Raw genomic sequence first — 144,179 nt, forward strand, 5'->3', positions numbered from 1 at the left:
TGGTTTGATGTGAAAGAACAATAGAAGACTCCATATTGTGGAGCCCAAGTCTCATCACCTGTGTATCAGAGAGGTCACACGGGGAACTGCACTGAAAGCTCTTGCAGAGCATCCTAAGCAGATACACTTCTTTCACAAAATGAATGTTCAAATAAAGACATGTTTGCACAAAGAAGGTAATTTTGGGTGTATTTTACTATATGTGAAAATCTTGTCTATAATGAGTGAAAAAGACAGGGTTAAGGAGTGCAAATGTCTGTAGTACACAACATTTTATATATTACTGAAGCAAAATAACTGTTCTTGAACACATTTAAAGAGTTAACTGAATTATTATTTATTTTTTTTTTTCTCCACAATTTCTGCAAAATCCAAGGTTATTTTACTATCAAATATAACAAGCAACACCTTGTGCAGACTAAAAGGCTGGGTAAAAATTTCAGAAATACATTGCTGATTTTGAATCTTAAACTGCATTAACTTTCAACACAAAGACAGACTGCTCTGTTAGTTTTTATATTAACCTATTAACAGTTGTGTCTATTTTGTCCCGAAGATTCATTCATTCTTTGTGATTAAGCTGAAGCCTAATAACAAGCTTGTATTCTAAGAAAAAAAAAAAAAAAGTTTCTTAAATATCACTGAAATGTTTATCTGGCCACTTTACTTTGTGAAACCGGGCCTTGCTTTGTTGAGCAGTTTCTAAAGCTTTTTTTTTTCTGTGACTTGTAAACACTCAGTTAATTTGTTTGTAATTTATTAATATCTGTTCTGCCTTAACCCAGCAGGCAGCTCAGCACCACACTCACTCTCCCCAGGTGGGTTGGGAGAAAGAATCAGAAAGGAAAAAGTGTGAGAGCTCATGGGTTGAGATAAGGTCTGTTTACTAGGCAAAGCAAAAGCCACATTTGCAAGCAAAACAAAACAAAGAATTAATTCACTGTTTCCCAGGAGCAGGAAGGTGTTCAGCCACATCCATGAAAGCAGGGCTCATCACACTAATGGTTTCTCGAGAAGACAAATGCCATCACCTCCTTCCTTCTTTACCCCAGCTGTTATTTCTGAACATGATGCCACATGGTGTGCAACATCCCTTTGGTCACACTGGGCCAGCTCTCCTGGCTGTGTCCCCTCCCAGCTCCTGGTGCATCCCCAGCCTCCTTGCTGGCAGCATGAGGAGCAGAAAGGTCCTTGGCTCTGTGTAAGCTCTGCAGTAACTGAAACATCAAAACAAGTGGCGTTATCACCACCAAGTGGTGTTATCACCACTATTATTATCAAAAATTCAAAACACTACATTGTATGAGCCTCTGTGAAGAATATTAACTCTGAACCAGCCAAATCCATGACAATATCACTTCTGTGTTTAACATGTAAACTTCAAAATCTGCCTGAGAATCAGTGAGAAAGTGCAAAAATTCAGATGCAGAAAAAGGCAAACATCTTTAAAATCAGATTAGCACTTTGGCTTCCACCACAAAAGACAAACTAGCTCAGATTACAAAAGAGATGATAATGTCACCATCTAAATTAGTGTTTGCCCACATATTTAATAATATGTGCAGCTCTTGTGCCCTTAGGAAAGATAATAACTATGATGATGATGATGATGATGATGATGATGATGACGACGACGATGATGATAATGTCAGAAAAGGGAACCAAAGATGACTACAGGAATGCAATTCTTTCAAGAAAAGAATGACTAAGTAAACAAGGACTTTTCAACTTACAGTAGAGATAACAGGAGCCATGGTGAAAACGCTAAGAGATGGCACTTAAAGTAGGGAATAGCTGTTTTGTTGGACTCCTTGCCAGAGGACATAATAGAGTCTAAATTTTGCATGGGCTCAAGGGAAGACTGAAAAAACTAATGGAAAAGAAATCCATTTAGATTTGCTACATATATAAAATTCACATCTAGCTCAGTCCTGAGGCTGGGAAAGTGATCAGAGGAAGAATCCTATTTTGTCCTATTCTTATCCTTCCCTAATTGTTCATATATGGCAACTACTGGAAGCAGCACACTGAACTGAACAGTCCTTCGCTCTGACCAAGAACAGCCCATTTTATCTTCTATAACCTCAAACTGACTCTTCCCTCTACATTTAGAGGAAAACTTCAGTTGTCTTCAGTAAGGGTTACATTACATACATGCTTAAACAACTACCTGTCTTTATAATACTGGAAATCTTATTTCTTCCTAACTGATGACCTGACGGGGTAATTTCATTCTGAAAGAGAAATCACTGATTGAAAATCAGGCATCTCCTTAGGTCCTATTTTTCTTCTTTCTTCTCCATCTCCAACCTATTAATTTGAAAGAGGGATGTCAGTGGAAATACGGTAGCTATCAAGTTACAAAACATCCAGCCCTAACTCATTTGTGTTAAAACATGTGCATGAGGAAAAAAATGGTAGGTATCATCTTCTGCTGTTGTGCTCTGTAGAACAAAATCCTGTTGACATGGCTTTTCAGGATATGACATTGTCAGATCTGGGACACATAGCATGTTTCAGGATTTGGGTACATGATGTAGCCATGAGATAAACCTGGACCTGCAGAGTCAGAGCTCATGCAAATGCACCCTGTATAGAAACCAGCCCCACATGTATGCTACCAAGTGGTTGATCCTATGCTCCTACGGGAGCAGACATGTCCAAAATACCCATTTCCTCACAAAAACACAGTAGCATGCTACACAAAAATCCCATATCATTATGATTTGGATCAGATCTTCAGAGAGAGCTACAAATCTAGAGCTTAGCGATAACTTGTACTGTCTTTCAATGTATTAAACCTATGTGATCTGTTTTGCTATCAAGACTTTTTCCTCAGGTGTCAAAAGCACATAAATAGTTACATAGTTAGTTTTTGCATAGCTTTTAATAACAATCCAAATCCTTCTTTGCTGTTGATCGGAACAGGTACTGCCACTCTGCCTTGTAAGAGAACAAAGTAGGCTGTAGTTCAAGCACCAGCCAGCATTTTCCCTTTGTTTTTCTGATTGCAGGCTGATTACACAACACTAATGAGAACTTTTATTTATTTACCAAGATGAATAGAAGCCAAAACAGAGAAAATGAAAAACATTAAATCTTTAAAGAGATCACTTTTCCCTGTCATAATGGGTCTGTAGGCAGTGTTCCTTTTACTACCACTGAAAGAAAAGCAGCATGGGGGCTGGGGAGGATGGAGTGGGAATAAGGCATTGCATAGGCTGAGTTTTACAGTAGCTATCTTCTGGCTCACCTCCCAGACATTATGTTGTCCTGTCATCATGATGAAGTCTTTGTCCCACATTGACATTTATTCTGCAGGTAGAAGGCTATTTGTTCTCAGCTGCTGTATCTCTCTCTGCTCAGCTTCACTATCTTCAATGATACTATGCTAATGTACAGGGGCAGTGTCAGACACTTAGGAACTATGCTCCCTGCTTGCATTTGGAGCCCTTTCTCAAATGAGAAGGTAATTTTGGCTTTTTAAGGATTCAAATACTTTGTAGATGTAAAACAAAACTAAACAAGACAACAACAACAACAAAACATGCAACAACAACAAAACACCAATACAGCAGTTCCTATGATGGCACTTCCAACCAAGGCGTTTGTTCATTTGAATTTATTGGAATTAGCAAAGGTCTCATCTCGCTATTATAGATGTCCTGGTTTCAGTTAGCACAGAATTAATTTTCTTCCGAGTAGCTGGTGGAATGCTGTGTTTTGGCTTAGGATGAGAAGAGTGCTGATAACACCCCGATGTTTTAATTGTTGCAGAGCAGTGCTTATACCAAGCCAAGGACATCTCAGCCTTTTGCTCTGTCCTGCCAACAGGCAGGCTGGGGTGCAGTAAGAGCTGGGAGGGGACAGACCCAGGACAGGTGACCCAAACTAGCCAAAGGGGTATTCCATACCATCTGACGTCATGCTAAACAATATATAGGGGTGGCTAGCCGGGGGGAGGGGGCCGGACTGCTCGGGGTTAGGCTGGGCATCGGTCAGTGGGTGGTGAGCAATTGCATTGTGCGTCACTTGTTTGTACATATTATTAGTAGTAGTACTATTATCATCATTGTATTATTATTATTATTATTATTATTATTATTATTATTATTATTATTATTATTATTATTATTATTTTCCTGTCTTATTAAACTGTCTTTATCTCAACTCACGGGCTTCACTTTCCATTTCTCTCCCCCGTCCCAGAGAGGGAGGGGGAGGGGGAGCAAATGGCTGCGTGGTGTTTAGCTGCTGGCCGGGTTAAACCACGACACTATTATACAGAGTAGCTCATGAAGGTACATATTTTTTTCACCTGTTCCTAATGGACACCTGTAATTAAAATAAAAATAATTAAAAAAATAGAACCAAAAATATTCTAAGATCTAATTTGTCATTAAATAAGCAGCATATGTTGCTAGTCATTTTAATTTTTTCACAAACTGCTTAAGTATCATTACAAAATCAAATGTGGCTTCTTTACAGAACCAGTCATGCTGTTCTCCTTCACAAACACCTGAAAGAATAGTCACAATAGTCACAGTACCTAATTTAGAGAAGTGGTATCATTATAAGCATTACAGCAGATTTAACAAGCTTCACTTTTGCCTCTTTGCAGATGCCTGGAATATCCAATCCTGTACAAGTTATGTGTATCTTACCCATTTTCCTTATGGTTGCTCATTCCAAGCTGCCACTGCCTCCTCATTCATACTATGTACTTCCCACTTCTCATCGCCGCTGTCAGAGTAAGTCCTGAACTTGGCCTTGTACATGCCATATTTTGCACATATATTGGCATACTTCATTAGTTTAGAACCAATGTATCCAAGACCTACAATGACAGCTTTCACCAGCATGGGAAATTAAAAGCCTACAGTCTTCTTAAGAGAACATACAACATCATTCCTCTCACTCAGTACCTTAATCAGCACCTGGGGCTGATCCTAGCCACAGCTATCACTCTGAACCAGCACCAAAAGCTGTGCAGAAATCCACTATATCAATTTATTTTTCTATTTTTGAGTTGTACTGTCATGTACTTATAGCCTGATGAGCTGAAACATTGTGTTTCTCATATTCCAGAAAATGAACTTTTCTGTTACAGGACTTTATCCCAGGCCTGGGCAATTTCAGCCAGTTAAGGTCATGGAAGTCACGTGATTACCTCATATGTCATGAGATTAAAGAGTGTTTTTTTTGTTGTTGTTTTTGTTTTGTTTGTTTGTTTTTTGGTTCATTGATTGTCTGGATTGGTTTTCTGTTTGTTTGTTTGTTTTTTAATCTTATAATTTCTGAGTCTGCAGGATGAACACAAGTAAGAGACTTTCTCCACGTCCAAGGAAGAAGAAATAGGTTTAGTCTAATTTATATTTGTGGCTGCACAGTAAAGGTGACACTCCTGAGGGTCACCACATTGCATGGACATTGTCATATATCTTCCCTTCCAGCTATGTCCTCTTAGCTCTGCTGTGCTGGCAGCAGGGAAAGACAGCACAAAAATCTCTACAAAGTCTTCTGATGAAGAAAGAGTTGACTCTTTCCACAGCTTGAAGTATGCCCTGTGAGCACAATAAAAATAATCTATTTACAGTGTACTTTTTGGCAATACTAAAATACAACCAGTGAAAAGCTCTAGGCTATAGTCTGCTTTTTGTTGACTAACTCATCTCTCAATGCATAATACAAGCCGGCATGTCATCATGTTTTCCTACCGCCAGCAGATATTGAGCTCAGTTAGATATACACAACCCATTGAACAAGACATCCACATAATAACAGGATGAGATGCTATATTGTACCTTGATACCCCTGGTCTGAGAGTCAGAGTTCTCATTTTAAAAAGAAAAGAAAAAAAAAAAAAAGCTATACTAATCTTCTGCATAAAGATTTTAGGCCACTTTTACAGTCATTTGGTGGTATGAATTCAATGGTGCATTGTTGTTAAACTAATATGTATATTCTTAGTTGGTGATGAAAGCAAAATATGAGGAGAACTCTTGAGTTCAGAATTGATGTTTAATATGATACATAAATGTAAAATCCATTAGAATTTTTAGAAGGATCTCTAAAATGTCTATAACACAGGAAATATTTCTGTCTACCAGCATTAAAAGGACATAGATTTAAGGTATCACAAAGGATTTCTTTTCAAAGAAGTGCACCTGTAACTCAAATCAAAACACATGTAACCAGTACAGGCCATATGCTAAAGACATTTAGACTAGTTTAACTCCTGATTAAAATTCAATTAACTGAATTTAAACCTTGTTGAAATAAGAAAGGAGTAGCTGTATTAGAAATCTGTCTGTCGGTAAATTTTGCAAGGGCACAGCTAAGCTAATTTTCAGATGAGGCTATTTAGATGAGTGTATTTTTCTATCAAGATAAAATCAGAATATTCCACCTTCAACTACAAAGACCTGTAATAATAAGATATAATAAAATATTAAATTGTTTCATGCCTTTGGCAGCTATTTTAAGTGCTATGAACAGATTTTGCCTTAGAGCAAAAAAAAACTATTAAGTTGTTGGCCACACTTGCCTTAGCTGAAATCACAAAGGTTGCAAGAGATATTGCAGAAGATATGGTCTACTGCAGAAAACCAGTTTAGAGTTATTCATCAAAATAATAATAACTAATAATAACAATAATATTGGTATAAACTGTATTTGTTTTTATGAAGGTGTATTTTTACTGGGGTTTAATTATTATTCTTAAATAAGAATGGGTGTGTGGTACTTAGGGACATGGTTTAATGAGTAATGTTGGTGGTAGGGGGATGGTTGGACCAGATGATCTTGAAGGTATTTTCCAACCTTAACGATTCTATGGTTCTATACATGATATAATTATATCAATAAATTTGCTGCCAAGAAAATGAGATTAAATCTTATTAAATCTTATGCTTATTTTATTTAATGCAAGAATAAATTTTGAGGTAATTGATTTTGCAGCCACAGATATGTTCTGGTTAATTTGTGACATGAAGAAATTTTGATAAATTCCTTCACAAAATGCCTGAAAATATGATTTCTCTTTTTAAAGTAACAGGAAGAAAAAGTAATGAAACATTTCGTCAAATTCACTCTCAATAAACAAATGTATCTGTCTAAAACAGAAAAATATGTCTTAGAAGGAAACTATACAGCATAAAAAAGAAAGAAGAGGAACAAAAGATCATCAGTCTCAGAATACTCTCAGCTGAAAAATAGTGTTCCATTTGGAAGCAAAATGCAAGCCACAACCTTGCCAGTAAGTTTCACATACCAGAGTCTGTTTTAAGTTCTAAATTCAGAGCAATTTCATCATATCTTCCAAGACCCTTCATCATCTTAAAATCCATACTTCACTGCATACATTTTCTCTTGTACTGCATACAAGAGTAAATGAAAGGTGCCTACATATGAGTAAGGCTACTTTTTCATGAGGTTATTACATCTCTTTTCAATTAAGAGTTGTAGCTGATTCTGTTTCACAAATCCAATAAAACTGGGTTGGTCATATGCTTGGTTTGCAGGATGAGTTATATAGGATGGATGGTAATAATTGAATAACATACCTAAGAGCATATCTGCTAAACTGACCCTACTTTTTCTTTAAACTATAATAGAGCCTGAATGTCAATAGGTTTTGGTTGTTTGTTTACACTTTAAAGGGAACTGAGTAACTTTTTTTTTTCTCCTTTCATTTTCCTGTCATGTTTAAATCAAAACCAAAAATCACACCCAGATTAATTTATAAGGTACTAAGGCAATTCTAGATATTATCTATTGGAAACTTCCTTTAAGCTTCTCAAAAGAGATTCTGCAAAGGATGGCTATGAGCCTCTTGCTATTCACAGCCAGATGAACTAAATGCAGATGAAGCAGACTGCTGGTAAACGTTTTTGTCAATCTGTGAACACCAAACTTCAGAGCTTGCTCTTTATTGCCTAAGATTAATTTTTACTAATGTGTATATAATCAAACAAACATGGAATACAAACAGGTAAATTCCCATAGACTAAAATCAACAGGTTCATTCATAAATAAAATTTGCAAGTGCACCATGGAGCAATTTAAAGGCAACAGCATACATTCAAATGACAGTAGTTTAAAAAAATCCTAGCACACCAACAAAGTCATGGTACCGTCATATATACTTGCTCTTTCAGCAAATGGAGGAGAATTCAGCTTAGTCTGCTAGTTAAAAGTTAAAAAGAGTAGTAAGTAGGATGAGGAATGGATGACAGCTACATCCATAATTTTAAATATCTGATCATGAGACTGGATTAATCAAGACAAATTAACAGTATTCTGATCATCAGTAATATGCACGTTTTCTCATCAGCTCTGTTATGCTCAGCAACAGTGTGGTCCATTCATTGATGCCTTCTTTCATCTGTCTTTACTAGCCAGACCACGTATCCTTGGGATACTCAGCCTCCCAACCTGGAAGTCTGGGACGAGGAGCAGAAGAAACCCCCCACAGTTCAGGTGGAAACAGAGACCTGTTGCTCCACCTGGACTGTCACAAGTCCATGGGGCTAGATGGGATCCACCCAGTGGCACTGAGGGAGTTGGTGGATGTGATTGCTAGGCCGCTTTCCATCATCTATCAGTGGTCATGGTCATCCAAAGAGGTCCCAGATGACTGGAGACTTCCTAATATGACACCCATCTATAAGAAGGGTTGCAAGGAGGACCCAGGGAACTACAGGCCTGTCAGCTTGACCTCGGTGCCAGGAAAGGTGATGGAAAAGGTCATCTTGAATGCAATCATGCAATGTATGTAGGACAACTGGGGGATCAGGCACAGACAGCATGGGTTCATGAAAGGTAAGTCTTGCCTGACCAACTTCATCGCCTTCTATGTCTGGGTGACCCCTCTGGTGGATGAGGTGAAGGCTGTTGATGTAGTCTACCTACACATCATCATGGTTGTTGACACAGTCTCCCACAGCATTCTCCTGGAGAAGCTGGCAACCCATGGCTTGGATAGGTACACTCTTTTCTGGGTTAAAAAAATGGCTGGACAGCTGGCCCCAGAGAGTGGTGGTGAATGGAGTGAAATCCAGTTGGCTACCAGTCACCAGTGGTGTTCCCCAAAGGTCAGTGTTGGGGCCCATCCTCTTCAATATCTTTACTGATTACTTGGATGAGGGAATTGAGTGCAACTTCAGTAAGTGTGCAGATGACACCAAGTTGGGGTAAAGTGTTTATTTGCTGGAGGGTAGGAAGGGCCTACAGAGGGACCTGGACTGGATGGTTCAATGGGCAGAGGCCAAAAGGTTCAACATGGCTAAGTGCCAGGTCCTGCACTTTGGTCACAACAACCCCATGCAGTGCTACAGGCTTGGAAGCAGTGTGGCTGAAAAGCTGTGCAGAGGAAAAGGATCTGGCTGATTGATGCTCACCTGAACATGAGCCAGCAGTGTGCCCAGGTGGAGAAGAAGGCCAACAGCAGCCCAGTCTCGTGAAGGGCCTGGAACACAAGTCCTATGAGGAGTGGCTGAGGGCACTGGGGTTGCTTAGTCTGGAGAAGAGGAGGTTCAGGGAAGACATTACTGATCTCTACAACTGCCTGAAAGTGTGGGAGATGAAGTTCAGCCTCTTCGTGCAGATGACTAGTGAGAGGATTAGAGGTAATAGCCTCAAGTTGAGCCAGGGGAAGTTTGGGTTGGAAATTAGGAGACATTTCTTCTCAGAAAGAGTAGTCAGGCATTGGAATGGGTTGTCCAGGGAGGTGGTGGAGTCACGGTCACTGGGGGTGTTCAAGGAAAGGTTGGACCTGGTACTAAGGGACACGGTTTAGTGAGTGACATTGGTAGTACGATACCAGTTGGACCAGATGATCCTGAAGGTCTTTTCCAACCTTAATGATTCTATGATTAACATGAAACAATTCTTTATTACAGAATGCTTTCTTTCAAATGCGTCATCAAAGGATGCTAGCAGTTGAGAAACCATCAATATTTAATCCATTTCCAGCAGATAAAACTGCACAATCTCATTGGAAAGCATACTTTTGTGCCAATAATATTATTACAAAGATACACTGGGTAATAACTATTCAGTTACAAATTAACACAGGTTGGGAATACAAAATAAGATCATTGCTTTAGGGAGAAATAATAAAAATAAAAATATAAATATAAATACACCCCAACAAAAGTTCCTTTTATGTTAATTTTCCTTCAGTACTGCTATGGTGATATGAAACAATGTTCAGCTGATCAGTGAATAACAAAGGATGTAAGTTATGGAAAGAACACACTGGAACATCCTGAAACACAACAGAACCTTCAAGAAAATATAAAACCAAATGAACATTTCAAACCAAAATTTAGAAAACAAACAAACAAAAACACAATGATGACAAAATATATTTCCAAGCAATCTATAGGATGGAACTACAAGATAAAGAAAAAGGGAAAGGGAAAAGGAAAGGAAAATGGAAAGGGAAAGGGAAAGGGAAAGGGAAAGGGAAGGGGAAAGGGAAAGGGAAAGGGAAAGGGAAAGGGAAAGGGAAAGGGAAAGGGAAAGGGAAAGGGAAAGGGAAAGGGAAAGGGAAAGGGAAAGGGAAAAAAATAAAATATAACCTATTTCTCTCTTAGAAAATAAATTAAGAGGGAAAATATTAATGGTTTTCACAAAATTAAGTGCACATTTATTATCTCTGACAGTCTGCCTTTTATGATAGTATTAGTTTCCTCAGAGTTTCCTCTGTATGTTGGATTTATTCCCTTTGAGTGACCTTTTAGAAAATAGATGAAGACAAATATTGTCAAAGAATTTGCAACAGACAGAAATATTTGCTTGTATCACACCTCAATGTATAATACTCAATACACCTCAAAACGTAATAGGCACTTTCCAAGCAGCTCCTCCAAAAAGCCAAAACTGGATTCAAGATTTAGAAGGTAAAAATAAACAAATAAAATATTTGTGAAAGTACAGTAACAAGAACTAAAATCAGCTACAAAGGTTAAGAACATTCCACCCACCAAATTAAAAAAAAATAAATAAAAAGCAGCAGCCAAAAAAAAAAAAAGCACATTAAACCAACTTCACATCTAAATATAACTGTATCAAGACTTCAAAATATACAAACCTTTGCTTTACCATGTGCTCATATTCACAGGAGAGATAGAATCAGGGCTTATTCTTGTTCCTATGTTTAAGATATATCCCAAGCACCTTCTTCTATAATATATGAACAAAAAAATATCAGTTAATTAAACCTACAAAACTGTGTTGCAGGAAACCATGTGCCACTCAGGCATCTGCAGTACATTCTTGACCTCTGCAGTAGTAAGGATGATGAACTGTGTCTTGATCTAGTAGATACCATCTGCACCTGTACCACATTTAATAAAATCCAGTGATATCTTTAATCTCAGTTATTCTAATTAACTTATGTCCTTTATTTATTTATTTATTATTGTTATTTTTTAGATTTAATTAAACACATGAGAACACTCATGGGTGTTGGAGCTTACTTACCTATAATCTTAAATTGTAAAAACAGTCTCTAGGCCAACTACCACTTTCTGAAACAAATCCTGGATAGAGTTCAGGAATTAGAAGACACATCATTCTAAATACATAGTTTGAATATACATTATATAGAGAGTATATAGTCTAAGATACTTCAAAATTGCACCAGTTGGTTTGCAGTGATTTGTGGTGCATGGCTTGCATCAGCTGTCCAGTTCAGAAAACTGAAGGGAGAATCACCCCCTCCTTTATTTATTTTTTTTCCTAAGAATATACATTTTCTGTAACCTTAACTTAACACTGTGTCATACTTAGTGTTCATGCAAAGACAGACAAAATTAGTTTCTGCCATCGATAAATAACATAACATCCTGTTACATTAGTAACAGCAGCTTCCCTAAACAAAATAAACAAAACCAGCCATACATGTTGCTTGCAGCATATAGGTTGGGCAAGAAGTATAGTTCAGGATCCCAAACCTCAGGAAGGGGAAATTTCAGCTGTGAAAAGGACTTGTGGATAGTCAGAAGAGATATTTAGATAGAAGAGATATAAGATATTTAATAGAATATATTTAATCATAGAATCACAGAATTATAGAATGGCAATTTGGGGGTACATGTGGATGAAAAACTTGACATTGTCCAGCAACATACACTTGCAGCCCAGAAAGATAATTGCATCCTGGTCTGTATTAAAAGAACCATGGCCAGCAGATCACAGGGAGGTGATTCTCTCCCTCTACTCTGTTCTCCTAACACCCTGGATTACTGAATCCTGCTCTGGGACCCCCAGAACAAGAGAGAAATGGGCCTGTTAGAGAAGGTCCAAAGGAAAGCCACAAAGATGATCACAGGGCTGGAGCACATGTCCTATGAAGAAAAACTGAGAGAGTTGTAGATGTTTAGTCTCGGGAAAAGAAGACTCCAGAGGGAGTAGAACGCTTGTAGAAGCCTTTCACTACCAGAAAGATGGGGAGAGACATGTCACTAGGGTGTGTAGTGATAGGAAAATGGGTAATGGTTTCAAACTGAAAGAGGATAGATTCAGATGAGATATTAGGAAGAAATTCTTCACTATGAGTGTGGTTAGATACTGAAACAAGTTGCCCAGAGAGATTGTGGATGTCCTGTCCCTGGAAGTGTTCAAGGTCAAGGTGAATGGGACCTTGAAAACCTGATCAAGTGGAAGGCATCCCTACCCATGGCAAGGGGGGTTCAAAATAGATGTACTTTAAAGATTCCTACAAACTAAACCGTTCTATGATTCTATTATTCTCTTTCTCTACATATATATGTATTTAAATTGAATGTATACATTGGCAGTACATGTGGTAACAGTGGTGTACACCAGGGTCAATACTGGGTCCAGTCCTATTCAGCATCTTCATAAATGACCTAGATGATGGGGCATTGCTTGCTCTCAGCAAGTGTGCTGACAGTACAAAACTGCGATGAGTGGCTGCCACAACAGAAGGCTGTGTTGCCACCCAGACAGACCTCATCAGGAGGAATGGAATGATAGGATCCCCATGAAGTTCAGCAAGGAGAAGTGCAAAGTCCTGCACCTGGGGAGAAACCATCCCAGGCACCAGTACCTGTTGGTGTTCACAAGGATCCCCTGGTCCTTTTCTGCAAAGCTGCTTTCCATCTGGGTGGTACCCCAAGTTATACATAAGCCATCAATATACCCTTATGGCAAAGACTAATGGTAGTCTTGGCTGGATTAGTGTTGCCAGCAGGTTAATGGAGATGATCCTTCCCCTCTGCTCAGCACTGGTTAGGCCACATGTGGACTACTGTATCCAGTTCTGGGTTCCTCAGTACAAGAGACGTGAACATACTAGAAAACAAGAAAGAGTATAGTGCAGGGGACATTGATGATTAAGATGATCAAGATGATTAAGGGACTGGATCATCTCTTCTATAAGGAAAGGCTGAGAGTTGGGACTGTTTAGCCTGGAGAAGACAAGGATCAGGAGGGGGAGTATTATCAAGTCATATAAATACCTGAAGGGAGTGTCTAAGGGAGACAGCAGCAGGCTCTTCATAATGGCAGCCAGTGAAAGGACAAGAGGTAATTGACACAACCCAAAAGGCAGGAGGTTCCCTGTGAACATCAGGAAACACTTTTTTATTGTGCAGGTGACCAAGCATTGACACAAGTTGCCCAGAGAGGGTGTGGAGTCTCCTTCCTTGGAGATCTGGGTAACCGGCTTTAGGTGGCCCTGCTTTAGCAGGTGGGTTGGAGTAGGCGACCTCCAGATATCCCTTTTAACCTCAACCATTCTCTGATTCTGTGACTACATCACAAACTTTTGTGATATCCTAAGTGATAAAAAGGGAGGAAAAAAAAAAAAAAAAAAAAAAAAAGATAACACATAAACACAGAAGTGTTAGTTTTCTAACAAGAGCTTTATTTTATGTGGAATGTTTCATAAAATTTTCTATGGACATAAAATTTTCTATGCACTAAAAATGCTTAGACATAGAAATTTACTTAGAAGTAAGACCATACGCATTTAAAGCCAAATTAATCCCATTAACCCCATTTCATTTGACACCTTTCATCTGGCATCGAAAATAGAGTTTAATTGCCCTCAGCTTTTGAGGATTTACAAAGAGTTATGTCTGATTTCCTTCTGAAGGTGACACTTGCTTTCCATTGATTCTAGAGTGACAAGGATCCTCATTTAATTACAACACTTAAATTACCTAATGTGAGATTAGATTACTTTAGGTCATGTTCTTAAACACTGTAATACACCTCAGTAAAAACAATAAATTAAATGTTGAGGTTGTATCAGCAGAAATGACGAATCTTGCAGAAATTATTATATATTTAGACAAGTGTGAATGAAACCAGATTTTTTTTCTTACATCACATATAAATCCCAGCATATTGTCAGCTCTAAGAGATGTATTGTTTAATTTAAAACACTATCATCTCAGTAACATGTGTTTTCCCATTATTATTATTTTCGGAGACAGCACAAGATTACCCATTCATGTACTTTATGAAAATGGTGCAGATTATGTATCAGCAAATTTCTCCTCACTAAATAAAATCAAAGTCCTGACATTTGAAAGTGTACTTCATATGTTATTTTGAATATTTTTGTTCCTATACATACATTTATAAATTTTAAACATTATAAATTTACTGGTCTACAGATAGCTTTGATTATGGTTACTGCACAATTTATATTTTTCATGTTATTGAAATGCATTCTCTCTTCTAATATTAAGAACAGTAATATTGATTGATCATTTGAGGAATTTATTTCCTGTAATTTCTGCTGTCTAGAAATATTCAGGCTAGGTAGACAGCAATTCTCTAGAAGGTAACATTTGTTTAGATAAGAGAGAAAAAATCCAAAGACAAATCAGTTTTTACATTTTAGAAACCAGCTAATGTTGTCTCTGATTAATAAAGAATGATCTAGAGACTTCTATTTAGTTCACAAATTTTGCATAGCTCCTTCCAAGAAAGAAATATTTGGGTTAGTATTTTACGCCCTGTTGAAATCAATGGCAAAACATTCTTTGAGGTCAGCAAGGCATCATTCTATTTTTGACCCAAATCCAAACAGCTCACAATTTAGGGATTTCATCTTGTAGTACATGATATTCCTCACAGAAATTCAATGAAATGGAATCTCCAGACAGAATCATAACTCTGAAGTCTCCAGACAGAACCTTAACTGAGAAAACAGCCCATTCATAATAAGACATAGAACAAAAGTTTTAGTCTGAACCAAAACTAAAATGGAGGCCAGATAAAGAAAGGAATTATATGATATCCCCATTGTAGAAGTTAAAATCCAGTATTTATTCTCTTGAAGAAAATGATTTTGTGTTATTAAAAATAATAATAATAATAAAAAAGATAAATTATTTTTACTTCTAACTCTCCTAAAATAAATACCACAGATACTATATATACCAACATATGGACCCCAACATATGGGCCATATTATTATCGTTAATCATGAACTGTGCACTTCAAATTTTTTGAGAAAATGCACTATTATATTCCAAATTTTGCATGATCATGTTCCTCAAACTAGCCAAGACTAATAATGGAAATAACTGACTGTCAGGCAGAGTCAAGAATCCCCTAGCAGTCACATCATGAAGTCTGAAGAGCAAGTGAAACCATTTTAATGGTTAAATAAATAAATAAATAAATCTAATCCATGACTGGAGCTTTACAAAATAGTTATTGATAACTTTATAAAACTCGAAGTGCATTTTGTTGTTGTTGTTGTTTGCTTTGCATTTTAACACTATCAGAATAGTAGTTCAGCGTTGAATGAGTTGTATCATATATTTTACATATAACTGAAGATCTTGTCCAGAAATTCACTCCTGGATCCTGCAAATTCACTGTTCAAACATAAATTCCGATTAGAGTTGCATGTCAATTGCATGCTAAGAGGGAGAAGGGAACCCATTTGACCATGATACTGTGGCTCATCATCACTGATGTTGCTCATGGAAAAAAGTCTTACTGGGGAAATAAAAGCATGTAAATGTGCTCAGAGACTATAGATTCATGCCATCTGACAGAACTCTGAATGCCGAGACCCATATGCATACATGTAGGTCCCAGAGCCAATGTCACTTAGTTACAAAGTAAGTAAATAGCTGAGATGTATTCCTTGGTGTTTATTTTCCTTAGGCTTCCAAATATGATTCTGAGATAGGTGTTTAAATAAAAATTTCTTTTCTAAAATGTGTCAAAATCTTTGCTCTCTCATAATAGGAGAGTTCAAATATAGTACAACATTCAATGTAGTACAAACTATTATTAACACTTAACACAGGGAGAAAGAGGAAGCAAAGATAAAGATAAGATAAAATATGAGACTAGTTTTCATGAGCATCTTGCTGAAGTATAATTGAAAGTGCTAGAACACTCGTCAATCAACATACCTAAATATACATGCTTTTCAAAAAGAACCAACAATCTCTAACATTCTCAAATGTTACTGACATTCTGAAACATTACTGTATGGAGAAAGATAAGGTTAAATTCTGTGTCCATTCTTCCTCTGGATGCAAGTGACTGAAAAGAATTTCTATGGTAACTGTACAACCACAAAATAATTACATATAAAATTACACACATGTTCTTCATACACAGAGTGACAATAGTCTCAATGGGAACATTTGCACATGAAAAAAATAAAGTGTAATGACCAATCTGACTCAAGATCAGCAGATATAAAATTGTAATCTAGCCTTTAATAGAGAAAGGCAAGTTTGTTTGTTTATTTATTTATTTACTACCAGACCTCCATAGTATTGCTGCTTTTCCACATCATAGCTGTGAAATTTATTCATAAATAAAATGGATGGTGTCGCTGGAAGTTATTCTACAAAGTCTCATATTTATATGGGCAATAACATGCATGTTCCCACTGTCTCTTGGGTTGCTGTTCATGCAAGTACAAGACCACAGTTTAAAGACAAACTCAATCAACTCCATGGCTGGGATAACTCCTGTCTGGTACTAACTTCAATCAAGTGGTCAAGTAATTCATTATCTAAATCCAAACAAAGCAATTACTTCATGAAAAAATAGTGTTGTCATATCTTAAGTATTCCTACCCTGTTATTTTCAAAGACACTGCCTTTCCCTCTACATATTTTACTGTAATGATGTTAACGTGTTTGCCCTTACAAGATCCAAAAATAAAGAAAAGAGATCTTTTTTATCTTATTAAATTTGTACTAGGAACACACAGTGCATCCAATTCTGAATAATAGATTATGCATTCTTAGACCCTGGAGAGTACAGTACAGAAAAGAAATAGCTCCTAAATCTTGCATATAAGAAATGACAGCAACAGCATGTATTCTGAACATAAATGTATGAGATAACCGTATTCCAAAAGAAGCATGGATAACCCTCTTGACAGATCACCCTGTACACCTTAACTCCACAAAAACAAATAAAAAGTTGGTTTATAGGCTATCACAGCATTCCATACAGCACTTTCAGGAAGGGATTTAAAGATGTCTGCTTCCACAAATATATAGTCAGTCTTAATTCTTACCTTCAGTTGCCCTAAAACATCTGACAGAGAAAAAGCCTTTTTATTTGTTCTGATTCTAGAGTATAAATCCTGGAAATAGAAGGCAAATGTTGAAACACATTCTGTCAAGTACAGAAAATTGTACAGACATGATTATATTTTTTTTTCTTTACATATGATAAAAATGGCTTCAGAGAGAAACTAATTTGAAAGGATGATAGTTGCAAACTGAACTTTCATTACCATGTCAGTGTTTATTAACCCATTTAATATTTCCTTTAATATGACATTCCACCCAACCAGGGGTTAGACTTAGGATAGAAGGAGGAAAAAAATTGCTGCTGCTAGTAAACAGCAGTTAAGTTTTGGTAAGTGAGACTGTAAAATATCAATGGGTTTATCATGCTAGAGGTCCATTTTGATGTACAAATGATTGGTAGAGAAACAGCTACTGTTATTTAGGTCATGATGAGACATCACAATGTACTCCAAAGGATATGAAATGTGTATATGAGAAGGACAAGACGGAGGAATTAAGACAGGGACAAGTAGTAAGACTGGAAGGAAAAGCAAGAACTCTTTTATATTTGAAATCAGGAATGGTACCTATAATCTGTATGAAGAGACTCACTACACTTTTGATATTGTATAATGCTTATTACCCAAATAAATAAAAATTACACATATATTTCAATATAATAACCCCAAACTCCAACATCAGCTCCCACAAACCAAAGGAAGTATATTTCAAGACAATTCCATTTGTAATAAAAAACAGATGGTAAAGGAAACAGATGCCGCTTTGTGATCAGATTTACACATCTGCAGACATTTACAGTATGCATGCATTTCCAAAGAATACTCAGCAAGTTAAATTAGGAAACCTTTTTTCTTAATGGAAATGTGCAAAACTAAAGCTGTGATTCAAAATGAAAACAAGCTGTGACAAAGACATATCTATCCTATCAAACTTATCTGTTTCCAAATCAATATCATATTACAGCATCATGTTAGAGAAACGCTAGTCATGATAAAAAACATGATAGCAGATAAAAACGACAAGTTTGGAGATACTTTACTGTGGGGAATTACTCAAAGGTAAAGTAACTGAGAGTTGAGCAAGTTTCAGATTTCTCCACTCTCTGAGAGGAGATCTGAGGTAAGCAATGGTTGTCCTTCAGAAATACACAATACAGAAAAACAAAACCTCCCTCAGGAACACAGACCTGGAGATTAACTTAAGATCTTCTAAACCTTAGATTTTCATTTTATGCAGACATCAACAACAGACCACTGACATTGACATCAAATATTTGCACTGGCCTTGGTGAACTTATACACAAGAATCAGCAGAGAAATGTTTTACAAAGAAAGATGGAAAAGTCTCACTCAAAAAGAAATGATTCTTCCAGAACCTCTTAGATAAGAGGTGCATGATAAATCAGAATGAGGAGTCAAGATGTTAACAACCTTCAAAATTAATACAGGTTGAGTGAGGCAGGTCAAAGCTACAAAAATAAATAAATAAATAAATAAATCCTCTCCATATTTAACTCTTAGTTTGGGATATCTTGGTTTCTTAAATTTTATCTCATTTATTTTTCTTCAGATAGTTTACTTCAAGCTCACAAAAGATGATGTTGTCAGACACGAAGAATGAAGTCGAAGGACAAACCCAATGTAAGTGCCATGTCTCTGAACTGGAGGAACCATATCATACAGTGATATTCAATATATCCATTTCAGTCCTGGGCCTGTTGAGGATGTAAATAAGGAACTAGATTCACTCAAATACTGTGGTTGTTTTCACCTACTGAAGGGATGCTGAACAGCCTTAAACCTCAGCTTGTGTTTACTTTGCACCACCACACTGACCAGTGAGACAGAATGTCTCAGAAAACCTGTCTAAGGGAGTTAATTATCAGCACTGGGAACTAGGCCAACACCACCAGTTTAATTTCATATAAACCTTCATACAATCATCAGGTAGTAACTACTTTTGGGAACTAAGCACCTGGGCTGTGGTCAAACTGGTGAGCAGGAGGTGAAAAGCTCCATATTCTATTACTAATCCCCTGAGCTATAGAGCCCTCAGCTGGTAGTTCCATAAAGGTTCACACAGTTTTTTTATTTGTTTTTTTCAAAGGCAGCAAAAGTAGTTACAAGTTGTTTTTATTTATTACTAAAAAAGAAAAAAAAAAGAAACAACAAAAAAACACCTGCAAGAACAACTATCTTTTTCTTAAAATAATTTCTCTGAAAGTAGCAGACTGTACACGTTTTACAAGAATAAACAAACTTCTCTAATATTTATCCACAAACTGGGAGTCAGTGATGATTAGTGCAAATTTCTGCTGACCGGCAGCATTTATTCTACAAACTTTGGGTAACCTAAGTGGTCCATTAAAGAAAAACAAATATCTTCAATCAGTCTAATTTCTTCCTTGGGCATGTTTTGTTTCCAGGCGTGAATGCTACTTGGTGAAATTTCCCCCTCATAAGGAAGATAGAAAAGACTGGTGGAGGTGGCAAATAATATTTGGTTTAAGCTAGCAGGAGAAAGAGGCATACCAAGAAAGGCAAAAATTGTTTCAGCCATCTTCTGAGGAAAGTTCACAATATCTTCAAACTTGACCATCTGATAATTTGTTGGCAGCAAATCGCCATTTATTCTCAGTGCTGCTGCTGTGTTTGCAAGCCATAAATAGGACAACACAGAAACAGCATTTGAATTAGATTTTGAAAGTTCTTTTCTTAATGATTCATATTCAAAGGCATAGCCTTCACTTAGACTACATTTTCCTTTATGATTTTCCCATTTGAACATTGCAGCCAAGTGTTGTGGAACTTTTTTCAAGGAGTAAAGACTCGGCTTATTTTTGTACAACATGGAATAAACCCATGCCCGTGGGTCTCTTACTACATATAATGCTCTCATTGATGGTCCTAGGATTTCCTGAAAGAAGGGAAGCTTTAATGTCCAGCTCCCACTACTTAAACTAAGCACAGGTCGTGCACTAGGATAAGAGACAAGGTGTCTTCTCAATTCCCTAATATATTCAGCATCTTTATCTTGACTTGCTCTTGCCCTGATTCTCTGCTCTGATAGAGATTCTCTCTTTTTTGATTTCTTCTTTTTGTCCTTGCTTATGGCAGAATGCTGAGTAATTTTACTTCTGCTGGCTTCATATAAATGAATGTTTTGTAAATGTAATTTTGTGTCTCGGACTAAAGACTGGAGCCACCCTTTGAGAAGACGAAAATGACCATTGTGGACATCAGAAGCCTTCCATTCACATGGATCTACAAAGGAATCAATTTCAAATTCACTCTCAGGAATTTCTAGATAGGCTGTAGGTATCCTCATATATAAGAAATCACTGCTATTGAAAAACACCTGTTTTAAAATTTCTGCACCAGAGGCAGGAAGCGAAGTAATTATAACATCTGGCAAAACAACGGGGTTCCCTTCTAATTGTTTGGCTTTATTGCCTTTATCATGTTCTAGCCTTGTCAAGTCACTGCTCCATTTCGCACAGATGGGCTGGGTACACATGCTCCACACATCCACCAATTCAATAAGCCACAACGTGATAACTAGTATAAGGATCCAACGCAACATTTTACTGAAGGATATGTAAAACTGCCACTGAAAAGCCAGTATGACCAAACTAACAGCCAAGATTAACCCTGCAATTATGTTCACTTTGAATCCAAATGGGAAAACCACCCTATTATTTTTAATTCGTTTTTCCACAGATTCAGTACCTAGACCAAACTTGGTTACTTTGTTTTCATGAACTACTTTGGCAAAACCACCAAATCCCAAGTAATCAAACCTGGTCTTTAAATTCTGATGTTCAGTCACAACAAAGACCGTATTTTCAGTGTTGTTGACACTGAGTGAAATCTGAAATCCAGACTTTGCATTATCAATGAGCCTGCAGTTAGAAACATTGACATATGGGCCATAGAAAAGGTAAACAATCCTCGCAAGCGTGCTTTTCATTGGAAAGGTAACATTTACAAACTGAGTCCATCGCTTTTTGAATTCAGCAGCTTGTTCTGCCTCTTGTATCCTAGCAACAGGACTACTCCCATGATGATCAAACCAAAACATCTTGTAGTGGGCATCCCACACATCCATCATAGCTCCGTTGTATTTGTTCTTAAATTTATAGGGTATGTATTTAAAATCAATGTCAAGATTATGAAAAAAGGCACTGACAGAATTAACAGGAGAGTCTTCCTCCTTCTCGATATGGTCTACAACTAACAATGTCTGAGAATTTAAGAGCAGCAAAATGCGATATACGCTTTTCAATTTCATTGCTGATGTGTAAGCAGAGACCGCCTCACCACTCACAAACATCATGTCCCCAGACTGGGAGGCTGTTATAATTTCTCCAGTTGAGTCTCCAACCTCATGACCAATCCACTTCAGCCACTGGGCACATTCACCAAGCTGTCCCTCCCAAGGCTGGTTGCACTGGCTAGTAGGAGATGGGGCAAACACCAAGACATTGTTCAGGTGGCTGAGTTTAGGTCCATAGAGAGCCTCAGATACAAACACCTGTCCATTGGGAGCAAAAGTGAAAGAGTTCTGATCAGGATGTTCATGTCCTGGATTGAAACTCCTCCACCCATCAATCCAGGCATATGGTTGAAAGTGGACAATATCGTAGACAGCACGTCCACCGAGTTTTCCAGACTTGAAGGACACAAAGGTGTTTGTCTGGCTGCTTGGCAATCCAGCCCCATAGGTAACAACTCCCCAATTAGGAAACACATGCAATTTAGCAGTGCCATAGTCAGGAGGTGGTTGAGGAGTGATTTCAGCAGCATACCATATAAACTCGGTGTGCAATGTGCTCCACCTCTGTGCAGTGGATGGCACCATTGGTCCATCTTTGGGTCTGTGTTTTCTAATTTGCTGTGCCAACCAGTTGCCAGCTCCATTCTTCATGATAAACTTATCCAAGAAAACCAGTTGGCTCTCAGGACCATAAAACCAGTTGTAATTAGAATCTGCTATGCCCACAGTCCTTTGAAAGCCTGGTAATAGCGTGGAATAGTAAAACCAAAAGTGCATTTTGAGCCAATTATTTTCCAAGTTGTTAATACCAAAATGACGCTGGGCCAGGAAAACGTACTGGGTTATGGACTTAGCTGTGTAACTCCCATAAGCTACTCCCTCATCCAGAGACCCATCTACAATATGATTAAGCAGAAACATTGTTTTCTCCATCACATCAACAACAGTGTGTTTCCAAACATTTGCCTGAGATCCGTCATCCACCCCTGTAACTAAAGCTCCAGTGAGCAAAGCAAGCATATTGGTTGCCTGATGATTATGGAGAAGCTGCTTTCCCCAGGAACGAACCTTTGAGTACTCATACATTTCCTCACTTGCAGACCGTATCTTCTCCAGGTATTTTTGTCTTCTCACATTTTCCAGTGAATTATACAAGAAGTCATAAGCAGTGGCAAATCCAGTTAGGGAGTGTCCCAGTGGCACTTCATCACCAGGTGCACTCTCCACTAACCAGTTTTTGTAACCAGCCATTCTGTCCATATATTCTAGGGCAAAATCAAATGCAGCTTTATCTTCAGGGCACAGCAAACAATAAAATGCTAGTGGTGGCAGATTGTTACCATAAACCTCATTCCACTTTGCAGCAAAATCAACATGCTTGGGTGGAGGTAGGTAGTATAATGGGTTGGATAGCATAACTATCACTGCACTTCTAATAGCTCTAAATAGATGTGAGTGGCTTGTGTGAGCTTTCTGCCTCAGTGCATGGACATCTTCAGCATCAAAATACAAATTTGGATGAAGAACTGTTTTTTTCAACTTCTGCTCAGCACCAAGACCTTCAAGTTTCTGCTGTTTCTCATATTGACCTACATTTTCCATGAAAGTCACCCAATCTGAGTAATTGTTTACAGATTCTTCAAAAGTGAAGACAGCAAACATCATTAATGATAGAAATAAGGTATGCCCTGTAAGCATCAGAGCCATGATCCATTAGGCAGCTCCTCTTCCCCAGGCATGCACTTCCTAACAAAACACGATGTTCAGATATCAAGCTTTGATCCAGTTAGCACAAGCATGAGCATCTTAAGGCATTTTTTTCTTCAAAGAAAAGACTTAGTGTTTACTGCACGTTCTAACAGATACTCAGATTACTCGTAATTTGAGCTACAACACTGAAATAACAAGGCTGTTGAGAACTTAAATCTCAGGTGCCTTGCTTGTTCACATTTTTCTCAAATACAACACTACAGTCAGTATAAGCATTAAAATAGGGAGAAAGTAAAATCTCCAAGATAAACATACAAAATGCAGGTTGACAATACACAGTCAGAAACTGAAAGAAACCAAAACACTATTCTTTGATAACTTGTAAACTTTGATTTGAAAACAGGAATCAGAGCCATACATTTTCTGTGTTAATACTTTCAATCAGGTCAAATTCCACTCCTATAGCTGACCAAAAAAAAAAAAAAAAAAAAAAACCTTCACTGATCACAAAAAGATATAATTTATTCAAAACAATGGGTTGAATTTGATTATTTAGGGAATTTACAGCACTTGGAAAACACACTTAAAAACTGAAGCTACTTTCTTCAGCCTTCCTCCTATCTTGATTTGTATACACTCTTTCCATCTTGCTCTTTTTGGACTCATGGGAGAAAGGGAAGAAAGAAAAAACGAAGAGAAATCCTTCATTAGCTCCTTTAGATGAGACTGCGGTAATTTTAACCACTATTCCCCTTTGTGAAAGGTTTGTCTGAATTAATAGTCATAGAATATCGACACATTTTCAAGTCTTCTTTCATCTTATCTTCAGCCAATGATGCCCAAATTTTGCCTCAATGATTCAGAGAATCGTGCTCCTCCCATTATGAAGTGAAATGGAAACATATGAAAGGGGCTGAAAGCCAGTATTTTTCTGCTAAAAGAGCAGTTTCGGTTTTCCTTCCACTTTGCATGTTGGTTCTTTCTGTGAAAACACAAACAGAAGTTCTCTGAAGCTGTACAGGTGCCAGAACATATTCAAAGTATTTAGTCATGAGGAACGGTCAATGCTTTTAGGAAAGATGAGGGTTAATACACTTTTTTTTTTCTTCCCCCTCAAAGAAATTAAACAAAAAAAGGAACATTTTCGAAGTTCCACAAAACTCCGTCAAAACAGAAAGTCGGATTGGCTACATAGATTCTCTTTATTTCATCTTGACCCGAGCGACTCCCGGCTCTCGAGGCAAGTTTTCCTGGCATCACGGCGAGCTACCCCCGGGCACACATCCCCAACGCGCCCCCGCAGCCGGATGGAGCTCCCTCCTATCAGCAGGGCACCGAGCACGCCACCCGTGCGGCTCTGCCCCCAAGGGGAAAGAAGAGGGGCGGCGGCGAGGGCCAGTAGCACCCCTCCCTCCGCCGCGCCACCGCCCTGCGGGACGCCCCCGGCCCCTCCAGCAGCGGTGGCGGGGGGCACGGCGAGGCTTCCCCCGCGACCACCAGAGGGCGCCCGCCGCCGGCTCGGCCCCCGCCTGCCCCCTCCCCGCCGCCCGGGGCCGCACAACTTGAGCAAGTTTCCGTGGCTCGCCCCCGCACGCCGCGGCCCCCCGCCGCCCCTCGCCCGCCTCCCCGGTTTCTTCATGCCGTGTTCCCCGCGGCTTCACCCCCGTTTTACCCGCAGCGGTGTCCGGCAGCGTCCCCTCTCCCTCGGTGCTGGTTCCGGGGCGAGGCGGGGGTCCCGATGAGCGCGGCCGGGGGTGCGGGGTCAGCCCCGTCCGGGGGACGGCTGGCGGCGGCGCGCTGCGCCGGCCCCTCTCGGCTCGGCTGGGTTGGGTTGGGCTCGGCTCCGGCCCCTTCCGCCTTGCCGCTACTTTTCCCCCGGGCTGGCTGCAACTTCGCGTCCGAGCCCTCCCCCGGCGGCTCCCGGAGGAGGGGGCGGTGGATCGGCGGAGCCCTCCCCGCGGAACAGGGACGCGAACAGGGACGTGCCGGTCCTCCGCGGCGGCCGCGCTCCCAGCTGCTCCTCTTCCCTGCGACTGCGTGAGCCGCTTGCCAAGCCGAGCCGTGCTCCCGCAGCTGATGGCACCGCCGCCCCTGCGCCTCGGCAGCCGGCTGCCAGCTGAGCGCGGCGGGCGCGCCCGGGGGCAGGGCCGGAGCCGGAGCCGGGGGGGTGGCCGAGCCCGGGAGCGGCGGCGGATTGGGGAGGGGGGGGCGGGCGGGGGAGAGGCGGGGCTGGGCGGCTCCAGCGGTGGCGGCCGCCCCGATGCCGCGGTGAGGGTCCGGGGGCGGCCGGGGAGGTGGTGGTGTGCGGGCAGCAGCAGGCAGGTGGGAGAGGAGGTGCGGCGGGGGTCGGGCAGGGCAGCAGCAGCCGTCTGGTCTGGGGCTCGCAAGTTTACGAGGGAGGATTGAAGAGGTGAAAGTGCCCGCAGCTCCCAGACCGCGAGCATCCCCTCGCTGGAGGGGTCCCGCTTTCTGTAACCGCCTCCCTGAGCGGGCACTTTAGTTGATGCGAGGCGTTAAAATGGCTCTCCTTCAGCTTCAGCTGTAGGCTTCTGAAGTAAAATATAAAACCGTAATGAGACGTACAAAACATTACCCCTGGATTCGTTCACGGTCAGCGATGCGGTGAAGGGCCGCCAGGCGCTGCTGGCTCGCCCGCTGGGTGCCCCGTGGTCCTCCCGCTACATTCAAGAGGCACAACGCCATTCTCGGTTTTCAATCGCAGTTTGCATTGCTGGTGACGGCTTTCCGAGCTTTGCGAAGCTGGTTGTGTAACCAAGCTGTTCTTCGGTAGTAAGTACTTTCTAGGGAAAGAGTGTGAGCTTTTTGAAATGTTAACCGGCTACCGTGTTTATAAACCCTACTTCATGTGGGCTTTAATCAACCCAAGAGCATGAGTCACTACTTCTTCCCAGGCTTAACCTATATTCATCTTAACTTTTTTTTTTTTTTTCCCCCGAATATCTTAGAAAATACAGTTGCATGTTTAAGTATTTCTTAATCTACCCAATTTATAACTATATTGAAAAGAATGTATAATGGCTATAGTTAATGGATACTGATTCTGTTTCTTTGTGCCATGGAGAGCACCTGAGCAGTATTAGATTATTAATTATGCACAATCAATGATAAACTACATCTGGTACCACCCTTTATTATTTTTTTTAATTGTTGTTATTATTTTTTTATATGTGACCTACACACTTAGCATAGGAGGAAAAACTACTGATTATTGCCTGGATCTTGTCCTCCCATCAGAAGAAATTTGCATAATCGCCAAAGATCAGCATATATTTCCCTGACCTTGAAACCATAAAGATTTTGCCATTTCATGCTACTGAGGAAGTTATTACAGGAGGAGAGGAAGGGGAAAAGTCAAACAACAATACAAGCTGCTTTCCTATTTAAATTAGTAGAAACAGTGGGGCACACTACAAATGGAAACCTCCCAACCCTTTTTCCTTTTATTTCCATTATGCTGTACATTGTACCTTTTATGTAGGTGTGGGTATTTTTATTATTATTTATAATTATTATTACTTTCCCAAGGCTGACCAGTTCTGGAACATACTGTAATCTCAGAGTATGACTTCTTCCATAAGTTTTTAGGTAACCCCAAAGAACAGGACATGTGGAGGACCTTTGTAAGGTTGAAAGCAAGAGTAAAGCGCTTCCAAGATGCCTTCTCACTCTGTGAGAAGATTTTGCTTTTTCTGTAGAAGCTCTTTCACAACATCAGAGATGTTGTAATGTCAGAATAACTATGACTAATTTTCTGCTAAGCAAATGGCAAAGCAGGAGTATCTTTAACCATGTATAATTTCACCTAGTTTTAGGTCCTTACTTTCTGCCATTTTCACATAATTATGTTTAAGTGAGAAGTATAAATAAAGACCTCTTACTTCTCCAGGGGCAGCTGTAAAGCACACTTTCCTGATTAATTTGCAGAAGACTCCAGTAGTCACTGGCTTGTTATATAAAGAGAATATATATATATGTATATATTTTATGACTATTATTTTCATTTTTGGAGTTCAGCTTCTACTGAAGCTGGTGGCAAGCAGTGTCGTTCATACATTTTGGAGTATGTCATTGAGGTCTTGGGAGCAGCACTAAATGAAGAATCTCCGGTAGGTACTAGATGTTTTGTGGGAAAGTTTAACTGAAAAAGAAGAAAGTCATAGCTTTGTTGAGCAGGGGCTTGGAGGCTAAAATAGTCAAGGATAGGGAAATACTCTGGAAAAATAAGAATAGTGCTGCAACTAACATTCGATTATTTTCTTTCAATTAGCAATTTCCAATAGTCAGCAGAGACCCATAGTTACAATACTACCCATAGGTACAATACTACAACTGAAAAGAAGCAAACAATCTCACGGATCCAACTGGCATCCATGAGAAACAATTAAGTGAACCAAACTTCAGAGGAGTTAATTTAAGTAATTATGGGGATTTTATCCTGCTATGCATCTGAGCTCCATCACAGCCTTTCTCTCATTCCCCCTCATCAAAGGAAAAGGGGAGATGTATCAGGAAAGGGCTCAAAGGCTGAGATAAGGACAGGAAGATCACTCGACAGTTATCATGACAAGTAAGACAGACTCAGCGTAGGGAGATTAATATAATTTACTGCCTATTGCTAACAGACTAGAACAGTGAAAAACTAAAAGCAAACTAAAAACACCTTCACGCCAACCACCCTCTTCCATTTCCTTCCTCTTGAACAGTTCAGGGAATGGAGAATGGGGGACATGGTCAGTCCCTAATACTTCATCTCCACTGCTCTTTCATGGTCACTCACTGTCCCTGCTCCAATGTGCAGTCCCTCCCATGGGATGCCATTGTTCATAAACTGATCCTACATGGGCTTCCCACAGGCAGCAGCTCTTCAAGAACTGCTCCAACGTGGTTCCATACCACAGAGTCCATCCATCCGGAGCAAACTGCTCCAGCATGGGCCCCCCACGTGTGGCAGCTCCCCCCAGACTGTCTGCTCCTGCGTGGGCTCCTCTCCACAGGCTGCACCATGGAGATTTGCTCCACGTGGGACCCATGGGCTGCAGGGGGACAGCCTGCTCCACAGGCCGCAGAGGAACTGCTGCTCTGGTACCTGGAGCACCTCCTGCCCTCCTTCTGCACTGACCTTGATGTCTGTAGGGCTGTTTCTCTCCCTTTTTCCATTTTTTTTTTTTTTTTTTTTTTTTTTTTTTTTTATTCCTCTCTCCCAGATGCTGTTGCACAGCATTCTTCCCTTCCTTAAATCTGCTCTCCCAGAGGCCCAACCAGCATCACTCACTGGCTCAGCTCTGGCCAGTGGTGGGTTCCTTTAGGAGCCAGCTGAAGTTGGCTCTGATCTGACATGGGCAGCTGCTGGGCTCTGCTCACAGAAGCCACCCTGGCAGCCCATGCTACCAAAACCTTGCCACATCAACCTAATACAGTAATTAGAAATAGTGACCATGGATTGTAACCAATGCTTTTTTCATGAGATGAGCCTGAAGTGCCATTCTGTCATAGTTGATTGCATAATGTTGTTTGAGGAGTGGTCAGTAATTGTGAAAGTAAATTAAATTGCTATTTTTTTTTATTATTATTATTTATAGAAGCACTGAGCATATGGCACCAAATTGCATTATATTGTTGAATTTTCAAATACTGTTCATAACTATGAATAGCTGAAAAACAAGGCTGTTTGGCTTTCAGGAGGAAAAAAAGTGCTGTAAAATATCTACCAAGAAAATGAATTTGACACATGGAGAAGCGACCTCTCTGTCACTTCAGGTTTTAAATATCAGAGTGGGTCATTTTTGGAAATATACTGTGGTGTACCGCTTGAGGGATAGCATTCTGCATTAATACCAAAATCAGCCATCTGAATGATCTTGAAAATGCTAGCAGTGTTATCCTGCTTGAGTACAGGCCAAGTGTTAACAGATGGAAGTGAAGAGGGGATAATCAGCTGGACGGCAACAAAATATTTGCCGGTGTCAAAGAGCATATTGATAATACAAAAGTTCATAAATGAATGAATGCTGCTATCAAGTACAAGACATAGTTCTATATACATGAAAAGAGACAGGTATTTTAGGTAGGATCTGGACTGAGGTAATGAGGTATCCAGTAATGATGGACTCTTGAACCTTCTGCCTAATTCCTCAAGTAGCGAAAGTATATAAGCTCCTAAATTTAAAGTAGAGGTTTCATTTCAGAGGCATTACAAGTCTAGGATAGAGTTCTGACCACTTAAAAATCTCTTCATGCTGGCAGGATGGCTTATCTCAGACTAAACCTAACTGTAGCCAGCACGATACATGTTTCTCAATCTAAATCCTCCCATAGATCTAACTCACTGGGAGTTCTTCAAATATACATCATGCATAGCTCTTTTTTCAACAGACAAAACAAGAACAAAAACATTGTACGAGAATGCAGTGGTCTGATGGATTCTCTTCTATATCATTTGTTGGTCAGAAGCACCCACCTTTCACACAGAAGACATAGGGACAATGGTCTTTTCTCCTTTAAAGGATGCTAACCAAAAACTCTTAACTCTTAAATGACCTAATCCTTTGTCTGCTTCAGCATACAATGTATTTTTGTTACTCAATAAGTATGTGAAATCATTTTCATAATATAACCACATACATTAATAAATTGTATTAGAAATAAGGAGTTGGATCCTCAGCCATCCACTAATAGCTGACACATTTTGGAATAAACTAGTACCAGAATAAAGTGTATACTGCTTTCTCAGGTCAGGGTTCAAATCTCCATCTGTTACACTAACTTTTTAATATATACAAGTGCACTTCCTCTCAGTGTAACCACATGTGATTGGACCACAAATGTTACACTGTTAACTAATTAAGTAGTTTCTCAGGGAGAAATCTGATGCTGCTGAAGAAAATTTGATAAATGTAATCTATATAAACAGTTGTCAGCTTGAAGTTCCAATGTTTTGGGGTTTTGAGTGAGTACAGGGGAAATGGATTGTAGATTACCCAGAAAAGAGCAAAACAGCATGTGGTGGTACTCTTACAGGCCTTATATTTCTTATTTCTATTTATATTAAGAAGTATTTAATGGTCACAACCAATTAAAAGCAAGAGCAACAAAACACAAATGGGCGAATAAGAACATTCTGATTTTATTACACATGAAAATAAACTATGTTTATCAGACTGCACAAGCGAAGAAGAAGAAGAAAAAAAAAAAAAAGTAACAGTTTTTCTTGGTGATGGTGTTTTGTTGTTTTTCCGTATTGCAAAGGCAGCAATTCCGTATTCTTTCTTGAGGAGTTCTCCAGCATTGTAAGACTGGAGTGCTCACAGACTGAAAAGTGCCTGGTGTCACTGTCAGCAGAGAGATATAGGATGGTGCTACTGCCAAAAGCCGCAGTGCTGCACTCTTTCTCTATCCGGGCTGCATGCTCCTGCCAGCCCCTTTGTGTTAGAGCAGTTGGCAGTCTCATTGCTACATAATTGTTCGTGCAGACACAACAGGGCAGCACAGTTTCAGGCCAGCTTAAGTAGATTGCGAAACCGCATTTTACAAATTCCAGCTGTGTAGAGGGGTAATTTTAAGTCCATTCATGACTATCTCAGACACTGCAAATGAAGCAAATGGAACAGTTCATTCTTACTTTGGAAGCAATTTTATCAAAGTCTTCAGTGGAAGTGTTTTAAATATGTCAGTGGTGATGTGTACAGCAGTGAGATCTCAGGATGACTCTCAGCAGCAGGTCAACACAATGCACTACAAAATTTTAAGAATATCAGATTCAGTGGAACAATACCTGTGCAGAGCTACACCAGTGCACGTTTTTCACCATGGAAACTTGTTACCAATTGTATAAATTAATGCTAACAATGTTGTATTTATGGAAGCATTTAAGTATTCAAGGCTTGCTGTTTAGATTTCAGCTGTTTTGTGACCTATCCGTAAATGATGCTTTATTAAATAGAGTAGATTGCCAAGTTAATCATAACAAAACCAGAAAAGTGATAGAGGAAGGGCTTTTCTTTTCCTTGCTGAGTATTTTCCTTGTGTATTGGAAGTCTAAGAAACTATTGAAATAAATACCTTCTCCTCCTCACAGAAAACAAGAACAACAACTACAAAAACAAGTAGGCATTAAAGCTGGAGCCAGCAACCAACATATGATTCCTTTTTTTGCAGAGGTATATCAGCTGTAACTTTGCAATACTAATGTAAATTCACTGCTGTGAATTCAATGAAGTGCGTGCCTTTTTTTGTTCTTTCTACTGACTTCATAAACCTTGGATTTGGGCCTAAATCCCTATACCATTACTGGTCACTTTCCATCAGTTATAAATACAGTATGCTTATTTGTTAGCACCAGAAAATTAAAATTAGCTTAAAGAGATTTTTAAATATATTGCACATCCCATGAGGAATATATATGTGAAGTGTTCATGCTGGATAAGCAGAACGTACAGGGATAGCAATTAAATCGTAAGACTGAAAATAAAAACTGTTATGATCTACACCATTGTCTCCAAATTATATGATTAAGGAGATACTAAATTAGACATTATAGTGAAAGAGTACAACTACAAATCTTAACTAAGCATATTTTTTGTATTTCTATTCATTATACTAATGTTCAGGTTTATATTTAGTAGCTTTAGAAATGTTAAAAAACTGTAAAGCTATGGATTACAACTCATATGGGTTGCAGCAGTGATTAATAGTATCTCCTGTTTTTGCTTTTTATAAACCAAACAATATTTAAGATAGCTATTAAGACGATTTACATCATAAAGAATTCAAACGCTGCACTTACTTGAACAAAGAATACTGTATTAAAAGGAGTGTGGGCAGGAGTAACATTATTATTTCACTCATAACAGTGAAACCGTCAAATTCTCAGGTTAAAGTGGAATATCGCAGTTTGTAGCACAATGCTCTGAATTTACATAATACTTATCCCGTTCTACCTAAACATCCTAAATGCTTTGCTGTCAATAAAAGCCACATTCATCCAACTTAGTGGGATATCTTTCTTTGTACAACCCTATTAGATTTAATAAAATTACTAGGAAGTACTACTTCATGGAGAGGTATGGTTCTACAAGTACTTTAAACTAACATTAATGAGGGCTACTTGGAAAGGACTGATTTACTGCTCGTCATATCTAGTTACTTTTCCTCCTTTTTTCCGGGATAAGGGTTTATCACAACTGATAAACACAAAATCACAGCATCTCACCCGGTAAAATATAGTTTCCAGCTAGATATTTTCCCTCAGTTTAGTTCACCTGGTGTACGGAAATGGTACATATCTTCAGGCAGGGATTGGCAAAAGAAAAAAAAGAAAAAAAGAAAAAATAAATAAAAACCTTCTTTTTTGAGACTACCTTAAGGTAAGCAGCCTTTGTAAAGCTGACTGAATCCTTCCACACCTAATTCTCCTATTTTGTTTTGAAACAGAAGAGGTTTAGAACCCCAAATATTTAAGTAAGCCTTAACAATTTGAGAATTAGGCATCTAAAATGTCAAAAGTATAGGATATCAAGTCTTTTTAAAGTACGAGTTCATTGTTGCCCAATTTTGTCAATGGTATATTTTAAAATTAGTCCCAAGCACTAATGATAAGAGGCTAATTTTAACACTTACTTTGCTAAATGTTAAATAAATTGTCACTGTCCTTTAATTCATATGAGAAAAGTGGTGCAGAAATATTAAGGTCATAACAATATACCAGCGAGTTGCAAATGATTTCGGCTGTTTTACAGACAACAGTGTGTAACTGTGTTACCTCTCAGACTGGAATATGAGATTCGTATTAAATTCTTTTGGATTTAACCCTGATTTTTCAAAGACTAAATTTTGGAAAGATTCCACTTTTATTACAGCTTTTCATGATAATTTGTTTTTGCCAGCAGGTTTCTTTTTAAAATGTCTTCTCCATCTGTACTTTGTTATTCTGAATGCCTTTGTTGTCATTATCTTTTACTTCTAAATGTTGCCAGAGAGATTGTTTGTGTCTACACAACACAGTGTAGCACCACATGCGTAGCATGTAACCTGCTGTTACAAGTTAGCTGTAACAAACTTCGCTAACTGTAAGAGATAAATGCTCTAATGAAATAGATAACATGCTCTAAGGAAATTGCTCCTTCCGGAACCTAAACCAATACATTAAAAATTACCTTGAATATTACCTCAAGAAAGTGGTATAGTTCTTAGCTGATCCTCGTTAAAGAGAAGGTTCTATTTAAATTTTGGGGAGTAAAGTTAGGATGCAAATTAGTCACTCTATAGATCATTACCCAGAGAGGTTATACTGGAGGGTTCATAAATTAACAGCAAGAGGTATGAAATGATCAAACAGTTGGAACATGAAGCTCAAAATTTAGTGATATATAAGTTCTACATTATTAACAGTGGTAGTAATTAAGACTGGAAGACCTTTTCAAAGAGTATGATGGATTCTCTGTAATTTGAAGTCTTTAATTAAGATTGGATATACCTCTCAAAAGATAATATCAAACTTGATAATACAAGAGCCATCAGGGTAAATTCAAAAGTTAAACTCTATGAATTTTTCATCACATCATACATGGCATTCATTCATTTAGAAAAATGGAAAAATACAACGAACATTTACAAAGGTCATATAAATAGTTTTTTTATAATGGCAATTGAATTTCTCTCTGTTCTTCTAACATAACTGCTTTTGGAACCAGCTCAAGACCTCTCAGCAATACAGACAAAAAAAAAAAAAAATGTTGCCATTCTAAGTCTGGAGAGGGAGGTAAGGCTGATCCTTCAGCAATAAAAGAAGCCATAGAGGGATGAGGTAGACATGAACTAGAGATGGCAGAATTTCATGCCAAATTTACTGCCTCTTTTCCCTCCCCTAGTTACACGCAGCCATAACTCCTGGTTCATACACCTGTTATAAATGAAGTCTCAACTCAATCTGAATTTTGTAATATTTATACTTATAAAAGGTATAAAAAAAGCTATAAAAGGTGTAAAAGGCAAGTAAACAGCATTGGGTGTGCGGGGAGTCTATGCTCCACCAACATGCACACACGAACATCAAACATTCTAAATATACAGAACACTGCTTTACATACTAAACCCGAGTATGCCTATACATAACGTACAATCAGAAAAGGTAACGAACAATCCGTTAAGTTCCATGACTTAACAGTCTCAAATTTCCATTGCTTTTCTTGATTACAAACAAGTCTCCATTTTCCATTCCTTTTGAACAATATGTCTTACTTTAAGTTGTCAAGCAACTCGGCCTTCGGGCCTTATGTATCCCGTTCTTCCCAGATCGAAGAAAAACATATCCATCTCTTTTCCAAGGCCAATGAGGCCTTGGTCAAAAGGCACGTCCAGGTCAGCAGGGGGCATAACAGCAAAAGCCTTCGATGGCTGTAGCAGCAAAGGGGCCGATGGCGTAGCAGTCAGATCAGTAAAGGAGCCCGCAGCTCCCTCTCTATCTGGCAAACCACACGTTTCTGATTGTGGTCCCACATGGCTCTTTAAGGCCTCAGAGACTGCTTGCCAGGTGCTGAGCAATCCCACTGCAACCTTGTCGTTTTTAGTTGCAGAGTCCCACACCTTGACCTCAGTTTGGTCCCATGTTTCAGGCTCATAAACTGTCCAATTGTTAAGAAGGAGAATAAGCCGTAAGGTTACCAGGACACTCTTTGTTTCTAAGGACGTATGATTCCCCATAATGCGCAACTGCTTACCAGCGAGAGGCAGTTGTGTGCGCGGGTCAGCTTCTCTCAGCTTTAGCTTCTTTCTAGCTCCGGTGCGCCCATTTGTAGCGACTTTCAGTACGAGCTTCTCTGAGCAGTTTGCTGAGTTTGGCTGAACCTATCTTCATGAGGCAATCAATGTGCCTGTTCCCGTCCTGGTCTCCGTTCTGCTAGCCTGTTCCTTTTCATTCCTTCTTTCTACTTCTTTACTTCTTTATTGTGACATAACTTAATCGTGTTGCCTTTTAAAAAAAAAATAAATCTTGAGGGCAGGCTCCCCTCTTATACCCTTCTCACCACAGCGGTTCTTTTCAAAACAACTTTTCATTGGTCAAACAACTTTGAATATAACAACAGCAAACACCCAGAAACTTCAATGCCTTAACGGCTGGAGAACAAGCAACCCGAGACTGCATGGAGTCTCCTGAATCACCCTTCTTTGTTCCCTCTAAACTCTTTTATATTCCTGATGGCCTCAGCTTTAAGAGTCTAATGTTATCTCAACCACGGGGCTTTCCGACCCCCATGGCCACACTCCCAAATCTCCCCATTCTTTATTAATATCAACCATTTCCTTCGACACGAATTGCCACTCCATATATAACACACCCAGTAATATTAGCTAACTAGAGTGGCTTTCCAGCAATATGACATAGCTAGGGGAAGATAATTAAGCTGCCCATTGCAGTTTGCTACCTAGGCAACTGCATCTTCTGCCTATGCCTGGAGATGGCCCTGATCGCACTAGCGATTCATTAAACTATCGTGGAGTTCAGAATCGTGGGATTCAGAACCTGAGTAACCATTACAAGGCCATTTTAAAACAACAGTTCATATATAATATAAGACATTGTCTTGGCTATAAGGCTTTAAGAAGGCCATTTAAAGCAACAGTTCACATGTAGTGTAAAAGACTTTGTCTTGCTTATGAGGCTTTAAGAAGTCACAGATACTTTCACAGAGGTGTTGTATATCAATGATAAATTTTACATGTACACATACATGCAATGGATATCCTTGGCACACATGAAAAGTATTATTTTGATAGGAATGATGTATTCACAAAAATGCAAATTCACTCAACTGCACTTTTTAAATATTACTACTGAAAGGTAATAGACATAAGAACAAAAATATTAATCCATGCTTCAGAGTGCTTCAAACAAGTGCTTCAAAGAACAGTTAGCAGTTTGGAGGATTACTCATATTTGGGGATTTTTTTCTTTCCAGAAAACATGGCAACTGATCTGTATTCTAATTGTCAATAAAAAAGAACTTTGGGTTTCAAGTATTTTTTTTCACTTTTCTACCACACACAATAAATCTCCCTCCATCTCTACATCCTTTGTAATATATTCACAATGGCAACAGCACCAGACAAATACAAGAAAAAAGACCACAAAAAGAAAAAGAAAAAAAAAAAAAAAAACGACTTAAATTGTGCTGACCCATGACAGTCCCACAAACACAGGATTATGTCTGGCAGCCAAGAAGACAGAAAAGTGTCCCCTAGTAAACTCTGCACTCCTCCTTCATTCTCTCAAATCCACACAGTTTTGCAATATACCCAGAAAACTCTCCAAGTTCCAGTTACGTTAGCTCAGAGCTCATTCAAATTCTGAGACATGTACTGTGCTAAAAGTAACAAAGAAATTTCAGAGAATTGCTCCAAGGGTTTTTGTTGTGGTGGTGGAGGTGGTGGTTTGGTTTGGTTTGGTTTGGTTTGGTTGTTTGTTTTTTCTGACAGTGCTCTGTAAAAATAAATGACATTGATGTTACTAATCGATGGGGTCAAGCATATGAAATCTCTTGAAGCTTTGACAATACATGAGAAAATTTCTAGTCATCTTATCTGTTCACATTTCTAGATTCCCCATACCTTGGCAGTTCATCTGTCAGGAGCCAGGTGTCCAGCTTTCTCCAGGTAGCTGCCTCTTGACCTTTGACACCATAGCAATGTAATGAATAAAAAATTAAGAACTTTCAGTCTGCTACTAAATTAACATGACTGCTTTGAATATACTAGAAAATAGCATAAACCTGTTCAAACTGTTGTTCATTGTACAAGCAAAAAGTGAATCTTTTCTTTAAGAAAAGCATCAGCATGTTAGCTTGAGAATATCAAACAGGAGAAATAGAACAAAAGAGGTAAAATGTTTTATTTCCATAATTAAAATATCTATTATTAAGAAAAGTTAAAAATAGAAATATTTACTTTCAATAGGTAAAACAGAACAACAGAACAACAGTCAACAGAAGAAAGTTTAAAGTATAAACAATTTAAAAAATATATAAAAATATATTTCAAACATTAAGTATTTCAAAACAATTCATCTTTTGTTTTAAACTGGCCTAGTTTCCCAAACCCCAATAGTTTAAAATTTCCTTCCAGATCCTTCCAGATTTCCTTCCAGACAGTCTTCAAAGGAGACTAGGGCTACTCACCCCATACCCCTGAAAGAAATTAAAGGGGGTAGGGGGGGAGGAAAAGGGGGAGAGAGAGAAGAGAAAAGAGAAAAGCAATTAGGAAAGCAAGCATTGGCAAGAGGCACTCAAAGATCACTCATTTGACCTTCTCATATAAAATCAGATATGCATCCTAAATTACCTACTTTATATTAAGTTAAACTGTGTCCACTAAACACCTCTTTTTCTCCCAGCTATATAAGAAGTCTAGATATTAAATCAAAATACAGGTGACTGGTTTAGATATACCAGCATAAATGGAGATGAATCGAATGTCTGGTATCCAGGCCAGTATTATGTGAAGTGAAGAAGATTCTATTGACTACTTCTCAAACATGTCACTATGTCATTAACATTAAAGCAAATCAATGTCTATTTCAATCTTGAAATATTGCAATTTGTGATGTACGACATACCCTTTAAGAAAATTTGTGTGCTAGCCCATAGCAGTGAGGCTTACATAACATCAAATATTGGATGAAATATTTGTACATCAGCCATACACTGTTCAATAATTTAAAAACTTTATTGAAATCCTGCTGCAAATTTATTTTAAAAATGGCACATTTAAAGAAATACCCTGCTATAAAAGAAGTTTATTTTCATTTCAACAATAATATGATACTGCAATTTTAAGAGTAAGCATTTTGATGAAGTAATATACAACAAACATAATTGTTATTTTCAAATCCTTAAATAGGGGTTATGAATACCATTAGCTATGTATCTACCATTGACAACTCTATAAATATGTGTAGGGAAGAGGCAGGAAAAGCAGGAAGGAGTGAGCAAAAATGTTCAAAGGGATTCATTAATTAAATGCTGAACTGTAGGAGAGAATATATTAAGATTTTCTTATACGTTGTGTTATACAACAATAAACCTGAATAACTTTATCTGTATCAATTGATTGATTTAAATATAGGACATATTTGTTTGTGATTGTGTAGGTGGCAAATCTGTATTAGATGTGTATTTTGTTTGATTGAAATTGAGGAATAAGGATAAATCCTAGTTCTTTAACCAGGAAAAAAAATTCAACAAAACAAACAAACAAAACAGCTTCTTCAAATATAGTTTTCTGTTAGGATTGCTTTTGAATTTGAGTGCCACTAAGTAAAGGAAAAGTGAGATAGCCTATTCTAGAATGGAAAACAGATGAACCTCAAATACTCAACAAAATATTTTGTCAATTATATTGACTTTTCCAATCAGCTCTTTGAACAGCAGCTCACTTTTCCATTTCTTATTCTGAAATTCTATCCAAAAAGCAAAAGTAGACAATGTTTGCTATAATGCTACAAAGGCAAATTAAAATAGATTTGTGAAGAAAAGGTTCAGTTTATGATCTCCAGTTACTACAGAATAACTGTTAAGGTTAAATGAGTAGATCATCTGGTGCAACCCCTCTGTTCAAACCAGGGACAGTTAGAGTAGGTTGCCCAGGACCATGTCCAGATGTTTTTTTGAAGGTTTTCAAGGAGGGAGACACCACAATCTCTCCGGACAACCTGTGCTCAGTCACTTGCACAATGAAGAAGTGCTTCTTGATATTAAGATAAAACCTCTTGTGTTGCAGGTTGTGCCCATTGCCTTTTGTCCTGGCATTGGGAACCATTGAAAACAGCATGGCTGCACCATCTTTGTGTGCACACACACACTTTATGTATTTAAACACATTGATGAGATCCACCCTGAGCCTCCTTTTCTCTGGGCTAAACAGTTCCAGATCTCTCAGTCTTTCTTTCTTTCTTTCTTTCTTTCTTTCTTTCTTTCTTTCTTTCTTTCTTTCTTTCTTTCTTTCTTTCTTTCTTTCTTTCTTTCTTTCTTTCTATCTCTCTCTCTCTCTCTTTCTCTTTCTTTCTCTTTCTTCTCCTTCCTTCCTTCCTTCCTTCCTTCCTTCCTTCCTTCCTTCCTTCCTTCCTTCCTTCCTTCCTTCCTTCCTTCCTTCCTCCCTCTCTCTCTTTCTCTCCCTCTTTCCCTCTTCCCTTCTTCCCCTCTTTCCCTTTTTCTCTCTTTTTCTGTTTCTCTCTTTCTTTCTCTTTCTCTCTCTCTTTCTCTTTCTTTCTTTCTTTCTCTTTCTCTTGTTTTCTTTTTTTTTTTTTTTTTTTTTTTTTTTTTTTTTCACAACCCTAGAGGGAAACAATGCTGAGAAATCGTGGAGATAAAGCAGATTTTATTCCAATTTCATAGCTTTTACCTAACCTTCTTGTCTCCTGTTCCTCAAGGGTCCTATTTTCCAACATCATAACATCTGCTTTTTGTTTCTTGACCTTGCACTTTCCCTCTTTCCCTCCAGGCTATTCACTTCTTTCCATTCCACTTCCTCCCCCTCACCAGGACATTGGCAGGGGGAAGTGCAAGTTAAGCAGAAGACAGAAAATCCCCATTCATAGTTTTGATTTTCACCTGGCATCAGAGACAAACCTCTGTTTGACAAACTTCCCTATCCCATTACATTGTTATGACAAACTTACTGCAGAAACCAAATGCTATGCAGTTTTAACTCAATATGTTAAAAAAATGTATCTTTTGAAAGTGTTTTTTTCACTTTTTTATTTTATTTATTATTTTTTTTTATGCTGCTCCCTTGCTCCCGCTCCCTGTATATTTGGCCCAAGTTTTTAATTTCCATGCGAAGTGCAAGTCACACACTCTCAATACTAGAGACATCAGTGTTTCAGCCCTGATTAACTTCTTTCCTTTGCTTACAAGAAAGGAAGTGTTTTACAATTATTTGATTTATTATTATTATTATTATTATTATTATTAGCAGCAGCAGCAAAGAAATACTGCTTTTATTTTAAGAAAAAAATAATTCTATTTTAGATTAATATTCACCCAGAAGGCTCAGCTTGAGGGAGAGACTTCACATAGACACCTTTCATCTTTGTGGTTTAAGTTCAGTGGTTATAAACAAATGTGATTATAGTCTTACAGACTGTAACCTCACAAAATTTAAATACAGTGGAGATGTAACTATTCTTTTCCCATAGATTAAATTACATCTTAGTTTGGGGTCATCCAACTTCAATAGCTTTAAGGATAAAGCTGGGATCTGTTTCATTCTAGTTCGGTTTTGTTTGTTTTTAAATGTGGGTGCAAGAGAATAACAGCTGGTCAAAAAGCTGGCTGGTTCCCATACAGGAAAAACACAAATTTACAGAAAGATCACAACAAGATTCTCCCATTTCCTTATGAGAGACAAAACCAAACAAACAAAATAAAGTGTTCCCAAGAAGCTATAAATTTAAGAAGCTATATGTTCCCAAGAATCTTTTACCCATTTTAAGGTCATTATTTTACAATGTCTAATGGAAGAATAAATGCTATTTATTTCAGGCTGTTTTTCAGTATATGAGGATTTGTGAAAAGTAAATTTTTGTGACTTATTTTACAATATCAAGTTCTCATGCAATTTTTACACATGTAAGTGAAAATAACATGAATGCATTTAATGCATTATTTAGTAAATAGAGAACATTAGGCAGAATATTGCAAGATAGATAAATGCAAAAGTATTTAATTAACTTCCTTCCTTCTCTTCCAGTAACCTTGCTGTATATTATGTCCCTTGTTCCTAAGTAAATACATATCTAACAAATCAAAATTTTCAGATTTATTTTGTTTTTAAATTTGTGTTCCTAAATAAAAAGATGATAAACATTAAATAAACTGGCAATCAATGCATTTTATGGCAGAAAGGTTTCTTTAAGAATCTGAGAACTACTTGGAAATCCTTTACAGGATATGAAGAAAGTAGCTGAGAATTTATGTAACAAGGTATGACTTTTATTTATTTATTTATTTATTTATTTATTTATTTATTTATTTATTTTAAGGGAAAAATGTTCCTAGTAGTGGTAAAATTAGAATAGTCTATATGCAAACAGTATATCATATGTATATTTCAATACATGTATTTGTACTTTGGTAGATGGGTGCTCAAAATGTATTTTGGTTATTCATCTGAAAACTACGAGAATATGTAGGCATGAAATAGACAAAATACTATTTAAACCATGACAAACTTTTACATGATCTCTTTAGGAACATAAATATTGGTATAATAGTCAGATAGAAATGAAATGTCTTCACCCATCCTTTGAGTAATACAACTTAATTGGTAATGAGTCAGATGTAACCAAATGATGAAGTTTTCAAAATCTAGCTAATAAGGCAATCAGGAACTCTCTAATTGAAGGCAAATGACTACAGCCCCTAATGAGCTTTAGATATTGCAAGACCAGGTTTATGGTCCAAAGAAGTTTAAATTACGACCACCAGTACCGTATCATGCTGGCAGGTAATTAATATTTATGACAGTACTTTTTAACTGTATAACTCAGTTTTCTGAAGAGCTCTGGAAAGCTGGTGTTATTCCTGTGATTTCCATGGAGGAAATGAGTGTAAGGAGCATCTGCCGCAGACAGGCAACCACACCAGTAGCAGCATTTACCACTCCCATGGCAATCATTGTCAATATTCATGACAGCATCCTTAGTAATCCATTCCCAAGTACCTACAGGAAAAGTAAGCTTGTGACTCAAAGGATCTTTTCCCAGATCTCAGATCTGAGCAGACCTTGATTCTGCTCTTGTTCTCTGCCCTTTAGCTTCCCTGTGGCAGAAGCAGCAAAATTTAATTTTGCCTGCCCCTTCTGAGAATACATAGACTGCTTTGTCTGAGAGCTAAAACACATTCATGAACAATTGCACCAAAGTATTGAACCAGTACGTAATGAGTCTTTCTAATCATGCCCCTGCCCTTCACTTGCAATAGTCAAAAGCTCTCAGAAGTATGAAATGTACAAACACACAAAGAGCTTTCCATAATGTATTTGTTTACTGTGAATGAAAGTAAAAATGTAACATCTCTCTCACAAACATGTATTACCTTTCTCCATTCATAAAATATTCCCAAAAGGTTAATTATACAAAAAGAAAATGCAGTTCAGCACTTACACATCATATCATTATATTAATTAAGCCATAGTAATCAAGACCTGCAGCACTTTTGTGGGATTAATAGCCAGCTGGGACAGCTGGTGGCCCAAGGCTATTCTACAGGTCATTTATTCCATTTAGTTGTTAATTTTCTGGGAAATAGTCCTGAGTCAAGGTCATTACTAATAGGTCACATATAAAAATAAATTGTAATCCCAGAAAATATCTTATTATGCTTTTTTCTATTCTGCAACATTTCTACAAAGAATAACATGCTCACTCTTTAAGCTGTGCTACTCGTTGTAACAGTAAATATTAAAAAAGGTAGGAAAACAATTACACAGATAATTACACTCACATTTGTTTTCATAAATATAAGTTCACTCAACTGTCTTCTTCCTACTAACTCCAGTGGGGGGAGGGATGGGGAAGGAGGTGGTAAAAATCTTCTCTTGCATATGTTGCAAGAAAAACGTCTTGACTTTTTATAGATAATAGTAACTTGAAAAGCTAAAAACTCATAGTTTGATTAACAAAATTGTCATCTTTTAAAACAAACAAGCAAAACCCACCAAGCAATCTATTCCATTAAAAAAATGTATTTTATTTTATTTTATTTTATTTTATTTTATTTTATTATTTTATTTTATTTTATTTTATTTTATTTTATTTTATTTTATTTTATTTTATTTTATTTTATTTTATTTTATTTTATTTTCCAGTTGTTATCCTGTAAACTTCTAATGAAAATCAATTATATTTTTTTCTTCACTGAATCAATGAATTTCAAGCCTTTATTCAGACCTTTAATCAGACCTTTGTCCATCTGGGGAAGAGCACTATCAAGAATCAATATTGAATGGCAAAAAAGGCAAAGGAATGTAGATCATCCAAAAATTACCAATCTGATAAACATATGTCTCTTTACACCTAGTGGTCCCCCCAGTTTTGATTTTACCTTCCTTTCTTAGGTAAAAAGCTAACTTGTTAATTTTCACAAAGTTCTGATTCCTATAATCATCACAATGTTTTTGAATCCTACTTGAAAAGTGAAAGTGAAAACAATGATATAGGTGTTTTTTTGTTTGTTTGTTTTTTGTTTTTTTCCCAACTAATTATTACATGGAACTTTATATTGTCACTTTAGTAACTTCCCATTCATTTCTGGATATAAATCTCCTCAATTGTTTTTTTTTTCTGTAGTTACTCATGACTTCAGGCCTGTCTTTTCTCCTTTGATGTTTTTTGGCTATATGACTATGTCTATATAATAGCAGCAGGGATGTCTGAGCCCCTCTGTGCTATCTGCATTGAAGAACAAGATGATGGAATTTGTGACACAACATTTGTTAGCTCAGGCATAAGACCATGCAGACAAAGCCCTCTGAACTTTTGCCTCTGAGTTGGTCTGTCTTCACAGACCCTGTAGTATTCTGCATGAATATACAAGCTGGGATGGTCACAATCTGAGAGCTCTGCATCATCTACTGCTCCCAAATGCAGACTTCTCAATACCTAATTTATTAGGCAAAAAAATTCAGTGTTATTCAGATTCTGCTGATAGCAGTGAGCATCAAAATTTCAAGGAAGGTAATATTTTATGTGAAACTAATGTTTTTACTATATTCATGCCTATCCAATAGTTGTTCAACTAGCAGACAATTTCAGCAAAAATAATAAAATGTGAACAATAGTGGAGAGTGGACAAATTGTTTTGATTGTAGTCGGTGTCATAGCATTTGGTGCTGCTATCATGTGTGTTGCTCCTCTTTGTTCTCATTTTTGTTTCTCAAAAGACCTTTCCAAGAATATGAAATTGGCTTCCTTAATATCTGAGTGTGTCAAAAAATAAAAATAATAATATATATATATTTTTTAAATGACAGAGCTCAGACCTTGTGAGCATTTTCCACTAAGGACGAATTATTTTGGCTTCAGAAAGATCCTGGTAATGGAGCATGAAATTCAAACACAGTATTAAAATACTGTGGAGAGTCTCCCACCTTTGCTGGCTTTTCTTCATCTTTGTTTTACATGCAAGCTTCCTATACTGTGATTCCAAGTTTCTTTACAGGCAAGGCTTTATTTCTGTAAGGTACTATTATGCTCTGACAAGCAAAGGGAAACTGTCAGATATTCTACTTCGATGACATCCAGATCCAAACAAAGAAGCTTTCTGTACAAACAAATCATTGCCATTTCCTTGCTGCCCTTTGCCAGTGATCAGTATGTATAGTAGCAGAATTATACAATCACAATTTAATCTTTTTTTTTTCCTATTTATCCAATAATAGATAAGAATGTTTACTGTTTTAGATAGATAAAATAGATAAGAATACTGTTTTGGTCATAAAATTGTTATTTTACATATTTGACCTAGAGATAATAGTGTGTTAACATTTTTTTGTCAGATTTATTTATTTATTTATTTATTTTGACAATATTTTTGTCAGAGATTGTATGTTCACCCATGTTTACTTTCTGGGCTTACATGCAGAAACATTTTCTTCTAATCGCTCAGTGCTTTCTGTTTTGTTTGTATCTTGTGTCTCTGCGTCTATGATGTCCAGCTATACACTGACTGCAAATTGGGTGAGAATCCAATAGGTTCCTATCATATTTTATTGTATGCATATTGTTCAATACATCTTTTCTACTTAACTTTTCCCATTATACTTTTTTTTTTTCTTCCAAAGCTTTCCTTAGAAATAAAATGAACAGAAACAAGAATGAGCACTGATAACTTTTTTAAAAAAATGTTTGAAATAGAAATAATTAAACTTGGAATTCTTCAAACCACTATTTTGGTATGGCATTATGGATTGCTTACTTCAAATCTTTATGCTATATTAAAAAAATGCAAAAAACAACAGCAACATCAACAAAACAAGTTGAAAGAACTTTATATTTACATTTAACCACAAAATTATAAAATGCTGTTTGATGTTTGCTTCGGCAGTCTTCATTTGCTAAGTCTTATGTACTTAGTACTTCATGGGTTCCAATTAAAAATATCCTGAGAAATCATGTCAACAGAAAGCGCATAAGGCACTTAAATTGCACCCAGATAGGTAGATTCAGCTTGTGTAAGGAATACGAAATCCATTATTTCTGAAATTCACATACCTCTGTTGCAGCCTGAGTTAAAGTGATCTGAGTAGTGCATCATGCACTGACATAAACCCATTAAATGCTTTCCATCTGTGGCTTTTCCCCACAGAACGGAAAGTGGCTGTTAGAGAGATATTGTGCAAAAAGTCAAATAGTCCTGCATATAACCCTCCCCAGGAACACAGAATAGTGCTGCTTCCGTCAGCACTGGAAAGAATGGTGAAGGAAACTCTGGTGTGACAAAATCTCTCTGAGTCACTTAGATCAGCCCTGGAAAGCAGAACATGAGGGGGCTGTGACACTTCTAAAATACTTGATTATTCCTGAAGTTGGAAGCCAATTCTGATGTAAATAATACTGTCTGATATAAATAGCATTCAATTTACTAGCTTCTAAGAAAAGAAAAACAGCAGCTGAACAATCTCCATCATATCCTATAAGGATCAAACCACAAGCCTGTAGGTTTATAATGCAGGCTTTTATCATATAAGATACATGAGTAACTGCATTAGTTGACATCCATATACTGTCACAGGAGATAAATGTTGTTTAAGCCACAGGCAATGAGCTGATTCTTTCACATCATTGTTCCATGGCTCCTGTCCTTTCTTAGGACAATGTGCTGCTACAGCTATAGTCCTGCAGGAAAGTCCTGACCTTTGAGTGGGCATGTTTCGTTATTATTTTCAAATTTGCAAAAATGTTTGGGATAAAGGCAAGTGAGAGAATGGCTATAACAAGCTTCCACCATTCATATCAAGCAAATTGTCTTTAGGTGAAAAAAAGAGCCTATTTGTCTCAGGGAAACTCCCTCTCTCTCATACCAGATGGAATAGATAAGCCGATTTCCTCAGAAGAGGTCTTTAGATAATATTTTTATAACTGTTTCTTGCCAACCAAAGGTGTTGTTTCAGGCTTCCTTTAATTATTATAAAGATATTGTTGTTTGACTTTAAAGAACTGTCAATGCTTTTCATTAAACCATTATTTTAGAGGTAGTGGTGGGGAATAATTTATTTCTAGGTACAAAACCTGGTGTCAAGAATGCCTCAAACGCTAGAGCTAGAAATGCTTTGTGCTAGATTTTTAATACATCAGGGTAAATAAAACAGCAAAATTAAAAGGTATACAATATATCAATTCCAAATGATTGACAGAAACAGTATACAGAAGATTTATACTTTCCTTTAGTCTACAGTCTCCCATCAGTGAATATTTGTAAACAATGAGATAAGCCAAAGTCCCTCATTAAGAAACTGAAGATATTTATTTTGTCTTTTTGAAAAGCATCAACTGCTTGTCTGGAAAAAAACAACAACAACAAAAAAAAAAAGAGCTCAGACTCTGAAGCTGCAGTGTATAATGGAACAGAGCATTAAATAAATCCTCAAGAAGAAAAAGAAAAAGAAATTCTGCCTTCTGTCTGTCTTGGTAATGTTTGTTTTTTTTTTTTTTTTTTTCTATAACATTTACAATAGGAAATACCATGAATGCCAATCCCAGCAAGATACAATTAAGCAAAATAAAGAAGAAATGTTGATACCTGCAAAACACAAAAATATACATAGTTGCAGGCAACAGTAGTAGAAAGAACATTCCAGTTGATGGTGGACACCAAGAATCTGAATTTGTAATTTAACTAAAATTTCAATATTTTGTACCTTTCTATGCCAGTCCATTTAAATGAATGAAGGTTATTGTTCCAGATATGCATAATAACTTGTTTTTCCTTTATTATTAGAAGGCTGGGCATTGAGATTTGTAGTAGCTCCTTCTCTCAAATAGCTTCAAATCACAAATTCCACAGAGTGTGGAGAGAGTATATTAAATATACAGAGTCCAGACAATACTGTCATTTGATTCTGGGAAGCAGCCAAATCTCTGACATTGCAGTTGCATTAATAGAACTCTCCATTGTGTTGAACATATGCTTCTCAACAGGCAGTATTGTATTGTTTACAACAGACAGATACTGCAATTATTTGCAGAACTTTATTTTTGCCCGGAACAAAATGTAAGATTTGACCTGACACTTCCATCAACAGACAAAGATCAAAATCAAGATCAAAAAATCAAGATATTTTACTGCCCTGGTATAGATTTGGAATCTTATTTTTAGGTATTCCTTAAAGCATCCTGGTTTCCTTTATTTGTGTTTTCTTGCATTTGCCCCACATACATTTACAACGGTTTTCTAGAAACAGGGATCCAAAGTTTCTGAAATACTTTAATTACCTATTGAAATGTCTAAGTAACTCAAAACCGATTAAGCCATTTAAAATACTACAGGTATATAAAAGCACAAAACTAAGTGAAAGTTAGGGTTTACTCATTTAAGCTTAATGAGTAAAACATTGCCAATCCTAACTGACTGCAGTTATCAAATCAGTATTCCTAAAATAGTTTTCTAACTCTCTGTGCATTACAAAGCAATATTAGTATGACTTTTTCTCCTCTGCATTCACTCCTACAAAAAGATAGGATTTTTGATTGGTTAGTTTCTTGTTTTCACTTTTTTGTGTGTGGTTGATTTTGTTTAGTTTGATTTAGTTTGTTTGATTGTTTTAATTTTTAAATATTCCTTTTACAGCCTGTGGCTGTACCTGCCTAAGAAACAACTTCAGAAATAAAAGTGTATTACAACATGTAGCCTGCTGTGTAGAATCTCTGAAGAGAAGAATTTATTTTAAATGGAGATTATCCTTTCATGAAGACAGAAGTGTCTCATTTCATGACGTGTCCGAGGGTGTAAGGTTCAATAAAGACTTACAGACTTCATTTGGAATCTGGAAACTTGACTACTTTTGGCAAGAGGTGGAGAGTCCTGCTTTCTTTCAAAATATCATGGCAATATGGCTTTCTTTTCAGAAGGTGAAAGAACTCATCTGTAATGTTGCAAACATTGACCTTAGTTATTTTCTCTGTCTAAATAGATATATGTCTGTAGTCTCCTCTCAGGAGAATATCCTAATCAACAAGGGCTGGGGATCTCAAGCCCTCCTGTTCAAGTTTCATAAGACATTTTTAAGAAAAAGGAGGAGAAAGAATACCTCTCTAATTTAATAGTTAAGAAACTTGCCCTTGAATAGAGAAACCTACATCTACATCTAGAACAAAAGCAAGGCACTAACTTAACTTTAAATTCTGAAGAGTCTTGTTTGACATCTGGTCAAAGAAATGGTTTCTTATCTTGAAATATAAGAACATTGCATTAGGAAAACACCTCAATGATCTCAAATCAAGTCTGAGAGTAGGCTGTTCTTTTGGATCCATGATATCCTGCCCAAATCCCTGCTGAACTGTGATGGAAAGTATATCCTTAGGAAAAAGGCTAAATAGCAGCATCTCAAATGCTGTTATCATAGTCTTACAGTGCTGAACTATTGATTGTTACCATGCAAATTTCACAAAATTAAAGACAATTTCACTGTGCAGTTTCCCCTCCTATACACTTCATTTTTTTTATTTCTTTTTTTTCCTTTTTATAATAATTTTTATTTGAGTGCACTCTCATCAAGTTTGCCAATGACACCAAACTGTGTGGTGGCATTGACCTCCTGGAGAGAAGGGATGCCATTGAGAGGGACCTGGACAAGCTTAAGAGGTGGGCCTGTGAGAACCTTATGAGTTTCAACAAGGCCAAGTACAAGATACTGCACCTGGGTTGGGGCAACTAAATGATCTTTAGGGTCCATTCCAATCCAAATCCTTCTAAGAGTCAACATACCAGGCATGTTCTTATGGATTTTTGTCTTCGGTACTGAAGAATTTATCAATATTAAGGAAATAATCTGCAAAGGCAAATTAGGATTTTTTCAACCTGAAAGAGCACATACACGTTGAAAACCCAGTGGGAGCTATTTTTTCATATGCACACTCCATACATAACTAACAGATCTAGCAATGCATAAGGAAAAAATCTAGATCATGGGAGCACTCAGACATCAGTTTAGAGACCGAATTCCTCATTGCTTTCAAGAATGAGACAATTCTTTATATTGAGGATTTTTATTACTTCAACATTTTTCATGTAAAAATAAGAACTTTTTTTCTGAGTTTTCCAGAAGGCTCAGGGATTCAAATGTGAGAAGCCTCACATTTTAACAAGGGTTAAAGTACTAGAAATATGGTGCCAAGGCAAATGGGACCTTCAGGCTAACATGTATTCCTTGGTGTCTGAGTTCTTTTTCCTTGACAAAAATCAATGCTTAAGTTTATTTTTAACTTTAGAAGATGTCATATTTTAATGTAATTTTCAATACCTGTAATGTAATTTTCTATCTGTAAAAATTCCATTTAGAGCTTTTCTCTTCCTACCCAGCACAGAACAATTATCACATCATTTAGAATTTAAAAAAATAATCAACTATCTCCATTTTTTCTCATATTTCCATTTAAGATATTCTCCATAGTACCTGTGTAGGAAATATGCATTTATTTAACCCACTTTATTTTAGTCATCTCTGTTCTTAGTAAGATATCAATAGATTATCAGTCTGGAAACTCCAAAGAACTTTCCATCATTTCAGAATAATTTCAGCAAACTTTAGGCATTAGAGAACTACTGATTATGAATCATATTAACTCGTATAAAGTCAAATACTACAGTGGGTTCCAACTATTTTTCTCGTGTACTCCTAAAATTAAAATAAATAAATAAATAAATAAATAAATGGTTTACTATTTCATTCCCAGTTCCTGGTCCCTATGATATTTTTCTTCTTTCCACGTGCTTCAGCAAGTGAAGGAAGGCACACTTCCATGACAACATGTTGTTTTCATTTAATTTTGACCTTTCTATTCTCTTTTCTAGTTAGACCTAAAGGAAAATAGAAATGACAAATCAGAAATAAAACAATACATTGTAGCCATGCAATTTTGTTTATAAGCAGGAAAAAAAATCTTATAATAATCAGTTATCACATTTGATAAGGAGATTGTTATTAAAGTCACCCTGTGTTTGCTTAAAAATGATGGTTGCTGAGTAACACTCCTCAATTTATCCATATAAGAGTTACAGGAATACAAAAAAATCGACAGACTAATGTATTGAAATGAGAACATTTAAGAACTTGAACAGCTTCACTCCCAAATGTGTAGGGCACTGATGACATAGCATAGCTCAACTTCTTGCAAATTACTTTTCCTGTGACTACATTTCAACATTTAGTTCACTTGGCACTTAAAAAAAAATCTTAATCAAATTTATTTTTTTTTTTTTATTATTTTTTTTTTTTTTTTTTGTACAGATTGCTCTTAAAATCTCATACAATTATTTATTTAATTATTTTCCTTTGGCACCTAAATATAAGTTCATTTCTTCAGAAACTGGTTGGTTCTGCTGAGCTGTTGAGATTCACCATGCATCTTTTCCTTTTTTTCACTGTATAGATCAGTCAGTCTGGTGTATTCAGACCTTGCTTTGTTTCTAAGACTGCCAACAATTTTACCTATCAGCAAGTGTATACATATTGCTGTAATATATTTGTTTTATTGACAATGTTTCATAGAACCATAGAATCATAAAGGTTGGAAAAGACCTCCAAGATCATCTAGTCCAATCATCCTCCTACCACCAATATCACCCACTAAACCATGTCCCTAAGCGCCATGTCCAACCTTCCCTTAAACACCACCAGGGACGGTGACTCCACCACCTCCATGGGCAACCTGTTCCAATGCTGTTTCTTAGTTAAAGTTTATTAGTTTCGTTCACTTAGTTTCACTAAGAAATTGATTATTTTATCCTATTAAATAAGTAGGTTTCAATCTATTTTATTATCGTATCTACCTAAACTTGAAATGTGGATTAAAATCTAAAGGATAACAAATGAATATAGCAAATGATCATATCTAATGTCCAGGCACTTTTCCCATTTTTGTTTTTCATATTAATTTTCTTTCCCCACTTCCAGGATTGCGGTCATACAGTGTATAACTGAAAATAAGGCAACTAAACAATTTCCTTCTTTCAATTCTGTGTATGGGGATGGGGCAAAAATCTGATATGTGAACACTTATTTTCTATCAAAACAGTAGTTTTTCTCTCCAGCTTTCTTCCTTCATAGAAAGTTCAAAAAATTCTTTTCAAATGTTTCTTTATAAAAAAAGTCAAGTGTGTCCCTCTTATTTATTGGACATTATTCTTCTGGGCATTTACTTTTCCCATTTACCCAAACTGAAGTGAAAAACGTATAAGAAAAACAAACAAACAAACAACAAATAAAACAAAACAACAGGAACAAGAGCAACAACAGTGAAAAAGTCAGAAACTGGAATCAACTGGAAGAACAATAGTTCTCAAGAGACGACCTTTATTCTTGAAATGAAGGTTGATAATTTCAAGTGGAAAAAAAGTTAGATCATTAGGAAATATGTGTTTCTGTTCTTAAAATGCTACGTACATGGTCAAACTACCCAAGTGAAAAAAAGGAAAAAAAAAAAAAAGAATCTCAATTTATTGTAACTCTACATGATGCTTTAAAAATATGCTGCTGATGCCTTAAGGTATACACTTTCAGTATTTTAAAATCTGTTTGCAAAATTCAGCCAACTGGCATTTGTTCAGAATATGTTAATTATGTCTATTGGCATTTAGATGGGAGATTAGGAAAGTAAAACTCTTTGCACAGCTCTTTGTGCACCATCTTTTATTTTTAACTTCTTGCTTGAGCATTATTGAAGAAGACAGTCTGTCACAGATTAGTACTGTTCAGTAAGTAATCTATTTGAGCTTCACATTCTTTGCTGAAACATAAATAATACATCAAAAAAAAAAAAAAGGTACTTTTTTGTCCCTGTTTAGGCTTTTGATCCTTCCTAGTCAAAGACTAATATTAAAGTACATTTTACTTGGCTGCACCAGTAAGATAAAAATAAAAAGAGAAAGAATACACGGGGTAGGGTGAAAAATGAAAAACAATACTCCTACTAGCATACTGAGCACTGTTTCAAAGAACCAGCTGATCTTCTCATCTGCCAGATGGGTCCTACCAGCTATGTTTCAATTATGAGATGTAAGATCTCGAGGGAACTTGATATACAAAATAGAAATCCTTGCTTGTTTCCCCTTCTTGATTTTCTTTGAGCATAAACTATTCCCAAACTAAGATTGAAATCTGCTTCTCTGGGTAGATATGCAAGCTGAGCAGAAATATATTATCAGTGTTTTAAGATTATTCTTTTATAATGTATAATATATATATATCAAATTAAAATATTTAATATTGTGTGTGTATATATCCAGATTACACATATATAGCTATACGATATTTTACACACTTTCTCACTTTCTTCCCCTCCCTTTTCAACTAAACTCATAAGAGCTTCATCAGACCTTTAGCAGTGCTTTGTAGGATTAAAGATGTTGTTCCTGAGACATCATTAAAGAATCATTCCTACCTGGAGCATTGTAGCTAAAGTTTATTCAATAATTTCTTACTGACAGAAAGACTCCAGTTACCACTAGCAAGTGGAAATGAAATCTAGATGAAATGAGAAGAATAATTTGTTAAGATTCATGAAGTGTTAAGCATATTTTAGGAAGTTACTGTAGATCAGCATAATGGGAAATCCCATGTCAGCATTGATCTAAAATTTCAAGTGCACTGAATAACAGTAGACTTCTTATCATAGACTTCTTATCCTGTTTTTTGTTTTGTTTTTGTTTTTGTTTTTGTTCTTGTTTTTCCTTCCTACAATATGTGAGTATAATTAGAAAGAAACAGAAAGAAATACTAAAAATCAGAGCCAACTTCAGCATGGTGTGCTGGCCAGAGTTCTGAGCAAAGATTATATGGAAATCAGAGCAGAGAAAAAACGCTTGTCCCATTTAAACATTCGGGATGGGACTTTGGAGACTCAGTGAGTTTGAATAGGTTTCCTTAACCTGTAGTTCTAGGTTGAGGAAGTGAGGTTTATTCAGAAGAGGCAACGAGATGGAATGAGAAAATTCTGTGGACAGTGGTGAAGCTAAATAGGCCAAAGATCTGAAGGTACAGGGTCATCAAGTTTTACACAATAAATATTTCAACCTGAAGTAAATTCATCTTTGTGACTATATGTTGTAAATTCTATCACAAAATTTACACTGAATGTTAAATGCTTTAATATCCTAGGGGTAAAAAGCAGAAAAATAACAAACAAGGAAGGAGGATAAAATACCAATAAAGATTCAAGAGTGTTTGGGGGCTTTCAATTAGAATGTTCTTTTCCTACCGGATAATGTGTTTTTTTGAGAATCAACATTATATGTTTTTAAAAGGAAAAGAGAAAGATTAAATATTTTCATTCAAGCTCAACCTGATGATGAATGTGTCAATCATTAAACAAAAGAACAAAGATGCTCAGTTCTTGTTTCATACTTGCAGGAGCTTTTGTAATATCATTCAAAACCAAGTATTTGTATATTACTATTGTTGGGACTTCAGTAAATGAGAATGTAAATAATTTTTAAGGGTTAGGATAATCGATCGGAAACAAAACACTCAGAACACTTTGTCAGAACATGTTAAAAATAAAATATTAGTAAAAAGTAAGTAAATAAGCTACAAGGAAAAACCTGTCAGGAACACATTGTTTTCTGTTAAACCATATGCATTTCAGCATGGCAATATACATACGGTGATTTAGTCCATCCATGAACCATACCTAAAATGTGTTAATAATATTTGCATTATATATATTTGGTATACATGTACTATCAAAAAGTAACAAACAACATTTATATAGAGAGTATATATATATGTATATATACACGCAAACTGTATATATACATATATATATACTTTTGGTGGGCTGTCACTACAAGTCTTAAAAATGTTAGAACAATCCATATGTGCTTTTTTTTTTTCTTCATGTCCCCAGATTCTAGATGACTGGGAATTATTTTTCAAAGAACTCAGAGTAAACTTTCTGTTAGACCCTTATAGTTTAAGCCCTTATTCTGAATAGATAAACTCAAATTGCTCTACAAAATGCAGTCATTTATGTTTAGAAAACTGAAATTGCATATTATTATTTTTATTATTTTATTTTTGATAAGAATTATTCAGAATTATAAGAATTATGAGGTAACAACAACCTGTAACAAGACAAATGTAGTCATAGTAGAAAAATAAAATAATTGTATTCAACATTCTGTTTAAGCTACTCCCCCACAAAGTGTTCTCCAGGTCCAAATAGTTTGACTTTGGACTGTCTTTTATTAACTAAGAAATATTTTTATATTTCTTAGTTAAGAAAGTAAAAATAAGAAATTTTACTTTATTTTTTATACCATAGAAAAATTGTTTTGCACAACACAAAAAGGTACTCTAAGAGATCTGGAAAAAATGTAATATTTTTTTACTTCTTTCTATTCAGAACAAGGCTTGAAGAACCAAAAAATCCTCTTAGAGGAATGTGCCCAGTAGTGAAAAGTTCAGTGTTCCCTTTGAGTGAATCAGATTTTTTTTTTTAAAGTAAAATATATTTAAGACAATTGGCATCATGTAAATGTAAACTTTAAGGAACAGAGTTTTTCTAATTAATGTAAAACCCAATGCAGTAATCTTTTACACATTTGTATGGAGTACACCATCCCACTTTCTGCAATTACAGTCCAAAATCAAACAGAGGAATCATCACTTAGATATCATTAAGTTCTAGCAGAAGATGAATTTATTGAGAGAATCTAACTTTTTCCTCAGTCCTGACAGTACTAGCACTACCATCTGTGTTACTCTGCACTGAGAAATAAACAAACAAACAAACAAAATGGAGCAGACAAGCTTAGGACCTTTGATATTCCTAATGCCAGATATTCAGGAACAAAACCTGCACATGATTCGTATGATTGTCCAGACTACTAAAATTGCCTTTCTTAACAAAATCTTGGTTATAAACCGGCTAACTCTCATTAGCTCTAACTAACGGGGAAATAATTTGACCCTTGATTTTACCAATAGACAGTAAACAAAACAGAATATTTAGCCATTAGCAATGTAAGAAACAAACAAGTTTAAAACACAAAACATTTCTGTGTATAAATATACATATATATATACATATACACATAGGATTATGATTACAGATATAATGAAATTAAAAGAAAAGGGCAGTAGTTATGTAGTGTTATGTTTAAAGTCTATCTGTTATGTTTATGTCTATCTTTTGTGAGACCTCCAGCAATTCTGGCACAACTAAAGGTCAGTCTGGCAGGTGATGGAGAAGTCTGGGGTTTTGGTAGAAGAGGTGGAAAGCAGGGAGGGGCTGGAGTTTCCAACACAGAAAAAACTGATGCTTGCAAAAGCATCACTGGGGTCAAGGGATGGGGTCAGGTGGCTGGCTGGCAGAACTGAGATAGGGTTTATAATGGACAGGTTATAGACGGATTATCCCATCTTCCAGCAGAAGTCCTATCCTTTTCCAAGCAGCCTCCCAGGCCATTTGCCCAGTGGGTCATGCCCCTCTACTAGTCAGGTGGCTGCTGTGACCAGACAGCTCTAGTGCTGCAAGTGATATCACTTTAAAGTGTGGTAATGAAGAGAAACTGCATGGGTTGAGGGTCATTTTGTGGGACAGCAGTTCATTTGGTGGTGGTTTATGTAGTGAACACACAAATTATAAAAATAGCCAAGCAAAACCCTGCATTTCTTCTTGCAGTTGGCCTGAGGCCATAATTCTGTTTCCTGGTTTTAACTTGATGCTGGCACAAGAAAATTTCACCCTTCCCTGCTCTGGAAATTATTCCTATTAGAGTACCAGGATTTTTTGTTGCCCCAGATATTTTGTCAGTTCTTCTGTAAGATGGATTGGGTAAATGGGAAAATACTAAATAATTATAAATAAATAAATAAATAAATGTTTTAAAAAGCTCAGAAGTCACATGAGAAGTTTCAAAGCATTCTGGCCCACCTACCACCAAAGAACAGCAAATTGGAGCATTGAGGAAAGAACAGGCAAAAATGCAGTATGACACCTTCTCCTCCTAAACTGTGCTTGATTAATATGTTTTTTCATTGCCTGACTATAAATATATTTAATAATGAAGTCTTGAAGTTTAATTTATTCATCACAAGCTCTTGTTTCTTTGGTTACCTCTAAAACTTCTAAAACTTGTTGTTTCTTTAACACATGATAACAAATAGAAGCTCTATTTTGCTGTGACAAATCCATGAAAAATGTTGCTTTTTAATTTGTTTACATTTTTATTCAATTTTTTTTTCTTATCTATTTAGTCAAATGATATACTTTTTAGTGAGAAGATACATTATTTGTAATTTATATTTTTGAAAATAATAATATCAGGAAAGGTTCAATAAAAATAGAAAACTTCAATTTCTGGAAATAAAAAAGAGAAGTATTTCAAAAATATATAAATTACATTCAAACAAAATAATCCCCCGAAGCTAATATTTAGTTAGAGAGTTAGAGTTAGTTAGAGGTTTTTCATTTAGAAAATCAAAATCATGACAAAGTCAATCAAGAAAAGGAATTCCTTTATAGGATTGAACAGATTGAATAGATTAAAATTATGTATTAAAATTAAAAACTTCATTTTCTTTAATATCTGTGTCATGAAGGAACAGTATATCCTGAGCAGAAATATGTAACAACATATTTTAAATATTAGCAGCTAAAGCACCATACAGCACCAGTTACATAGCCAACACATATAGGCTTCCCACAGGAATCCAAACTACAACCAAAAGTTATTCTGAAACTCCTGAGCACTAAAAACAGTTGTAAGACAATTTAACTAGCATATTAATAACAACACAATGCAGCAGTTGATGTCTGATCTGGCCTATTTTAAATTAAAGATTATTACCTTTTTAATTTAATAAAAATAAATAAATAAAGAGCAGTTATAATTGTTTTTTCTAGACACAAGTATAGCTCTACCTTCTTTCTTTTTCTTTCTTTCTTTCTTTTTCTCTTTTTTTCTTTCTTTCTTTCTTTCTTTCTTTCTTTCTTTCTTTCTTTCTTTCTTTCTTTCTTTCATCTCTCTCTCTCTCTCTCTTTCTCTCTCTCTTCCTTCCTTCCTTCCTTCCTTCCTTCCTTCCTTCCTTCCTTCCTTCCTTCCTTCCTTTCTTTCTCTTCCATCACCATTTGCAAAAACATATTTTCTTTTTTTGAACATCTGAAGGGTATTTTTTACCCAGACACTACATTTTAAAATTATCCCTCACTGTTGACCTAAATTTCTTAAAATTAGTTGTGTTGTCTTTTTTCAGCCTACTTCAAGAAATGTTGTTTGGTTCTCCCTTTAGAAAAGCCTATTTCAAAATAGAATTTATTTTTTTCAAAAGACTTAGTTCTCCAGCTCTAACATTAGCAAAAGGAGTATGATTCAGTGAATACTTGAGAAGGATTCAATAAAATCTCAATAGTACTGGAACCAAGAGTGTACAAGAAAAATGTCCACAGAAAGTAAGCTAATAAGTATACTCTGTTTACACTTGGAATGAAAATGTATTCTTTATATAAAAAATAATACTAAAATATATTTTATATTATATTTTGCTACATATTTACACAGTCCTAAATATATTTTAAGTGTTAAGATATCAATAAAATTAAAAATAAAATCATTATGATTTTTTTCATAATACTTAAAAAAAAAAAAAGTTGATTAAAGATAAGATGGATCTCCTACCAGTAAGATATGAAGAGTAAGATGCAACAAGACATTTAAGAAAGAGGTGTGAGAATTTACATAAAAATTTTAATTAAGTTTGCTTTCTAAATTTTTTGCTTTGTCACATTTTAAGGATATAATGACTGGTAAAGGTCAAAGATATGTCATCGGGAATCTCTGATTCACCAAACATTTGTGGAAATTCCAGTTGATTGGGAAGGTAAATATTCACTCAAGCCAGAAAGAGAGGCAAGTTTCAGACTTACTCAACTGGAAATTATTCTCGAGAGGAAAATTGTTGTCATGGCCAGAGAACATCCAGTCTCAAATAGCTATTTTCTGGTTCCAAAGTACCCGTCATAGTCATCTGGAAACCGAATTTCCATTCTCTGGTTGTAACAGAACATTAAATAGCAATAACATATGGCTATAAAACTAGTTCTCACTCAACCACTTTAAAAAACTTAATATGTGAGTTTTAAATGGAAAATTACTCCAAAGCAGAACAACAATAACAATGATTTTTATTATTATTATTATTTTATATATATAAAACCAAAGTCTCATACCGTTTTAGTTTGGAATCACCTGTGTAGGATCACTGCTTTCAGTACCAAATAAAATAAAATAACATAAAAATAAAATAAAATTGTTTTATTCAACAGCTAGTAAGGCTTCCATGCCAAGACGATCTTGAGGTCTCTTCCAACCTAGAAATTCTGTGATTCTGTGATTCTGTGAAGACTGTCCATGCAACTGCCTTTGAGGTATCATTTTAGGCTTAACTGGTCTTGTACTCAAACAAATTTATTTTCTTTAACCATGCTGCCAGTTTTTCTACATTTTTGAAGACCATTGTTGATGTTATTAAGAGATTTATTTTTTATAGACAGATGAAGAGAAATTTGCTTATGTAACTTAATTTGACAGAAGCAAATTAAATTATAGAAATGCTGTTGCAGATTAAATATGTAATAGCCGTCCTGTTACCTAAAGTGATTATGGCAAACACACTTATCCAAAAAGAAAAATAACTGTGTGATTTTTCTAAATTCAGAATGTCTGGAACTTGACAGAATTATTTTAACTCAATAAATGAATACAAAATTAAAATATAATGATATATGGCAATAATAGTATGATTCTAAAGTAGTGGGGTAAATTTGAATAAATGATTTTTTGCAGTCTGGAGGAAGTATGGACAAGTAATTGATGTAGTTAAAATATTTTTATGAATATTAATATATTAAATATTATATAGATAAAATATATCAAGTTTACATTGATCACCCAGAACTTCCCTATCAGTGACAAATTAAAATCTCCAATATTTCAAAAATATAATGCATCTAATAAAACCTTGCATAAATACAACACATGAAAATCTATATATTTGTAGGTATATTAAAATATATCGCTCTCTTTCATAGATATATCTATGTGTATATAAGCAAACATTCCAGTGTAATTAGATTATGTGAAAACACAGAGTTTTCACTTTATAGGAACTTACTTGATTAAGTCTTTGCTACAAAGATATGATAATAGAAATACAATCCTTCATCCCTGCCTATATTGAAAATTCCTGCACCTTACTAGTGCCAGCTGCACCTGCAATTAGGGTAATTAGGGTGATCCATTCTCCGAGGGACATTTTTTTTTTTAAACATAACTTTTTTAATTATTGTAGTAATCTTAACTAAGAAAGATTTTATTTTTTTTTTTAAGTCTTTTTGAACACAAGTGCCATCAAATGTTGCAAAACATACAGGCCGACTACAATTATTGCTTCCACTGAGTGTCTTGTTTTTTAACAGCAATAAGCAGAGTTGTTCCTTGGTGAGGTGTCACTCTGTTTCAGGGTGATATAGGTCTTCCTCACACTTACCAAATAGAGCTACTGAAGGTATTTGTACCCTTTAAGCCTGTGTTACTCTTAACACAGCCGTTTTGTCTGTGTTAAGAATAACACAGACAAAGGAAAACAACTTTTTGGACGTTTAAGAAAATAAGACCTGCTGATGCTCAAAGGTTTCTGTTAAGGTGATTTTATGCCTATGTCCACAGATTTAGGGAGAGCTTATCTGAAGAGTTTAAAGTAAAAGGCCAATCTTGGACATATTATGGCCATATTATATCAATCAATCAAGGAAATAATGGATTTGTCTCCTAATTCTTCTTATTTTTCCCATTCCTTTTTACAGAAATTCTTGTTTTTGTCTCTTTGTTTCCTAATGCCTGGGAGAGGCAGTGAAAGATCAGTGAAAGCCTGATATCTTCCCCTATGACTTATCAACATTTAAGATTTTTCAATTTTTTTTCAGAGCCAGCCATTCTGAAGCAGGATAACAGCAGTAAGGAACTTCGCATGATGGACCTACCCTCAGCACAAGACCCATGTGTTGCCAGGAAGCTCAGGGAAAGTTAGACAATTTTTAAAAAATAATTTTATTTTAAAATTTTCCCCTGGAAGTGTATTATTCTGAGAAGTTTCTGAGAGAGAAACTGGGATTTTGATATGTACATCCATATACTAAACAAACAAACAAAAAACATAACAAGTGAAATTCACTTGTGATGTGAAATTTCACTTCAAATTACTTATTTTTTTTATTCCTCCCTGTAATTTAAGTAATACAAGGAAATATGTGTATGTAATTCCTGTTTGAAATGAGTTCTTATCTAATTAATGCTGTCTTTGCCTAGACTATTTCTGCTTTCCTCTCTGCAGAAGTATGAAGCATCAGAAATATTATATTAAGTACCAGAACATTTTGCAACACAAAATGTAGGCTTTGTTAGACACATTTTGATAACTATATTCTATGTTTTCCTGTTGTGTTTTGTTTTGTTGTTTTACCTTTGTAAAAGACAGAGGTAAGTTTTCAGTCACATTAAGATGACATGTTAATAGCATGTTTAGAATAGAAGAACAACTTTGTACTGACTGTAATATTTGGCAACAGACAGAACCCCATCCATCCCACAGTATTGTGTCTCATACCAGCCAGGAAGCAGATGCTTAGGAAAAAAATAATAATAAAGGGACAGTACAGAGGGTAATTCTTTTCTTAGTATAGCTTTTATTTTTGCAACAATAGCCAGTAATTTTCTGAACTTTTGATTGTGTTTAGACTGCTGCAACTGAAAGTTATCAAAGAATGTATAGCCCATATACTTGTATAATACATTTTTAACTTGTGGTTTAGCCTGGCAGGCAGCTAAGCATCACACAGCCACTCACTCACTCCCCCACAGCAGGATCGGGGAGAGAATCAGAAAGATAAAAGTGTGAGAACTCATGGATTCAGATAAGGACAAACTATCTAGATTAACTAGATGAAGCAAAAGCACACAGAAGCAAAGCAAAACAAGGAATTTATTCACTGCTTCCCATCAGCAGGTGGATAGAAATCTTAAATGGGAGTTACAAGGGAAAACAAACAAAAACAAACAAACAAAAATACACTAGCTAAGGAATTAAATACACTTGAATCTCATCAATACATGTAAATATCTTAAGGGAGGGTGTCAAGAGGATGGAACCAGACTCTTTTCAGATGTGCCCAGAGAGAGGACGAGAGGCAATGGGCAAAAATAGAAGCACAGGTAGTTCCAGTAGAATATGAGGGGGGACTTTACTGTGAGGGTGACAGAGCACTGAAACACTTTGCCCAGAAAGATTGTGGAGTCTTCTCTGGAGATATTCCAAATCTGCCTGGATGCCATACTGTACAATGTGCTCCAGATGATCCTGCTTGGCAGGAGGAGTTGGACTAGATGATCTTTTTCACTCAGAGGATGGTGTGGCACTCAAACAGGTTGCCCAGAGAGGTTGTGGATGCCCTGGAGGCATTCAAGGCCAGGCTGGATGTGGCTTTGAGCAGCCTGCTCTAATGCTTGGAAACTCTTCCCAGAGCAGGGGGGTTGGAACTAGATGATCTTTAAGGTCCTTTTAAACCCAGGCCATTCTACAATTCTATGATCTTCAGAGGTCCCTTCCAACCTCAACCATTCTGTGATTCTGTGATTCTGTGAATCAGTTAAGGCACTAAAGCAGATTCTGTGCTGCAAATCTTTCCCTGAACTGAACGATGGGATGAAATCAGTACTAAAGCCTTTAGTTTCCTTTATTCTGTAGGATTTCCCAGAGCTCATTTGATGGTTTTAGGTCTGGAGGATATTTCAGTCAGTTCAAAGATAATCTCTTTATTGAAATATACTTTACTTTTATTGAACATGCAACAGTCATGCTGTTTGAAGACAGATTTTAAGCTACCTCATGAAATACTTGAATGCATTGTACTGGTGGGTTTTAAGGTCTTCAGTTCACTGGATTTTATGCTCTTTTTATATGAAAAACTTATTTTCTCTCCAGCTCAAAGTGGATTTTTCTTTTTATGATTGTTTTTGTTGACTCTGAAGGCAGTCACATTCTATGACGTGGATAGGAATATTCTAGTCAGGGTTGGCTGGGATTGCATTGTTGCTTGCCATGTATTAGTCTGTTCTTGAAGCATTTTAAAATCCTTGAAGGACCCACAATTTGTTAATAGTTTCCAACAGACCTAATAGAGTGTAAAAACTTTGGTTATATTTTAACTATTGTCATCAACTTAAAATAGTCATTTAAAATAAAACATGTTTCCAATAAATCTCTTTGTAGACTGGATTGAGCAAGAAAAGAAAAACAAAACTAAACAAAATAATAACTTTGAGACAAAGTTGTATTTCATCAGCATTGCTGAAAATATTATGAAATCGTAAAATTATTCCATTTAATACCCTCATGAGAGATGAATTCACAGAAAGTTATGGCTTTTCAGTTCAGTTTTAATAGGTGAAACCTACAAAATGTGGACACATTTAGAAATCAATTAAGTTTATTTTTATTTACATTTTTTTCTTATCTTGGAGAAGCAGAAATGAAAGGATACAGAACAACAATAACAATTAAAAAAGCTAACTTGATGTTGTCAGTTTAAGTTAAAATATGCCTGATATTTTATAATCATGGTTATAGGAAGGTAAATAACATGTTAGCCAAAGCCTGTACCTTAACATAGCAAGGCACGTATTTTGCTTTTAGCTGATGTGATTAATCTGTCTTTTCCTAGCATTGTTAAATTGTAACTATTGATTTATTTATTTTTAACATATACTCTTTATACTGAAAAATCTGAAAGTTTGCTGTGTTGATATTTAAAGTCCTCTCACAGCAACAATCAACTCTAAACTAGTCACTCATTCAGTCTTACCTGTTCTGTAACCCCCCAAAAATTCTGCTAAAAATCAAAAAGGAGGAGAGAGGGGGAACCAGGACAACATGCCTTTTTGGTATTCTTCGAAGCATCAAATTCAGAAGGCATAAAGTGAAATAAATTCCACAGTTAATAATACTCATTGAAGAAATCCTGCTAAATCACCACCAGTGTCCAGACCCCCGTCTTCACTGCTCTTGTGAGTCTGAATGCCTGGTATGATGGTGATTATCATGATATAACACTGCAACAATGGTATGCAACCTGACAACCTCAGAGGTTAACTATGTCTACTACATTACTGGACATACTGATCTTAAATGTGCAATGTGCACATTAAATGTGAAATATATATATATATATATATATATATGAAAATGTTAAGTAAAAGAGGGAGAAAAATGAGCTAGTGCAAATCCAGTCCAGGATTTTGTGGAACTTATACAACATCTCTAGCAGAAGTTATACAGAAATGTATTTATGTTACACACCAAAATTTCCATTAACTGGATATTTAACATCTACTGTGAAACTCAGATTTGGGCTGAACTAAGCAGAGGGAGGCTGAATGGAGCTAAGCTGAGGGAAGCTGTCCTTAGGTGAATCACTGACTCTGCTCTTTAGCAGAAAGCAAACATAAAGGAAAAGGTCAGCTGAACAAGGTGAAGGGTGAACAAAAAATCTTATAAACTGTAGGTCATCTAAACATCTGGTATCTGTTTGGTTTGTTACCTTGTTCATAGTAACAGCAATCAGAGTAAGCATTCTTGCAGGAATGTACCATTGGGTTTCTTGCAACCTAAGGCAATGTGAGACTTTCAGGTGGAGTCCTGTGTAGCAAACTAGCTAGCAGTTAGTTTTTTTAAGGAAAGGGGTAGGAGAGGATACTGAGGGACTAGAAACCATAGGCAAGTACAGTACAGAAGAAAGATTCAACAAGGGTTAACAGAGCAAAGATAAAAGATCTGAAGATATTTAGTCTTCTATTTAGACATTATATTGCTAATCAGAGTATACTGAGCACGTATGCCTTTGCACATCAAATATTTAATCTTAAAGTTGTGTCCTATAATGTTAACTTTGTATCCTGTGTCTTTGACGCCCATGTCGTGCCTAATGACTTGTCAGACAAAAAAGAAATAAGTCAGGAAAAAATGTTCTTGGTGAATAATTGTTTCATCAACTGATAACTACTATGAAATACATAAATGCAGCTAACAAACTCACTGCCTTTTCCACCAGCTTCTCACTCTATTCGCTATTTCTCCCAAAAGTTTTAGCACAGTATAGATAAAATACATTGCTTCCCATTAATAGCTATTTATTCTATTTGTGGAACATTTCATATGCAGCAAGCTGTGTTGAAATCTAAGATTTGAGAAAGTCATTTAAAAATATCTAGCCAAATTAATATATATAAATCATATTATATAGGGACCCCAAAATATCTGACTTCAGAAAGAGTTGAAAAGCCTGTACTGTGAATGAAAACAAGCTAAAGGTTGAGAAAGGCAATCTGGAAGTAAGACTAATAAGAACTCTATACTTTTCTACAGATTAAAACTTGCATAAAACAAACAAATAGAAATAAAGACATAAACTATAAATAGATGAACCTGAGACATAGAAAAAGAGAGAGAGAAATCAGTGGATGTACCACATATAATTCCATTTATTATTTATTTTTGAGGTGTTTGATGCTTGATTCTGGAGTGCACAAGGAAGAGACAAGCATTTCTGTTTCCATTTCTTTCTTCCCTTTGGTTTTGATCAAAAGTAACTTCACAGAATGTAAAAGCTCTGCCACTAGAATATGTGTATGTGTGTAGAAATGTCTATAGGCAGATGGCTCTGGTAACTGCTTTCTCTTGACTGTAGAGTTTAAATAAATGTTACAAACATTTGGAATTACCACTGCATTTTGAATTTCCCTTTTCTGAACATCAGTGTTCTCATATCCTCGGTCTCTGTTTTAACGTGTAGAAATATGATTGAAGATTACTTCTGGATTAGCTAAGCCAAGGAAAATTTTGTGCTCCTAACTTGATAGGATCAGTAGTCAAACCATAATAGTGTATATATATGTGTATATATATATATACTACATATATATATTATATATACTATAGTAGCCTTTAACATCAGCCCTTTTCTTTATACAGAATAGACTTCATGGTAGATTTCGTCTATGTGCATACTGGTATTTCTGTCCTATTTCAACTAGAATAAGCAACAGGGGTAATTTTACCTTTAAATGTACAGTACATTATAGTTGTTTATTTTTGCATTTGATTTCCCCGAAAGAAGAAAAGTCCAAAGACCATTTAGCTTTCTATACCATACAAAAATAAATTGAATGTATTTTTTAGAGATCTAGATATCCATTAGCAGACACTGAAAGAATGGGCTTAGCTGTCAGTTTTTTTCCAGAAGATGAGTATGAAACATTATGAGATATTACTATAATAAATGCTTTTAATAGATCTTCATTACAAAAATATTATTGAGAAATTTATAAGCATAATAATAATAGGCTATGTAAGTCTACATGGATTGAGGTATTAAAGACAAAATGCTTCTGCTTCTTGATTCTCTTTGGCAGTCAGAGACCACAGGACCAAGTAGCACCATAAATAACATCTGACTTTTCCATAATTCTCAATTTCAATAAAAATATTGACTTTGTGGAATACCATTTCTTTTGGTGTCAATATTATCAGGAAGGAATAATTAACTGTAGTGCTGATGAACACAATCACCAATGATGGAAAGAATATAGCCAAATAGTACCCTCTGTTTCCAAGACAAAAAGAGTGGGAACTTATACCTAGACCAAACTATACATGAAATAATATGTCTGAAATAATTAAGTGTTGTAAAAACAATGATAAAATACTTTGTGTATCAGTAAGTCCAGGTTCCATGGAAATAACTGATAACAAAGTTACAAATGTTAAATGTTAGTATTCACGTGAAAATCACTTCAGATTTAAATAATAAGATAAAAAACAGATTAAATTTGAGGGCCTAATCTGTTAAATCTGTTAAAAAACAGATTAAATTTGGGATAATGTTTTGTTTCAAAACATTATCAGTTTTGAAAATTCCAACAGCAAAAGGCAGAGGAAAAAATATATTCCAGTAAGCATACATTCCCAAGATTCACTTACACTTTGTTATAAAGTGATAATTCACTTAGAATGGAAACAAAACCCATTCCTGTAAAATAATGGTTACAAGTACAGCATAAAGCAGTATGTGTGAAAGTACAAAGAAGCATAGTAATTGTAATATTTTCACTCTGAGGACGTGACTCCTTGTTAAAACAGAATGTCAAATACAAAAAAAAAAAAATCTTATTGGAAAGGTTTTAAATGACACTAATGACACTATTAAATGAAGAAACAAAAGGGGGAAAACATCCCTTCATACGAACCACATTACTGCTGAGGTGTTCACAATTTTGTCCCCAGTACGAGTCCACAAAGTCCTCCAAAAACTTAGGATGAGCCTTGGAGGTAACAAGTATAATAAAACAAAATATTTGGTCCACTCAATTTATTCATGCAGGCCTGTTAATTGCTTTCAGAGACTGTGTTGATCAGACTTGTCTAAGATAGGGAGGAAGGTAACAACATACAACTCAACACACGCTTGATGACTTACCTCATATGACTCTCTGTAAGTTTGCTTTTAGCAGATTAACAGTTTCTTCTAAGTTTTCAGCCATAGATATAAAATTTATTTGAAGCCTGTTTAATAGATAATGTCATAAAGAAAATCATGATATTTTCTTTTTGTTTTAAAGAAAATTTCTTAGAAGTTCAATGGAGTCATTGCATGTAAAATGTGATGTTACATACCTCTTATTTTCCCAGTAAAAGTAAATAAAATCTTAAAATTATAAATGTAATAAAAAAAAAATAATGAAAAAAAAAAAGTTAGACTTCTCAGAATGTAGCATACAGATTTATAACTATTATTCACTCTTCATTTTCTTTTCCTGGACCTTTACTTAAGATAAATCTATCCAAGTATTAGTATAGTTGTAGATGTCTTATTAGCTATATAAATGGAAAATACAGATTAATTAAAGCTATTGGAAATTAATGACAATTATAAACCCTCTATGGAAGCTAAAAGGGAGAATCTATATTATAATACATAAATAAATAACCCTTTTTGCTTTGACTTTCCTGTATGCAGAATGCTTGAAATTCTTCACACAGTTGTTGTGAAGATCTATCATACAGGTTTTATGCTAACTACTTGTAATGTTTAATAAACACTTTGAATTTTTACAGATATGAAATAGTTAATGCCCCTGATTCAGTTTGACTGTAAAAATAGAAGCAAAATGGAACAAAAAACATCTACTTGTCTTTGTTATTGTAGAAATTAATTTTCAAAGACTTATATAAGAAATCGAGGATGCAGTGGTCACTTGTTAATCCTTGGACTTTATACTTAAGGCTTTCCTTATATGGTTTTGGAAAATTCCTCCTCATCCATGTCCATCATTCCATGCATCAGTTTAATCACATGTATGTCACACATTATTAAAGGTACAAAGAAAATAGTTGGAAGAATTCAGAGTGGGGGAGAAGAAAAACAAAATGAAAACCAAAACCAATCTGTTGAAAGTTCCAAAATATTTGTGTGTATTTTAGTGTTCTCTTCTATTATTAGCCAAATGATTCCTTGGGATTACTCAAACATTTAAGTGCTTTGTTGATTTCAAGGTTTACTAAAGACTTCTCTGAGCTTTTGGTAAATAGAAAATAACTAAAAAAGCCCAAATCCTTTTACACTTGACTATTATAAACCACTTGGAGGCATATTGTCATCCTGAAATAATTGCATTAGGTTTAGGAAATAATTGCATTAGAGTTTCTGAGTTTCACTCAGAGCTGTTATAGTTCTCAAGACTCTTCTCACTCAATACTGTACAGAATTACATCTGTCTGTATGGGTAGTCTTCCACAAGATTTCTTCTGACTTCATCTTCCTCTGATTTCAACTGTTAACATTCAATTACTACTTAAAAGGTTGATAGAAGAAATTGATCTAATGTGACCTTTACTGTAGTTATCCAACAGGTTCACAAAGGGAAAGTAAAAAATAACAATATTCTCATCTTTGGAGAAAGACAAAATAACATGATTAGACAAATAGAAAATTAAGGTCAATGTAACAACTGTTGTAAATATTAGAATAAAAAATGTTAGAAAAAAAGTCCCTCAAAAAAATAATCAGTTACAAAATTTCTAACATTAGCAAAGTGAGAACTTATCAATAGAACTAATTTGCTATAACTTCATAAAAATAATAATTCATATGAATATAAATAATAACATAAATAATAGTTCACATAAAGATAAATATTTATTTTATTTGTGTATTTTTATCATAAAATATAAATGTTGCGAGACCATGACATTTTAAAGGGAACTGAATAATACACTGGCATGAATCAATAGCAGAACTATGTGTTACTTCAAAAAATACCAAAAGTTAAAGCTGTCTAAAACTAAATATTTTCTCCAAGCTTTTATTAATGAGACAATAAACCTAAAATACATATAAAAAGTTCTTTAGTCATACAAAAATGAATGTGTTTAGAAGGGGAAATTGTATATTGACAACAGAAATTCACATCCTTATAGAATCATCCTTATATTCACATCCTTACAGATTGGAAAGACATCAAAGTAGCCCAGTAACAATACTAGTCCAACAGCTAATAATTAAAATACAGGTTACAGGTTCTATTACAAAAAAAAAAAAAAAAGCACACAGAAAACAACAATACCATGAGCAGATTTCAGATTAACAAGTGATTATCAGTAGTGCTGACTGAGAAAGGTATTCAAAGCAGCTTTCCAACATCATTAGTGCTTCCTGAAAGAAGATAAATCACATTTATTTTATGACAATGACCTAATAATTAAGCAGATGAATTAAGTAGATGAATTATCAAACAAGGTTCTAAATGTTATTTTTGAAGTTATAGCTTTCCAAATTGAATTCATTACACTTTCCTTTATATCTTTCACAGAAACCATTGAGGGAACAAGTTATCAATTGGAAGAAATATAGAAATTACCAGAAGCACTTTGCTTACTTTCTAGCTGTTCTCTGAGCAGTGCACTAGAATTTGTTCTGGATCAGTTACATGCTATGAAAATGAGTCGCCTAAACAGTCATCTATAAAATCATCCTACATAGTTTAAATTTATGAGATCTCTTATGGACAATAGAATTTGAATTTTCCATTTACTTGTTTGTTGGTACTACTAAAGAGAATTCTCAGTTCTTTATATTGTTGTTGAATGGAATAGAAGAAAGAATAAATTAATAGGGTGAAATTGTTAAGAAAATTAAAACATTTATACTGTACATTTATGCTATACTGTGTATATCAGGAATGTTTCAGGGCAACAGAAACAAAATATCAAAAATCTTAGATCAGGAAAAGAAAGAAAGTAAAAGAAGCAGAAATTTTAGGGAAAAAAAAAAAAAAAAACACAAAAAAACACAAAGCAGATTGACATTTAATATTTTTCTTGTGTCAGGAAATAGAAGTGTACTGTGAAACTCATTGTCTGATGATATGTTTTGTAAGAAATATGCATTGTTGAGTCCTAAATGAAAACATATTGTCCATTTTTCAGACCTTATTTGGCTTTGCCTGAGACCACACTGATAAAAGTTTTCAAGCTGATTCTTTGTTCACCAGGTCAAGAGTCGACATCAATGTATTTTGACTCTGGGAATATTAAATTGGATACTGCACTTGTAGAACCCAGAGATGGATTGGTATTCACGTAAGAATTATTTTAAAACATTTAAACTAATTGCTGTTTTTGCTAGTCCTGATTAAAGGTATGATAGATGGGAGTTTTTGTATGTGTTTGACTACCAAAAAAAAAAAAAAGTTGGAATAAAACTGTAAAGTACATTGCAAAATTTCCTTGTTCCTTCATTTCTCTCCCTCTTTCTCCTTTCTTAAATTTCCAGTTAATTTTGAGTTAGTATTTTTATTTGTTTGTTTGTATTTTTTGTTTTGTTTTTACCCAACAGTTTCAAGTTCCTGGCCTCACTTCAGCAAACAGTATTGGTCACTGAAAAAGTGAGAAAACTTGGGAACACTGGTCTCTCTCCCTCTCTCTCTCTCTCTCTCTCTCTCTATGTATATATATGTATATATTTGTCAAATCAGGTGCAACTGAGCCTACATTTTCACACTGCAGCTTCAATTATTGTGACAAACAACGTGACTGCATTGAAACAAAACAAAATAAAATAAAACAAAAACAAAAAGAGCAAGCTATATATATTTTGGAAGCTTGTAGTACCCTTGCATCTCTTTCAGGAAAAAAACATTCTGTTTAACTTTGTCATTATGCACACCTAAGATTTAACCAGCTTTCAAAGAACTGTGTCATATCTTTACCCCAAGCCAACCAAATCAAGTTTAAACCTGTCCATTTCTTTTTGAACTTTGACCAACGCCCTATCTTACTTTGTGCTTGTGCCTGACTGTGGGCCTGATTTTGAAAATAAAAGAGTCTCAGGCAAGCTGTTTCTATATTACTTAAACAGGTACAGTTCAAACATGAACCAGGCTTTCACTATATCCAAAACAGTTTTTCTGCATTGGAGAGTTGTTTATAGCACAAGCTGAGAATGTAAATGAGAAGGGAAATTGGTCTCAGTCATGAATTTGAGTCTGGATCCCAGGCCTCTCTTTCTTTCATTTTGTGCCTTTTATTTTAAATATTGGACAAATAGAAACAGTGAGAAAAATCAGAAACATTATGCAGCAAGTACCAGAACTGGACTGCAGCTTCTGCTGTACAATGAAACTAAATAATAGTGCAGCAATCTTGTGCCCTACAAATATTAGAATGAAAATACAAATGCTTTACCACACAATCTTGTTTAGGATGTAAAAGCAAAACTGAAGTACATGAAAATATTTGTCAAAGTCTTCGAATTTAGGAAGATCAGAAAGACAGTAATATTGAGAATGTGATGAAGCACATTATTTTGCCAAGTTCTGATTACAGAAAGAAAAAAAAACATATTAAAGAATAAATTTCATCTTGTAGGGTCAAAAGTCAGGGTACTCTCCAGCTCTCTATTAGTTCAGTCTTGAAAAGATTTTATGTGTCAATTTTATTCTTTTTGTCCCCCACCCCCCACCCCCACTCCCTTCCGAAGAGGAAAAGCAAGTCATTGTGTTAAAAAATAATGGATCAAAGGAATGTCTAATGTCTTCCACAGGGGTCAAGGGTTTGTACTGTAGTGACATCACAGAATCACAGAATCACAGAATTTCTAGGTTGGAAGAGACCTCAAGATCATCGAGTCCAACCTCTAACCTAACACTAACAGTCCCCACTAAACCATATCCCTAAGCTCTACATCTAAATGTCTTTTGAAGACTTCCAGGGATGGTGACTCCACCACCTCCCTGGGCAGCCTGTTCCAGTGCCTAACAACCCTTTCAGTAAAGAAGTTCATAATAAAGAACAATGAGGTTGTATGTGTCTTCTTATCTCTCATTTATGAATCCTTCTAGCCCTCAAATATGGGATATTAGGGAAACTACCATTCTGCATTATCGTCACCTAAATAGACTGTGCTGAAAACAATATAGTCAGAGGAATCTTGGCAAAACTATTTTCATCACTGGCTGAAAAACAAACAAGCAAACAAAAAAACCACAATCCACTATAAAGAACATTAGAACCCTATACATTATATAGAGAACATTCCTGTATACAACCTACTGACTTTGTGTTCACTACCTAGAAATTAAATATATTATAAAATATAATAAAGCCAATATTATTTTGTTATGCATTAGTGTTTGCTATACATAATTAACTTTTGAAAAGAAAGTCATTCAATTTTCTTTCTCATTGTTTCTTATAACAAATATTTCTGATGTCACTTTCACATGAATACATTCAGTTCAAGAAAAACTGAAGATAAATGTGGTTCCTCCCTTTCTGCCAGCTTAGGCATACAAACTCGTGTTGATTTGTTGGTTTTGTTGTTTATTTTTGTTTGTTTGTTTAGTTTGAGCTATGACATACCCATAAGAAAATTTTTATTCTTATGCAGATCTACATTAACAGCATTACCTGTGTTCTGAATAACTCCTGACTAGTTACTGAATCTTTTCATATGCTGAGAAAATAAAGCTGAATCAACATAATTAAGGACTTACTTCTCCAAAGGAAAAAAGTCACATTAAAAGGTACAGTTGCAACATGGTAGTAGGTAACTGAAAGTACATGTATAACCCTAATAATCTTATTCTTCTGCTACAAATGATTGATTTTTTTTTTTGTCAGCTGACCTTATTATTAAATCATAATAAATACAATTCCTTAAAAAGTACCAGTAATACTGAATATAAAATAAGTTAATCTGGTTCTCTTTCCCCAACTCAGAATCTTCTAGACCATTGATTGTCCTGAGGAATGTAAATAAGAGAGTATGTTTCACTTAAAAAATCACACTTAGAAATGAAGTTCATGCTGCTGGGGTCTTCAAAATTGGCAGTGTGAAAATAAAATGGCAACATACTGAAAACTACATTTTTACATTATTCTGCATTTTATCACAAATGTTCTGATGCCATTAGTATATGTTTAAGTTATTCTGCAAGAAATCATAATCAAGTACAACTGAGTGCATTAGTTGAATACAAATACAAGGACAAATATTTTCTTCCCTTAAAAAAAAAAAAATAAATAAAGAACAAACAAACATATAATTATAAAATAGATATTTTTAATATAGCTGAGAAAAAAAAATGTTTTTATGAACTAGTCAGTTCTTTCACTGTCTTTCAGCCACTTTAACTCAAATAAAAGTTTTATTCTAATAGCTTTTCAGTCCCGTGCCTATTCTCTGGTGATTATTTTGTTTATGATACTACAGCCTTATTTACACAATAAAGATTTTTCTCCCTTTCTTGAATCAATCCATCTTGACTGTGCAGGGAACAACTACACACCATCAGTGACACCATCTTTGTCTTGGACCTCACTGGGTGTCTTTTGGTAGTATCATGCACTTGTTCTGCAGCAAAGAGTTTAATAAGTAGCAGAATGAGGTATTTAATGTCTGTTCACCCATGCTCAGACCTTGTATTTTGAAATTACTCTGAAATGGAGACTGTACTCTCAATTAAAGGGGTTCAAATTTATTTAAATGTAGGAAGTGCAATAGAATTTGGAAACCATCAGTTGGAATCCAGTTGATTTGGCATAAAGTCAGAAAAGAATGTCACTGCAGGGATATGTCTATTTTACCAATATCCTCTTAAATCACAAAGAAGAAGAATCATTGTTCTGCCAGATCTGTCATATTACAACTAGATGTTCAAGCTACTAGAAAGAACTACTCTCTACACTCTGTTTATTCGTGGTGATTTTTTTTCCTGTTGTCATTCCTCTTTTTTTTTTTTTATATATAATACTTGCAAGTATAAAAATAGAGGAGTAAAAAAATATTAGCAAAAGTCCAACAAATATGGGAAAAAAAAGTTGATCATCTAATAGAGAAATGAGAAAACTCAGATAGGAAAAAAATCCTAAACGTTTTAATGCCAGTATAGGTTCAAAATTCATATCTTTCTTTCCTTTGAAAGTATGAAATATTTCTAGATTTTTAGTCAGACATTGAACTTGTCTGTATGTAGTATGTTTCTTAGTTGAACAGCTGGATATATTAAAAGCTTAGATACATCTCAAAATCTCAAAAGACTGAAAGGTGGCTATGCTCTTTATTTTTTTTTCCCAATAAAATACATCTATAATTTTCATTAAAACATCTAACTGTGAAGCAGGACAGAATACAAGTTAAGTGAATCATTCTTCTAGGCATGATCATAACATTCTTAAAGAATTCAGGATAGAAATAAAATTTAAATGTCTTGAGTGGTAAAATTAGTTCAGGAAATAAAAATAAAAGACACTTTTAGTTATAGAATCTAACGGTTAAAAAAAAATGTTTGAAGTTTTAAAAATGATTTTAAAGTCTCATTTTTATTTCATAACTTTTTATGAAAAAGAATGAAACTAGTAGTTTGTAAACAGTGAATGAAGTAGGAAATTTGCATCTATTTAGGTTTTGTACTCAAATAAGTTCAATAATGTAGCAGTGGTGAAATGTTCAGTTTTTGGTTTTGTAATTGTCCCATAGAAGTTCATAGGACTAGAGAACTATTTCTGCATCTTTACCAGACTTAAAGGTGTAAAAAAAATATGGTATCATATGAATATATACATTTCTGAAACATCCTCTTTTTCTTTCTTGGAAGAAAAAGGAAAGGAAAGGAAAGGAAAGGAAAGGAAAGGAAAGGAAAGGAAAGGAAAGGAAAGGAAAGGAAAGGAAAGGAAAGGAAAGGAAAGGAAAGGAAAGGAAAGGAAAGGAAAGGAAAGGAAAGGAAAGGAAAGGAAAGGAAAGGAAAGGAAAGGAAAGGAAAGGAAAGGAAAGGAAAGGAAAGGAAAGGAAAGGAAAGGAAAGGAAAGGAAAAGAAAAGAAAAGAAAAGAAAAGAAAAGAAAAGAAAAGAAAAGAAAAGAAAAGAAAAGAAAAGAAAAGAAAAGAAAAGAAAAGAAAAGAAAAGAAAAGAAAAGAAAAAAGAAAAGAAAAGAAAAAAGAAAAGAAAGGAAAGGAAAAGAAAAGAAAAGAAAAGAAAAGAAAAGAAAAGAAAAGAAAAGAAAAGAAAAGAAAAGAAAAGAAAAGAAAAGAAAAGAAAAGAAAAGAAAAGAAAAGAAAAGAAAAGAAAAGAAAAGAAAAGAAAAGAAAAGTGATATTGTACTCTAAAAAATACCATATTTGAAAGACTCTGTGTCTTTCCTGACATTATTACATAGTTGTCTCCTTCTGTAATTTCTCTCCCTAATAATGGTTCCGATTACAGGTGCTGCAACAGTTAATGTTATTAACAAATACTGCCTCTGCAGGAGGTTTACTTCTGAGACTGAACTTTACAATCTCACAAATTTTTGATGATATTTTAAAACCTATGATGATTATCAAGATGAAATATGATGCTTATCAATAATATAATTACGCAGAGGCAAAGAACAATGAGTTTTTTATATATTTTTTTTAATTTTTATGTACTTTGACTAGTACATTTTATGTACTTTGACTAGTACATTAAACCATTGACTAGGTTTAATGGACATATTTCATCTTCTCTCATGAAGTAAGAGCAGGTACTACAGACTCAGATGAGTTGACCATAGGGTTCTGTCTGTGTTAATGTACAGAGCTGCCTACAGCACTTAGGATAACTGGGGAGAAGGAAAATGATGTGCTGCCCCATGACAAACGAAGCACTGTCATAGACACTGTCTCTGCCAACTTGTTAGCACAGTAGGGATATTTCACCTTTTACACTCAAGTGATTTTCAGCTGTAAATAAGGGTGTGTCTATGTGTCTGCCTCTTCCTCTTTTGCAGAGCTAACCCTGTATAGGAACTTTAAGTTACTCATTCGTGTTTAGGCTGGCACAAATATCCTTTTTGTCTTTGAGCTACCTTAAAAGCCAAATATTATCCTTGAATGCCTTATAGCAAGAAGTTGATTTAAGTTAAAACTAATGGCTTTTAACTTCATCTGCATTTTAGCTTGGCTTTATGCAGTAGTTGGGGACTCACTGATATTTCAATGATCAGATCATATGTTCTTGGACTGTGAAAATGTCTTTTGTGGTTCATGTGTTTCTGACTACTTTCAGAAGATGATTTCTATCAAGATAAAATTATGCTTTAGAATAGGTTATTTTACTCAGAGATCTGAACAATTAGTTTGTATTATCAACTGAAACTAGGTACTGTTTACGGCCCATAATAGAAAATGTGATTTTTGTTCTGTAGTTATAAAAAGACAACGTTCAAAGGTATTTCAGGTACTTCCTGTGGTTCAACAGAATTCAAAACTACAGATAAATAGTTTTGGAAAGATTGTATACAGTCCATCTAGTTCCCCTTACTGTCAGCTATAAAGTTATCTTCCCTGGTACATTTATCCAGCATGTTCTTGAAGGTCTTCAGTGATCTCCCATCTTCTCAGACAATCATTTCTGTTGCCAATGGAAGGAAGACACACACGTTCAATATGAGTGAACAGTGAACTTTCTTTAATGGATAGCTCAGTCGCCTTTTATCTAGTTTGAACATAATCAACTCATACATATTGCAGAAACTAAGCTCAGGATTGGTTAACACTTCCCGGGCTTTTCAGTCTGGTCCTCCTTCTTTTGGCTACCTGTCCCGCCTTAGGGACTTTCCCGATCGCCCAAGGGCATCGTGTCCTTGAGCCTGATTGGCTCTCAGCCAGCTGTGTACGTGCCAAGGCTCATGTGAGTTGAGTACGGTACTTCACTAGCCCATTGTCTCCCAACAGCTCAACATCCACATGTCCTACCTCACTTAACCATTCCTCCACACATTTCAAATATAAAGAATAGGCCTTTACTATGGTTTATGTTTTTCCCAACAATCTAATCTCCCTTGTTACTGTTTGAGAACATTACTTCTCTACAAAATCAATGACAACAGATATTCCTTCTTTTTACTTTCTTGTACCTGAGAACTGTGGTGGTATGGTTTCTCCTTTTCTATCACTCACATGCCATAAATAATATACCCCATATTCTCCTTTCTATATTTACTCATAGATCATATTTTGCAAAATATTGATCATTCATTTTGCTAAAAAAATATTTAGAGAAAATGCCTAAATACTGGTCTCAGGTTTTATGAATATTTAGTAAAACATCTACCTATTATTTGAAATTTGGAACTATTGTATGGACTAGTGTATACTTGATTTATTCCTATTTGGAAAAATGAGTAAAGAAGATTTAAAGATTGTTGACATTTTTTAAATAGACAATTATTAAGTGGAGAAAAAGCAGAATTTCTGCCTTAATCTAAAAGTGCTCATTATTGTCTGTTAGAACAGCGGATAGGTGGACAGAAGAGAAAATCATAGTACCTTTTATGTTGCTGGTCACAACTAAGTTATGCTTTATTCTTCTCCATATAAAATATTGTTTGATTTGACAATAAAAGGCAACAAATTACTTGGATTATTCTTTCTTAAACCTTTTGTAGGTTTCAGCAAGGAAATGGAGCAGAGTAGGAAGAGCTCCCTGTTAGTAGTGATGTTTTTTCAATAGGAAAATTTTCTTAAGGTTGACTTCAACATCAGTTTCACACCACTCTTCAAGCATATTTTCTTTAACAAGATGGTTCCCTGCAGACATTTGCAATTCAGTAACAACAATAGAACAAGTGTTATATGCGTCTTACTTATCTCAACGTCTCAGACTTTTTCTTCTTTTCCAATTAAAACCCACATTTTCAAGGGAGTTAAGGTTTGTCTTACATGTTTTTCTTCTTTTTGAAGAAAATAAAACTTGAAATAATTCACTATTTCAGAACAACTAAGATTTATTAAGTAGGGCTACATATTCTTTTTCCATTGGAGCTCTTCTTCTTCTTCACACCCGCAGTCTTCTTTTTATGCTTCAGTGACTTTCTCCCTAAGTCATCCAGGTAGAGTTTAAATAGTTTTCTCTATCTGAAAAATAACACTGAAATCTGTGCAAGTGAGGGACGGTTTCTGAAAGGTGTATGTATGGTTTGTAAATGCATGTTATGAATGTATTTCTGATGTATATGTAACGACAAAAACAGTTAGGCAGATGGGTGCAACTATATATAAACACTTTGATTTTTTAAACACTAGGATTTTTTTTTCAGCAGAAATATTTTTCATAAAATTGAGGTAGGACAGAATTTGACAATGGTGTGGAACTTGTGGAACTTTGACAATGGTGTGCGTCTTGCCACATCACCTCACGCTAAGTAGTGTTATTCAGAGAAAGAATATTCATCCATTTTCTTAAACTTTACACTTTGGATTATTGTCAGTTACATTGCTTAAGTTAAAATTTTAACTGCAGCTTTTGTTTACTTTTTTGTTTACTTACACTGTAATTTCTTTGGAAATTTCTTTACTTACTCTGTGATTTCTTTGGAAACAGACATGAAAAGATTACTTTGGAAAGAGTCTACTGCAGGTCTAGAAACGGAAAAAAAATGCTTTTTTTTTTTTTTTGCATTTTTGCAAAAAAGTTTGGCATTGCTATTTGTATATCATAATGCTATGACTAATTTATTGTATTTTGTGTAATGAAACGTAATGATTTGCCCTGATGACGTTTCCTACAAATCAATAACTATAGCATCAACAGATGATCCAGAGTTAATACATTCCACAGTTTAGCTGCACTCTTTAAACAATAAATAGCACTTGAGCACTTTGGGACACAACCCAAATCATTGGACTTTAAATGTGAAATAATTATACTGTGACAGGTATTTTTCTCATAATTGAGATAAGCCCATAACTGCACTTCAGTCTTATTATAAAGCTGTGTTCAGGAGGGAAAAAATGGATGTATTTAAATAACATTCTAAGACATGGAAAAAAAAAAAAGTAATTTACCATAGGAAATTGAATTGAATAAGGATAGAGTAAATTCCTCAATAAATAAGTGATCACTTATAAGGTTCTCTGAGAATTCTCCAGTGGATCCTCATTCACAGAAGGCAGGTGAAAATGAAATTGATTTGCAGGCAATCTTCCTTGGAGCTCTTCTTTGTATAGACATTTGTATAGGCACAACCTAACTGAGCAGGAAGAATCTGAAGGTCCATATTTTCAGGTCCATATAAATGGCTTTCAAGAAAAAAAAAAAGAAAAAAAAAAAAAGAAAAAAAAAAAAAAAAGAAAACCAGCTGTTGGCTGTGCATCAGTGGGTGGAGAGGTCTGGAAAAAAGGATGTGGGAAGAACAGACAAAGTCTTGTTCATTAGCATAGGCTAGCTGAGAGTAGGAACATAAAAATATAATTTTTTAGAATACAGGTGAAGGATGGGTATCATCATTTACACTAAATCTTATAGTGCTTTCTATGTATTTGTGTGGATGTTGAACTTCACTGCATTTAAGGATTTTTTTTTCTCTAAATGTATATGGCATATTTATTTTTTATGTTTGTTTTTTCACCTGATCATGATATAACCATAGCTGAGGAAGAATAACTACAAAGCTGACTGTTTACAAAGAATGTCCTGCTGACACTTTCAGAATTGTTATAACTGTATTCCATTAAAAAAAAAAAAAAAAAAAAAAAAGAAAAAGACTGGCCTATTATAAAGATTCTTGTTTGTACATGTGTACATGACAAACAGCTTTTCACACATGAATCCGAATATTTTTAGCGTTAGACAAACTTTTAGGATACGTATAATACTGGTTTTGTGGGTAGTCACATGTTTTTTATGTTGTTTCAATTGCAAGTATTTTAAATATGAAAATAATACCTACCTAATGACAGTTCAAAAATAGGTAATTTTCAAGTAAATCTTTGCAAAAATTAATACAGCTCAGGAAAGTTAACAGATAGCAAAGAATACAGGTACCTTCTTAGTTTGAGCAGTTTGTTTTGTTTTTGTTTTTGGTTTTTTTCATTTTAGTAGGTCTGTATGATAGTATTTCAGGATCTTTGCTCTGCATAAAGGCAAACATTTTATAGATCTCTGGTTTTATAAAACAAGTAAATAAGCAAATGGACAACACAGAATCACAGAAAAAAATTAGAAAGGACCTTGATGTTCCAGCTACTTAGAGAAGCTGGGCCAAATAGACCAAGTTGCTCAGGGCATTATCAGGCAGTTTTAAATATTTCATGTCAGGCTTTCAGCTAAGGTAGAGTTAATTTTCTTCCTAGAAGTTGGTATGGTGCTGTGTTTTGGATCTAGTATGAGAATAATGTTGATAACAAACTGATGTTTTAGTTGTTGCTGAGCAGTGCTTACACTAAGTCAAAGACTTTTTGGCTTCTCATACTGCCCTCCAGATAGGAGACTGGGGGTGCACCAGAAGCTGGGAGGGGACACAGCCAGGACAGCTGACCAAAATAGTCAAAGGGATATTCCACACAATATGATATCATGCTAAACATTTAAGAGGGGGTGATTGGCTAGGGTGGGCTGGAGGGGCAATCAGCTGCTCAGGGACATGCTGGGTATCAGTCAGCAGGTGGTAAGCAATTGCATTGTGCATCACTTGCTTTGTACATATTATTATTATTATTGTTATTATTATTGTTATTATTATTATTATTATTTATTATTATTATTATTATTATTATTATTATTATTATTATTATTATACTTCCTTTTCTTCCCTATTAAACTGTCTGTATTTTAACCCATGAGCTTTTTTTCCCTGTGATTCTCTCCCCTATTCCACCAGAACACAGTGAATGGCTGTGTGGTGCTTAGGTTCCTGATCGGTTAAATCACAACATCTCCAAAGATGAAGGTTTCATGGCCTTTCTAAGTGCCGCACCATCCTAATGGTAAAATTATGAAGTTCAATCAGAATTTTCCTGTGTTCTAACTTGATTCAGTCTCCTCCTCTCCAGGCTGTACAAAATCCATTTCTCTCTGCCTCTCCTTATACTGCAGGAGCCTCTGCTCTAGTCATCATGGTGGTCTGCTCATTTCAGTTTGACAGTGACTTTCTTGTACTGGGGAGCTTTAAGCTGAGCACAGTACTCTGGATACTCTTCACACTCAGCTCATTGCTTACCAGGTCCTTTAAGTCTTGCAAAAGTCTTTGCAAGTCTCTGCAGAGGTACTCCATCTCCAGACAGGACTCAGCCTAAGCAGTTATGTGCAGTTAATCCATACTAGATGCAGAAGTTTGCCTTTGTGGAACTTTAGGAGGTGTCTATCAGCCCATTTTTCCAGGGTGTCAAGGTTGGCCTGCAGAGGCTCTGCTCTACTGAATGTCAGTCACTCTTCCTGCTGCTCTCCACCCCACATGCTGTTTGGCACCATCCCCAAAATATGCTGAGAGTGCACTCTATCTCAACATCTGCATATTTAAAAAAGCAATTTAACAGTGTTTAGCCTCAGTACTGTTCCCTGAAGAACACCACTAGTAACTGCCCATAAGTTGGACTTTATATTACTGACCTCAGTCCTTTGAACCCAACAGCCCATTTTTAATGTATCTTATAGCCAATATACCCAAACCATGTCTCTCTAGCTGTAAGGACAGAGTAGGTGAATATGTCACAATTAAAGTCAAGGCAAACAACATTCACAACTCTTCCTCATCCACAGAGGCAGTCATTTCTTTGTAGAAGGTTATCATGTTGTTTAGACACAAACTTCCTTTAGTAACTCTGTGCTGAATTCTCTTAATTGTTTCTTTTCCTTCAGGTACTTGCACATAGCTTTCAGGAGAATTTTTTACATTATCTTCCTGAGGACTGAGATACGGCTGACCACTTCCGGTTTTCTGGATCTTCTTTCTTGATTTTCTTGAAGTTGAAGTTAAGGATTTCTTGGTATATTTTAAATATACAAATGTATGCTTTAAAGAGCAAAGACTTCTTTACAATATGCATGTAAGCCGTGTTAAATAAATAAATATTTTATATTTTCAGGCTGCAGTGAGACAGGCAAATTTTATCTATGTGAGAAAAGTTGTCTTTCTTAGTCCTGGTCCACAGCTATTTCAAATATATGCTTGCTAATAAGTGGTTGTAGAATAACGTATAAATACTCTGACAGAATCCATTCTGAAGACATGAAATAATTAATACATTAGAAAGCATTAGTCAAATCAATTTAACCTCTCCAACTGGCTGAGTTTCAATTTAATGCAAAGTATAAAATCCCCTCCAGTCACCTTTAATTACTTTGATATCAGAATGCAAATGGAAAAATAAAAAGCTAAATAATTAAGCTAATTAGTGTACACTTTGTATTACATTAGTATAATAAAACAATATGTTTGTATGGTTAATATGAAATTTTTTATTGATTTTTTTAGTTATATGTACAAATATGTTTGTGTTTATATACAGATTATTATTATTATTATTATTATTATTATTATTATTATTATTATTATTATTATTATTATTATTATTATTAATTTTATTTTTAAATCTAGCTCAGTCAACTCTGTATTACAACTTGTGATTTAGCCCCAGCAGGCAGCTAAGTACCACATGATTCCATATATAAAATTTGAAGGGGTATCATGGAACAAAGTGTTCATTAGCCCACCTCAGTGACTGAAGGAGGAACAGAAGAGATGGAGCTGGTAACTGTCAAAATAAACAAATATGAAGTTATAAACACCAATTTTTTTTAAAACATTATTTCTTCAGAAGCAGAATATTATATAAGCTGAATTATATATACTGAGTAAATATATTTGTAAATATATTATGCATACTGAGTATAATGCTGAGTTATGTATTTTTTTTTCCTGCAATATATCTGTTTGGAATTAGCAGATGTTAAAAACAATGGTCTGCTACATTTAGTCAAAAATGTAGAAATTACTTCTGTAGCACATAGTGTACAAGATGTGCTGGTAACAGAGGAGAGTGCTGTGTAAAACCTAGAGGGTATTATGGTGGTTTCTATTTAATTTTTGCTTCTTTATTGATGTCTCAATCCTTAATTGAAACAACTGTATACTGAAACATTGCATGTAATTTTCAAGCTGTTTGTGATTCATAATAAATAATATTGTGGAACAAAAATTATAATTTAATATCTCAAACACCAGCTAATGCAACCATAATCCTCTGAGAAGATCTACAAACTGCTAAAGCTGATTCTATCATTAAAATTACCTGTGGACACCTAAAATATTCAAAAAATTAGTTACATACTCTGGGGGTCATAGTGAATCATGGAGATATACATTTCCTGTGTTTCATAACAAAACTTTGAGCTATTATTATTCTGCAGCAACTATTTACATTTTTTAAAGACTCTTATAATCTAAATGTTTTCCACAGACATACACATATATATTTTTATATAGCCATGCATATGATAATTTTTTACTCTGTCATATTTCTGGAGATACTTATTGGTATTTAAAATACATTATAAAATTACAGTTATGATGAAACAAGCATTTCTGGAAAGTTGAGAAAAAATATAAATTTTAAATAGAACACATATATTTAAACTTTCCATCCAGGACATTAAGAGATCACAAGATGAGTAATTTATTTATTTACTTACTTAATTTACTTGAAACAGTATCTATTTGTATATTGTTAAAAATATTAGATAACATTTGTCGTCATTGTCCTATTTAATTTGTAATTATGCAAATGTAAAATTATCTGGTATGTCGATTGTCATCATTCACCAGGTGACTGTACATTTAGGACTCCATATTCCTACAGACTGTTCAAGGGTCCTGATTCTCTGGGTTACCTTGCAGACAAGGAAGCTTATATAGTCCTTGCTTTGCAGTTTGTGGACAGAGCTGACAGATGCACTGTCCTAGAGAAACCCTTCCATACCATGAGTCACATGCACAAAACCTGTTTCGGATGCAGGGGAAGTTTAAACCTGGAGTGTTGTAACTGGAACATTTTAAGTTCAACAAGAAAGCATTTTCTGATGAAACTTTCCTAAAAAGAAAATCTGTCAGAAAGTTGCCTATTAGATCTCTTTCTGCTTATTTATTCTGATGTTGTTCTTACACTTTCAGGGCAGTATGCTAGCATTTTCACTGCTTTTTGACATTCATGAAGCAAGGTAGTGATTCCATGCAATACCCAGAGGATTATACATATTCTGACTACCAGCTGCTTGGGGTATCATTGCAAGGCAAAGATTATACTTTAGCTCAATATTTCTGGAGATTAATGTTACTATATTATTTTTCACTTTAACCTTAGCTCTGAATTTCACAGTTTGCAAAGCTTGTTTTGAGGCATATTGCAACACTGTTGCAATATTTCTAAGCCAAAATTTTAAGTACATTCTCCAGGATCTAATTCCCGGAGTATTTTCAAGTTTTGAAATTATGTGAACCACAATATATAGTAATGTGGTAGATTTTCACCTCTTTAGAAAGTAGGTCAATTCCAAAATTATGTTTCAAGTGGAAATAAACAAGGATTTATGCAATTAATGTTTATTATAAGATCTTCACATGAATCACTACCATTAGGTATTTTTTTTTTTTGAACAAAAAGAATAGCAAGAGTTTGAAAGTCAGGCAATTAAATCAAATGGAAGAGAATGTGGTGGAATTTGTATAGCCCTTCCCAATCATTTGAGACTTTTATTGTTTAGTGTCATAAAATATACGGTATACTTCAAAATTTTACATAACTTTTATATAAAGACACAATGCAAAATAGTACATTTAAAATATGCAACTTCTTTACCTCTGTTAACAGGGCCATTTTAACAGGGCCATTCTTTTTTTTTTTTTTTTTAAAAAAAAAAAGGTAGTAATATTTAAACAAATTTTAAATAGTTGTACACAAGTAAAAGCAGCTATGGTCTTAGTAGTTCACATAAAACTTTTTATTATGGTTTTAATGTCCACAGATGTAATTGCAACAGACATTCTGGTGACTCCTAAGATAGTGGAAAAAACAAATCTGATTTTTATAATAAAGAAACTTGAAAACCTAATGCAAGTATTCCTAAAACAATCATGAGTTTTATTATTGATGTTATCAACTAAGTAGAATTGTCATATAATTTCAACACGGAGTAAGTTTGTTCATTACAGAAATAAGGGATGTTGTAGGCTACATACATATAAAATATGTAGAGAGCTATTGCCATTATAAGTGTCTTAGCTATAGTTTGTTTTTTTCTAAAAAGTTTTTTTTTTTTTCCATAAATATAGTATGATTCCTGTCACAGAGTATGCTGCCGTTACAAATACAGTAAGAAAGGCCCACTAAACCTTCTCCAGGTAGGTATTCTCATGCTCAGTTAACTGCCTACCAGTAATAATTTCAATGTTTGTCTTTACTGACTGATTACATCATTCTCTGGAGAATTAATTTATTGATTCATTGATGTTTTATTTAATAATGAAATTACTTTTCATCCCGCTTAACTGATTCGCTGCTTTGTTGATTGTCCACTTATTGAATTTATTTGTTTAGCTAATTATTAATCCTTAAACTTTGCCTGTTTAATACCACTCCATTGCCTGTGTATTTTAATTATAATGAGTTTTGCAACCTAATTGACTCTGTACCTACATGATTTTCTCACTTAATTAATTGTGTTTATACAATTAATTGGTTGATTTATCCACCTCTATTTAATCACTGAATAATTGTATCTTTTGCTGGCACTGAGTTACGTAATGATTTGGTAGCCATAGTCACATACTACCAATATTTGTCCAGAGCAGACCATGTCTCCTTCGTCTTCCTTACATTTTTACCTATCACTACCTCCTCTACCTTTAATGTCCTCACTGTTTCTTTTTTTTCTTCTTTGTTTGATTTTTATTTTATTCAAATTAAATACATATTGATCTTTAACATTATCAAAATTTCTGTTTATTAATGTAAATTTAAAAAATATAAATTAAAATTATTCCTCCCAGGGACAAGCATGACTACAGAGGATAAGAAAAAGGCTAAGGTTCTTATTGCCTTCTTTGTATCTGTCTTTACCTGCCAGACCGTTTATCCTTGGGGTACTCAGCCTCCTGACCTGGAAGTCTGGGACAACCAGGGGATCAGGCCCAGTCAGCATGGGTTCATGAAAGGTAAGTCCTGCCTGACCAACTTCATCTCCTTCTATTACTGGGTGACCCCTTTGGTGGATGAGGTGAAGGCTGTTGACGTACATGTAGTCTACCTACACATCATCATGGTTGTTGACACGGTCTCTCACAGTATTCTCCTGAAGAAGCTGGCAGACCATGGCTTGGACAGGTACACCCTTTTCTGGGTTAAAAAACAGGCTGGATGGCTGGGCCCAGATAGTAGTGGTGAACTGAGTGAAATCCATCTGGCGACCAGTCACCAGTGGTGTTCCCCAAGGGTTGGTATTGGGGCCTATCCTCTGTAATATCTTTACTGATGACTTGGATGTGGGAGTTGATTGCACCCTCAGTAAGTTTGCAGATGACATCAAGTTGGGGGAAAGTGTTAATTTTCTGGAGGGTAAGAAGGCCCTTCAGAGGGACCTGGACAGGATGGGTCAATGGGCAGAGGCCAATGGGATCAGGTTCAACATGGCTAAGTGCCAGGTCCCACATTTTGGCCACAACCCCATGCAGCGCTACAGGCTTGGGGCAGAGTGGTTTGAAAGCTGTGCAGAGGAAAAGGAATTTGGGGGTGCTGGTTGATGCTTGCCTGAACATGAGCCAGCAGTGTGCCCAGGTGACCAAGAAGGCCAAAGGCATGCTGGTTTGTATCAGGAATTTTGCAGCCAGCAGGACCAGGGAGGTGATCATCACCCTGTATTCTGCTCTGGTGAGGCTGCACCTCTGTGTACTGTGTTCAGCTTTGGGATCCTCACTGCAAGGAGGACATCGAGGCCCTGGAACCTGTCCAGAGAAGAGCTACAAAGATGGTGAAGGACCTGGAACACAAGTCCTATGGGGATATCTGAGGGCACTGGGGTTGTTTAGTCTGGAGAAGAGGAGGCTCAGGGGAGACCTGAATACTCTCTACAAGTACCTGAAAGGAAGTTATGGGGAGCTGGGTGTTGGCTTCTTGCAGATAACTAGTGGTAGGTAGAAGGAATGTCCACATAACTAGGTAGAAGGAATGTCCACAAGTTACACCAGAAGAGGTTTAAATTGGAAATTAGGAGGCATTTCTACTCAGAAAGAGTAGTCAGGCATTGTAACAGGTTGCCCAGGGAACTGGTGGAGTCACCGTTCCTGGGGTTATTCAAGGAAAATCTGGACCTGGTGCTTATGGACATGGTTTGGTGGGTGATATTGGTGGTAGGATGATGGTTGGACCAGATGATCCTGAAGGTCTTTTCCAACCTTCATGATTGTATGAATCTATGATTCTATGATATCACATATATTGAAATATCTAGTCTTATACGGACTCCCCATAGCAATGCTTTTGAAGCTAACTTACATGATTCCACAAGCATTTTACAGGCACATAGACTATTGAATCTATAACTGAATATGCAGAAATTTGAAAAATAAGTTCAAAATTGTTACCATTATTTTTCTCTGACAAGCTGAAAGGATACTGAAGATGGAATTCTGGGATTAAAATATGATACTAATCAAAATATCATGAAAAATTTTGATGAATTAATAAAATACATGTTAAATCTGCAGGTGAAAGTAAATCCATGTAGGTCTAGTGGCAGACAGGACTAGACTTCATAATTATATATATATTGGAAAAATAATATATAAAATATAATTAGAAAAAGATTCAGTTTCTTACACTTTTACAAATACATGCAAGATGGAGGATAATTAACCTAACAGTTTTGCAAAGAATTATATGCAGATCATAACAAACTTAATGGTTCAGTATGAGATCACAGTACCTTGCTGTTATGAAGAAGACAAACAAGATGCTAAGATATACAGAATGATCCTTTATTTGTAAAACATGCAAAATAATCTTAAAACACCGATCTTCACAAGTAAAGAAGGAACTGGAGTATTGTGACTGTGGTGTACTGTTCAAGGTGTCGTCTTTCCAAGAAGATTTAGAATACATGAGAAAAGCTATGGCATACCTATAGGTTATAAATAGGTTTAAGGAAAGCTTGAAGTACTTAAACTTATTAAGCCTAGTGAGAGTGAATTGAGGCTTTTTAGTTTTAGGTCGTAAGTTGTTCTTCATGTACTCAACTGATAGTTCAAGAAAGTATGGCCTTAAATTGTAGACAGAGAAACTTAGATTAGATATGAGAAAAAGCTTTCAAACTATCATTGAAAGTTGGGTGATTCCTTAGGCTGAGTAGAAAATTCAAATAGCCAGATGTGGTTATGTGTGTTGATAATGTCACTGTATTTCATAGTCTTATTTAAATATATATATATATTTTTCCATTCATGTTCCTGTTTCGTAGGTTAGAAATTCAGGGAAAAGCATGCTCTTCCACTTTAATTCTGGAGTATTAACCAAATAAATACATCTCTGATCTGGGGTTCAGTTTAGTGGAAGTCAAAATTTAGGCTCACTAACTCACTGAGCAAGTTGTCACTATTAAATGAAAACTGGGAATTAAAATGAGATTCCAATGGCAAAAACTGGGACATTTCTTTATCTCAAGAAATACCTGTCACTCATTAATGTATTCTTCATTCATTCAAGTGAAATAATTAAAACCTACATTTCATTTCCAATTTCATCAGGATTACCAGTTTTTATGTTTGAGAATATTTAGAGCCAATATGTTCTGTAAAACATTTGTTTACAAGCCAAAAGCTGAAGTGCTTACTATTTTCAGATGACAACAAAAATACTATCATCTTTTGAAGAAAATAGTATAGCAGAAGAAATTTGGGTAATAAACAAATGTGTTTTAATCTTAAGATTAAGCATATATGGACAATATATTTTGAATGTTTCACAAACTTACTTTACATGTATTTTTTAGACTTGCCTTTCCTAGCTGTAATTCTAGTAGAATCAATAAAGCTTCATATTTGACACAAGTGTAGAAAATAAATGACAGTTCAAGGTTCTAGAGTTTATGAAAGAAAAGGGCTAGTTTTTGTGTCCCTGCTTCATGCCAGTCCTATACCAAATCTAGTGTCACAGAGTCTGTGAGTCCAAATGGACTCTCGGAAAGCATTAGAACAGATACAATATCATAAAATAAATTTAGGGGAAATATAAATATGTACCTGCATGTACCTATCTAGCAATATTCCTCCCAGTACCTGCATGCAAACACATTAAATACACTTATTTCTTGTTAATCCTTAAGAACTTGTAACTTGCATTTGAACACTGCTGAAATCTTTGCTCATAAAGTAGAAAACTTTCATGATTCCTTTATAACTGCTTAAAAATCACTAAGTGGTTTGAATGCAGACTATGAATCCATGCAAGCTCATATGGAGTTTTGGTTCTTTATAGATAGCAGAAAGTGTTGTCAGATCACGAGATGGAAACAGCCAGTGGAGTTTTTAGTACACAGAGACCTGAGATAAAAACAAAACACAGTATTGTCATTTTATAAGAGCTTTAATCATGCATAACAGTTTGTTCTAATGAATATGTATGAGACACTGATGAACATGAATGATTGATATCTATGATTCACAGAGTGAAGAAGCTTATCTATATGCAGATTAAGTACCTCATAGAAAACTATTCTTCCTCTTCTCCCTCCCATTTTGGCGAACTTCCTGCACCACTGAATGTCAAAACTTGGATGTTTCCTACAATAACATCTTTATACTCATAAGAACAGATCTTGTCAATTCTCTTCAAATAAAACTTAAATTTGAGATTTCTCAGAACATTTTGGAAGCTTATATAATGGCTGCAATGCAGACCATTATTTTAAATTATTGAGGAAATGTAATATCTGTTTAAAAAAGAAAAAAAAAAGTCTAACTAGGTTATCTTTCATAGTAATGCTGATATATTTAACAGAGCTAATATTAGAACTTGAATGTTAAAACATTCTGAATTCATTATATTAGTTATGATAGTAATACAATGATACCAATAGGTTCAAAACTATTTGTTGAAGATACACTGTCTTGGAGGAATTAAGCTTTTCTCATTGCAGTCTGATATTTCTCTTATACCATACTGGTCCATAAAAAATATAAACACTGCCTCCTGAAATTAAACTCGATTTTGTATGCTTTTATATAGCATGGATTTCTAATGATCAAAACATAAATAAAATATTGGAATAAATGAAATAATGAGATCTGTTCGTAGTTTGTATGTGATTTAAATCTTTAGTTTCCTATCACACAATTTCTATGTCTAACTTAAAATATGCCATACTCCATATGTTATTTTATGTTGCAATAAAAAATGAGAAGTCAACTGAAATCTTAAATTCATGTATTTTCATTGCATTTAATACACTATACAGAAGCAATTTGAGAGGTAATAGTGAAAAATATTCCACAATATCGCACTTTCAATTGGGAATGGAAGATAGATTAAATTTTAACTCAGTAATGCTGGACTTGACCTATTTAGATTTTTCATAGTTCCTGAGAGCAGGAAAAGGAAGACAAATAGTTGGTATACAATGAATCCATGCACAAATAATATATGTTTATGTAAAACTTAATTATATTTTTCTTTATTTATAGTTTTAAAGGTTAATGAAGCAAAACTTTGTTTTTCTACTGCATGTCATATTTTAAATATTTAGATTTTTTTTATAAAAAAAGTAGCAGCTTTTACTCTCAGTAAAAGAAAATGCAAAGGATATGATCTATAGGTGAATAGAAAATCCTAGTTACTATTTTATTGTGCAAGAACAATACTTCTTACTTATTTTTAGCCAGTATTCATGTAAACATTTCCATTATTCCAGCACTCTGCATGTCTACTGAATCTCTAAAATTACTTCAGAAAAAGTCTCAAATGAAAAGTATCCATGAGAACCTTATCCATATTCCATGTTCTTGTGTCACTTGGTTACCCAAAAACTACAAACAAAATCTTTTCCGAGTCCTTTAGATGAGATGAAAATTAGAATAACTTGTGCTTATGATTGATCCAAGCAGAAAAACTACTACAAAATATCTGATGGTGTTTTCAGACTGAGAAATATAGCGAGGTACCCACACATACATATACACATACATATAAAGAAAATATACATGTAACAGCACAACTGTTTCAGGGAAGGAAGGTTTTTACATAAAAGTAATTGCTTTTATTAAAAATACTATTATAGTTGGAAAGCATATAAATCTTTTCAGACATACCAGATCTTCTCTTCTGAAACTGAAACCAAAAACAAACAAACAAACCTCCTAAAACTAAATACAAGAGCAACTTTTCTGACCTTAATTGGATATATAATTGTTAGACCACAGAAAAAAAGGGATTTGGTATCTAAGGCATATATGAAAGTTGATATGAGTTTAGAATGAAGGCAGTGAAGGGTGATAGGAACTTTCTCTGGGAAGAGAGATGTGATCTCTAGGTTGTGAGTCATGAGTAGTGGGAGTAAAATATATTCTGTGATAAATTCATAGCTTTACATAGTCAATATTCTTTGGTGGGTGAGCTTTAGTTACAAAGTTTGCCCTTGTAATAGGTTTTTAGGTCTTTCTTGATTATCACATATGACAGATGATGGATGGTGTAACTCACTGTTTGGCAAGATGTGTTTCCAACTGGACAGGCTGTTATGTGTCTTTATCTATTCTCAGTTTGTGTTCATATGTGATCCTTAAAAATTGTATCTGTATTTTCCATGAGAGAACTTAGTGTTTGGATATAGTATATACAATCTGAACAGCAAAGAACTGTGGGACCCTGGGGTTGAAATATTTCTCAATTTCACCACAAAAATAATATAATAACAAAAACAAACAAACAGAAAAAAAAAAAGAACAGAAGTTCATGGTCTGAACTTTTGGGTAGACCTGTGCGGTGTCAAGAGTTGGACTTGATGATCCTTAAGGGTCCCTTCCAACTCAGGATATTCTATGATTCTATGATTCTTTTTCAACCTATTTTAATTTGGTGCTAGAATTATTTTAATGGTGATGTATATGTGCTCTTACTACAGACAGGTAACTCAGGGGAAAAAAGGAAAAAAAAGTATTCCTTCCTGAGTAATGGTTGGACTTGATGATCAGAGATGATCTGTGCTAGGTCAAAGGCTGGACTAGATGATCTGAGGAGTCTTTTCCAACCCAAATGATTATATCATTCTATTATTCTATGAATTAAAAGATTTCAAATCTCTTTTTTTTTTTTTTTTTTAAAGAAGATTTTCAACTTCTATTTTTTTTGAAATATAAGATTTGATATGGATTCCATCATTGTAATATAAGAAAATCATGAAAAGGCAAAAAATAAAAGACAAATCCAGCAGAACCAAGACATGGGTTGATCTATAGTATAAGACATAAGTATCTAATTCCAGGCCAATCTATTTTTTTGTTTGTTTGTTTTTATGCACATGTTTAAATATTGTCTGTTTATTCTAGTGTTAGTCAACACTATAGAAGTCAGGGTGCTTCTGAAACTTCTGGAGCAGGACTTCTAGTATTTTGTTGATTTGATTTTAGGGTGAATTGATATTCTGGGTGTGCACCATCTTCCTTACCTGAAATGCCAATCTGCTTTCTGAGAAAAGATAAAGGAAACCTGAAGGTTGGAAGAGAACCATGACATGATTCAGTATATCTTCTTCTGCAGAACTACAAAAGAACTTAAGATAGATATTCAGGAAAAAGTTGCTCTGTATAACAGGTTCCTTTTAGCGTGTGTATGATATAATGAAAAAATCACCCGAACGCTATACTCTCGATATTCTCTATTAGACACTCTTCATAGGAAAAAAATGTAACATAGGTATAAAACTAATATTATGTAATCATATAAAAATATTTATTTTTTTAAATAAAAGTTATTTTAAAAACTAATTAAGAACCTTATTCTTTGTCTCTCTCTCTCTCTTTCTCTCTCTCTATATATATATAAAAAAAGGAAATTCAAAGCTACGAGGAATATATCATAGAAATAAAAAGAAAAAGACCTAACTCTAAGTGATTAATCTTTTAGTATTTATGTCAGCAAGATTTTTTTATATGTATCTGAATATGGGTACTTTTATGATCACAGTTTGCCATCAGAATGACTCATATGGGGCATCATTTTCTAAAACAGATTGTCTTTAAGGCTGCTGATGGCAAATTAGGCCATAAAGACCAGTACACTTGTACAGAATTGAAATAGTAAATCAGATTTTGCTTGAAGAGGCAAGTCATTGCAACATTTGCATGTATTTTCTTAGTAGAATTTTTAAAATACTAATTTGCTTGGAGACTTCTAAACTTAAATCAAGCATTACCTTTTTTTTTTTTTTTTCCCATAGAGAATATAGTGTTGAAATTTTGCATGTATTCAGTGAAAATCTAAGCTGATATGTGCATGCAGTGATATCAAAATGAGAAATTAAAAATGTCATTAAAAATTAAGACAGACTCCTCTAGAGCAATTGCTTGGCAGCTTGTATTTCATTAAATACTAAACCTGTGCTCTTTCTATTGAAAGTCAATTTGCTTTTGTAATTTTGCATCCACTTTCCCCTATTACAGCCTTCATAAAAGAGTTTAAAATATACTAGATTATACATATATATTATTCAGGATGGAAATTGAATGCAAAATGAAATCTTCAGTGAGGTGATTAAGTGTGAGAAACAAGTTTAAAAGCCTATTCAGGATTTTTTGTCCAAGTTAGCTCTTAGAAAATGTTTGCATAACGCTTGACCACAGTGAGAATTACAATAACAACAAAGTCCAGAAATATTTAGTAAAATCATTATTCTTCTGACTACAGTAGTTTTATTTTATTATATAATTTTCTTAATACCTCCAATTATACCACCATTTTGTCATCTAATAAAGAGTAATCAACAATAATCATCCATCTTTCATATCACTTTATATCACTTAAATTGCCTAATTCTATAATAAACTTGTCATTTGTGATTGAGGCAGCATAATATATTTCTGTGTCAAAAGCTAGATATATTAGGTGTTAATGAAACTGTATGAATCATAATGATATAATGTAATTTACTCGGTAAAATCATGAAAGAATTTTAAATTAAAAAAAAAAAAAAAAGAGCTATCAATATTTTTCCATCAAATAAATTGGAAATATATGTATTTTAATGGGACAGAACATTCATGAACTTAATGATCGCTTGTGGGGAAATTCACTTCTCTGTTGAAGTCCAGGTCTTGGATGCTAAATGCAATTAACATTAACCGCGTATTGAATTGTCTGGATGGTTGAATTTGAATAGTTGTGGTCAATGGTTCAATGTCCAGCTGGAGATCAGTGACAAGCGATATTTCTAAGGTATCACAATGGGGACATCTATTATTTATCATCATTGTTAGTTACATGGACAGTGGGATTGTCATCAAGTTTGTGGACAACACTAAACTGTGTGGAGTGGCTGATAGGTTGAAGGGAAGGGATGCCATTCAGAGGGAGCTGGACAGGCTTGGGAGGTGGGTGCATGTGAACCTCAAGAAGTTCAGCAAGGCCAAGTGCAAGGTCCTGCACATGGGTCAGGGCAATCCCAAACACGAATACAGGCTGGGCAATGAGTAGATAAAGAACAGTACTGCAGAGAAGGACTTTGGGATGAAAAACTGAACATAAGCTGGCAAAGTGTGCTTGCAGCCCAGAAAGCCAATTGTATTCTGGGCTGCATTAAAAGAACCATAGCTAGCAGTGCAAGAGAGTTGATTCTACTCATTTACTCTGCCCTTGTGAGACCCCACTTGGAATACTGCGTTAGGCTCTGGGACCCCGAACATAAGAAAGACATCGTTATAGCGAGTCCAGAAGAAGTTCATGAAGATGATCAAAGGGCTGTAGCACCTCTCCAATGAAGAAACGCTGAGAGAGTTGGAACAGAAGGCTCCAGGGAGACTTTATAATGTCCTTCTAGTATAAGAAAGATAGAGAGGGGCTCCCGCCTCTCCTCTCCTCTCCTCTCCTCTCCTCTCCTCTCCTCTCCTCTCCTCTCCTCTCCTCTCCTCTCCTCTCCTCTCCTCTCCTCTCCTCTCCTCTCCTCTCCTCTCCTCTCCTCTCCTCTCCTCTCCTCTCCTCTCCTCTCCTCTCCTCTCCTCTCCTCTCCTCTCCTCTCCTCTCCTCTCCTCTCCTCTCCTCTCCTCTCCTCTCCTCTCCTCTCCTCTCCTCTCCTCTCCTCTCCTCTCCTTCTCTATCTGTAAGGTCTTTTTCAACTCAAACCACTCTATGATTTTATAGCTACAGTGAGGGGAACAACATATAATTTATTTTTTATTTTTCTATTTTATTTTATGAGAAAAGTTATACTGCTTTGGATGAAATTAACACAAGTATATGAATATGAAGTGTGAATAGTAGGTCTTAAAAAACTTAAAAGACCTTTTCTCCACACCAAGCTTCCAAGACATATACATTTAAAACTTTGATGAGTAATAAATATATATATTCAGGCTAATATCTTCAATGATAAAGGATTAAATATATATATATATTTCTTCTGTTTTCCATCTCAGTGAGGAGCATAAAGCCAGTAGAATAATTTCCCTAACATGTCATCATACTTTCATAACAATAATCTATATTAAATTTTCCTTAGACAGTTAGTTTGAAAATTAATGGGATTAGTATTGAAACATCAGAAAGATACTGTCACCAATGGTACTAAAATAGTAGAGCTTTCAGTTAGATGTCCTTGATATGCTTCAGTGAACATATTTCATTTTAATATTGGCTTTTAAATCAACCTCCAAGTACATCTCATGATAATAAAGAAGGTTATAAATTAATTTGCATAATAAAACAATAATCTTGGTGCTCATTCAGAATTGCGGTGCATATTTTAATACCATTATACCTGTTGATTTAAAGCTTACCATTTTTTATTCTTTCTAAACTGATCAGCTGCCTAAACTGATATGAAAATTTAAGAGCAGAGTGTTATTTTGCCAAGATTTTAATAGCCTGACCTGTTTTACAAAGAAGTTATTGGTGACTTTAAGTGGGATATGGTGTTATGACTCTGAGAAGGCTTTTTATAATTATATATTTATGAGCAACAATTAGATGAATAGTGTATATATGACATGTACTTTAAATACCTAAAGCTATTCAATAGAATTGAAACTCTTTTTTCTTATTTTCCAATGCATTCTTAATCTTCCAAAAGATTAATAAAACTACCCAGCTGAAAAAAAAAAAACTTTAATCTGAAAAGCTTATTTACTTTTTGGCACTTCTTATCTGTAATATTTCTCATGATAAAGCTCATGAATTACATAATAAATTTATAAATTGCTTTATGAAGCATATTTAACTCTGACCTTTTCTTTGACAAATCTAAAATAACAGTCACAAAAAAAAATATACACTATCATAAAAGATGCCTCTTTCTACAAACCCTTACTTTGATTATACATGTATTCTTTTTTTCCATTGCAGCTATTTGATCACTATTACTGTTTTAAAGATGTGTTATTCTCAATAGGCTCAAAAGAATGCAACTCCCTTCTCCTTTTTAAAAGTCAAACTAGTTTGGCAGCTGTTTCAGAAGAAATAGAGTTCCAAAAACAGATGTTAAATTTCTGCACAGATATCCTCACATAGCCTTGGGAGCACTGTACAAATTGATCTGTAAATCCAAAATACCTGTATCCTTAAATGAAACCACTGACTTCTATTTGTTGAGGGTATAACAAAACAGATGAGGATATATGATTGCTCAATCACTGTTTTCATGTTAGACAGAGAGTTCTGTTTTCTCATCCCAAATCAGAAACTAACGTCTGCAGTGTAAAGTTTGAAGTTGAAAAAGAGAGACACACCATCTGTGGTTTGAAATAACTTGTCTGGCTTTATACCCAAGTGTAGGACAAGCTTTCACAGAACTGGTAGAAGCAATGGTTTATTGTACTACTTTTCATAATCTGTCCCCCCAGTATATAAGCAAAGTCAGGTATAGCAGGCATACATATATAATATACAATTAAAAATCAGGTTCCTAGGTCATGAACAGGTATTCACAACTGAAGACTCAAAGAGGAAATGTGGAAATGTTTTGGAAACATGCTGATTTCCAACGTCATGCTGATTATATGGGAATTGGAAGCTAATGTAAGGCTGAACGTCTCCTACAACCTTCATCCTTCCTTTTTTCCAATGAGTTGAAGTCTGAAGTCACAAATCAGAGGGTAATACAGAACAGGTTGATGACTAACAAGCAGCAAATTAGGACACACATATAGACTAAGCATGAAGAAAAGAGAAAGTCTCAATCTTGTTTCATGGGAGAAGCATTAAAGAAGACAGGCAGCTACTTACAATTTTTTGTAGCACTATAAGCTAGTTCCAGCTTGCACTTGCTGCAGTTTTTATTAGAAGATGCTGAAGGTGTCATAACTTCCAGTTGGCAAAAGATGAATTTCAGTAGTTAAGAGAGACAGAACACTCTAGGCATAATAAATAACAGTCTGTGAGATATTATCATTGTAAGAAATTATTACAGAGTCCTATTCTCTTTTCATCAAAACTGAATATCCCGTTGAGGTGATCTTTAATTGGAATTTGAATGACCAAAAGGTTTTCTCTGGAAAAAACATATGCCTTCTAGGAAATGGGGTGCAGATTCATGTTGCACTGATTCCAGAGTAAAGACAACTTGAGGAGCATTACCTTCCTTATTTGCCTACAGCTTCTGTCACCTCCCTTCCCGTTATTTATTTATTTATTTATTTTTGAGAATAATACAAAATTGGACTTTTTCATTGATCATTCCTCCACACCCAGATCTTCATATGTGGAGATTGTGGTGAAAATAGAAACAAATTGGTGGGCATAGGAGAATACCAATTTCTTAAGTAGTACCACTCCTGAGGCCAACATATTTGAATAAAACATTTAATGGTGTCAATATATGCTATTACTTATTTGCTAAATAGAATAACAACTTAACTGCCTTAACATAAATTTATTGAAATAAGCAATAGTATAATAATTTAGTTGTGGTACTCATTCAAATGTAAGATTTTCAAAATTCTGTTAGTCTGAATATGTGTCTGGTTTTCTGACTATTTTCACATTCTGTGAAATGTAATTGTAACTGTAATCTTTTGCATTAATCTTCTTAATTTTGTTCTTAGGTTCTATCTAGTTTGTAAGTTTGTATACTTTAAAACTGCAGTTAATCAAAGAATTGATGAATATTGACTATATCACTATGATGAATGTGACTATTTGAAGTCATCTATTTACTGTATTATGGTCTTAGAAGAAAGTAGTATTAAACATTGACTATTTTTTTGAGATTGACCTCTTTGTCTTCAAAATAGGTTAGTGCAAACTGAAAGTATGCTGTGTACGTATACATCTAGTCAATACATGGGATTAGACATCTAGTATATATATATATATAGTTAAATATTGCAATCTTAATTTTTATAAGACTTAGATTTTCTATAGAAACTTCCAAACTTTCAACAACTCACCAAACATGCAAATGCTTTGTTGGTAAAAAACACAAGTTATTTTAATGTATAGTAAAGGGCCTCTAACTGGATTGATTATATTCCTAATAAATGCATTATAGACAAGAATTTCAAACACCTCTGCCCCTGCCAAAAGAATAATAGCTCATGGTAATGAGAACAGAGCATATATCTTACATGGAAAATTTTAAGGCACAGAAACTATACTCAAATTCCCAGGATTATTCTGAACTCAATACTTTCCTCTGTTGTTAGAGAATACAGCTCTGTAATATTTTTGTTTTGTTTTGTTTTGTCTTTTCTTCTTCAGGCTAGTCAGAACCTTGTTCACAGTAGGAGACACATCAATCATTACATTTTGATCTGTAAATAAAAATGAAAGTGTTATCTCATGCACTTCAGACCAAAATTTGTATAATAAGTACACTTCCCTTGAATGCTATTTTATCCCTAGCTTCTCACATGAAATTGAGATGTTATTATCAGGATGTCTCTCCCACAGGCTTTTCCACATAATTATACAGGTAGAGTATTCTGAGATAATAACTTTTTTCCTTGGCCACTGTTAAGATTAGGCTATATTAAATATTTAAAGTGGTGCATACTACATACTTGTCTGCTCTCAGACAAAAAAAAAAAACAAAACAAAACAAAAAAAAAAGGCAAATAAAAACTTCACTTAAATAGCAATTTATATATATATACATAAAAGTGAATGGATATCAATGTAATTATAAATGAAAGGTAATTTATGATACTAATTTATGCTTCAGTGCCTCTAATGTTGTCTTAAGTTGTCCATTTCCTCTATTTCGAGGTGACTGTAGGAGAATAAGGAAACCAAAATATTTTAATGGCCTTCATCTTTTTCATAACTTTTATCTTTGAAGATGGAAGCAAAAGAAGTAGATTTTCAGTTTCTAGCAACAGAAACTTTACTATTTTTTTTCTGACTGTTAGGAGATCTATCAAAGTTCCTCAGTTTCGGTGTTTAAAATATATCTTTGTGCTATATATGTTTCAAGGAAGGAATATTTCTCATATACACATCAAACAAATATTTGGAAAGATACCTATGCAATTTTTGTGAAAAAGCAGAATTTCATTGTAAATTCACAGAAAAAAAAATATTTTCTTGCTGCTTGGACAATAGAATGCTCACAAAGTTTCACAGCTTATTGTTAGAGTAGTGAGGAATAAAGCTTAACCTCAAGCACAAGGCCACAGTATAGAGAAGAGGCAGCAGTCACTCCTAAACAGTGAGGTAGCAAGAGTATTTATTTACCCTTGGTATGTGAAAGAGGATTACAACTTAAATCAGCCGATAAAATACTCTCTGCTCTCTCTTTCAACAACCTTTTCCTCTCACTCTGCCTCTCTAACTTGTTGTCAAGACCCTACAGATTCCTGCCTTCTGCTCATCTGTGAAAGCTCAGCCTTCAAGAAAACAACCCGTTGCTGTTCTTCAAGCTTCCAGCTTTTCTGTTCTCTTCCATTCTTCACTGATCATGTTTTATTATGTGACACAGCATGCATCACTTTTAGATAAATAAAAGAGCAAGTAAAACAGCTCCTTTTCCAAAGACTTTTAAGCATGGAAGAAAATATATAATGCATTTAGGCAAATACCAAAAAGGTTTGATAACAATTTCACTTATTCTTTCTTTTCCCATTTCAGTCTCATTATGATGAGAATTTAATCTGCTTTTGTCTTTGCAGTACTTCACAAGCCCTTGCCTTATCTTGAAAAAGTCAATATATGTTAAAAGCTTTTTTTCATGAATAACTATATTAAAAATTAAAAAATTAACAAGATCCTTTTTTTTTTTTTTTTTTTTTTTTTTTTGTGAAGCAAAGAACTGAGCACATGGCTTCACTTTAATAAAATCTAAGTGCATATCACTTTTTAATATTAGTTAAAATTTGTAAAAATAAGACATTTCAGTAAAGAAGGAAGACTAATGCGTTTTCATCTGAATCTTTGATTGTTTCTATTAGAAAAGAATGCAAATACTTACTCATGAAACTGGAGATGAAGAGAAAACACATTCCAGGCTGGTAATTCTCGTAGTTCCTTGTATTAAACATATAACACTTTCCTATTTGTCAAGGAATGTGAGGAAGATAACATTTAGCATTGCTATATAGCTATACAGCTGCTTTATAGTTTTCTGTACCTAAGATATTTAATTATTGACAGTTTAAAGTGATTATGGTTTATTTAATGATTAAATATTTATTTAAAGATTGCAATGGTGAATGGATTTAATGCACTCATATAACTTTGATCCCACAAAAGAATCTATTGCAGCACAGATTTTAGAATCTTTTCACTAGCTGTGCTAGCTTAATCAGCTAGCTAATGAGAGACTATAGAAGTACAGAATTTGAGCTTTAAAATTACCATCCTGACATCAAATCTGACTTTGGCAGCTCTGTAATGTTGTTATGCCATAATGGAATTCTAAGTAAAAATTACCTTCTGAGAGGAATTGTTTGGAAACGAAGCAATGCAAAAACAAAACAAAAACAAAACAAAACAAAACAAAACAAACAAACAAACAAAAACACAGTAGAAGCCAATTGTGAAAGTATTAAGTTATAATAATTCAGAGTTAATCTCTGCCATAGATCTGTTCTTTGTGTCAAAAAGGCAACATAACACAGAAACATAGTAAAAAAAGTATTGCCTTAGGTATGCCCTATTTGGGCATATCTGAAGAAAATATATGGTTCTTTCTCTTATAGCTCTAAATTTCTTTGCATTGTTATATCTATATCTGCCCTTTCTTCAGCTATGCAGCAAAAATGTATAGGTCATAAAGTAAGTGCAGCCCAAAAAGAATGGGTTCAATAGACTGTCTCCCAATGGGAACAATTATTTTAAAGAAAAGCTGCAGGAAACAGGAAGGGTAGAAATTTCCCAGATGTATACAAGAACTTTGTTGCCATATGCAGTAGGACATTTCAAGGACTGACAACAGAGACACATTTTCTGTTGAACAGAATTAAATTAAACTAAACACAGGTCTTGTCTTTAAATAAATAAATAATAAAATCAACTCTTGCAATGCTCTCCTTTTTCATGTGAGAGAAAAGAAGTGTAGAAAAGCCCGCTTATATCATGGTTACATTTTTCATCAGGAAGAAATCCATACCACAAAAATCATAAATCAACAGTAACTTCAGCAACAGGCCCTGTTTCCCTGAAAATAAATGGCATATCTCAGTTTCCCTGACTGCTCAAGTTGGCCATAGATCAGTCAACGGCATAGCCCTTGAACTTGTCAACTGAGAAAGCCTAGAAATAGGCTAACTCCTTTCTTATAAGTAGCAGTTTCCTAGAAACAGCCTTTCATGCTGTTCCCTTCCATACAACCAAAACACGTCCTTGAAAAAAAAAAAAAAAAAAAAAAAACAAGAGGAAAAACAAAGGTTTAAGATTTCCTTATGTGACTTTGTTCCATTTATATAGTACTTCCTTCTGAGAGCAAATATACAGTCATATTTGCTCTCAGCTTTTGCATGAACCACTAATTACCAACTAGTAATAATCAGGAAAATCAAGTCAGTGGGAGAAATCTTCTTTACGTATTTGACACTACTCACTTCAAAGGTGTGTTAAAGCATGCTCTCAATGCTTCCATGTTTTCTTTTATTATTAGTATTTTTCTATTTATTAGCAATTTTATATTTATACTGCATTTTGTAGGATTAACTAAACCTGAATTGTCATCTATCCATCACCTGCTTACAGACCGATCAAGATAATTTTTTTTCTAAAGGCTACATTTTTTTCCTCAAAAAAAAATAAAAATATCTTCACTGGTCATCTGCTTGATCACCTGATACTTTGGTAATAAATATGGAGCTTATATGATAGCACATGTGGTCTCCAAGAAAGGCTTTTACTGGATTTACTATATTAATTAATTAATTAAACAAACAAGCAAACAAACAAACAACAACAATAAAAAATAAGACTATTGTTTCAATCGTATTTAACTATTATCAAAGATGTTACTTTATCATTGCCTAGTTAGTATGAAAATGTAGGTCTTGTGGAGTAATATTTAATTTTTTTTTCACTATTTGTTTGAAAACAGTACTAAGAAACTTTTTATACAGAATTACTTCTCTTTATGCGTACAAACAAGACAGGGTACTATATTGGGTTCTCAAAATAGATCTGACAGTTACTGTCTGTCTTATTAGCTTATTCATATTTTGATATTAGAGACATTTTCTTTGTAGGAAAGGAGTTTGCAAGTCTTACCATTTTTTCCATTTATGAATTGTACCACCTGTTTCAGGAAACAGGTCACAGACAGAGCTGTTGAAGACACTTCTGTGAAATTTGGTCTGGGAATGTGTGTGATAAAAGAACTGTCTTAGCATTTAAATCATTTTGTGTTCTTAAGAAGGAAGCTATCAATGTAGAAGGTATCTCCTTCAGAGAGGAACACACAACCAACTTCCAGGTAAACTTGCAAAAAAGACAGTAGCACATCTAATTAAAGGACAGTATAGACATTTACTCAAAAACATCCAGGCAGTTTAATACCCTCATTTAAATAAGTATACCGTCTTGTTCCCAAGCATTAGCACTTTTGCTAATAGGTTGTACTGGGCCTAGCTGGGATGGAGTTAACTTTCCCTGAAGCAGCCCATACAGTGCTGTGTTCTGCACTTATAGCTAGAAGAGCACTGCTGTCACAGTAGTGTTTTGTCTACTGCTGAGCAATACTGGCACCGCATCAAGACTCCCTCCCACCCCACCCAGAGCCAGCAGGCTGAGGGTGGGCAAGGGGTGAGGAGGGAACATCAACAGGACTGCTGACTTAAACCAACCAAAGGGATATTCGATATCATAAGATGTCAGCAATAGTCATTGTCAGCAATGACTCAGCAATAAAAGGTATAAAAAGGAAGGAGAGGGAAGAGGTGAGCTCATGAAAATGTCTGTGCTCCTGAATAAAGGCTATGTGCATTGAGGCCCTGCTTCAGGAACATGGTAAAGCATCGCATGTAGGTGGGAAGTAGAAAGTAATTTCTTTGTGCTTCGATACAGCCTTTTTTATTTTTTTTCCTTCCTTTTTCCCTTTCCCTTTAATTAAATGATTTAATTAATAATAACTTTCCCTTAATAATGTTTTTTCCTTTATTTAAATTATCCTTATCATAACCCATGAGTTGTTTCTTTCCTTTTCTTCTTCCCCTCCTCTTCTGAGGAGGGGCAGTGAGAGAGAGGTTGTGGTGGAGTTCAGCTGCCAAGCAAGATAAAAGCACCACATATGTAACTAAGTATTAGTCAGCATTACCCTGGTGACTGCTGTTAACTGTGGAGAGACTACAGACATTTTAGATAGAGAGAAAAATCTGTGAAATAAATGAAAGACAACCAAAAGCTGACTTTATTCTGAAGAACTGGAGAATTCCTATTACAAAAATTGTAAAGACTGAAGACAGGTATGTTTGAATGGTATGTCGTAACAAAAAATTAAGCAGATAAAAAAAATAAATATAATAAAACAAAAAAAAATATTATTGCCAAGCAGATTTTTATCAACAATTTAAGTTTTGTTGGAAAGCTTTATACTGTGGACAATTATTTGACTTTGTGTTAAATATTGACTGAAGAGGTACAGAGTAACTGAAATGGATTGTGAATTATTGTGTCATTAGGGTTTGTGTAAAACCAGAACAAGGATTAATCACTGATTTCAAAAACATTGCAAAGACAGAACTCAAGGGGGCTATTTTGCCTCAAGCTTAGATAAGGTCAGGAAAAAAGTTAGTGTAGAAGATTTGCATGCCTGACTACAGCTTCTCAAAAATTGTGGCTGGTTAACTCCTGATTGAACTCTCTTCTATGTGTCTTATATGGTAGCCCAATATCCCCGCTATCAAGCAAAATATGGAAGCTGCATGGTATTTGGCAACACACACACACACACAAAAAGACCAACATGGAAAAGAGAAATCATCGAACAAATATTGTTTTAAAATAAATAGTGCACAAGTGTGAAATGCAATTTTAATTTATTGCTTGGCTTATTCAAATATATCAAAACAGCTTGACCTTTACAGGTCAGTAGTTCATTTCTCAAAGTAGCTGAACAACATGCAGTAAGTATATTTGAAAAAATGCTGCAACATAGCCATAGTGTGTGAAATAAATATGCTTCTGGGCCATTATGTGACAGAAAGCAGCCTTTACATTGTTACTATACCATGTTTTATGAGTACAAATTTCCATGAAATATGTTTTTTTGTTTGTTTGTTTTCAAGAGAGAACATTGGAAGCTAGCATATGTAAAAAAGCTTTGTGAGATTATGAAGAGGAGAACAATTGTCCTTTTGTAAATTGTGTTTACAGATTGAAACTGTGATCCTTCAGACTGCCCAATTAGCATCTGAAGTAAAAGTTGCCATATTTATATAATGAATTCATCTTTACTTTTTGTCCAAGAAGGCAGATTAGTCACAAGAGTCAAGTTTAAGCCAACAAATAAAACAACAAGAAGAATGAGTTTATCTAAAATCTGCATCTCTGAGGGGCATTGGAAGGAGACAGAGATATTAGTTAGAGACTTGAGCTTTCTGTAATGATACATGAGGGCAGTGTAGCAAACCCAAACAAAAATACAATGCTGGTATATGGTGAATTATATTAAAAATTCTGCAAAATATATATCTCTAGACAAAATTTTATTTGGAACAGAGCATGCACACAACAACAAAGGAAAAAAAAAAAAGGCTTATAAAAATACACTTGAGAACAAACATTTTATAAAACCAGAAAAAAAAAGACAAAAAAAAAAAAAAAAAAAAGAAAAGCCTATTTGTGCTAAGCTCGGAGCTTTAAGATACAGCTATATTAAACCAAGATCACAAAAACAACTTTAATTGTGATCTCATAAACTTACCAGCTTTGAAGCCACTCCGTTTTCTACTCTTTTTTAGTTTTGTAAAAACGGTTAAAGAGTTTTCTGTTACTTTCAAGAACTCTGTACCCATGACCTGATTGTTTCAAACCTGCAGATGCAGCTACTGTGTCATTATACTGTTTCAATACTGAAAACTTCTTTTTATCACATTCATAGAAAGTTTATGATTTTAGCATATTTAGCTGATCTTGAACAAAGCAAAATGAAAAACAGAAACCACACCATAAATGCTATACAGTGATTTTATTGCAATGCTGTCATTATATTATTGAGTTGATTTGTCTAAACAGACAAATTAATACTAATTAAATGATTAATATTAACAATTTATGGCATATAACAACAATAAATTTTATATAAATTATATCCTCCTATAAATTAGCAAGATGATAGACCAATAAAATACATAAGTTTTGTTTTGTCAGGAATTTTTGCTGTGGGGTCACTTATCATAAAGTTGCAGGAGTTCATCTATATCAGCAAAAATCAGACACTGAGCTTCATTTCTTTGTTGTTCATCTCACTAATGAATACTCATAAAGGGAAATCAGAACATCTGGTAACTTCTGTCAATCGTCATTGCAAGACTAGTGAAAACAGTTGTGTGTTGCATACTGCCATTGTCTTTCTCACCCTTTTTCCAGGTTATTGTAGGAATCAAGCTGAAAATATTTCTCATATAGGATTTCAGGAGGCCAATGAGAAAAAAAGGAGTTACAATCAAATTAACACTCTCACTTGAAAACTAAAGAGGTTTGGTTAATTCAATAAATATCAACGTTTATCTGAAGCTAACCTTGCATATGTCTCCTGTTTTAAGGAGCTAGGCTACTATTGAAATGCATTTAACTGCAACACGAAAACTGTCTGGCAAAACTTAATGAATGAGCTTGTTGGATTTGAGGATCACATTTTTCAGTCTTTAAAACCAAAACAAAAATATTAATGTTAACAAATTATGTCTCATTCTCTTTAGAGAAAGCTGTGTTTGTGAACATATTTAGCAGTTTTTATAAAACCATGTGTGACCTTAGCAGTGCTCAGCCACATACAAATATTGTACTCATTTGAAACTAAGGAGTTGTTTTTATTGTTGTTTTTCTTCCTTCTTTTTTCCTTTTTTCCTTTTTTCCTTTTTTCCTTCTTTCTTATGTCAGTTGCCTAATGTCCTGAATTTTACCATGAGATTTTAACTTGGATTTGGTTCCATGGTATTCCAGAGCTAATTCTATCACAAGTAAAGGATAATCAACTTAATATTCAATGTCTGTTTTCTGTGTTTGCTTTTATTGATCATCATTCTAGCAAACTATTCTGTATATATGAAATTTATTTAAGGGACAATGCACTGCTTCTCTATACAGTGAGCTGCAAGACAATTTCATTTAGTCCCTGAGCTTTAAAGTATGACAGCATGTTATCCTAGTTTAAGACATGCCCAAAATGAATTTCAAGTGTCATTGACATGTCAGCTTTTCTTTACTGTCTTCATAAAAGCTTTGTAGCAGAAATGGTATGAATGGTTTTTTTACTCTTAATAGATGCAGAGCACTAACCTTAATTAAGATTGTTATATTAGGGAACATATATAATTTAGACTATCCATTGTTTTAATATCATTAATTAAATTAACTTCAGCAGATCTGTGAGGGCACAAACAATTTTCATATAGCTTACAAGGTATGATACACATTGATAGCATTTCCAAAATAAATCAATAAATAAATAAACACACACATATATCTCTGTCAATGACCAACATCATTGCAGCTATTAATAAAATTTTATAAATCATATTACATATGTTGCATTTTAATTTTCCACATAAGGAGACAGAAAAAAGATTAAATAAAATTTTAAGTAAAAGGGCAGTCTGTGAGTGGACAAAAGAGAAATGCTCTAAATAATAGGGAAATTCAAATAAAAGTTCTCTCTTTAGGGATCAAAAACAAGGGCAACCAATATACATATATATTAAAGGGACAGATCCATTCTCTGAAAAACATAAAAGAAGAAACCATCAAGCTTTCCTTCCTCATCATCTTTGTCTCTTGCTTACAGATTATCTTTTACTACCACAAATATTTGCTTTTTGGTTCTTCACTTGCCAAGGCTAAGTTATAATTACCCAGGTATAAACATAGCACTGCATTTTAAATAAACAGAAAGGTTATTATTCAAAGGGGAACATTTAATAATTGATTAAAAAAACAAAAACAGGGAAGTCTGTAGAGGTAGACTTTAGTGATGTGTCCTAACCAAAATAATTTCAGTAACAGGATGAATGTTATTGGACTTCATAAGTACATATTGAGCCCATGTACTTTCACACCATATTTCAGTTCTAGAGTGGAGAGCTGTCACAATATAATCAGTAAATTACTGCTAACATCCCTTAAGAGTCCCAGTCTTTCCTCATGCATTCCTCAGTTCTTTGTCTTTCCTTTCAATGACGATGAAAAAATTATTAGGGGAGATCTCAGCCTGCAAACTCATAATCTCTTCTCTAATTACACGCAGTCACACACACTCACACACACACACACACAAAACTACCAGGCATTTGTTCTCACTTATGCACAATTTCTGTATAAGATCCTGAAAAAGGTAACCTAGCAAACATACAACAGAACTGACAAAATAATTTCCTATCTGTAGAAAAAGCAGGATACCTGTCTAACAAGACTGACATGACTTGCATGCTTTTATAGCGTTAGAGAGAGTTTGAGTAGGTAGCATTTCACGAAGACAACCATCTGAATTCTCCTACCCTCTTCCGAGGCAAAACTAACAAACAAACAACAACAACAACAACAACAAAAATCAAATCTTTAGCAACAAGTTCAAAACAAGTTTAAAATTCAGATTTCTGAACCACAGACTCAAGTACAGTCTATTGCCCAACGATCACTAAAATTAATTGCTAATGGAAAAAGTGAAAGGTGTTACCAAAAACAGATTTGTGAAGAATTCAGACCACAAACTTGGGGGTCAGATTTCAGTATCAAACAGTTAGTTGAAAATACATTAAACAAATAAATGAACAGGATCAAACAAATGGACATACACATATATAATCTAATGTAGAAGTGCCTATATTGTATTTTAAATGATAATTTCCCACCAACATAATAGCAATGTTTGACAAAACTAGTCACTGGCATAGCTAATGGTAGTTGCAAGTGTTTTTGTACTTTTAAATAATCTTTCATAAGCTTTCCAATTAGTGATTCTTAATTTGAGCTGTCCTAGGAAGGTTCTTTCATGGTCTGAAAACTAAATAAGAAGTAAGAAATAAATAACATGTATTTATGTTTGCTGTATAATTGTCTACAGACCGATGTAACCAAATGGATCTATGCTGAGATCTATGGTTTCCAAAACAAATGATCTGAAAAAAAAATAAATTACTAGTGATATAACTGCTATAGATATAACTGCTATAACCTCTGTAGAGAGTTAAAGTATCTCTGATATCAAGACTCTAAATATTGAATAAACTATCCTGAAGTTAAAATCACAGGAAGTAAAAAACAGGAAAATGCATCTGGGACCCTGGTGGTTGGCTGTCCAGTACCTTTTAAATATTCAGTCAGCAGGATATCTGCAATTTAAATACCTTGTTTGAATTAATAACTGTTGTCAAACACGCAAAGAAAACAAACAAACAAACAAACAAAAAATTAACATGCCTAAGGGATTAATTCCCAACTTTCTTAATTTATCTATTAAGGCAGCATTCAACATATGCTGTGTGATCCCAGATGAATATATTTCCATATTTTATGTGATGGTAGTTTAAGTTACCTGAGATCTTGAAAAAATATAATTTAAAGGCATACTTCAAAAGCAGAGAAGTGGAGAACTGGAAATTTTGTAAATGATGTGCATTCACACAATGGTCTGCAAATGTACCAAATGAAAACCTTGCTCAATCAAGCTCAGACAACAAACTTTCACTTGACTGAAATTTCCACTAAATATCTTCATAGAGAAGCTGATGAATTGTACGTTGCATGACCAGTGAGGTATATTGAAAAATAGCTGAACAGGTAGGACCAAAGGCTGTTGATCTTTCAGAAGCCAATAACTAGCAATGTATCCCAGGGAATAATAGTGGGTTCAGTTCTGTTTAACATCTTCATTCATGACCTGGGTGATGGAGTAGTGTGAAACCTCAGCAGGGTTACAAATTATATGAAACTGTGAGAAGTGGCCAATACATTTTGTTGATGAGTTTTGCTGCCATCCAGGGTACCTTGATGGGCTGAAGAGCTGAGCTGACAAAGATCATGAAGTTCAAGAAGGTGCATTGCAAATTCATCTGGGGAAGAAAAAACTTAGGCACCAGTACACACTGGGAACAACCTAGCTGGAAAACAGCTTGGCAGAAAAGGACCTGGGACCTTGGCAGAAAACGACCATATTATGCAAATGACAGAGCACTGGAAAAGGTTTCCCAGTGAGGCTGTAGAGTCTCTCTTTTGAAGATCTTAAGGATCTTCAAAAGTCTAGAGATTCTAGAGATCCTAGAGATCTTCAAAAGTCATCTGGATATTGTCCTGGGCAACCTGCTCTAGGTGTTCGTGGTTGAGCAGGACAGTTGGACCAGATGACCTTCAGTTCCCTTCAAAACTTAACCATGCTACGATTCTGTGAAAAAGAGCAACATACATCTAACCCAAACCATTCTATGACTCATATATAGAATCAGAACGGTTTGCACTAGTTAGCTCTTGTTTTCTGGATTGACCTATTGACTGAAGAAGCCACAAAGAAGGCATTGTAACAGAGATTACAATGCCATGAACACCTCACCAGAAAAAACAGGAGGGTTAGATTTGTACTGCCTTTGATCAACATAGAAACCAAAATATTTTCATTTTTGTATCTTTGTCTTTTTATTTGTTTTATGTTAAATATATGTCTTTAAGTAGATAGTTTATTTCCAGATCACTTTCTATATCTTTTAAGTATTTCTGTTAAACTGGATTTTTTAATTAGTTGAGAAAATAGATTTAAACAATTAAAATATTCCTCATAGCTTCAGTGCTCTAATTTCTGCTGAAGTTTCTGTTTTTTTTTTTGTTTTTTGTTTTTGTTTTTTTTTTTGTTTTTTGTGTGTGTGTGTGTGTGTGTATGTTTATTGATAATTTCAAGAAAACATCCATCCAAACTTCTGAGTATAAAATGTGCAGTCCTGTATCTTCTCCATTAAACTGCATATTATTTTATTTCTGTAAACTGTCACTTCATGTATTTAAACTGTAAGACCTATCACAGAATCATAGAATCATAGAATGGCTTGGGTTGGAAGGTATCTCATAGATCATCTATTTCCAAGCCCCCTGCCATAGGGGGGGACACCACCCACTAGATCAGGTTGCTCAAGACCTCATCTAACCAGGTCTTGAACATCTCCAAGGACGGGGCATCCACAACCTCTCTGGGCAACCTCTTCTAGTGCCTCACCGCCCTCTGAGTGAAGAATTTCCTCCTAACCTAATCTCAATCTCCCCTCTTTTAGTTTAAAATCATTCCCCTTCATCCTGACATTTTCCAACTGAACAAATTGTTGCTCCCCATTTCTTTATAAGCCCCCTTCAAATACTGAAAGGTTGCAATGAGGTCACCCTGGAGCCTTCTTTTCTGTAGGATGAACAGCTCCAGCTCTCTTAGCCTTTCTATCTAGAGGTGTTCCAACACCTTGATCATCTTTGTAGCCCTCCTCTGGACCTGTTGTAACAGATCTACATCCTTCTTGTGTTGGGGATTCCAGACCTGGATGCAGTACTCCAAGTGGAACCTCACAAGGGCAGAGTAGAGGGGCACAATCACCTCCCTCAACCTGCTGGACAATCCACTTTTAGTGCTGCCCTGGACACATTTGGCCTTCTGGACTGCAAGTGCACACTGCCAGCTCATGTTGACCTTTTGATCCATCAGAATCCCCAAGTCCTTCTCTGCAGGGCTGCTCTCAATGAGTTTCTCACCCAGTCTGTACTTGGGTTTGGGATTGCTCCAGTGCAGGTGCAGCACCTTCCACTTGGACTTGTCGAACTTCATTAGGTTTACATGGGTCCACTTCTCAAGCTTGTTCAGGTCCCTTTGGATGACATCCCTTCCTTCTATAGTATCAACCACACCACTCCACAAGATGACAGCTTGATGTCATCAAGCCACCAATCAAGCCAAATTTGCTGAGGGCAAGCTCTATCCCACTGTCTAGGTCATTGATAAAGGTATTAAGCAGTACTGGTCCCAGGACAGACCCCTGAGGTACACCACTTGGCACCGGCCTCCGCTTGGACAGAGTCATTAACCACCACTCTCTGGGTGTGATCTTGAAGCCAATTCCTTATCCATTGAAGGGTCCAGCCATCAAATCCATCTCTCTCCAATTTGGAGACTAGGATGTCATGTGGGACTGTGTCAAAGGCCTTGCAGAAGTCCTGGTAGATGACATTGGTTGGTGTTCCTGTGTCAACTCATGCAGTCACTCCGTTGTAGAAAGCCACCAGATCAGTCAGGCATGATTTTTACTCTTGGTGAAGCCATGCTGGCTGTCTTAGATCACCTCTTTGTCTTGCATGTGCCTCGACATTGCTTCCAGGAAGATCTTTTCCATGATCTTGCCAGGCACAAAGGTGAGGCTCACAGGTTTGTTATTCTCTGTGTCCTCCTTTCTACCCTGTTTAAAAATGATGTTTCCCTTTTTCCAATCACAAGGGGCTTCACCTGACTGCCAGGACTTCTCAAATATGATGGAGAGCATCTTGGCAACTACATCAGCCAGTTCCCTCAAGACCCCAGGATGCATGTCATCGGGCCCCATAGACTTGTGTCCTGGTTTCAGTTAGAACAGAGTTAATTTTCTTCCTAGTAGCTGGTAGAATGCTATGTTTTGGCTTAGGATGAGAAGAGTGCTGATAACACCCCGATGTTTTAATTGTTGCAGAGCAGTGCTTATACCAAGCCAAGGACATCTCAGCTTCTTGCTCTGTCCTACCAACGGGCAGGCTGGGGGTGCAGTAAGAGCTGGGAAGGGACAGATCCAGGACAGGTGACTCAAACTAGCCAAAGGGGTATTCCATACCATCTGACGTCATGCTGAACAATATATAAGGGTGGCTAGCTGGGGGAGGGGGGCCGGACTGCTCGGGGTTAGGCTGGGCATCGGTCAGCGGGTGGTGAGCAATTGCATTGTGCATCACTTGTTTGTACACATTATTAGTAGTAGTACTATTATCATTATTATTATTATTATTATTGTTATTATTATTATTGTTATTATTCTTTTCCTGTCTTATTAAACTGTCTTTATCTCAACTCACAGGCTTCACTTTCTGTTTCTCTTCCCTGTCCCAGAGAGGGAGGGGGGAGGGTGAGTGAACAGCTGTGTGCTGTTTAGCTGCTGGCCGGGTTAAACCACGACTACTTGTATCTGTTTAATTTCATCAGGTGGTCTCTTCACTTACAGTGGGTGGGACTTTGCTCCCCCAGCCTCCATCTACAGGTTCAGAGAAACGGAAGACTTGGCTAGTCTGATTGTCAGTGAAGACATAGACAAAGAAGTTGTTGAGTGCCTCGGCTTTCTCCATGTCTGTTGTCATCAGTTCACCCTTCTCATCCATAGAGTGGGGACATTCTCTTTGGCCTTTCTATTCTGAGCAGTTTATCTATAGAATCCCTTCCTGTTATTCTTTGCATCCCTTGCCAAGCTCCGTTCTATCTGTGCTTTGGCTTTCCTTATCCTATCCCTGAACATCCAAACAGAATCCCTGTACTCTTCCCAGGCCATTTGTCCCTGCTTCTACTGCCCTTGCATTTCCTTCTTGCACCTCAGTTTGATCAGCAGGTCCTCGTTCAGCCATCCTGGTTGTCTGTACTCCCTGCCTGCTTTTTTACAAAGGGGATGGAGAGTTCTTGCACTCTAAGGAAAACATCCTCAAAGTGCTGCCAGCTTTGCTCAGCTCCTTTGTCCCTAAGGACTGTTTCTTAGCTTAAAAATCTTAGCTTATCTTACTATATTACAGACATTTGTCCAAGTTCTGTTCTCTTGAACCTTGTTCTTCATACCTTTATCTTTATTACGGCATCTTTCAGTAGTGATTGATGTCTATCAAATACCATGCTGTTATATAGTTGGAAAACAAAACAAAACAAAACAAAACAAAACAAAAAAATTTTCCATATGATTTTCTATTATTATTTTGTTTACATAACCTTAAATGAAATCAAGGGTACTAAAAGGCTGATACAAACTGATTCCACTACTGATATAAACAGATTTCAGTAGAACTATGTTGATTTTCCTGATTCACAATCTGGGCCAATAGATTTATCTTATTCTTTGTCTTAAGATAACATTGCACTTTCAGACTGTTGTGCAATAAGACATGTCTACTTCCATTTAAACTGTCTCCCCCTAAAAATTAGAAAGTAAAAAGCAAAATATTTAATTGCCACATGTACTTCAGCTTTGTGTGGGCTTCAAAAATGTGGGTGATGATCAAACTTCAGTTTTAGAATCATAGAATAGTTAAAGCTGGAATGGACCTCTGAATGTCATCTAGTCCAATCCTTCGATTCAAGCAGGGACACCTAGACCAGGTTGCCCAGGACCATTTCCAGACAGCTTTTGAATACCTCCTACCAGACTCAGAAACATCTCTGAGCAATCTGTTCCAGTGTTTGTTCACCCTTACAGTAAAAAAGTGTTTAATGGAGGGAACCTCTTGTGTTCCAGGTTGTGCCCATTGCCTCTTGTCCTGTCACTTTTCATCACTGGAAAGAGTCTGGCTCTGTCCTCTTTACATCCTCCCTTCAAGTATTTATAGACATTGACACATGACATTAATCATTTTTCTACAGGATGTTTAGGTCCTTCTTGTACTGGGGAACCTTGAACTGGACACAGCATTCCAGCTATGGCCTCACCAGTGCTGAACAGAAGGAAAGGATCACATCCCTCAACCTTCTGGCAATACTTTACCTAATAACAGCCAAGGATACAGTTAGCCCTCTTGGCAGGAAGGACATATGACTGACTCATGTTCAATGTTGTGTTCACCAGGAACCCCAGGTCCTTGTCTGAAAAACTGCTTTCCAGGTAGGTTGTTCCAAGTGTGTACTGGTGCTTCATTCAGTTTTTTTCTCCCCTGATGCAGGACTTTGCACTGCTCCTTCTTGAACTTCTTGATTTTTGTCAGCTCAACACTTCAGCCTGTCAAGGTCCCCTGGTGAGTCACCCTTCACCCCCCCCCCCCCCCCCCAGTTTCATGTCATCCATAAATTTACTGAGGGTTCACTCTACGAGTTTTTCATAAATGACCTGGATGCACGACTAGAAGATGTCCTGAGCAAGTTTGCAGATGATACTAAATTGGGAAGAGCTATCAACTCCCTCGAGAGTGGAGAGGCCTTGCAGAGAGATCTTGAAAATTAGAGGTTGGGCAATCACTAACCATATAAAGTTTAACAAGATCATGTGTCAAATTCTACACCTGGGAAGGGGAAACCCTGGATATACGTACAGACTGGGAGACAAGAGGCTGTAGAGCAGCCCTGTAGAAAGGGAACTTGGTGTTTTGGTAGACAGCATATTGGTTATCAGCCTACAGTGTGACCTGGCAGTCAGGAGGGCCAATCATATCCTGGGGTACATCAAGCACGGCACTGCTAGCCAGTCAAGGGAAGTGATTGTCCCACTCTATTTTGCACTGGTGTGGCCTTACCTCGAGTACTGTGTGCAGTTTTGGGCACTGCAGCATAAAAATGACATAAAACTTTTAGAGAGTGTCCAAAGGAGGATTAAAAAGATGGTTTGGAGTCTAAAGAGGAAGATATATGAGGAGTTGTTAAAGTCACTTGGTTTGTTCAGCCTAGAGAAGAGGAGACTGAGGTGAGGTCTCATGGTGGCCTACAGCTTCCTCATGAAGGGGGGCAGGGGAGCAGGCACTGAGCTCTGCTCTCTGGTTACCTGCCATAGAAACTAAGGGAATGGTAAGAAGCTGTGACAGGGGTGGTTGGATATTAGGAAAAGGTGTTCCAGTGCCCAACCACACTCTGAGTGTGGTTGGAACAGGAATGCAAAAAGCTTTTGGACAATGCTTTCAGACATATTGTCTGATTTGGGGTGGTCCTGTGCAGAATAAGGATTTGGACTCAATGATTCTTGTGGGTCTCTTCCAGATCCAGATATGTTTCCACTACAACATCTAGATCATGAATGAAGACGTTAAACATGACTGTACCCAGTATTGATCCCTGGGGTACTCCACTCTTTACAGGCCTTCAACTATAGTTTGCAGCACTGACTTCTACCCTCTGGATCTGGCCATTCAGCCATTTTTCAACCTCATTATGTATTCATGCAGCCCATACTTACTGTAGTCCAGGAAAATGATATTCACTGCTCTCCATTTATCCATAAATCTGGTGATTTCATGAAAAATGCTTATCAGGCTGGTAAGACATAACATACCCTTAATGAATCTATACTCCTGATGGTTTTTTTCTCTTTCATATGCCTGGAAATATTTTCCAGGATTAGCTGTTCCTCCAGCTTCCTTGGGCTTGAAGTGAGACTGACCAGCCTGTAGTTCCCCTCCTTCTTGCCCTTTTTTGAAAACAGGAGTGGCATTTGTTTTTCTTCAGTCTTCGGACACTTTTCCCAGTTGCCAGTTGAGTAAAATTATAGAGTGGCCTCTCAATCACATCAAATAGTCCAAAATGGACATTCATATTTCAGAATCATTTTCTCATGTGAACTAGTCCTTCTGCTCTGATAGTCATGAGTCTCTTAATCTCAATTTTAAATAACTACAATAACTTTAAATAACTGCTCATATATATTTATTTTTATGCCACTGTTGTCCATTTGCTTAAATATCCATTCCTACTTTCTGCAGTTTAGCTTTCATAAAAATTTATAAAGAATAATCATAGATGTTTTCTGCCTCTGTTTTAACATACTGATCAACTCAACCTTTTTTTAGTCTGTTGCACATTTTATGATGGATTCTTCCTTGCTCTGAGCATCCTGCCAGAACTTTTAGACACTATTCTAGATCAAAATAGGCTTACTTGAAAAATATATATATATATTATTTTTTTTTTTCCTGTGTACGTTAGTTATTGTTATGATTACTTCACTTTATTAGATCAGATTTATGATTTCATTAATCAGTTTATTCATATATTTCCTCTCCTTAACATTTCCCTAGGCTTGTATACCTTTTCCTCTTCTCCTTAATATTAACCTTTGCGGTAATCTAGTCAAGTTAAATTCTTTTATTTCATACTAACAGTATATTTCAGTTTTCTTTCAGTGGTATTTATTAATAACTATACTTTTACATTGTAGAGTCCCACTGGTCTCAAAATAGTATGTACAAGCCCAATACTTGAAGATTTTCCTGTACTAGTTTCCCACACAGTATTCTTATATTGCTAGGGGAATTCTCATTTCACAGATTCCTACCCACATGTATCTACATCTTCCACATCTTTTCCGGGCCTACAGATAGCTTTTTATATTGAAGTATATGAAAGTCACTATTTCATTCCATATCTGAAAGGATTCAGCCTTGTTTGTCTAAAAACAATGAATTATCTTGTCAAAGATATATAACAGATTAGTCCAGTACAATTATTTTTCAGCAAGCCATAATGCATTTTAGTTCTGCTTCTATTAACTTTGTCATTTTAATTATTCTCACACAGGGTTTTTTGTTGTTGTTTGCTGTTTTTCTCTCTAGGTGTCTTTATACAAATAAGTTCAGACTAATAACTCTGTGTCTACCTTACTCTTTGCATATATTTTTATTTTCCAATCCGATGTTACTACTACTGATTTGACAGAAAAAAAAAAAAAAAAAAAAAAAAAAAGGCTTGTTTTTTTTTTCATGTCAGTTCATGCAGACTTACGAAATCAATGATTGAGTCTGTATTTTCCATGTACTCAAAGCCATGAATTTCAATTAAACTAGTTACTTTTTCAGGCTTTTCTTCCCATTAGCCATATTTAATAGTCAGTGTCTGTTCTTGCTGAATATTGTTAGTTATAATTTCTGTAGCTTTACTGTCCAGTTTACTCTTACAGATTGACAGTTTTTCCTACCTGTATTTATACAATTTAAATACCTTCCCTCTCCTCTTTCAGTCTTTGGCTAGGTATAAATCAGCATGTAATTGAGTAGGAATCATTTTATCCCAAATCTATTTGTTAATTGTAAATGGATTTTGTAAATCAAATGTATGTTTAAGACTAGAACTTGCCTCCCATGTCTAGGAAACAGTTATTTTTCTTGGTCCAATGACTAGAAAAAGCCTAGAAAGGTCTAAGATATCTGTATATATCAACTAGAATGCTTATGAAAGGACTTCTAGTAAACCATACAATATTCTGTCTCCAAGATAGATGTATGAGCTCAGACTGCATGTAGTAAATTCCACAGGACTGGAATTACATTAATTTTCATTGAGCTCAGTAAATGAAAATGTACTTCTATAGCCTGAACCTAATGCCATGGATTTATTTTAGAACATAAATAAAGTTCAGTTTTGACAGACATTAATTAAATAGGAAGATATTTTTGTTTATCTGTCATACTTGAAAGAAAAGCAAACAAATCAAGCCAGAACAAATGTATGTGAGCACAAACACTCAATTATGGAATTGCTTCAGCCTTCATATCATTTGGTCAAGGTTCTATTTTCCCTCAAGCAGTAAAGTAGTCTGCTGGCAGCTAATGAGGTGAAAATAAACAAGGATCATTATAAGTTCTATAATTAACATATTTTTCCACTATAAATAATGAGTTTGATGTTTTTGATAAGTTTCCAAATTTAAAATCAGGAGAGAAAGAAGTATTTTTAATGACAAATGGTTCTGTAGGTTATCATTTAATGCTTATTTTCCATTTGTTCCTTCTGAAATGTTGGATTTCAACCAACACATTAATATCTCACTATAGAGATATCAATTTACACTTCGTAACATATTAAAACTAAATACTTATTTTGAATAATCAAGCAATTACCATTATGATTTTTAAGGTATTTTAACTTTCTTCTCAATGGGAAAAAAGTGTAATTGAAACAGACAAGCTATAATATAAACCTGCAGTGCAGTCCCTCTAATTTACATGAGGCAGTAAACTTTCTCCTACATGAGAAATCAGCTGTGATTTTCAGTAGTTTCTTAATACTCTATTGAAACCTATTCCTAGGTTGGATATAACATATTAAGGATCACTTTATATCCATGGAGATTTAAAGAGATCTCAGGATGTAAGACTTCAATCACTCTCTAAAGATACCACCTCATCCTTTCTGTTGACAGTAAACAGAGAGACTAGCACATGTAGAATATTACTTTTGCTTCCTTCAGGATAGTGAACTGAATCTTGGACAAAGGTATCACCTTGAGCAGGTGGGGTATAACTGTAACTCTGTGCAAATCATACAGTTTTGAAATTTCCTAGCATTAAAAATTTGTACAACTGAAGACATAGCAATTTTCTACAAAAATACTTCTCAGAGTGCAGGTGCAAAATTTTAATTAATTCCATAGGTAATTTCTTCTTTTCTCTGATCTATTTTACAAGCTTCTTGAATGTTCCACTCTCATTGCTCACCTGCAGAACTGCCATTGACAGAAACTAGAATACTGCACGGGGAATTAGTATAGGAAGTGATGTTGTGGATGGGAATAAAGAACTATCCTTCAGATACAGTGGACTCACTTCTGTTTCTAGAGAGGCTGAGACAGACTGAGGGGAAAAGAAAAAGTGGGGGTGGGACTGAGTGCATTTCTTCTGTAATTCTGATTTTTGGTAATGTCACTGCAATGATTTCCATAGGGCCCTACAGATAAAAAAGGCAAAAACTAGGACCATTGCTACTTTATAGAGAGGGATCTTCAGGGAGGATATCTGTTCTTAAGCCAGCCAATGCCTTTTGAAAGTCGTAGCGGTTGTGGACATAGCATGTTCATTATTACTGACAGAAGAGCAAAAAAAGTCCAACATAGGTAGGACACAACTGTTTTTGGTTTAATGAAAACGTTTTAATTAGTTAGGTTGTGTAATTTCTTAAAGCTGTTTGTGCCCTTTGTTTCTGTTTGCATCCTACCAGATTGGGGTGCTTTGGATTCTTGCATGGGTGCAAGAGGTGTTGGGAACACTCCCTCATCACAGAGTGCCAGTGACCTTGCACTTAACTATAGTGACTGACAGTGACAGGCCCTTGACTATAGTACACCTCTTTGAGATTAATAGCTTTACTTTATCCTCCACTCCCCAAGCAAGCAGCCAGACAAATAATAACTTCCTTGTATTTTCCTCTCCTCGCTCCTTGAACCCTGCCCCAAGATCTATCTGCACTGGAATTTCTATAATGTAACAAAACACATGAAAATTATTTTGTCAAGGAATACACTTAAACCCAAGTATGAGTAGACTAAACTATTTAATTTAAGAGGTACATGCACTGTTTCAGAGATGAGATTTTCAGAGCCAAATATAATTCACCACTGCAGAAAGAAAGAACTGGAGATTGAATGGAAATAGTGCTAAAATAACTTCAGTAGAGAAACATAGCTTTAGACTAATATACCAGTCACAAAGTACCAGAATCAGAAAATTTAATCAGAAAATGCAGACTCCCAGAGATTAGCCTGCAGAGAAATTCAGTAGCTCTCACATTTGATTTCGGGTCAGAGCTCATGTCAATTTTCCAGATATCTAAATACTGCCATGGTAAATCACTTTCTTTAAAAATAAATGAGGAAAATCAGTACATGCTTTACAGAAGCATTGCATTTATCACATATGTCTTTACAAAGAAACCCACACAATACTTCAGGCTAAGTTCACCTATACTTATAAGAACTAAAGAAATGATCTGAATAAAAAGGAATATTTCTCTGACATGGTAAACATACTATCCAAAATAGCAATGGGAAAGTATAGAACTTCAATTTTCTCATATTTTAAACTATTTTTTTTCTACTAATTTCCTATCAAAAATGTGTTAGAACTGGTCAGTAATGCCATTTTTTATCACCAAATATTGACATTTATATGTAAAACTAATATACCAAAAGCTTTTAACAAAGTACATTCTCATAGCTCTCAGAATTAACAGCTAGAGACCTCAATTAAATCAAAAGTATACCCTAAACACTCTCAGAACTAAAATCAAAAAGGGTTTAACATCGATTCCAAATGTATATCCTTTGTTCTTTCTTCCAAATTTATATCCTTTGTTCTTTCTAATGATATTTAAAATATTTTCCCTCCTTTATTTCTGCATAGGCGTACATCTAATATTCAGAGTATGATTTCTGGGTATGCAGTAAGACAAAATAAAACAGAAGAAAACAATATCAAATTAAACATTAATAAAATCTGGGACTCTATGCAGCTGAAATGCTTCTGTTAGCTGTAGCTGAAAAGAGAGATGGGTGATTACTTGTCATGTTTAATATATGATGAAATTAATAGGGTTTATATTGACAGAGCACCTAGCGATAAAAAAAAAAAAAAAATTAAAAAAAAAAATTACATACAAGAAAATGTATATTTTCCCATTTTTAAACTTTCTTCTACAACATCCAATATGGACCTATTAATACTTTAGTTGATAATTATATATTTATGTATTTACTAACATTAACCAACATATTACAATTTCAATCTATGTTATTCTTGTAGTAATACCTTTAAGGCATCTGCAAGAACTTTTTTTCTTAAAGATCTTGTAGATGCCTTTAAAATACCATGTATTTTTCAAAATAAACTCTGACAGAAGGTTCTCCTGTCCCCTGTTATTATTGTATACTGTATTGCTGATCATCAAGAGAAGGTCAAGTGAAGATGAATAATGTGTTCTCTTGTAGTAATAACTACTTCCCAGAATCAGGTAAATTCCCTCACTAAAAACCGAGGGAAACTGATAAAAAAAAAAAACAAACAGGATTTGTACCTTAGAGATGGAGAACTAAGTATATCAATCAGTCTTCTTGAGAGGTGTGAGCACTGACCGCAGAAAATGAATAAGATTTGATGCATTCTAAGAGGAGATTTGTTATAAAGTTTCCTAACTCAACATTTGTATTCCATAAATCACATAAGAAACATATTTTACTAGACCAAAATTTTAGATATGCTTTTTTTTAATATATTATTATTATTTTTTTTATTAATAATCTGTTGTGCCGTGGAGTTATTCTTGTGATGATAATAGTGTGTTTAGTGAGGAGTTTTTCAAAGAGAAAAAAAGTCACACTGTCCATGTTAAAAATTTCAAAATCAACATGCTAATATCAGAGAGGGAGAAAATGCTGTCTTCAGCAAAAATAATTTTCTGCTTTCAAGAAACAAACGTCTCTATAGATTGTTTTTCATTGAAGTATGTAGCTGTGTAACGTAGCTGCATCTTTCATAGTGATAAGTATAACAAAGCATCTTAAAATCCAGATTTAAGCAGCGCTTCCTCAGTCACTGAAGTTTAACACACGATGCTCAAATATGTTAGTGAACATTACAAGATGATTGTAATCAACAGATGGGGAAACCTGGTATATCTCAAAGGGGTTTTAAGCTCTGCCAGTATAAAATCAGAAGGACAGTCTTGGACTGTGAGGAGGTGGAGGAGCCCTTTATGGGAGAAAGATGTTGGAGCTCTGACTGGGGATAGGTCAGGAACGAATCCAGAGTTTATGGGTCAGGATTAAAGAGAAAACAGGTAGGGGTGACATTGAAATAAGTGTCAATATTTATTGACCACCTGACTGGGAAGAAGTGATGAGGCTATCTATACACACATATGAGTAACTTCATGTTTGCAGTCCCTGGTCCTCATAAGGGACATCACAAGAGCAGAGTGTGGCCTGTTCAAAGATCTGTTTAGAAGGTTCCCATGAGATGAAGCACTGGAGGGAAAAGAAGTGCAAGAAAGTTGTTTTCTTTTCCAGGATCACCTCCTCCAAGCTGAAGAGCAGTCCATTACAACAAATAGGAAGTGAGGCAAAAACTCCAGGAAGTCTGTTGTGGATCAGCAGATAGTTCCTGGCCAAACTCAAATACAAGAAGGGAGAAAGGGAAGCAAGGGTGACTAGCATGGGTAGAATTCAGAGACAGCATCCAAACTAATGGTATCAGTTCAGACAGCAGTAAACAAAGTATTGCCAGCAAGTAGAGGCTGGTGATCCTTCCCTTCTATTCAGTAATGGTGAGTCCACATCTGGAGTGCTGTGTTCAGCACTGGGTTCTGCAGTACTGCAGAGAGTCCAACAAAGGGCTGCAAAGATGATAAAAGGACTGAAGCATCATTCCTTTGAGGAAAGGCTCGGAGAGCTGGGACTGCTCAGCCTAGCAGTGATAAGACTCAGGGGGAATTCTAGGCAGTAAAGGTTCATTACCTGAAAGCAAAAGGTTTCTAACTTGTGAATATCCCTACATTTTTATTTCTCTCCAGGAACAGACAAAGACATTCTTACTGATTGTATTCAAAAGTACCATTCAACCATTCATTTAGAAGACTGAAGGACTGATTACCAATAGATAGATAGATAGATAGATAGATGTTTCAGTATATAAGCTGCAGTCTCTGATTAACTGGTGTGGTCAATATTTTTTGTTTGTTATCTCCAATGAACTTTTAATTGATACTTAAAACTCCAAAGGGATTAATCAGTCACCTAAGCTCAAAATGCTCATCTTTGATATTCCTCTTCGGCTGCAGTCTAATGCGAGAACCTCATAGGCACCATTTATTTTCCATAAGAAATATCCCTTTACAATCTCCATTCAGTACCTAGAGGACTTACCAGTTCAGACTGATATATTTTTCTCACAGCTTTGAACTAGCTTTCTCTATTTCTCTACCTTCTTGCATAGCCATGCTCTGGTAGACAGTCTCAAATCTATTAGTTTAACAAGTGCAAAAATCAACATTTTGCAAAAATATGCTAGTTTGCAGGAAAGAATAAAAAAGTTTTTTTATTTTTTAGACTAAGCAGAGCCCACGAGTGAGACCATTAGCTTTGGTGGGCAGGAAATTCAAACCTGATTACTATGGCAGCCACTTGTGGATATCCAGTTTCCAGACCATACTGTAGAGATGTATATATGAATGTATACATACATGTATGTATGTATGTTTGTACATATGTATGTATACATACATACATATATAATCCTATCTAGTTTACTTGTTCCTACTTATTCTGAATGTTAAGGGACTTTTACTGAAATGTAGGAGCATTTGAAAGTTTGTGGTACAGATGATTTGTAGACCAAATGGATTACTCTTACTACCCTGCCTACAGAAGAGTTTTCTTCCCTGGTTACAAACATTGTTTCCTCTGTACTGTTAAACCAACCTGGTTTATTACTGAAAATTTATCAGTGTTAAGCACCATTGAATATTCTCATTTATAGGATGAAAAAAATAGCGAAGGCATCTGCAAAACAACTTAGTTTATTTCCTGTATCAGATGCAGACATCCGGCATCTCATACAGTTGCAATAAATTTGTTTTTACATCTTCAGCTGTTTGCTTTTTCAAAATTCATCTCAGCTGTTCTTAAAATCCAGTGTGTGTATATATATAGCTTTAGCTATGATCTACTTTATGATGGCTGAATTTTCATTTTCTGAAGGAAGTGTGTTTGACCTCCATGTATTTTAAACACAGCTGGATTTTTTGTCACCGACAAAATGAAAATGATGTAAACCAGATGGTTTCATATAGCTGCAGAATTACACATTCAGTTTTCTCTCATTAAACTGCTATCATTCCAACAAAAGGATAAAAATAATGCAAAATATATATATTTAAGCTGATACCTTCACTGTGACAAAGGTTCACCTTTTTACAAGCAAAAAAACCCACACCACAACCAACCAACCACCAACAACAAAAAACAATGTAGACTAGTACTGTGTGGTTGGGGGTAGGAAAGTAAACAAAACAACACTCAAAAAAATCCAGTTATAGTGAACTGCACTCTGATTGTCAACACTCTCTATGCACAAAAATGAATATCTTTAGTCCTCACTCATAATTCATACTGTTCCACAGCCCATGTTAAAATGAAGGAATACAAGCATTTCAGAACCATTATATCTTCAAAACAGACAGTATGGTGAAAAAAAAGAGGGGAATACAGGAAAATCTTGCATCAGTGTCTTACCCTAGCATGAAAAATCCTTGATGGACTGATAGAGCACTAATGTTAATTTGAAGACTGAGTTTTCCCTCCTCATTAAAAAGTAAATGATAGGGACTGATGAATGGGACAGATTTTCTTAAACAATTTGTTCCAAGTCATTCCAGCATGCACCTTCATAAGTGTCAACTCCTTTACTCCAGGTAGCTGAGACCTCTACAGGCCTACCTCAACTTCTAGAAGCAGCAGACAGTCCTCTATGCACAAAAGAGTTCTGGTACCTGTCACAGAATGAGGTTTTATGTCTTAGCTATTAACCTGCTTCTATAGTTGTAGCACAGCTTTCATTTTCTCTGTGAAGACTGTAGATTGTGTTGACAGTATTGAATGGACAAGAAGATAGGAGTTAAAACAAGGATAACTCTGTCTTTCCATTTCAGTGTCAGTAACTCCACATGTAAGTGAAGTAAATATTCTGTGTGTAGGCTGCAGTACAAACTGTTACATAAGAATGAAGAAACACCAGACAAGACTTCACAGGCTACACTACCTGGAGTGGTAGATAGGGTAACATCCTCTGTTTTAGGCATGCTATAAAGGAACTACAGGAACAGGACCTGAGGGAATGGCACAAAGCTGCATAGGAGAAGGTTCAGATTGCATGTTCGAAAAAGGTTCTTTATTGGGAGGGTGGTCAGGCACTGGAACAGGCTTCCCAGGGAAGTGGTCACATTCCCAAGTCTGTCAGAGTTCAAGAAGCATTTGGACAATACTCAGAGGTTTGATTTTTGGGTGGTCTGGTGTGGACTGGAGCCAGGAGCCAGAAGTTGGACTCATTGATACTTGTGGGTCCCTTCCAATGGGCAATATTCTATGATTCTATGAACTATTTGGCTGAGACTGTCCAGCTGTATTCATAGATCATAAACAACTGTATTAAGACAAAAATGAAGTAAAATAAATAAAATAAAATAAAATAAAATAAAATAAAATAAAATAAAATAAAATAAAATAAAATAAAATAAATCTTTACCTAAAAAACATACTTCCAGGAGCAGAGAAGGGGGAAGAAATGTTTTATGCATGTATCTGTTTTAAAAGATGAAAACTATAGAAGCATATCAAAATCATAATTATCTTGCTTGCAAAATTCCTATTTAACAGTTTTAAACTTGTAACAAATAGCATTGAAAACCAACAGCAAAAGCTTCGATATATAGATTATTTTAGATTAATTATTTTAGTTATTTTTAAACAATTTTTTCTGTCAATTAGTGTCTGAACAGGTACAAAATTGATATTTTAAATATATGTTCTCTATTTTTGTAAGAAATTCTTCCTTTATAATGAGCCTGATGTCAGCAGATTATGTGGTATAAAATGTCTTTTTTTTTTTTTCTTTTTTTTTTTTGTTCAACCATTCAATTTAAACTGGAGAGAAAAGCATCCATAACCCTAGTAACACTAAAACCTGCTATTAAATAAAGGTCCAGAAGGTCTTACATTTCATTTGCACAGTCTAATTCAATGACTTCACAAAAGATTATGCTGTAGAAAAAGAAAGAACTCTGCAGAGTCTGTGGGTATTGAAATGACATAATAATCTGTATGTTGGTGGCATTGATAATCTACTTGGAGAACAAAAGCTCTGAAACCTTCAAGTCAAGAGCTCATGAAAAAGAACTGCCTTATAGCTGCATACAATATCAGCCAGAAGACCACCACCTCACTCTGATTACTTTTGTCTGGTTTCTCTGACTGAACAGACCTGCTATGTCTGGGATTTATAAATTATTCAGCAGAGACAGGCTGCTTAACACAGCTTTACAAACTCTCATGTTCTGTACTTGTATGTATGTGTATATATCGTACACATCTATATAAATTTATATGTATATAATATCCTTAAACCCTGATATGCTCCTATGTTATTCCATAGCCTAGACAGATTTTTTTTATTATTATTATTAGTAGAGATTACTTCAAACTCTGAATTAAAATATTCAGACACATATGGTTTAAATTTTAAAATTCAATTCATTTGGAACAAATATTTGCCCTGGAACTAGCTTCTAATATTTAATCAAAAATAATAATAATAATAATGATTTAAAAAAAAAAAAAAAAAGCTGATGCTTCACGAGTCTGTAATTCATTGGCTTTTTATGTTCATTTATGTATTATTAGATGGTACATCTTTGTTCAATAACAAAAGAAGGTGGCATAGGGCCCACCACAAGTGTGTGTACACAAATAAGGACTTGTCAAGAGGGAAGCCTTGACAGGGGAAGCTCTCAAGTAAGGAACATGCTTTTTCTGGAAAATCGTTATGAGTGGTGCCCAAATAAAGTACTGCACTCCAGTGCATATGGCATGGGGAACAAAGAGGAAGAACTATTAGAGAGTGTCCAAAGAACAGGTACAAATACGACGAAGCATCTAGAGGGTGAGACATATGAGGAGAAGCTGAAGTCATTTGGTTTGTTCAGCCTAGATAAGAGCAGACTGAGGAGAGACCTCCTGGCATCCTACAGTTTCCTCATGAGGGGAGTGGAATGACAGGCACTGAGCTCTGCTCTCTCATAGCATTCTGATAGACAAAATGACAGACTAGATAAGTGGATTGAAAAGCCACGCTCAGAGTGTTGTGATTAAACCCATCTGGAGTACAGTCATTAGTGGTGTACCCCAGGGGTTAATATGGGGAACAATAATGTTTAACGTCTTCATTAATGACCTTAACAATGGGACAGAATACAGTTTGCAGATGATACAAAACAGGGGAAGTGGGCACCAGATGTTTGTGCTACCATTCAGAGAAACCTCAACAGGCTAAAAACATAGCAGAGAGGAATCTCTAGAAGTTCAACAGATGTAAATGTCAAGTCCTGCTCCTGAGTAGCAACAACCCCATGCACCAGAACACGGTGGGGAGCAAATGACTGGAAAGCAACTTGGCAGAAATGGTCCTGGGGTGATAAGTTGAACAAAAGCTTAACAGCCTGACTGCACTGGGGCTAGCAGCACCCTGGTCTGAAATAGGAAGACCATTGCCAGGAGACTGAGGGAGGTGATCCTTCCCCTCTTCTCAGCACTGACGACACATGTACAGAGTCCTAGCTCCAGTTCTGAATTCCGTAAAACATGAGAGACATGGGCCAGTGAAGGTCCATGATGAGGATTAAGGTCCTGTCATATTATGAACGGCTGAGCCATCCATTCAGCAACAGGACAACCTCTCTGAGCCTGTCCAGCACAAGAGGTGACAGGCACAAAGGAGGAAATATAATTTCAACAAAAGAAGCTTTTTTTTTTTTTTTTCACATTCAGAGTGATTGCACACTGGAACAGGTTATCCTGAGAAACAGTGGAGTATCCATCCTTTGAGATATTCAAAACCTGATTGGAGATAGCCCTGACCAACCTGCTCTTATTGATCTTTCTCTGAGCAGGGCTGCGTGAACTAGATGGTATCCAGAGTTACATTCCAAGTTGAACTGTTGTGTAATTCTGTAATTTTATTAAGTTAAGGTTGAATATCTTAACATAAATGACTGCATTTTTGCAACCCTGTAATAAGATAATCAATTTCTAATTGTTATCTCCACTGGTGTATAATATACAGTGGATATTGTAAGGCAGTTCTTATTTTCAGATGAAAGTTGCAATTTCATGTGCAATTCAATATCATGAGATTTTTAGCAATACAAAACGAAGTAAAAAATTATCACATTAAATGCTTATGGAAAACTGTACAAAATTATTTCTATGCAAATCTAGTATAAAGAATTTTTCTGTAATCACAAGATATAAGAACAGAAACGTAATTGTGTAATGGCAACATCTGATTTGAGATTCCATGCTGTCTTCCTCTTGCTGCCCAAGGCCTTATGACTGAATGTTTAAGATGTTTTTCAATATATGAACCTTTTGGGTATGCCTAAGGGCAATTGCAAAAGCTATGCCATTAGTGTGTACTGTATCTAGACTTTTCTCATTGCCATTACATTCTAGGATTTTATAGTGTGGAAAACAGGAAGATTTTCCATCTAAAATAACAGAGCTGAGTTCTCAACACTTCCTCTGACATTTAGAAATAGAACATGAGTTAAAGTGCTTCCTTCATATTGAAGGATTTTTACCAATTCAATTATTCCTCCAAGTATTCTCTACCTTCTTTACCTTTATAGATACCAACATTACTTGATGAAGAAAGATACAATTGATTTCTGATATATATATTTTTATTATCTTTTTCATGAATAAAAATCTGCACCCAAAAGTTACCTGGCTAGACAAACAGATATTTCTTCCTATTCTACAAATTAGCAGTCAAGAGAATTGGAATTTAGGTGCTACATTTTTCATCTGATTCAGAAAATTACTGGTGTTGTTGGCTATTAAATTTCTTCCTTTTTCCCCCCCTAAATATATATATATAAATATGTATATAACATGTATATTATTATAATGTTATAATTATAATATATACTCACAAAATACATATTATATATTATTATAATATAATATTATGATATATACTCACAAAAATTAACTTAAAAGTTATGAATCTAGTACACTTTAGCAAGAACTGCAACCAACTACATACATATGGTATAGAGGGTTAGTTGTTTAACTCATGAATACATGATCAGTAATTGACACTCAGACTTCACAGTAGATGACTTCACTGCTACATAGCAGAAACCATAAATAATAAATAAATAATAAAATTTAAAATCAAAATTGAAAATAATTGAAAAGAAAAAAATCTGAGTGTGAATAGAAATAAACACCACTGAACATATCAATACACAAGAAAAAAAAAATAATCTTAGGTCTCCTTGAAATTAAGATTTCTATTAGTTTTAGAGGCATTTCCCATTTACTCCAACTTGCTTTTGGTGTGAAAAAAAATGCACTTTCAGTCATATAACAAAATGAAGTAATAATATATCTTATCTAAACTCTACACAAGCCACTGGCTGGCAGCATCAAACATTACAAGATGACAGGAAGGAATTTTAAACCTCACACAATCATATCAATAGGAGGACACAAGCCAGAGTAAAGCTTAATAACCTGGTGCTTTCTGTATTGATGACAGAAAAAATAAGTCCGTAAGCCTGGTGGTTTTAGGAAAGTTTATTTCCCAGCCTTTTTTAAGAAATACATCCTTATTTTAGGCCACAAAGTAGCACAAGATGTGGTGAAGTAAATCTGTACTATATTTTAAAACAGCTAAGTGAGTATTGCAAAAAGCTCTGCTCCATGATTGTTAGTATGAGCAACCAAATAAAAGTAAAAGCAAACAGCAAAAAGGATAGCCTTATTTATTAGTTAAATGTACATGAAAGACACCAGGTAGAGCAATCCTCTTAGGATAATTGCCCTCTTTTTACGTGGAGCATTTGGTAACACAGGTCCAAAAAGTGGACTACCTGATAAAATTCATTGGAAATTTTCCTTCTAAATAAAAAAGGCTTAAAGCCCTGGAAGGATATTGGGGAGAAAAATATCCAGGAAAACAGATTAGTATTTAGTGATCCCTCTCCTGAAACTTTTAAATGCTATAAAGGATTTTTATTGTTATTTTATATATATATATATATATATATATATATATATATTATAGCACTTCAAAACAAAACACAGTCAAAAGCAAAAACCAGCCAACCAATCAAACAAACACAAAAAGTTTATGTCCCACTCTCAGGATTAGCCCTTAAAAAGTCACTTGGCCAGTCACAGAGCACTAAATGGAATTCTGGGTTTTCAAATAATGCAGAATTAAGTTTGCATTGTTTTCTTTAATAAGACCTACGATTGCAAACTCTAAACCATGCTTGCTAATTGTCAGTCACATTAAAATGCCAATTAAAAACATGACAGAACTAAAAAAGCACACTGTATCCAAATGAGAATCATAAAAATAGCTGTCCCCTGTGAAACATCACCTTCAAAACTAGCACTATTTATAACTACTTGATTTTACTTCAAAGAATAGGGACTTGAGTCTTTGCAATCAGTGCTGCTTGCGGTATTACTGTAAAATTACATCCATACCCAATGAGAACTATCATAATCAGTTCCCATTGCAAATCATTTGGAATCTGCCTGTCCCAATTAAATAAGACCATTCTGAAAGACATTTTCTCCCCAGAGCATTACAGAAATTTATAATGAACCATCTGAATTAGCCTCAGTATGTAGGTGGCCTTCTCTCTGCCTGTACAACTTTTAAGCATTTCTATGATTTGCTCAATCAACTCATTCACTTTGGGGCTGATAGCTGTAACAAATACCATTTTAATTGTAGCAGTTGTGCAGGAGTCATGATTTATCATTATAAAATGGAATATTAGGGCCTGACTTCTTGCATAGGTACCATAACTGAAAATAGAAGAAGATTGTGGAAACTACATGCAGTTTCAGATCAGTAATAATCATCGCTTAATGATGACTCAATGAGATAGAAAAATATTTCTCTCTCTCTTTTTTTTTTTTTCTCATAGTTTTATAGAGTAAAGAAGAACCAAAATAGCAAAATATATCCACTCATAGCTGTAGTTCAAAGTAGTACTGATGTTAACATCCAAATCCTATTTTCTGGTAGGAAATAGAAGCATGGAGTTTTCAGAACAAGAGCCCTAAACATTTATTTCCATTTTACCTTCAAAAATTCATCTGACCAGGCAATGCCTGAAGAAATTCATTCCTTCCCTATTTAAGCTGTGATTGCAACCACCTCTGCAAAATGCCTTATTTTTAAAAGTTATTTGAATGCCGTTTTCAGGCATTCTCTTACTTTCATTACAGAAACATTACATTGGAATATTTCTAGGTCTGTGATAAGAATTGTAGTTCCCCACCCCACTCCACCATTTTATTAGTAACCATTCAAATGGACACAATAGATATATATTGCTACTTCAGCCTTTGTGAGTTTGTTTCTATTTTTTATATAAAATTTATTCTTTAGTACTAGAATGAAAAGACATATACAAAAAGAAGCATATAACCAAGCATAATTATTCTGGAAATTAAATGCATAAAAGTCAGGAAATTAAATTCCCAATATTCAAGTTCAGTATTAACCCAATTCATTTTCCATTCACATCAATGGAAAAGTGATTTCTAGAGGACATCAGTTGTACTTTGCTATTTGTCAAATTATAAGCAGAACTGATAAGGTAGTTTGACACTTCCTGTTAGAAAAAGCTGGTTTAGATTGCCACTAACATCAAACTTGAAATACAACAGCTTGAATCTCTGCCTTAGTATTAGTTCTTTTTCTTTTTAGTAGTGCTCAGTAGATTTAGTTTATGAAAAAAGAAGAGTGAGAGGTGACTACACTGTAGCTTCTAACCGCCTTCATGAGGAGAAAATGCCAACTAGTAGAGAGCTCTTCAGCCTAGCAGATAAGGCATAGTAAGAACCAATGTCTGGAAGATAAAACAAGGTGAACTCAAATAGGAAATAACTGTACATTTCTTTTAAACTGAGACATTTATCTATAGGGAGAAAAAAAAAAAAAAAAAAAAAAAAAAAAGAAAACTACTAAGGAAGTACTATGAACTCTATTTTTTAAAGAGAAGTTTCTTCAAAGCAAGACTGATACCTTTATGGAATGTGCTTTTATTGCATGATATTGGACTAAATGCCAGGCAAAATGTGTGTTACTTGATGACCTGTGTTATACAAGAATGTAGTCTACAAGTGCTGAGATGCAAAGACTGAAGAGAATTCAACAGCACCTATAAGAAGGCCTAAGCAGAATAATGCAGCACCTAAAATCCATGAGATTCAAATCTTAATTATCTATCAGATAAAGAAAATTGTCACAAAAACTGTCTTAGACTTCTTTGTAGAAGAAAAATGAAAAGACATGTATGTTTGTTATAAATCGCTCAGTCCCAAAATAGGATTATAATCAAAGTTTACAATTTGTTAAAGGAATAGAGGTAAGCAAACAGTGCTGGGTGCGTCGGGGGTCTGCGCTCCACCTAGACGCACACCAGTTACATCAAGTAGCTGATTTTTATGATCCTAGGCTAATACATATTCATTGCTACTTCTAAAAAAACGGGTTATTATAATTAGCTTCCGGGATCCAAACCCTCCAACTGGAGCATGCGCATCAGTGTCCGGTGGTCCCCCTGGGGCTCTCTGGGGGTCTTTCATGCTGAAGGCTCGTAGTCTTCCTCTCAGGTTTTTTTTCTTGTCCTTCCCCTTTGTGCTCCTTGGCAGCACGTCAAAAGCTTACAAAGCGTCCCCTGCAAGTTTTGTCTTCTAGCTGTCCTTCAGCTTTTTTCCTTCTTCTCCTTAATCTCCTGGCCTCCTGGCCATCAGGGGTTTGCATAGTGTCCCATTCAGAAGCCATAACAGTTACTAGTTGTTAGCAGTTGTTCTGAAACCCCCAGACATCAGAGACTTCAAAGAAAGAACATACAAATACAAATAGCTCTCTATTGACACTTCACTTGTCATTCACTTCACATTTCTCAAAGGCCATTCACAGGGACAGGCCAGTCACATCTATAGCAGTGCTAAATCAACCACAAAGAAGGCAAAAAGGCTGTAACTGTTAGGAATAAGAGTTCGGAACAACAAAAGCAAATAGGCTCATGGATTTGAGGAATATTTCTGAAGATTTGATAAATTGACTATAATGAGGGGGAGACTGGGACACTGGGAGGAAAGGGAAGAAACCACATCTGTGGAAGAATTAAATTGCCAGTGCAGGACCCAGAGACAGACAGAACTACTCTCTATTGACACGAATTGTTAAAATATTCCTTTGCAAGGTACAAGAACAAGAACAAGGTACAACAACAAGAACATTAACCATTCTGTTTTTCTTAGACTTGTGGTTATAAAAGGGTATGTGAGACAGAAAGTCACATTCATCATACCATACGGCCCTAGCTCTGTTCCATACTGAAACGAATCAGATGAACACATATCACATGGTCATATAAAGACATTTATAGGTTGTAACTGTTCTAGAACCTTCTACATATATCATATAAGCAGTTTGGCACATGTACAGGGAGACACTGCCATTTGTGAAGAAAACTTTCCGTTCTCATGCTCCTTCTCTAAGTGCCTTCTGATGATCTGTTCTTGATATTACTAGAATTATCTTAGTTCTGAGACCATACTCAGCCTTCCTTGCTTATTATTAACTATCTCCTGAGAACATTGCAAAATGATATTTTCTAAGCTTTATGCATGAATTATTACTATTATATATATATATGTATATATTATTTTTTTTTCCTCCATAATAAAATTACTGTGATTTTGCTCTCTCTGGCTGCATATTCTCAGCTGTTTCCTGGGGATTTGACTGGCCTCTGTAAGCCCAGTTTTTAATGCTAATACGTTTGTTTCTGATATCAAAAACCAATATAAACCAACTGTTCTACCTTATAGGTGGATGTGGTATTTTAATATCTCATGAAAGTTATTTTTATTCTGCTTTTCATCCACTTAATGCAACCAAACATCATAGTAATGGAAATTATTTTCAGGGGCAATGGAAGTTGCCATACATGGGTTCACTGTCCTCACCACTCACTGTATTAACTACCTCCTGGAAGTGTCTAAATGTTTGCTTAAAAAGCTTTTTAGATGATACCCTGAATGTTGTGTGTGATAACTATAAGTTACAGCACACAAACCCTAAGATGGGATACACATGGTAAGCTGCTAATAACTACAAGTTGAATTTACACAACAGTTACTCCACAGACAGTTCAGCCGTTAGCAATATTATTACAACATTATTGCATTTGCATCATAATAGATTATCAAGTTTCTGAATACATTCTGTTTGAAATTGTTGAGGGGTTATATTGAGAAACAGAGAGAAAGCAGGCATGAAAGCTCTCAGGACTAGGGACAAAAGTAACAGGCACAAGAGTTAAGAGAATGAGTAAAAAATACATTCATACCACCATCATATCTTAAGGGTCATTTCACTGTCCCTAAAAATTTATTTCAGGATAAATCTGATATTTTAGTCCTCCCTTGGTATTAGAGAATGAGATAGAGCTTATTTTTCTTATTGTACTGTGATGCCTTTTTCTCTCTTGGTAGCAGGACACTTATATTTCATAGCACTTTTTAAACAGAAGGTTTTTGTGACTTTTTCCAATTTCCATTTTCTAGTTTGTGTTGCTTTCTGATAGAATTAAGATGCTTCCATAACTCATGCTTTCCCAATAAACAGATCCAATTAATATATTCCTTATAATGCGAATGAAATCTTACTGCATAAAACACATTCACTGATTATTTTGATTAAGAGCAATACTTTCTTTAAAAAAAAAAAAAAAAAAAAAAGATATGAAATGCACCGCCATAGATTAAAATATGTATATTTACATATATACTTCACATATCTTTAAAATACACAAAAGAAGAAAAATGTTTTTCCAAAGTAACTTTCAATTGTAAGTCTTTATTTCTTGCATGAATACACTGGCTGATATTTTATCATTACATCATAATAGTTGGTGTAGTGCCTAGAGGTAATTTTAAATCACAGTTTATCAATAATAGTGCAGTGAGCATCCTTTTCTTGTTATTCTTTGCATTCTTTGAAGATCAGATAAATGTTCATAAAAGATATATTTACAGCAATGTTTACATCAAGAAGTGTTCAAATTATAGATTTCTTGTTAATGCTTGAAATTATTATTCCAAATAAGGCTTCTCTTTGCAGTATAGATATATCAGTTCAACTGATGATAGATTGGAAATCTCAGATATAGACTATGAAAAAGCATGAAACTACACATTGATAAAATTATCAGTCTTCCCAAACCACATACTACTGGTTATAGCTCACCACGGTATATGGAGTATGATCAAAAGAATCCTTGATAATATATGGAAAGTATTCTGATGCTAGAAACATCACTTTTAAGATAAAAATTACTACAACAATTTCTTGTATCCTGATAACAATCTTCGATTTCTCTGTAGAAACAAACATTTTTTAACACAAATGTTGGAATGATGGTGGGGACCTATAATTTTTTGTAATAAAGTTGTCCTTGTTTTGTAACTATGAAATGGCATAATCACATTCAAGAATACTGCATTTTTACTGAACTTGTTAAATGTCATGCAAGGTCATATAATTATTAATAATGCAATTAATCAACAAATGAAAGCTAAATACTTTTCTGTAAAATACAGAATCACAGATTCACAGAATCTTCTAGGTTGGAAGAGACCTCTAGGATGAACAAGTACCTATGAACAAGTATTTATTTTTAGGGAGGTCTTTTCTCACTGCTCCTAACTATATTATCATCCTCACTTAAACTTTCCTGTAAACAGCTTTGTTCAGATTTGGAAGTTGAAATCCAAGCTAGTAATCAACTTGTTGTTGTACTTTGCAACTATCTTCACATTTGCCTCATTCCTGGTTGACTATCTTTCAAAATTTTCTCCTGAGGAGCCAGAGACAGACTTGCCTAAGGGTGTGCTGCCTGCTACCAGAATTACAGCACTGTGGCCAATGCTATTTCTGTATGTGGTCAAGTTTTTCTTGACAGCTTTGCTCCATACTGACAATGAACATTACTGATGCTCTCATTTTTAAACACTTTTTTTTTATTTTTTGCACCTCAAACTGATGATGTCAGAATTTTTCCCTACACGCTTCCCTTTCTTGTCTGATGGAACAAGACTGTCACAAAGCTGACCCTCTGATCTTTTAGCTGATAATCTCTATGTCAGGATAGTTTGCTTTTGGATAGTGCTGTTATGTTGAATTTGTATTTGCCTTAGAGAAACTTCCCATTTTCAGCTCTGCCATATAAGAGGTTTGGGGACTAAATTGCCACAAGAAGTGGCAGGCCATTTTAAATAGAGAAGGTAAGGTAAATAATATTTTTAAAGTTTTGAAATGTCTTTAATTTGAAGTCCTGAGGAAGAGCAAAAGCAGTAAGTGATTATATGCTTAAAGACACTCTAAAATGTATTATTGTAGAATTTCAAGTTGACCAGTGCCATTGTGTTAATTGTGCCAAGATGTGTCTTGGCTACTCATCAGATAGTATTATGATTTAGATTCGACTATAAATATTTAATAGCCATAGCAAGATCATAAAGATCCTTATTCTTTGACAAAAATGTATGTGAGTGGGAATTCTAACACACAAGTCACAACTGGTACCATAAAGGTGACCAACAGGGGCCACTGCTGTTGGACAGAGATTATCGAATGATCCTCAGTTGTGTTGCCATATACATATACACATAAATACAACATAGCATTTATGAAACCTCTATATAGTTTTTGTGTATAACAGTATCTGTATTATTTTACAGAAAAGAAAAAGAAATAAAATCTCTCAAAGAAACAATGAATTATTTGACTCTAGATAATGAAACTTCACAATTTACACAATGTTGATAATACTAATATCTAAAAATACTAATATCTAAAAATCAACTGTGCTCCTGTGTAATATCAGCACCTGTCTCTTGTATCAACAATGAAGAAGTTCAGTGTCTAATATCATATGTATTACACCATCAGAAGACATGAAACAAGGCAAATTTCACAGCAAAAATGAAAGATCTGAAGAGAAGAGGAAAGAAACGTGTAAAATTTGTTGTGTTTAGATGAGGTAGTCCTCACTTTTTGTCTAAATTCTTCCATTATTACCATTAACAGATAAAGAGGAATGCTACGATTTATCATTTTTAAATGTTGAGTATTCATTCTTTCTTCATCAATAGCCCAACAGGAAAAAATAATGTTTGCAAATTCTTTTCAATTTAACTCAACAAATTCAGGCAAACAAGGGAAAATGTAAGTAGCAAATTCTGAATATATGATCAGAAAGATATTGTATGAGAAACACTGTATTAATTTGGCTTAAATTTAATTAATTTCTTGCTTAATTTTTCTCTTAAAAAAAAAAGTTTAATTTAAGTGGATGATAAAATAATAGGATAGTAGAAAGCTTTAAATAACTACATCTAGTTGCTTAGGATAAAAAAACAAAGACCTTTGCCTTTAAAAATTAGTATTATTTATATTCATCTGGCCATTCCATGTACATGTAAAACTGAAAAGCCAAATACTTTTCACACCTAAAAAATGAACTTCGTTAAACAGAGAAATTCCCTCATCAGAAATGAACTTTTCACTTAGATTGTATGTCTGCTTCTATTTGCTGCTTTTATACAAAATATAAGGAGAAATGATTTCAAAATCACCTGAAGAGAAAAAGGGTTGGAGCACCACAACCATTCTTGAAAAATAACACATCCTCATGTGTTATCAAAAGACAGAATGAAGTCCCCACAGCCCAGACATGAAGGTCATGCAGTCAGCAGTATAATGTAATGTTTTTTGTCTCTAATCTGGACTGTTTGACTAGCCTAATTAGAGCATGAACATGAACAAAGTATCACAACACTGAAGCAACGCTGAAAGAATAAGTAGACCCTTAAATATCAACTGCCTGAATTAAATGTTTGAATATATTGGAAGTACTGTGAAAGACAATTCTAATTCTGGCTCCTGAGGTATTTTTGTAAGTGTGTTTTATGTAGGCAACATCTAATCAATAATACAGCAGGCTATGCTTTTATTTTCCATTTGTTTCCTCAAGTAGCCATTCAGTAGGATGTTGATCCTTAAAGTTGCTAAAACATTCATAAAAATGCTGTAAATGGATGAAGAGTACAAACATTTGATCAGATGGCTACCAAAGTCAAAGTAAACATAAACCTACTGTTTCAGTAGAAGTAATAACACTTTTTGGATAAATATAATCTCTCTTGCCAAGAGATAGACAAACATTTTCATTCTATCAAACATATAGTGGAGTGTACCGCAATACTTTAGTTAAGATTGGGGAATCTCTTTTTTCCCTTCATATTAGAAAGTTTATTCTTTCATGATTGAAAAGCAAGCAAATAAACAACAACAACAACAACAACAACAACGAAACAGAACAAGAAAGGCTTACAAATGGATTTATTTCTCAGTTATGAACTGCAGTGTGTGCAGTTTTAAATATCCTTGACTCCACCATTTCACTAAGACTTGACTCCATCATTTCACTAGACCACCCTGTAGAAGGGTTTTTATAGATTTCTGTTGTGAATATCAAACATGTAGAAGAAGTATTTCTTCAGTAAAAGATAACGTCTGTAGTCATCATTCCCCTCAACCCCTGTACAAGGTTTCTAAATCAAGATTTTTTATTTAATCCTAGCATCATGTTGTATTTGATTTCAGCAGACATCAGCTAATAATGATTGTCAATGTCATGTTAACCTTCCCTGTCTCCTACTTTCCTGTGGCTCTACCATAGGAGAAAGAAATCCTTTATTATTAATAGATCATTTTGAAATCCTCTGCACATCTATCTTGGAATCACACAAAGTCAATATTCAATGATATATGCTGCCCTATCTGTCATTTTTAATCACAAACAGTACACCCCCTGTAAAAGTTATTGTAATAGTGAATGAATCACACCACTTTTATATTAATGCAGCTTACAATGCATGTAAAATAAACACGAATTTCCCCTGAATTTTAATGATTTGTGTAATTCAACAAATTCTCATTCTGACATTTTTCTCACTTCAAGGTAGTAGATGGGAAATATTGCTGGACATATGCAGACTTTTAATTTATAGGAGATTAAAATAATCAGAAGCAGACCTATGGATAAAAAATTCACATTGCCATTTTCGTAAACTGTACAAGGATGTTGCAATCTAAAAAAATGATTCCTTGTAATAGAAATTATAGTTAATGTAACATTACTAACAGGAACTTGAAGGAACAAACAGACTTGATGGTTTCCTTTAATAAACCATTGTTTTATTTTATTTTATTTTATTTTATTTTATTTATTTATTTTATATATTTATTTTATTTTATTTTATTTTATTTATTTTATTTTATTTTCAATTAGAAAATAATTTCATCTTGGTTAGCAATTATCACATTTATTTCTCTATCTGCATATCTTAAATAAAGGGGGTTTAGATTTTTTTATGGAAAAAGATAAATCAGTTGAATATTTTTAAAATGTTTTCTGTATCATCATGAAATTTTTTAATGAGAATAGGCTAAAAAGAAGGATACTTCTAAAGGTGAGCAGGGATAAGGGAGAAGCAGCCCAAATTTTCTTTCTTAAAAATACCATTATTAAAAATAATACTTTTTTTTTTTTCAAAAGCAAAGAGATTTTTTTTTTTTTAATTATTATTAATAGTTTTTTTTTTTTTCCTCAAGGTCAGAGTTGGAGCATAATACTATGTTCCTCCCTCCCTTATGGCTTTAAGAGTTTCTGTTCTGGCCTTTAAAATCATGAAAAAGATGAAATCACATAGTAAGCTCATCTTTCATCATAAAATAAGTATTTATATACATTTTTATGAAATATTTCTAGACATACATTTAAATGCCTTGTGAAGTGAGGACTAACCAAATTTGTTTTAGGATCACAAAAATGTATCCCAAGTAAATGTTCAGAAATGGGTTTCCTGCTTCTGATGCTGAGCATGGGTCTTTCCAGTTCATGTGCTAGTTTCCTTCTGCCTTCTAATACTTAACAAGTGAGAGTAAAAGCTATATTGCAAAAAGGAGTTTTTGTATTATATAACTTTAAATAGATTAAAACAGAATGTTTTCAGTTGCAATTTTAGATTATTGTAGGTTTGGGGTCATGAAGCTCTCTTGGTCTGTGAATGTTTATAATCTCTGTATTTTTATGTGGTTTAATTATATAAACTGTTTATAAATAAAACTAAGAGGAGTATGTTAACAATATACCACTTCATACTGAGACTGTCCTTGCTAGCTGTTGGGTTAGTGAGAAAAAGCTAATAAACATTTGTGAGACAATGACAATCACTTCACAGAATTAAGTTTACTGAATAAAACAGAGGCCATAGAAGGCTGAAAGTATGAGATATTCTGAATTAGGAAAGAAAGGAGAATGCTATAAAAAGTATATGCAGAAACATAGACAAATACGCATTTTAACAATACAAAATGCTCAAATACAATTGTTCTTTAATAAATGAAAAACAAACAAACAAACAAAACACACACACACAAAAAAACAATTACTGTATTTTGAATTAGATATACAGTTAATATTCTGTAACTTCGTAATTCTATTAGTTTGTTACTTAATTTGTTAAATGTCAAAAATTATAAAATGAATCACAGAATCACAGAATCACAGAATTTCTAGGTTGGAAGAGACCTCAAGATCATCAAGTCCAACCTGTAACCTAACACTAACAGTCCCCACTAAACCATATCCCTAAGCTCTACATCTAAATGTCTTTTGAAGACTTCCAGGGATGGTGACTCCACCACCTCCCTGGGCAGCCTGTTCCAGTGCCTAACAACCCTTTCAGTAAAGAAGTTCTTCCTAACATCTAACCTAAAACTCCCCTGGTGCAACTTTAGCCCATTCCCCCTCGTCCTGTCACCAGGCACATGGGAGAACAGGCCAACCCCCACCTCACTACAGCCTCCTTTAAGGTATCTTTAGAGAGCGATAAGGTCGCCCCTGAGCCTCCTCTTCTCCAGGCTGAACAAGCCCAGCTCCTTCAGCCGCTCCTCATAGGACTTGTTCTCCAGGCCCCTCACCAGCTTCGTCGCCCTTCTTTGGACCCGCTCAAGCACCTCGATGTCCTTCTTGTAGCGAGGGGCCCAAAACTGAACACAGTACTCGAGGTGCGGCCTCACCAGAGGTGATGAATTTCAGTCTGAATCACTAATAAAGGCAGAAATCCTTGTTCCATCTGAATTGCATTTTATCTGATTCTAAATAGTTAGAAAGTTTTGTCTTTGCTTTTCTTCAGGACCATAGTCCCTGAGTACATGGTCACAGTGAAAATGTACACAACTGGGGCTTACTTTTGGAGCAGTCCAGTTAGCTCTCTCCAATAACTGGACAGAGTACTTATGGTCCTTAAGTATGACCCCCTTCAGAAAGCCATCAGGGAGCTGCAATGTACCAAGCTTGGCTTCCTCTGAAGAGTTCTCTGACACCATCCATATGCATGAACATGCCAGGCACACCACAAGCATCACATGACCTAATGAAACAGGAACTGCGTTCTTCAGATTTTTTTATCTCAGAATGGTTCTCTACCTGCCGTTTAAGTTATGTTTAGAGTGAAGACTGGGAAACTGAAAACAATTGGTCTGTAACTGTTTTCCGGACAGTCCAGTGTTATGTGGGACTTGTAACTTACTGTCCACAGTTCTAAGGATGTGATCTTCACATTGCCTAATGACAGAATTAGAGGTACAGTTTGAAATACGTAAAGACTGATATGAAGAAAGCTAAAGACAGAAAATGCTGGGTTATTGCTGAACACTGCAGAACACCCCATTAAGGGACTATTTAATTTTAACTGTAAATAATCTTCATGCCTGTTGGCTGTAAACAGTTACCCCATTAAGAGTGAGGAGAGGATTAAAGATGAAAATTTAGATTGAGGATTACCAGGGTTTTGTTGTAAATTCAGGGTTGTATGAGCAAGAGAGGATTGGTTCCAGATTAAGGAACTTAAATAAAACTTTCTACAAATAAGCATTAATGCTATTTGTGCTGTCATTACATTAAATAAAGTTAGTCAAAGGAATGTTCAGATGTACAGCTTTCCATGCTCTATTATTTAAATTGCCACTAACTATATTAACAGAATTCTATATCTTTATTACAAGCTGAATCCTAGTCCTGCCAATATTTGTGTCCAATGATTTGTATTTTTCCCCAGTTACAGAGAAAAGGATCAATAGGGATTGAGTGTTACATGACAGTTATGGGGATGCTGGGGAATAAGGGTAGATGGAACAAAAATGAATGTTGAAGTGTCCTTCAGAATTAGTAAGGGAGATATTACAATAGCTATTTGATTTTTTATAGTCTTTTTAATTTCATATATCATAGAAGATTGGAAAAGACCTCTAAGATCATCTAGTCCAACCATCCACTTACCAGCGACATTGCCCACAAAACTATGTCCCTAAGTACCATATCTACCCTTTCCTTAAACACCTCCAGGGATAGTGAGTCCACCGCTTCCCTGGGCAACCTGTTCCAATGAACTTGTATACATACCCTCTTCCAATGAACAGGACATGTAATCATATCCTATCTGTGATTAAGCTTAAAATTAGACATAGGAAAATGATAGGTTACTATACCAGAATGTAGCTCTTATTATTTCATACTGAGATAGAAAAAAAATAGAGGAAGGCAGCTAGCATTTTCTTGGATCCAATATTTTATAATCTTTTTTTAACAACATGTAATCCTTTTGCTGCAGCTAGCTAGCTAGCTTCTGGGTGAAGAGCATTCTGTGAGCACATAGAAAGGGAGCCCTATCACATGGATAATGTGGCTGGCTGTAGGATATATTCCCCTTAGTAAAAAAGGTGGCAAAGACCTTAAGGGATTCACATTTTTTTTTCTTTTTTTTTTTTTTTTTTTTGAGGGTGGGGAGGAGGGGAAATTAAAAGACTGGTTATGACATTTAACATACTAGTTTGTACATAGAGAATAAAAGTATTCTTATAATAATAATAATTAAAAAAAATAGAAAAAGAAAAAGAAATGGAAAAAGAAAAAGAAATGGAAAAGGAAAAGGAAAAGGAAAAGGAAAAGGAAAAGGAAAAGGAAAAGGAAAAGGAAAAGGAAAAGGAAAAGGAAAAGAAACCATTTATTTAAAGACAATTTTTACAAGGGAAATATTTTTTTTTTCTTTAAAATAGTTGTCTGTTTTACACGCTGGATTTCAATGTTATTTCTACGTTCTCTCCAGTTTGTGAAAGCTTCAATATTGTCAAATCCCCAAACAGGTAACAGCTCTTTAGAACTAAAATGAAATTCTTTAACCATTCCTTCTTAGACTCAAAAGAGTCTCCACTTACATGTTATCTTTTCTAAGGCATTTCTATAGAGTTTGAATTCATCCCAATTTCATCCCAAGTTTCCAGTCATAACATTCTACTAAAATATTTTTAAATTTATTTTTAAGGGGTTGGAAGGGCAAATCAAATCTTCTTTATGAAGCTTTAGGCATTATCATAATTGTATATTGATATATTGTTGTCATAATATTATTGTCATAGTGTATGCATGACACTAAAAAGAAAGATTTAGGATGATCTGCATTTAAAAGAGCATATATATATACGT

At 35.2% G+C, this 144,179-nt stretch overlaps 1 protein-coding gene and 1 long non-coding RNA gene across 4 annotated transcripts; one reads left to right on the top strand and one right to left on the bottom strand.

Moving 5' to 3' along the window:
- Positions 1-13,879: 13,879 nt before the first annotated feature.
- Positions 13,880-25,637, bottom strand: DSEL (dermatan sulfate epimerase like). Its single transcript, XM_027451918.3, has 2 exons — positions 25,225-25,637; positions 13,880-24,534 (listed from the first exon to the last, which is right to left on the bottom strand). Exon 2 carries the CDS (start codon positions 23,547-23,549, stop codon positions 19,896-19,898), a length of 3,654 nt encoding a protein of 1,217 aa, XP_027307719.2. The 5' UTR covers positions 23,550-24,534; positions 25,225-25,637; the 3' UTR covers positions 13,880-19,895.
- A 275-nt stretch (positions 25,638-25,912) lies between these two features.
- LOC106018653 (uncharacterized) lies at positions 25,913-93,914 on the top strand. Of its 3 annotated transcripts, none has more exons than XR_003495606.3 (4): positions 25,913-26,342; positions 85,516-85,584; positions 86,310-86,397; positions 92,857-93,914. It is a non-coding gene; the product is annotated as an uncharacterized lncRNA (long non-coding RNA). The 3 variants fall into 3 exon arrangements; XR_005263291.2 differs by lacking the exon at positions 25,913-26,342 and adding an exon at positions 68,592-72,973; XR_011807601.1 differs by lacking the exon at positions 25,913-26,342 and adding an exon at positions 81,001-82,174.
- The last annotated feature ends 50,265 nt before the right edge of the window (positions 93,915-144,179 follow it).

Source organism: Anas platyrhynchos, chromosome 2 (assembly GCF_047663525.1).
Source record: "Anas platyrhynchos isolate ZD024472 breed Pekin duck chromosome 2, IASCAAS_PekinDuck_T2T, whole genome shotgun sequence".
In the NCBI taxonomy this organism is placed as follows: Eukaryota; Metazoa; Chordata; class Aves; order Anseriformes; family Anatidae; genus Anas; species Anas platyrhynchos.

Coding starts and splice junctions, on each gene's coding strand:
- DSEL (XM_027451918.3), bottom strand. CDS start 23,549: ATGGCTCTGATGCTTACAGGGCATACCTTATTTCTATCATTAATGATG.